This window comes from Polyodon spathula, chromosome 2, assembly GCF_017654505.1.
Source record: "Polyodon spathula isolate WHYD16114869_AA chromosome 2, ASM1765450v1, whole genome shotgun sequence".
NCBI classification, from domain to species: domain Eukaryota; kingdom Metazoa; phylum Chordata; class Actinopteri; order Acipenseriformes; family Polyodontidae; genus Polyodon; species Polyodon spathula.
Window position 1 is genome coordinate 71941337 of NC_054535.1, and position 144179 is coordinate 72085515.

Sequence of the window (144179 nt, forward strand, 5' to 3'; positions counted from 1 at the left end):
TCACTATAGATATTCAGCTTTGTATATATGACATTTATAATTAATAATAGCAGAATTTCCTGCAGCCAGCAGTGGTTCCGATAGAGCTTTGGGAGAGATTGACAGGACGAGTGGATGCAGCCCATTGCACAGGCTAGGCTGGGCCTGAATCCGGTACCTCATACTCTGAAGCTCCGGATCTTAACTTCAATATAAAATAACCAGGCTCCCTTGTCAGCATTGTTATAGACCTGGTATATTGCCCTTTGGGTGCATTACTGCATTTATGCTGCAAGGATCAGCTGTACCGACTCCTCCTACCCTGTGCCACAGATGTAGTCAAAACGTCATAAAACAGTTATCCAAATCAGTTTATGTGATCTCACCTGGTAAAGGCACAACCACGTTCTGTGTGGTCATAAAGTCAGGGCAGAGTAAGTTCATGTCCTGGCTGTGTGAAGTTTCCGCTAGGGATTCCAAAGCGAAGCATTGGCTCCTGTGCTCCTGCAGGTTTAGGGAGCCAAAATTGACACGCAGCATTTCTCCTCACTATGTTACAGTGGACTCTTCTGGCCATGTGTCCCTCAGGTGATGCTTGCTTGCCATCATCCAATGGAGAGCTCTTGAGTGTAGAGAGGCAACTGGCTTGTTCATAAGATTGGAGGATGCCCATTGACCTTCAGTGTCTCCGAGGTGGAGGGGATTTCTGTGGTGAAGGAACTCAATTGAATAACCCACTGAGCCTCCACCACAACTGTATACCAGAAAAAATATGCACCGATTTGCAAAGTTCCATGCATGTACACTAAATAAAGATTATTCAAATTAGAATCTAGGGGCAATGCACCAACTGTATTCACAAATACTATAAAACTGCAGAAAATGTTTTATAAAAACTATTGTTAACATGTTGGAAAAAGTTCATTAAAGATAAAATCAGATAAACAAAAATAACAATAATTAACTCCTAAAGAAATTATGTTTCACTCTTTAAATCACCTTAATAATGTTCCACTACTTTGTATTTGAAAGATGTATTACATTTGAACAATAACTAAGCTGGCACTATTTTTAAAAAATAATAATAATAATAATAATAATAATAATAATAATAATAATAATAATAATAATAATAATAAAAATAATAATAATAATAATAATTCAGAGCAAATGCCCCATTTAAAAAAAAAGAAAAATAATAGTGCCTGGCCCAAGGGAATGTCAAACATCACAAAAACAGAATTTCTCACTGTACAGGGTGATGGAATAGATGAAGGATACTTTACACACATTCTGCTTCACCCTATATGGAATACAATGGAATTACCTGGATTCAGCCTGTAATATGTTACTATAAACTCCAACAGCGTGCCCCAGGAGCACTACAGTATTTTTAGAGGAAACACTGTGAGCCTTTTAGCGCACTGTTTAATAAGTGGCAGTCTTACTGCCCTGCCCCACCCCCCCTCGTTCTGCAGTAAGTACTTCAACCTGACTCCCCTACAGCTGACCTGCCAGACTTGCTCAGGGTCAAACGCTGAGCACAGCAACCATGGCAAGGCTTAATGTTCCAGGTTTGTCCACCCTTAGGGCCTCTGCTCACTTCATCACTTAGGAAGAAGACCCTTGTCTGGCAGTCCTGAAATCTTTTCTCTTTTCGGACTCTGTTGTCTCGACATGACAGGTGCAGTTTAAATGTAAACTCAACATTAAATGCAAAGGCTCAGTGAGCAAGCACATTTTGCAACTTAACTACTTTTGACCTTTCAGTCCTGTCCCCAACAATAGTGCTCATGATGACAGCTCCAGGACATTTTTTTTCTAAAAAATGTGTCTTTTTTTAACCTAATTAAGTCTGAAATAACAGTTTAGAGAAGGCATTATGTATAAGAGACTTTTCGTACTGTTGTATTGTAGGATATCCATTGAAAAAAACAAACTTACTCTACATTTTTTGTTATTGTACATATTATAGTTACAATTGATTAAAAAAATGATTTAGCATGGCACATTTTAAACATTTACTGTTTGTGTGGGTGTCATTGGGAAATACAAATATGTGCACACATTTTAGAATGAACTTCACACTCAGAAAGATACCTGAGCATTCATATACCTATTGAGTTTTCTTACTTCCACATCCTTGTAGAAAACTATTAGAGAAACAAAAAAGCAAAACAGATTAAGCTATTGTGTAATTTGAAAGCACTACATTTAGGGCCGGATCCACTACTTTTTAAAATAATTTGTCCTTTTTATGGTGCTCATTTTATAGAAACCTATAGAACATATACTGTATGCAATTTTTTTGTTTTTTAAGGAAAATTGGATTAGATAACAATTGGTTCTGTATTGGGAGCATGTGGCTATGGTTGCAACACAAAATATGTTTGTTTTTTTACTCTAAACTAATGAAAGGTCAGAACAGAGATTTATCACAAATAAAGAGCATTCAAAAGTTAAACATCGGCAACTGAACATAAGATTAGGTTTGACATAACTCAACATTTTTATCAAAATTATTCAGGATTTCTACAGGAATAAAAAAAATATATATATGAATGTACAACGGCAATAAAAACAAATCAACAGGGCCATTTGATTCTATAGGGCTCCCTACCCAGGAACGTTAAGCAACTCCTCTTTACAAACATTGAGGGATCCCATGCAGTTTCTCATAGACTTTCTCAGGCCCATAGTTACACATTGAAATGGTTAAAATGTTTTAAAAGATTCCTGTAATTCTTAAAGGACCAGCTGGTCCATTAAAATAAATAAAAGAGGCTGGGATTAAATTAATTAGAGATCCTACTTGTTAAAATGATCTTAATATACCATAGCGTGCAACTGGAAACTGATTTGTCTGGAATAGCCTGAGGAAAAAACCTAGCAGGTTCAATAGTTCATTATCATATCACTTGTCTCATAATGTCTTACTTTTTTTTTTTATAAATAACATTTCATCTAAGGACGATCATATGGTTTTAGTTTGAGTTAATAAGCCAAAACAATTCTACAATGTGTGTGGCCTTTTGTGAGAAGAATACAAAACAAGTTACACTAGGCGGCTTCTGCCAAAGAACCTCTTTAATTAACACCATAAATCTGGCCTTGAAAATCCTAATTTCATACAATAGAAAAGAATTTGAGAAAATGAAAACTACTGCAAAGAAGAATTAATTCTGTGATGCAAACACAAGTACATGGCTTTTTTTTTGTTTGTTTGTTTTATAAGCCTGGCAGTGTCTCCCTTTTGGCCGAACCAAACTTCTCTGAAGAAAACTTTACAAACAAGAGTTTGAATGAATGGCACTCTGCGATTATTTTAATAAGGAGTGATGTCCAAGCTCTACAACTCAATGTCCAGGAGAATATTGCAAAGATTGGACAGAATTTACTGGTATCATAAATGTGCCAGTTTAATTCTGAAGCACTCAAACACACATGTATACAAATCTCATTACTGTCAAATACGTTTTGAATGAAATTACTGACCTCAAGAAATTGGAAGAGAACTACATGAAACAATTTAAATACAACCTGCTCAGTGTGTGTGTGGTAAACTGCTAAAGAGTTTGGCTGAGCCAGAGTAAGCACTCTATGCACTTGACGTGTATCTGAAAAGGAAACAGAATTTATTTTGTCTGTTTTCTAAGCAATGCCATGCAAATACATCCCAATACAATACATTGTCGTTGCTAATATGTTGATATACAAGACACCAGTCAACTTGATCCTTCTAAATGAATACATACCACTAGACTGGTATAACACTAAAATTGATTTCACAGTGAAAATTTGCTACGTGGAGCTATGTTTCAGTATGAAAAGCAAGCTTTTTTTGCGAAGTACAAAGTTAACTTCCCTTTCAAATGGCCGCTTCCGATACTGTATGTTATTTTTAAAATATGAAAAATCCAGTTATATTGAAAGCATCATTTTAGCAGCACCCTTGGTGAAAGCCAAGTTATTCCTGCCATTTAGGATTTTATATAATTTAGAATAAGTGTTCTGTGCTGAAATGTAGCAGTGACATAATTCTTACAAAGTAAACCGTTTAAGCTGACAATGTACTATTATGAGAATGCTGCCAGATGCTGCTGGCTATACTGAATGTAAGTGATTTACAAGGAGCAAAGAGTAATGGATGAGGTGCTTGTGACCTGTTCAATTCTGGCACAATAGGAACATCTTTTACCAGAGCTGGAACTGTCTATATGAACAAAACACCAGCGTGGGTAATTAATATCTTTAACTTTCTAAAAACCATACCTAAAGCTATTTTATTACAGACCCTGTTTAAACTGTATTATTTTGGAGATGTTATTTCTTTTTTTATCAAAAAAATGTCTCTGATGGAAAATGCCTGCTGGCTTAATATTGAGCAGTATTTACAACATGTCCATTATTGTTTATGTCCTCAGAAGTTCAGATCATTGAAAAAAAATATCAGTGAATACATTGCAGGACAAGAGAGGAACACCTTCATTCTGTTAGTGACACATCATCTTAAAAAGTATATATTTTTTTATTAATAAAGGCATTTCATATTTTTAATGTAATCACCTAGACCAGACTTTATGTATCTTTAGTGATACAAAACATAAAGGAAAGCCTCTATTGACTAGAACAGTGGACTACATTTTATGAAATGTAAAAATCTTTCTTAAAATTGTCAAACTGGACTGACAATTTGACTGACTGGACTGGATTTTTTTTTTTTGTTTTGTTTTGTTTTTTTTCCTAAGCCAGATAGTTCTAGATACTTCACCCCATCTGACTCAATACACTATGATTGGCTTCACTTATAGCAAAATCTAAGCTGAAAATGTGAGAGAATTAAATTGAAAATAACACTTGCACTTAGTGTGTGCAGTTCTTGGTAGTAAACATGTGAGGTGTCAAGGGGACTGAACTTTGTAGTTTTCCATATACTTAACGAAGAACTGACAAAAATTGAAAAATGGGACATTTCAAAATCAAACATGAAATACTGTACTACTATTATGGCTTCCAGTATAATTTTGTAATTATTTCTCTATCCTAAAATTCTAGGTGATGCAAAACTTTTGGCTATAGCTGTATGCCAAGCTGAGTGAAGATACAGGGTATTGTACATAAATAGCATAACTAAGTAAAAGTTATAGGTCTAACAGAAACATATTTAGACAAACTTGTATTTTCTGCTGTCAGTACACGAGTATGTACAGTAAGTAAAGTCAGTCAGGAAAGCATGTCCACTGACTAAGAGAGTATTAAACCTGAATAACCCTGATCCCTTAACAGTCCCTGTATACATTTAAATTGATGTTTGAATTTTCAGTATGAAACATAAACTGTATGTTTTTAGGTGCTGGAACCTAGAATGCATTTAAATGCCTTTACATAACCTCCTGGTATGGTTTATATTGTATTAAACAATGTTTTTATTCATCTTTGGAAACACAGGTGTGACCAACTTATCCCTTTAAATCAGGGGGAGGCAACCTTAGCTCTTCCAATCCATCCCACTACAGGTCTAAAGGGCTATCTTACCCCAAAAAAGTAAATGTAGAAATCTAGGAACAACTCACTTGTGGCTTATTGGTTAGAAAATATAATTTATTGAAAAAACAAGCTAATGGGGAACCTTTGGGTCTGAGGAGGATAAATCAACAGTGGAAATTGTGCTGGAAACATCAATTGATGCCCCCCCCGCCCCAGAATGAAAACAAAAAAATATATATTTTCTGGATGGGGAAAAAACTAGTTTTAAATCAGATGAGATGCATTCTCATGAGACTACTCCCATTAGGTTGACAGGCCTGGAAATAGCAACCATTAACTCTGTTCAGTTCAGATCATTCTGGTCTTCAAAGCATTAAATAAGTAAATGTAAGGTGACTAGGGCTCTGACTCGAATGAGTTAACAGCTCAGAGGGTGCCATTGATAAAGCTCTTTTAAAGAGCCATTGATGGAGCTACACTTAATGAATTTAAAGATGGTATTATTTGAAAAATACATATTTTGCTGAATGCTAATTGATGAAATGTGACTAAACTGGGCAGCTTACCGGACACGCGCAATTATCCATGTTGTTAAACTATACTCAGTGTATTATAAATGGTTAACACTGGCAAGACTTTCAGCAGCAAGTGATGTTACTCAACTTGAAGCTCTCACTATTCCTTCAGCATCATCCTGCAGTAGCATCATTTTAATTGGGACAGCACTCCAGAGTCATTGACACTAATTGATTTTGCTCATATAACATCTCACGTTAAGACTTACCCAAGTTTTAGTTTCCAATAATGTATTTTGCCACCAAAATCCTTAATAATTCAACAGATTCCTTCTATAATAAGTCAAGGAGCAACATAGTGACTGCATCACCTAGTTGGGGCTTTCATTTGACAATCTATTAATAATAAAGACTTATTTTTAATCTAATTAAACTTCTATTTGACAGATCTTTCTATTTGACAGATCTGTCTAGAGCAGGTCTGAGAAAAAAAAAAAAAAAATCATTATTGTCCAGTATTATGATTTTATTGCTGATGTGTCATACCAACAGATACTTTTTATTTAGGACAGTATTAATATTTATACACAATACATGTATTTTGGGTTTTTTTTTTTTACATTTAATAACTTTTTTACATAAGTGCTCTGGATATTTCTTTAATCCACATAAATACACTACCTCTGTCTTTCATAGCTCAAAATAATGTTTGGGGACATTTACATCAAGCATGGTAGTGTTTTTATTGCATTGTTCTGTTTCTTTACAAATGCCAGAGAAATTGAAAAGTTAATCTGGAGAAAAAACATAGACAGACTTTTGCAGTTACTTAAATTATTTAGAGTTGCTTATATTATTTAGAGTTCAGCTGGCAAGTCAGTTATGTGTAAAAGGACATTACACATGTAGGAGTTTTTTACACTACAGATGCTTTGAAAAGAGTAACCCACGGGCAACTGCTCTGATATCAGAATCTGTTTAGAGAAAGCTAAATGTTTAGACATTTGCACATTTAGGACTGTATTAATAGGGATGCAGACAGAAAGGTGATAGGCTGTGTCATCTTTATTAAAAATGTGTGTTTTATTGTTGAAGACTAATACATTTTGAACACATTTTAGATAGCGTCTGGAAATTCTAAAAGAAAATATAAAGCTATGAACATATATACCTTATCCTTACCTAAATCATTACAAACAGTTATTACGATTTTACAGATAAAATTACAGGTTAATTACCTCGTTATTTTTTTATGTTTTAATACAGTTTTGTAATCTTTAGGTGTGGTTCAGGGAGCAGGTGTTAGAGATCCTCCCACCCCCCACTACCCCCTGTTCTGTCCCGCCAAAATATCTGTCAATCACACTATTTAAACCTCGAGTCATGCCCTTATTCTCTGTCTTGCTTTTTCATTTCCTCCATTCTCCCTTCCTCCACTATGCTGCACCACCTCCTTAACAGTCTCCCTCTGGGGGCAAGTGAAGCTCAGTTCCCAACCTCAGAGGCCCGGCCATGCCGGCCTCTTCCACTTTGAGGTAGGCTCTTCTCGTGCCAGAGCGGAAGTCTGACCAAAACACTCTCTTTCATTTTCTTTTTCTCCTGCTCACTCTATTGTCATCCTTGCCTGTCTCCCTCTCTGGAGAGCAAAACCTGTTTCCAGCCTCAGAGCCCAGTCACTCAGACTCGACTCTCTAAAGGTGGTTCTGTGAGAGCCAGGGGAAACTCCTGGCCCCTTTGCATGTTTATTTCTTTTTTCTTTTTCCAGTGTTCCAGTCTCTGGCCGCACAGACCTGCCTCAGCAAAGACGAGCTTTGAAAGCCGGGGAGACCTCGGGACTTCTCTTCCTCTTTTAGATTCTCCTTGTCTCCTAGTTGTTCAGTTCCCCTTGGAGAAAGCGAAGCTGGCTTTCCAGCCTTGGAGGCTGGTCGGGCTGGCCTCACCTCTGTGAGTCAAGGGGAGACCCTGTTTCCAGTCACAAGCACTTTCCTTCCATTTTGGCTCCTGAGGTTCTTCCTTCACGCAGCCCTTGCTCCTCCCATGAATTCTATTTTAAATATAAATAGTTTACATGTATTAAACCTATTGGTTAGGATTCTAAAATATTAGTCTCAAAACAAGCCACAATTCACACTTTTAAAATACTTATTACAGCATTTGCACCAGTATTTATTACAGTGCGCCACTTAATCGAGATAATATTCTACCTAAATGGGACAGAACTCAGTTCTTCCCAATGTTATTTATGTAGTTTAATTTGGACACCACTTTGTTTAATTGGATACAGTATTTTCAGATGAAGAGGGAACACTTTTTAGAGCAAGACAGGTTGTATGATTCTGCTGTGAGTTTCAATTTCTTGGGCTGCTACTAAACTGAAATCAAAACTTTCATGACTCATGTTTATGACTCCAATTAAAAATAACAATGTACAAATGTTTATTGTGAAAATGTGACAATTATCTGCCCATTACAAATGTCATTTTTGCATGATTTTATTTAAGATTTTTTTTTTTTTTTTTATAGCTGATCCTTTTCTATACTGTACCTCATTCAACAGGCGTGCCCACAGAGTCGGTAATACGCGATTTATTTGGTTTGAATTCATAATGTGATTGGAATTCAATCTTTTTCTTTTCATTTAGAAATTTTATAAAAACTGTAAAAATTACTTCTTTCTTGTCTATGTCGTAAATTATGAATAGATCCTCTCAAATAGCTCTCACTTAATTGGGACAGAAGCTTATTCGAGAGATTTTTACATCTCCTGATGCGCCTCGATAAAGCGTATCATTAAATTCCACTGTACGGTGCAGAGAAATAGAAAAACAAAAAAAAGTAATGTTTGTCAACTGAAAGTGGAGTTCCTCTTCAGCAAGGGAGATCACACTGTCGGCATCGACACCGGGCATGCACTAAACCTGCAGCAATTAGTAACCAGCAGCACTGTGCAGGAGCCACTCAGATATGAGAATGATACGATAATAAAATGCTCAGTGCACATCTATTGGACAGCAAATACTAAACACAGACACAACTGGTCCACATTTATTTTATTATCCACCTTTTTAGGAGAGTAAGAAACAGTTAAACTGTTAACACATACTTAATTATTGGCAGATTTAGTTCAAAATACATGCCCTTAATGTAACGCAAAGCAAATCTTTTTGTACTCCATTTTCTAGGTCAGTTTTGTTTTTGACTACCATTAGCTTGTGCTTGTACAATTACCTGACTTTCTTAAGAACTGTATGCCAAATTAACCATTTAAATATGCTATACAGTTATCTTTATTAAACACATGACCAAGTGGCACAATACATTCAGGTGATTTCTTCACAGCTAATGTCAAAAATTTTAAAGCACAGATTCTGTTGCATATTTGGCAAAAAAAAAAAAAACTTTACATTGATCCTGTCTATTTATTAACTTTAAAGTCACTGTATGTTAAGTTATTTATTTCTTAATTTCTTAATTTTCCACTTGATTTTGAGCTTGTTTGTTGTAAATAGTTTTCGTTTTGTCATGGATTTGTTTATAAACGATTTCCCGCCTCAGTGCTCCAAGAAAAAGCTCTGTTGCTATTACTGTCACTTTGAATTATTTTCATTACTTAACAGTGTAAGACAAACAGGGGGATTGCTTCCTATTCCCAATCTACTGGTTTTGTAAAACTTGCATTGTAATCAAATAAAAACTGAACGAAACACACTATTTTAAAGAAGGAACTTGTTTTTTTTTTAAATTAAAAGTACCACAATTATTTAGTACTAAAATCATTAAAGATTCAGCTTTGAGGAAATACATATGTGTATCACACTCTGTACCCAACACTGTTGATACAGTATCCTTTTTCCATACAGTGTGTGTTTTAATATATTCATGCACAAACTGATTTCCCCCAATTTTCAAATCTAATATGGTATTTCTTATGCTTATCAGATCTGCATTGCTGCATAATCTAATATTTAAATGTGATAGTAAAATCAAGGAAATGTGCCAGCTGAAGCATTCAGTGTTAGATCTGTAACTGTTTAAACTGCTACAATGAACAGCTGTGAAATGTGGACAATGACATAAGAATGCTGGAGCCACAGTTTCTGCTGCATGACCCCTGTATTAGGTTTTGATACATATTCTTGCTGCATAATGTGTATAATGTATACTATATTGCATCTGTTCTGTACTTTTTAGTTCTGAACATATTAATTGTATTGTTCTGAATTCATACAATGATTGAAGTGAAAATAGGTGTCAGTAGGGTGTAAGCCTATAGAGGGCAGCCAGGCCAGCACTGATTCAATTGGACTTCAATGGGTTTAAATTGTTCGGGGGCAAACCATTTCTCATTGAGTACCTGTTCAATTCAGGAAATTTAGAGGAGATCTGGATTGTTAAATAAGCAAATCAATAGTTAATTTCCTAGATTCTGCAATTTGTTCTAAAACCAGCGACCACGCACACAGCAAGTGAGTGTCTAAAAACCACCATGCACAACAACAGGCTTGTATGTAGTTGAGCTTTTAACCTCATCTCACCAGCAGGGGTCAAAAGACATAAGAGCAGTGCATTACATAGCACTGCCTATCCCTTTTAACCTTGCCAAGTCACTGCACCAGTGCAACAGGGTGAAGGGTGACCACAAACCGAAAGACTGCAAACATCTTAACCACTGTGCCAACAAGCCAGAAATACCTGCATGCGTGGTTGTAGAGAGTTTAACCTCTACCACAATGGTCAGAATCCATAACGGAAGTTAAAACACCATATTTTTGTTTTAAAATATTAAATTTAAGAAAAAAAAGGTTTATATGTTAAATAATTGTATATACTGTACATTCTTTTGTTATAAGTTATACATGATATTATTTATAGTTACCTTATATTTTATTGATGTCTGTAATCTTTCTATTTTAAATATGACTTAGTGTGCCAAATTATTTTATAATCAACTTAGAATGTCCAATCACCCCCCCCTCCCCAATGTTAAATTATTAAATTACTAATAATAGTCAATAAATAGTGACCCCAACCCAAAACCTACAGCCAATAGGAAGGGCTTTTTTGGTCTAAGGTTGGCTTGAAAAGTGAACATTCTTGAAAATAATTGATATTTGTCTACAGTTTTTATTTTTTAAAGTAGCATAATAGAAACTTGGCTCGGTAACCTGGCTTTAATGTGTATTTCTTAGCTCAGAGTTATTCTGTATTTCTCCCTGATCTCTTGGCAAAGTTTAAAGTGCATTGCAATTGTCAAATAAAACTGAAATAACACACAAAAAAAAAAAAAAATCAAGTCAGGTGTGGGTCAAAAAATAATGTAATGTGACTCATAAGGTGAGTAAAATGTCCTTAATTTATACTATTTATTAATATTGTTTTTTTTCTAAATGAAGGTGCTGGATTCAGTTTGACTCCCTAATAACAGGCACATATGATTCTTCTTTACTAAAGTGCAAAAAAATAATTAGAAACCCTGCTAACAATTTTACTCTATCCACACTGCATAATGCATGATCACCACATGCTGATTGTGAATGAAGAGAATGGCTCAACAAGTGGCAATAGCACACTATTTACATACTGTACTGTACTGTACTGTACACGACCCAACTTCAAGAAAAAACAAGTACATTCCAACCGTAACAAAAACTCAAAACGGGACAAACCATCCCTGAGAGTATTATCTATGAGGAATGTCATTTCAGATTTTAAATCATAAAGTGGTATGTATACATGAAAAACATCTGTATCATTCAGAGGTTAAAACTATGTGGCGTGAAATTCTTAGCTTCTACTGGCCACCACATGTAATATAACTTTATTGCGAGAATCATAGAATACAGCAGAAGTTAAAAGAACAGGGTACTAAGGTGGTTCAAGTTCACTAGACACTACCTGTAAAGAAACCTTATTGAGAGAATCATAGAATACAGCTATGTAATAAACACTGAGAGAGTAACTGAAAGTGTACTGCCTGTATGCAGCAGACACTTTAAAAAAGCAAGTGACCTAAATGATTTCTGAGGTATGAAACTTTGACACTGTGGCAGTGGCAGCATTGTAAAATAACGGCATACCCCAATCAGACTCGACTGAGAGAATCACAGAACAACCGGTACCTCAATGTGTTAGTTCTTTATCAACTGGAAACCAAACTGACTAACACGTCTTTCCCCAAAGTCAAACATTATGATTAATACTGATGCAGTTATTTACAGCACTGACAATGTACTATTTTCCAAACAAAAAGTTGTTATGAGTGATGTGGTAAGTCTCATGTGTTTTGAAATGCCTGTGTCATTGTGATGTTCACTGCATTGGGTTTCACAGAATGTCTTGTTGTTCCCTAAGTCCCATACCTGTTCTAGCCCCCAGGCAGTATTTTTTTCTCTTTATATGCATATTTTGTCTCACCTAAAGCTATTTAAAACCTTGTTAATAACAATGGTTGACAATTATTTATTTTTAAAATTCTGTTTGGAGTGCCAGCATGTTGTTTTCACTGGGACACACATATGGCCCGAATGAACATCTGTGCTTACTTCCTGTATGTTGTTTGAGACCAAATGTTCGATTGTATACTCCACATTGATTCAGTCAGCCACGCATTCAATGTCTGTTATTAATTTATTCCTGAGCAAGATTTATCCACCCTGCTGTCTTAGAATGCAATTTTGTACGATCTTAATATGGTTATGACTGCCCGGTAGACCAATTACTAAAACTGACAGAGGGGGGGGGGGGGGGGGGGGGGGGGGGGGGGGGGGGGGGCTAGTCTCAGACTCAGAGGACCTATGGAGTTGCATTTGATTAAGTCTCTAAGTTTAAACTATCAGCAGTGATTTTTTTTTTTCTTTGTTTAGTCACATCAGCCCCGTTTGGAAAGGGACATCTTTTTTAGAATTATTCACAAGATACCCCTAAGCAAAATACTTTTTCTTTTTTTTTTTTGTAAACGGGTTATGCCCTTTGTAAAAACATTATTGTATAGAGACAGTCTACAAACCTATCAGTACTCGTATAGTAAAAGCTTCCTGCAGCTGCACAGGACTCATTGCATTAAGAATTTTACTGGAAGCATTCACGAGGACTACAGACAGGGTTATTTGTATTGCCGCTGGCGCATGCTCATTTAAAAACAAACACGTATTTCGCACCAGTTTACATGGAAGGCTGGGTGTAACAGTTCTCCATAATCGGTTTCAATACAGTACATACTTAAACGGTGCCTGTGTGCTCACAGGAAAGAAGTATTTATGTTGTTTCAGCTCTACTGTACCAACAAAGGACATGAAAAAATTGGTGACGTCAGCCTGTGAAGGATTTCCTCTTCTCATGAGACCATCACTTTTGTAACTTTAACACGTTGCCCTGGATATGTGCAGTCTTTCTTAATTTATTCCACGTATTAAATTAACAATTGCACGCATTTTGGATATTCTGTGTTTTTTGTATTTATTTATTTTTATATATATAACTGGTGGCTGATTCTGTGTGGTAGTGCATGGCATTACCATTTTTTTTTTTTTTTGAAAACAAGGAACGGAGATGAAGTACTGTACTGCTGTCGCCCAGCTCGTTTTGCTCCTAACTTTACTAACGGGACCTCCTTCTGGTAAAGCAGAAGAAGCCTCTTGTCATGGAGCATTTGATCTTTATTTTGTGTTGGACAAGTAAGTATCCTGTCAGAAATGCGTTTTTCATACAAATACTCTGCCAGTTGTGAAACAGTTAAGCCAGCCCGCGGGCTCAATTCAGTTAATTAATCAATATAAAATCATTACTGAAAATTGTTTGCCAGCGAAAGTGCCAGGTTTCAAAGAATGCTACCAGTATCAGTGCAGTCTGGGGAGGTAGAGGCACACAAATTGGGGCGCAGAACAGAACATTTTTGTTTATATTGTCTGACTTATGACTACGACATAACTTTTTATTTTATTAAACTTGTTTTTATAAATACAGCAGTCGAATGTCTTTTCTGTGTCCAGATACTAAAGTGTAGCTGCTGATACATAATAACATTGCTAGGTAGACCCCTGGCCTCTGAATCCATGCTCTGTTTTGTTTCATACAGCTTTTGCTGTCAGATAATCACTCATTTATGTTCACTGTACTCGGTGGAGGAAACCTGTTGCTTATGTTTAGCATAGGCAATAATGTATAGGTAAAATTATCTCAAATGTGTGCATAACTGTCAAATAACTATAATTGTTTGTGATAGGTTGTTCAAAACTAGGCCCTGTATCCAATTCTCAAATGTTAAATTAACTAACAAACAATAATCCTTTTTTTTTTTTTTTTTGAAAATTATTCCCCAGTGTGATTGATACAAGACAAGAGTTCAGAATCAGTTTACAACTACAGATAAAGTTGTGTTTTCTCTTTCTTCTTTCTGAACACAGGGCCTGTTTTTGAACATGTTTTATTTTTTCCTGTTTATTGTTATACGTTGCATAGTACTGTGCCGTGGTTGTTTTAGTGGTTTTAAGGGTGGAGCCCTTTCTTACTAGTACTCTATATACATCAATAGGGCTTACTTTAAATAACGAAAGGAAGAAAGAAAGAAAACATATTTTCTTTATACTGAAGTTACCACTTTTTGGCATTGTATGCACATAGCTGATGGATCAACTCTGCCATCATAATATGAAAGAAGCTAGTTGGAAACTAGAGGGGAGTTAAGGAAGAGTAAGGGCTGATGTGTGAAATACATGATGATGATGTAATTTCCTTAACTGAGCACACAGCTTGCTTTAACCATTAATGTATACACAGTTTGTAGACTAGCCTATGTAAAACACGCCTAGCAGATTGTTAAGCTCATAATAATATAATGGTGAGCGCAGACAGAACCTTTGCAGCCCCTCTGTGTTGCGGAGCTGTGAGGGCACACCCTTAACTTTGCAAGACCCTGACCCATGCAGAACTGTGCTGGGACAGTGCATGAGGATTTCACGGGAGCAGCCCCATGTCAGTACACATGAGTGAACGCCTGAACTTGTTGCAGAGACTGGCTCCCCATAGGAGTATATGGGTGGAACTTTGTACTGGAGTTGACCTCTCCCTAGCACAGGAAGGGGCCAGGGGTGAGTAGGACTGGAACAGCCAGTGTTGGTGGAGTGAGTTGTAACAATATAGGGAAATGTCGGTTATTTAATGGACAACTTGCGTGATGTTCGAGGTGGGATATAGTGGGAGTGTATGAGAATCTGCTGTTTGAATTTCTAACCTGCTTCAAGCTCTTCATTCCTTGTTACACTGGTGTTAAAAATGGGATGGAATGAAAATTCTGGAGCGGGAAGAGAGAACCAGCGGAGGGTGCGGCTGGCACGCCACCACTGTTCAGGTGGAGGTCATCTTCGAGAGAGGGCATCTTCAAAGATGGCTGCGGGAGCAGTTTGACAAGCTGGAGGTGGAGAGCGAAGCACTTGAGAGCAGCAAAGAAAGTCTTCAAAGCGGCAGGGCTCAAGCAGCCAGCAGGCGACAATGGAGGAGGCCAATGGGGAAAAGCAGCAGTGCCACCAGCAAGCCCCTGAAATACAATGGGATTTTAGACTGGAGTGCCTTTTAGGCTCAGTTTGAGGTCATCATGCAGTTGGGGTTGTGGTAGATGAAGAAAGAGAAGGCCCTCCAACAAGCAAGCTGCCTTATTGAAGACGCACTGCCCTGCATCTTAACACTCACCCCTGAACAGCAGCTGGACTATGCCAACCTTACCGGGGTGCTGTGGAGTCGCTTCGGTAGCAGCCAGCAACCTGGGCTACTCTGGACCGAGCACCACAGCACGATCAGGAAGCCTGATGAATCCCTGCGAGACTTAGTCGTGGCCATCGACATGCTAACGAAGAAAGTGTACACCCACACGCATACCCACGAAGTCTAGGAGGAGCTCGCTAGGGATCAGTTCCAGAGGCCAGGTCTGTTGAAACTGCAGCCAGCTAGGACACCTGTGGATGCAATGCCCAACAGCTGCCTCCCTACCACAGGTCCAGTCCAAGAACCCCAGCTAAACCACGCACACCCAGTCGCCGCAGCCAGGGGGAGCCCAACAGCACAGCCAGGGGAGTGGGGCCCAGCTCCCCCCGAACCAGCTGACAGCACGCCTGCACCCTGCGCCAGTCTGCCAAGCCCAGCCGAGGTCTTGGGGAGAATGACGGTGGGGGACTTCTGTCACATTCTGGTCCTCATTGAGGGGGTTCTCTGCACAGCTGTGGTTGCAGTGGGGCTGCCTGGCTATTAGAGATGGTCCTGCAGAGGTGGTGGTGAGAGGTGGCAGATCGGGAGATAAGGTGGCAGGTGGTTGTACCGAGCTCCCTGCAAGCGGCAGTAATCCAGGCAAACCTGGCGCTCTTGGTTTGGTTATTTTGGAGTCCCAAAGACACTCAGGCAACTCCAATAAGCGTTTTATTGAGGGCACTGCCGGTGGAATGTGGAGGACTTTTGCAGGCACTGCAATGAGTGTATGGTGCAGAAAGGACTCCCGGGCAGGTCACACACCCCGCTGCAGCAATTTCCAGCTGGTGGCCTATGGAGCGGATGGGGGGTTGATATCCGGGGTCCCTTCCCTCGCTCTTTTCAGGGGGCCATGGACTACTTCACGAAGTGGCCAGGTGCCTATGCGCTACCAGACCTAGAAGCCGAGACTGTAGCAGAGGCGTTGCTGGAGGGCTTTTTCTGCTGGTTTGGGATTCCCCAGGAGGTCCACTCTGACCATGGACTCAGCTTTGAGTCATGGGTCTTTTTGGTGATGTGCCAATGCCTGGGGATTCATAACACCCACGCCACACCATTGCACCCCCAGATTGATGGAGTTGGCTGATGGAGTGGTTCAATCGGACCCTCGCCGCCCACCTCTCTATCGCCGCCACTTCCCACCAGAGGTACTGGGGCATTCAGCTGCCGCTGATCTTACTGGCTTGCCGCACAGCTGTGCAGGAGTTCATCACCTGCACCCCCACGCTACTGATGCTTGGCCACCCATCCAATACTATGGAGGACGCCACCTGACTATAAGCCAGGCACTTCTAGGACAGGCTGGTCACCGCACATTGTTTTGCCCACAAAAGCGGCACTATGACATTAGGTTTGGGAACATTTTCTTGCCGGGGAACTAGTCTGGGTCTACAACCAGCCGGATCGTAAGCCAGCAGCCTACCGATGCCGGACCCCTTAACAGCCCAACTTGCTTGTCACTACAGGCCGCGGTGGGGGATACACCGGCTGCCACTTGTTCTCACAGGCCACAACAACACAGATGGCTGCCCCACCATTTCCGGGACTCTGGACACCTCATCGTGGGGGTGGAGGGGTGGAGGGGTGTAGTGGTTATGGTTTTCGGATGATGGAGACCAAGTGCTTTACAAAGCTGTATTCCAGTGCTACAATCCTTTTGTTCTACATATTAAGTTCATGGCGACCCATAAACGCTATATCCATTATATTAGTAACCTCCTGAAAAAATGTCATAATTAGTATGCACAAGTGCTTTTTTTGAGGTGTAGATCACAGATGCCTTCTGTTTACGATACTGGCACTTGGTTGGTTGGGGTTTTTAGGGATATATCTTGGTAACTATCAATATAAATAATTGTACACATTAAGTTATCATTACATGAATCATAAACATTTTGCAGAGTTACTCAAAATTTACTGAAATTTGATCTGCTTTTGAAATGAACTAATTGTATAATAATGAAAGTTTTTTTTTAATGTTTCCTCAGATCTGGCAGCGTAGCAGACAACTGGGGTGAAATCTATGGATTTGTAGAGCAACTCACTCAAAGATTTGTAAGGTAAAAGTTGTTGTGATCTAACAAGCATGTTATGGAAATTATGTTATCTTAAGCAGTACTTGCATATCTGTGGAGTAGATAGCTCAGACTTTTTCACAATAAACTGATCTGCAGAAGAAAATAGCAAATGGGCCATGTGGGAGTGGGCGGCACTGTGGGTTGAGCTGTTTTTCCAACCGTTACATCCATACAGAGGGGATAAACAAGGGGATTATATTTTTCTGCTTGCAAACTAGCAATAATAATACAATAAAATCAAGGAATAGCTTCAGACTGCAGAACATCTGATGGGATTGTGAGTTAAGTGTGGAGGAGGAAGGGAAAGTGTGCCATGTGTCTTGTGGGAGAAAATTAGCAGTACATATCCTTATGTTGCCTTGCCCGGCATCGTTAAGGCCACAGAGAGAGAGCAGAATACTTGCAGAAAAAAAACAACTTTAGTATCAAAGGGAAAACGAGTTTGTAAGGTCTAAAGAAAAATGTGTTAAGGGTAATATGTTACCATTTGAACAGCTGGTGTTCCAGTAGAGAGGATTACAAATGATGTAACATGAGATATATCAGTATTTCTGTAATTCCTTATCGTGGTATTGCTTTGCTTGTTCTTTTCTGACGCTTCAATTAACAGTGTAACTTATGTACACAACCTTATGAGCGAAATCATTTTTTAAAAATTGTTATTAATTGCAAAGCTGTACCAAATCACAAGAACATTTTTTTTTTTCAATTATCTTTGTTTGGTTTGTGTAACAAACTAACAAGAGTTTTGTGGTGCTGGCACTAGTCTCAGAGTCTCTTAGCAAAAGTTCAGGTTGGGTAGAATCAGGGGTTCATTTATGCCAGATCGCATCGCATCCCAGATCCGTAACTTTTTAACTTACTGCAACAATTATACAGTTTGCAAATGATGAACCATATGTTAAATATAACCAATTGTTGCAAGAAAGAACTGTATATACATAACAGATACAATTAAAAAAATAAAAGCTTTCCTGTTCCAATAGTTGACAAAGGTGTACTGTAATGATATATTTTAGGCTACAACATCTATGATTAAGAAAATTACTCTGCGCTCCTAACAACAACATCTTCGTCACTGCTGTTCATCAGATTAGTCGAGCCACCACTGTTATTATTCAGACCTGAAGATTATGTTAATTCAACATGGCTAGACAAAGGTAGGCATGCAGCTACCAACACCAGTAACAAGGCACGAAACCCTGATCCACAAACAGATGTGAAACTTAAGCATATATGGAAGCTACGTTAAATCAATGCCAGTACATCAGTACAGAAATGTTAATGATGAGATCTGGTACTTTTTAATTTACAAATTATCCCCTGGATGGAGTGAATGTAAAAACCTGTCATGGAATTCCTTTTGGACTGTACACACCTTTCTTATTGGTTATTTTAATAATAATAATAATAATAATAATAATAATAATAATAATAATAATATAATAATAATAATAATAATAATAAACTTTTGTTTCAGCCCAAGGATGAGGTTGTCATTTATAGTGTTTTCATCAAAAGCTGAAACCATGATGCCTCTGACTGGAAACAGGTCTGTTCCTTGTTCTACCTGATTGTCAGCAATTTAATGTATCATTTATTAGTGTGTGTGGGGGGGGGGGGGGGGCTTTTTATGCCATATGATTATCTTTAGGGTCTTTCTAACTCATTAAATGAATATAGTTGTGTATATAGTTTTTATGTAATACTTCATTATGATTTATTAAAATGTGTCAGGTTGTATTACGCAAGGGAAATACTGTAAATAGTAAATAGTTGTATCTTAACCGCTGTATTTCTTCTATAGATTTCATTGGCTACTTTCTTATTTGTTCCCAGGCTAACACCTGTAATTTTCAGCTTTACATTTTTAACTGGCTGACCTGGTTGTTTGATGACTGTTCTGATTGTTGGTTTTCAGAGATGAAATTCACAAAGGGCTTGATCAATTGAGCAAAGTGATCCCAGCAGGTGAAACGTATATGCACGAAGGGATCAAACAGGTAAGCAAACATTAGTATTTTTTTGCAAACACGTACTTTCCAGGAAATGTGAAATGTTGTACACAAAAAATTGCTGTTTACACTTACCAAATTACACGAGATGCTTGTATTATTTTTTCTTATAACAACAATATATTATAATTTAAAGACTGATTTTTTATATATATATAAATATAGCTATATTATATATATATATATATATATATATATATATATATATATATATATATATATATATATATATATATAAAACACTACAATGTAGTGTTACTGGAATTGTATACAGTTTTTTTTTGCATTCTGCTCTTTGCCAATCCAGTGGTTCTACAGTAGTAACGCAGTGGTTCTGTACTAAGGGCAGTGGTGGCACAAGACAGCTACAAAATGGTCTATATGGATTGTTTTTGATAAACATTACTGATAGTATCACAATGGTATGAACGAGTAGACACTGATAAACCATTACAGCACAGTATTGCCATGTCAGTGTCCCACCATGTTCCACTGCACCATTCCATTGTGTTAATTGTGATACAGATGCTGTGTTCAGTACATTTTTAGTTCCAGGGCTTTATCAACAGCAATTTACTCAACATACTGTATGTGCAGCTAAGCTTTCTGTGTTCTTCTTATCATTAGTCATACTGCACTTCTTTAGGTCAAATTGATTATACAGGAAATAAAATCCAATTAAGTCATTTTCATTTGTCATCGTTAGGTTAGGCTGCTTCCTCTTCCTGCCGCACAGGACATCACAAAAATCTGCAGTACTGTAGTTCGATATAATATAAATGTTTGATGTTTATACGTTTTTATTGATATTTTATAGGCACGGATACAAATAGAAAGGGAAGGGGGTTTGAAGACATCCAGTATTATTATTGCCCTTACAGATGGGATACTGGTTGATTTGCTGCTGCCATATGCAAAAGAAGAAGTAAGATCAATCTTTTCTATGTGCATTTAAATATTTTTTTAGAAGTATTTATGAAATAATAATAATAATAATAATAATAATAATAATAATAATAATAATAATAATAATAATAATAATAATGATTATTGTATTCTATATTGTTTAATTGCAGGCAAAAAAAGCAAGAACTTTGGGTGCAAGAGTGTACTGCGTAGGAGTTAAAGATTTTGTTGAAGAACAGGTAAGAGGTTTTGAGAGAACATTTGATGTAGCACAGAAGAAAAATATCTGATTTTAACGTTGTAAAATATGTTTTAGATTTTAAATACAGTTAGAGAAAGTAAAGAGTTGTCCGCTGTGACTTCACACCCTTCCTTATGAAATGTAGTGGTATATCTAAAAACAAAAATAAGCAAAACATGTAATTTTACTGCTGAAAAAAGATCGATCTTGATTTAACACCTTCAGGGTTCGAAATTAACGCCGGCCGTACGGCAATTACCGGGGGTACCCTTCTCAATTGCCGGGGGTACCCTTCTCAATTGTCACAATGCTCCTCAAAATATATGTCTATTCTCGGCCATTCTGGCCACAGTGCCCATTCAGATACAGCAACTAGAGACGCCTGTATTAGGAAGTGTTTGCATCCAAACAATAACATGATTACATAATTTATGTGGCTAAGCAGGAACCAAACATCAAAAAACAAACAACGAATACGACTCTTTCAAGCACGTGGATTTCTACAGTGCCTAATAATGCCATCTTAGAAAAAAAGACCAGAATAAACGTAGAAAGCCTTGCACAATATGCAAAACAAATGGCAAAATGGAAAAACTTTTTTTCAGGTCAGTAGTTTAGAAATATGTACGGTACTTAAAAGTGGTTTTCTTTCAGGCTTAAAAATGATTTACTGTAACTAACTTGAAGATGTTTCAATTGCCGTTATCCCCTTATATATATTGTCATTATTTTTACCACATTTAAACCAAAATGGTATGAAATACTATTCTACATTGTATTACAGTGTTTATTGTTATTATTGGTCCATCGTATTATAAAAACATGTTTTAGTTTTTTCAGTTCATCCATAAATGTAACGCAGCTACTCGGCATTTTGTATGTTACACGCAGTAACAAGATTTCTGAGTTTAGTTTATGTTAAACTTAGGAGAATATATGCTATTAAATAGTCCCTCGCAGTCATGGAATTACATCATACTTTCAGAGTTTTCAATGCATAGCATAAAACAAAAGTTGTGAAGTGGTCTTCAGTGCTACCTGCTTTTGCTGTTAAGTGTCACTACAGCAGTGTGTAAACCCTGTCTGTAGTGCAGTAAGAAGCAGTTCATTATATATGCAAATAAGTGTGATTATAAAATGGCTTGGATATGTTAAACGCCATAATTGGCTAAGCACGATCACATGACCTTGCAGTAAGAATTTTCTTCTGCAAGACTAGGGGCGAATCACCTCTGAAGATTGATCAATTTCGTGGATTTATTTTCTTTAAAATCTCTTTGGCCATGGCGATGGTTCCTATAAAGCCCCGGACTGCAATCTAAAATAGTGGTGGAGATGAATTGCGTTGGATCTTAATAATGAAGGGACAGTGTATGACAAAAAAACCCCCAAAAAACCACTAGATTCTTATTAAGAATATGGTTAAAAAAAGTTATATACATTCCAGTAACTGCAAACACCAGAGTTGTATAATAATGCAGTGAGCAGCTTTGTTCAGGTTGACTGATGTGACATTCTGCATGGCTGCCTCATGGGAGGTTCTGGAGAGGTTCAAATAGTGTTGAGAAGAGATGCAGGCAGCACAGATGAATTACAAATAAAAGTACTTAGTTTGCTAGGTGAAACATTGATTTTAAATGTCAACGTAAACGTGTATAAAACTTGTAAATAAGCAGTTTATTTTTTAGTTTTTCAAACTGCACTTTAAAAAAAAAAGTAATACCTTTTTCCATCAGATTTGTAGCTTCCAAAGACAATGCATAGGACTTATTTTGAGGGACGTAAAATTAGTTGCCTATTGCGATTGTCGATTGCTTTTTCGTTTAGAGACATTTCAATGTACAAGGAGAGACTAATCAATTTCAGGGTTTGCAGATTCCTTTTTCATTTAAGGGTTGTTGTCGATTTGCCAATTGCTTTTTCATTTGTAGCTTCTAAAGATGCTTCACGTATGTTCTCTATTTATAGTATGATTAGTCACTTTCCTAGGGTGGCTAAAACCACACAGAACTGATTTTCTATATTATCTCTATGTATAGTGCGATTAGTCACTTTCCTTAGGTGGCAACCCTTTAAATGTAAAAGGAATCTGCAAATCTGAAATTTATTCGTCTCTCCTAGTACACTGAAATGTCTGTAAATGAAAAAGCAATTGGCAGTAGCAACCAAGTCTACATCCCTCCTATTTTGCACTGGCTGGATAATACATCACATAAAGCTTAATTTAAAGGTGAAATGTTATTGTTTTGATTTATTACTACTCATTAACGCTATTTTTCATAGATTTTTCATTGACAAGTCATTGCTGCAGAATATATTTTTCTCGTTGCAGATTTTAGGAAATTTTACTGCAGATTTCCGTGGGGACTAATTAAAATTGAACAAAAATGGTCCTGTGGATGAGCGATAAAAGCCAGTGTCTGGCTTCAGCACGGGCATACCTCACGAGCTCCGAGCTCAGTTCCACGCCAACACAAAAACAAAACAAAAAAACAAACAAACAAACAAACAAACAGCGTTTTCTGAATAAATACATTATTATTATTATTAAGTAAAAAGTGTGCTGTTTCTTTCTGTGGCAAATAATTAGCATTATATATGAGTCCAAAGCAAAATTGCACAACATACTGCACATTGCCCTTAACTTAAGCTTACTGGCCTTGGTGCCTCTAGAAATTTATTAAACTGAAGGTAATTTTGGCCTTGCCATTTTTGTTTCCAGTGTAGAACCATACAGCTTGATTCATTTGTTTTTGAATTCATAGGAAAAGTGAACTCATAAAAGCCACTGGTTTTGGTTTAACATGGTTTCTATGCTCAGACTTTTGTTGTACCATAAATCCTGCCAAGTTCCTTTTTATTTCATATACTGCGGAACTGAGTTGGATAGCCACTTCCTTCCCTATGAATCTTTTCACTTGGATCTTTCTTCAGTAGCTAAATAATGTGTTTTAAACTTCTAGTTTGAGTCCCTCTGAAGATATTTCTGGCTATCAGTAGCTGTTCAAGCCAAATTGATTTTGATATTCTATGTCTATCATTTCAATATCATAAATGTCAGAAAATAATGTGATCATCTTGCATCCAATAGTTATCTAAGGTATAATTATTTTAATATCAGTTAATATACATACCATATTCCTTCGAATTTAAGACACCATTTTTTTTTAAACAATTTTTTTTCTTCTCAAAAATATCCTTCCTCTTAAATTCGAGTACAGTATAGTGATGCATGTATTAAAATCATCAACAAAAGACGTGACTACCCAAGTACACAAGCAACAACTTGACTGACTGCCAGGAAAAGACAAACAAAGACATCACTGTCCGATCTCGAATCATCCATTACATACAGGCAGCCATTTTCAAAGAATTGTCATTGGCTTCCTGAGGAGTTTGAAGAGAAGCTTTTATAATCTCAGCATTTTGTTATTAGGCTCAGTTCATAACAAACAGTACCAGCTTGGACAGATCGGAAATGCTAATCAAACCCCTGTGTTTTTTGACGTGCCAAGCAATTCCACAGTTCACAAATTGGGAAAAAAACAGGTGTGAGTAATGAGAAGCAGCACATAACAGAAATGCTCTGTGTGATAGCAGACAGAAACAAACTGCCTCCATGAGCGTAATTGAGGTTGTATCTTTGTAAATGCATATTAGCGTGATGTTTTATTTTTTTCCTTAAATTAAGGGTCGGAAATATGGGCATAAATTCGAAGGAATTCGGTTTTAGACTAATACATGTATATCTTAAATACATGTTCTTCATATCAAAATGGTTATAAATATAACTAAACTGTTAGCATCAGACACCTTTACAAAGTGTAAATCAGAATCCTGATTTGTTACCATCTTACCAAGTCACTTTTGTCAATGAAGTGGTTCTTATTCTGACCTTGTAAAACTGTTATTTTATTTTTTTAACAGCTTGCAGAGATTGCTGACACCAAAGACCAAGTCTTCCCAGTCAACGATGGATTTCATGCTCTTAAAGGCATAATTAATTCAGTAAGTTCATAGTTATATTTAATAATATGTTGCTGATTAGTACTTTGATAGCTTGTTTCAACTGAGCATTTATTCCTTTATAATTGTGTATATAATTCACTTTTTGTGTTGCCAGAAGCCTTTGTGTTACAGCTTTGGCATGGTTTTGTGGCCAACATAATTTTGGTTGGAATCCATTTGTGTCTTTAGTATTGGTCCAGTTGGCTAGCACAATGCCATGCATTTCATTTAGGGTCCTGCTGTACCCTGTGTATCATGCAGTACCCACTGTATAGTTGTCCCTTTTTCAGTCTATATATTTAAAATTCATAAAATAAATATTTTGATAAACTTTTTTGGGCATTTTATTTTTGTAATTAGTACAAATATAATTTTTCCAGGCTATGTCACTGCCGACCACACCGGGAGTTCCTAGGGGGTGGCGCACAATTAGCCCAGCACCGTGAATTGAAAAATCTATGTGAAATATCAGAGTATTTAGAAACTCTTGTATCTATCTGACACATTTAAAAAATAGATACAACACACATGTCTGTAGCTCTAATGGAAAAGAGGACTTGTTGAAGTTGAAAGTTTTTTTTTTTAGGCTTAAAGCCCTAAGGTTTGAGATGTCCTTCCAAACCAATGTGTGGAAATGTGTTATTTAATGGTACTATACATGTTTGTATGTACTGTATGTCATTAAGCATCCTTAACATTTTTATTTGATATTAAGCAGTAGTATCGATTAATTGTGATGCTTTATTTATATGATATATCGGATCGTAATGGAGGTATGCATTGTTTGTATTGCATTACTAGACCAAAAGCACAGCATCATTCATTGTAGTCCCCCAAGAGGTTTTTGAATGACAAGCAAATGTTTTATAGTTGGTGTGAGCACATACTCGCCCCAACTCATTTAATTGTATTTTTAACAAACTACTCCTTTATTTAAGGATCTTATTATGCATCATACAAGCAACTATCAGGACCATCACATGTATTGCGATACATATTGTATTGCAACGTGAGTATCATATTGTGACAATAGTGTATCCTTACGCTCATATTAAGAATGTGTCTCCTTTTCATCCGTAATTTGCATTTAGTGTTTCTCTTACCTTATACTTACACTACTGGGGCTGCAGTTCTTCCAAAAAGCCGAAAAAAGCTTTTATCTTAATGAGGGTTCAAGGCCTTTTTCATCTTATGGGATTTAAATTTGTCAAAAATAAGCAGTTGATAATACTGACACATTGTTTTGATGGGAGTTGTTCCTTTTGGGTGAAAACGGTTGACTTCATGGTGTGTTTAGACTAAAAACACTAAAGTTAGCATTCCATTTGGAGGTTTTGTAGTGTTTATATCTCATTTTAAAGGAATCGCTAATTTATAGAACATCTTGAAACTCTTTATTTACTAAATGAAATATAATAAAGAAATAGACATGTCCATTTTCAAATTGTTAACTCCTGTTTCTTAAAAAGAGAAAAAAAACACCCTTGTAATATAATTCAGGGTGGTGGTAGAATAAAAGAAAGTTCTTAAGAGATTCTATTCCACAGAGTAACCTCTTGGACATCTATTCATCTGGACCAGAACATTCAGAAAACATATACCAAGGAAGGTGGTAGTACTACTTCTAATATTGAGTAATTTATCAGCAGTTGTGTTTCAAATGTGTTTTATTGTAGTCCACTTCCAGTATTTTGGATCTGATGACTCCAGGAGATTCCCAAGTAGCCTCTCATATTGTATGTTTTGAGCTAAAAAAAAACCCTGCTGCCGGCAGTCATGGCTAGCTAGTGGCAGGAATAGCAGAGGTTACAGTTTACCCACTATATTGAGCACTTTTATTACACAAAATAAAATAAAGAAAGAATAACTCCCCAGCTCAGGGCTTACGTATCACAAAGATGATTCTCTCTCTCTCTCTCTCTCTCTCTCTCTCTCTCTCTCTCTCTCTCTCTCTCTCTCTCTCTCTCTCTCTCTCTTTGTCTCTTACAATGTTTTTGTTTGGTCAATTATTGTATGTACTGTATAAATCCTATAACATGCAATACAATGAAGATCTCAAGGTTAGTGGTCACTATGAAGAGCAAAATAACCTTCTGCAATTATTTGAATTGCTATCTATCAGCTGAATACTTGGGGCTTTTTTGGGACACAGCCTTCCAAGATAATGTTGATACGAAGTTGCCAGAATAGCAACTTCCTACCTTATGCGCTTGCCAGCTTTCTGTGTGATCGTTTCCATTTGCTGTACTCTTATTTCTCACTGTGATGCCAGTAAAATTTCTGCTGAAAAGAATGCTAGAGGTGCTATTGAGAAAGAAGTTAAATGGGAACAAAAGTGTACTGCTTGGCTGAACCGGTAGTGACAGGGTTTTGTGTTAGTTAATTTGTTCCATTTTTCAAACCAAGTTGCAGTGTTGAATATGGAATTTTCCAGACTTTATTGAAAACATATTGAAATATAATGTCAGGTGTAGAGTACTGCGTGGCTGTTTGCTTGTTACTGAAAATGATTCATTAAAATAACAGTCTATTTTGTCATTTATTGGTGCAAAACAGCTGGCTTGCTGCTTCTTTAAACATGTGTTTGCAAGCTAGGGATTTGAGGCAATCTATGTTGTTGAGTTTCAAATTCAGTTGTAAACATTGGAAAATGAATCTAAATTCTTAGTGTATCCTGCTGAGCAATAGCTATTATTCAAACACATAACAGTTATCATGAACAGTGTGCTTTGAATCATACGGGAATGCTATTTGGGCTTTTTAAAAAATCCTTTCATCTGTAAAATAACCAAAGTGTGTCCTTTGTGGGTAGGATTTGGGGCTTTTGTTATTATTTATACTGTAGCTGTTTATGCTGTAGTTTTACTGTAATGTTTAAATTTGAAAACCACATTTACCATACACCATAATAAGTAAGCATAATAATAATAATAATAATAATAATAATAATAATAATAATAATAATAATAATAATAATAAAGGGAAGCTTGTAAGAGTTTGCAAATCCACAGTGATTTGATTTCACAATGATAAAGACCAAACACTCTGAGAACTGTTTCAGTGCCACATTCAATGTGTTTTACATGAACATAAGAATTTCGATATTTTTCAGAATATATAGCTTTCAGAAAAGTAATTCCGATATCAAAAGTCATGTAAAAACAGTTTTCCGAAAACGTATTGGAACATTCTTAAAGTGAGATTTCGGAAATCGCCACCTAAAATATTCCAATAGTATTCCGAAAACTAACATAACATATTGTAACCATAGACATATAGAACTAGACCCGCCAACGGCAGACTTTGAGTGAGATCTCGGTCCGCCATCTTGGATGCTTATAGGTCTGCCACTGATCCACTGATTTAAACAGGCAGATACGCAGAGCGTTTTTGGGGGTTTAATTTATTTAGCTTCAATAAAATTGTATTTTTAAACTTGGATATTAAACTATTAAATTATTATCATAATCTTGCAGTGTCTAGTTAATGTAGCTATTTAGTTGCAAAAGCAAAAATCAAGATAAACACATTAGCCTATATAATGTATGTAGCCTATATAATGTATGTAGCTAAGGTTGTTAACTTACTCTTCAATGTCTGTCTGTTTCTATCTACAGTGTCCTTCATTCAGTGCTGTAATTAATCTCCTTTTGTTTATAAAAACATGTTTTTACTGCATATTTCTAAACCATAAACAACAGAAATTTTTATACATTTATATGGAATGTATGTAATAAAATTGGACATTTTGAGACAGGACAGGATTTTAAATGAAATAAACATTGTTAATCCATATCGGTTTCTAAATGAAATCGCGGATATTTGACAACGAGTGAAACTTTTAAGAATGCTTTCCAGTATTTATTTATAGTATTCATTACAATGTTACAATAGTACATAATAAATTACTGTAATAAATGTTCTGCAGTTAACAACATATTTTTAATACTGTTTCAGAGCTGCTGTTGTTATTTGTTTAGAAATAATTTTTTATCACTCAGGAAATCTGGTAACTCTAAAATGACCCAAAAGTATTATATGTTGTATTACTTGTATTATATATTGTGGATTTTATAATATATTAGTTGTATATGTACCATAGTATATATATTTATTTATGATGTATTTTTGTAACATTGTAATGTATACGCTGTAAATCAATACTGTAAAGCATTCTTAATAAAAACCGTAATATATTTGATTTTGCTTTTTCAACTAAATAGATAAATTGCCCAGACATGGCGAGAGTTGGTGAATAATTTAAGTTTAAAATCCAAATTTAAAAATACAATTTTATTGAAGCTAAATAAATTAAACCCTGAAAAACGCTGTGCGTATCTGCCCGTTTACATTGGTTACATCCCGCTCAGCGGCAGACCTATAAGCATCCAAAATGGCGGACGGAAATCTTGTTCGGCTGCACTGAGAGCCGTAGGCTGGTCTAGTTCTTGTCTATGATTGTAACGGGTTACTGCCCCCGGGCACGCCCCCCAACCAATCCGGACCTCTCAATCAGTTCAGAGCTGGGGAGACTGCTCAATTTGTTGCACAGCAACAAGAACAAGTGACAGTATACTGCACATGTGCAAACTGACATCATTCGCACGTATGTGATTATTAAAGCAACGAAAGAGAAAGGAAAGTATGATAAACAATTTTTTATTGTTATAAAAGTACATATCTATGCAACAAAAACAGATTAATACTGGCCAATTAAGCTATGTGTAAACACAAGCAAATGGAAACTAACCAATAAATAAATAAATAAATAGAAATTAAACGCAGCAATATCAAAATGTTATTTCTGTCGCGTAGTAAACCCAATTTGTAATGATAGTCTTATTCCTATATTGCTGAGGTGATGGTAATCCTCGTTAACTACGTATAAATATATTCGGTATAATAAGTATTCCAACCATGCACACCACGAACCAAATACATAATAAAGAACTCTGTAGTAATGATCTGTTAGTTTGCATATAATATATATTATAGAAAAATATTTAAGTGATTTTTTTTGCTAAATACATTTATACTCACCATGCCGGTCTGCTACAGCCTGGGGGTAAATGTGTGCATGCGGTAGGGTTACAAATTAATATACTACTGACCTTATTTTAATCCAGTTGACACCACACATGCTATCGAACTTCAGCTGTACTTTTCGTGAGCCTCTGGTCTGCAGACATACAGTATTGAAGCACAACAACATCCCTAAGGCATCAACAACCTTTGGCAGCACTATCGATTGTAGACCCCCCCCCCCCCCCCGTTGTGATTGACAATGTTCAAACTTAGGCTCTAAAAAGTTTAATTAAAAATGCCAAATTAACTTGAAAGTTCAATTGCCAAACAGCTCATTTACGAGTTCAAAAAAATTCAATTAACTTATGAATTGGCAAATTAACTATTTAATTTTGACCCTTATAAAGCTCCATACATCTGAGGTCCCTTTTTTAAAACAACAAAGAACATCAGCTCAGTAAGGAACAGTGACATGCATCAGAACAAATAACATTTTACACTACAAAAAAAAAACCACTCAGTAATACTTCCGATAGCCACAAAGCTGAGTTACAACAACAATAGACATCCACCTATAGCTTATGCCTACTGTCGACTCTGAATCATGATCCCTATTTCGTATTACATATTTAATAAGGTATAAAATAAGTTTCATGTACCTGTTTTATGGCTGCTGAAAGCACAGACTTTCTTGCTTGAGACACAGGCGACGTATCCAGCCACAGTGTCAATTTTCATCGGCAAGTAATCTGAATGTTTTCCAAATTGATGACTTGCCTTTTCATTTTTTCTTTAAGCTGTATTCACCCATGATTAATTTCTTGTAAATTTGGTTCTACATATGAAAATGTTTTTGTTCATTATCAGCAGGCAACTAACGAAAGTGCAAACAGGTGACCATGTCATCTGACAATGTTGTCACATGTTTATACTCACTGTGTGTACTCTGGGCTCGCAGTGGGGAAAGAAACTGACGGCTTTACAAGGCAAGAGAAACACAAGCTGAACTTTTATCAGCTGAATATTAATAATTCTGTCTGCATCCGATCCGCCATGTGCAAAGATGTAAAACAATACCCCCACATCCGTGGATAGAAAGCAGATATCCACGGATTTGCAGGGCTTTATTTATCAATACAATAAATGAGCAAGACTTATCATTTCTAATTGTAATACGTCATTTCACTATGTGTTATCCCTTGGGGAATCAAATACATTCATTTTTTTTTTAAACAAGCCATTCATAAAGAGATACCAAAGATTTCAGGGTACTCATGTGTTCTTGTTCTTCTGCACAGATTTTGAAGCAGTCCTGCACTGAGATTTTAAGCGTTGAACCCTCAAGTGTTTGTGTCAATGGTAAGTCAGTAACATTAATGCTTAAGTAATGTATTAAGTTTAGTTGAACAAAAACATGAGTGAAGTGAAGCACAGAGTATGTGAAGTATTTGCACTGGATCACACTCACAGCAGCCCAGCTTAAACAGATCTGTGCCAATGCTAACACATTTGTTTTGCTGATTTCTGTACTTGTTGGTGGCCACCACCCTAAATCGGAGTTAGGTAAGCAGCATTGAAAAAAAGTTATAGATTATCTTAGTACTGTGTAATACAATATGTATGCATTTACTGTGCTTTAATACAGTTCTAACCGCGCTCTGCCATACTTTCTTATGTTTTACCACATTATACACTATCAGTCAAAAGTTTTAGAACACCCCCATTTTTCCAGTTTTTATTGAAATTTAAGCAGTTCAAGTCCAGTGAATAACCTGCAATGGTACAAAGGTAAGCGGTAAACTGCCAGAGGTTAAAAAAAAAAGTTTAGGTTATCAAAAACTGAAAAATAATGTACGGTTCAGAGTTATACAAAAAGGCCTTTTTTAGGGAACAAGTAATGGGTTAACAACTTACAGCTGTTCTGCAGCAATGGAAGTAAATTAAGCCTTGAAAGTTGATGCTAACAATTCCTACAGGTGTCCCAACTTTTGTTGATTACTTACAAAACCCTCTGTCTGTATAAAAGCAGTGTTGGAACAGACTGTGTTACTACACCCTCTTAAGCATTATTTGGACAGTATTGTACTACAGGAAGTAGTATATTGCTATCATAATGGTGAGAAAAAGGCAATTAGCAAAGGAAGATAGACAGACCATTATAACCCTTACAAATGTAGGTCTTTCCTTTAGAGAAATTGCAAAGAAAGCCAAGGTGTCAGTGAGTACAGTTTCCTACACCATCAAAAGGCACTTGGAAACTGGAGGAAACTCTGACAGGAAGAGGTCTGGCAGACCCAAAGCCACAACAGAATCAGAAGACAAGTTTCTGAGAGTCAACAGCTTGCGTGATAGGCGGCTCACAGGACAACAGCTTCAAGCACAGCTTAACACTGGTCGAAGTAAGCAAGTCTCAGTTTCAACTGTGAAGAGAAGACTTCGAGCTGCAGGTTTGACAGGTCAAGTGGCAGTAAGAAAGCCATTGCTAAGATGGCAAAATAAGAAAAAGAGGCTTGCCTGGGCCATGAAGCACTGCCAGTGGACTACTGAAGACTGGAAGATGGTCTTACGGATCGATGAATCAAAATTTGAAATCTTCTGTTCATCACGCAGGGTTCTTGTACGCTGTCGAGTAGGTGGAAGGATGGTTCCTCGGTGTGTGACACCAACTGTCAAACATGGAGGAGGAAGTGTGATGGTCTGGGGCTCTTTTGCTGGATCCAGAGTCGGCGGCTTGCACAGAGTGAGTGGCACCCTGAACCAAAACGGCTACCACAGTATTTTGCAGCACCATGCAATACCCTCTGGTATACGCCTAGTTGGTCAGGGGTTCACCCTACAGCAAGATAATGACCCAAAACATACCTCCAGGCTATGTCAGAAGTACCTTTTAATAGAAAAAAACAAGGCGGTAGGCTTCAAATCATGGAATGGCCAGCACAGTCTCCAGACTTAAACCCCATCGAGCTAGTTTGGGATGAACTGGACTGAAGGGTGAAAGCAAAGCAACCTACAAGTGCAACACATTTGTGGGAACTTCTGCAACAGTGTTGGGAAGAACTTTCCAAACAATATTTGATTTCCATTGTAGAAAGAATGCCACGAGTGTGTTCGGCTGTTATATCTGCAAAAGGTGGCTACTTTGATGAGTCAAAAATTTAGATTAAATTTTGTTAAACAAAACTTCCATGATTTCTTTTTTATCTCCAATTGTTTATTTGTTCTATGCCTTAATTTCAGAGTACATTGAGACATTAAACTGCTTAAATTTCAATAAAAACTGGAAAAATAGAGGTGTTCTAAAACTTTTGACCAGTCATGTACATTATACTGTTGTCTGTATTTTTTTCCAGTGTCATTTTCAGTTGTTTTAAGAGGAAACGGCTTCAAACTTGGTCGAAACAGAGTTACTTGCACCTTTGTTGTCAATCAAAATACAATTAGTAAGTATTCAATATTGTATTCTTTATAACAAAAATGGTCCTCTTATATTTATGAACAATGACATAAAAGGGTGCAAAACCAGTCAAAACACTGATTTAATTCACAGTTCCCTCTTTAGGGTTCACAGTTTTTCTTTTGCGGTTCTAAAGCTGGATTTAGCATGAGTTTTTTCACTATCTTCTAGGTCACAATAGAAAGCAAAAAACAAAACAAATTAAATATTTTAAATATGTGGATTGTACTTAGTTAACACAATGCTCCTCAGTGCTTGAGGCTAAGATTTTGTATTAGGATGGAGGGGAAGCTGCTTTTCTGTCCTCTTTGAAGCTCCTGTGTTTTTTTTTTTTTTTTTTTTTTTTTTTTTTAACATCAACAGACATTCAGTTAGAATTCAGCTACGGTATAATTTGAGATAATGCCAAATCTCATATGATTTACAGTATTAAATGAATACTTAATACCCTCTGCATTTGCATACTGTTTATTTTGTATCTGTTTATTATCCTATGATATATGTTCTTAATCACAATGTATTATTGCTTTAGGATGATATCTAGCATGTTTCATAAAGCCACCTGAATATTATATCTGTGTGACTTTTTCTGATCAAGCCTGAGCAAGGTGGAATTTCAGCAATGAGGCCTGTATAAAAATAACCACAAGGAGTGTACACAATTTCTTCCTTGTTAGATATTTCCCCATTACAAAACACAATCACTGTGTTAGGGGGCAGAAAATTACCAAAGCACACTGTAGTTTCTATAATGGCCTTATTACAGAAATACCACCTTGGTCCCATCTAGCATAGGAGGAGCTCTAAGGAGACCTAAATAAAATGCATTTTTGCTTGACTAAAACACTTTCATATACAAATATGTTTTCCATAGAAATGGTCAACAATGCAGTTTATTATTTTTAAACTAAATCTTTCCCCATGTCAGTCCATTTTTTACAGGCACTTTTTTTTTTTTGGCAGACATGGTGTATAGTCAGTTGTGTGTATTTTGAGCGCTACATGTGACTTTACTAGATCAATGGTTACCTGTGTTGCTATGCATTTTAGAGGCACCGCTGAAACTGAGCCTCGGTATAGACCCAAATGGGTGTGAGCTGAAATAGTTCTTTGAGGGTTGGCATTATGTAATTTTGGGCAAGCGTAATCGCAGCCTACTAAAACTGTAACTGTTGAAAGTGCTTGCTGTAATCTAAAAATCCCAATCGACTGTGAACAAAAACACATGAACTTGCACACTGTATCAATTGTCATAGAAACTGTAGATTATGCTGCAGAGTTAATTTTCAAGTATATTTTAAATCTTGATAACGCATGCCAGCCGAGTATCAGAATTTAATGTCCCTTTTACTTTTGAAACAACTGTTATATATAATACATATATAAACTGGAAACAAGTTTATTCTCCGATTTCATAATTGATTAACCAGTGAAGTCTAAGGAACTCATGCAATGCCTCATTTTCCAGATGAGAAGCCAAGTGAAGTGCTGGATAATTATCTGGTCTGTCCAGCGCCCACGCTACATGAAGTTGGACAGTAAGTACTCATTGAGAGCCTCATACTGTAATTATAAATAACTGGACACTATGGCAGGGCACTGTTGAATCTCCAGGGCTACAATTCATAGGGTTATGCGCTGTGTTCTATATGTTTCTTTCATTATTTATTTCAAACAGGCATCCTTGTTTTACTGCAATGGCTGCCAATGAACAAAATGTCTGCTTTCATACAGTAGATGGGTCAATGCTAATTTTAAGGATTATATTTGGTTTTGAGTCTATCTGTCTGCTGATCTAGCTAGTAAAACAGTGCAGAGTATAAATCAAGGAGGTTATGATGAGATTTTAGAGTGGCTGGTGAGACCATACTTGGAATTGTATGTTCAGTCTTCATTCCACTGAAAAGGACATTGCAGCTTTGGAAAGACTGCAGAGAAGAGCAACTACAATTATCCTGATTTGCATTCACCATGAACTACCGGTCTCTGGGTATTCATGGGAGCATTTAATAATGCTTTTCTCCTTGCAAAGACAATACTTTTAAATGATCTTGTAAATGTACCACTCAATTTTTATTTTTGGCTCATCTGGCATTCAAGGGAGTTAACAGTAAATAAACAGTACATTAGTCATGCTTTCTTTATGCTAGTTTCAGTCCAAGGGTCACAGTCATTACACTGATTTCCAATGAGAAAATGGGCGCTTTTGTGTCTTTTCGTTCACATAAAGTCAGAAAAAAAACAACATATGAATCAAATTAACATGTATTTATACTAAAGTAATACAAAAATGACTACAAAAGATTTAAAAGTGAGTAGTTTTTCGAGATGTACGATTATACTGTAAATTTCCTCTGAACTTTAATGGCTCTGCCAAATAATTATTATATTTGAAACTATCCCAGCTGAAGATAGTCCTTGTGAGATCAGTGTTTATAACATCTCTTGATGTCTACTGTTCTTACAGAATGAAAGCGTTTTTAGCTATTATTTTATTGATATTTTGCTGTAATGTACTGCAGGGACATGTACAGTTCTTTATCTATCATTTGCTTTTATGATATTCTAATAAAGACCATTACCTTTCTTAAGAAGAAGGGATCGCAACACTACTTGCATACTGCTAAAGCTACACTTTAACTGTACAATCCCAAGATAAACGGATACCATTCTGCAATGGATTATCATCTGGCTGACATGCAGAAGCTGCTACCGTGTTTTTTCCGTGTCTGTATGAGATTTTTGGACTGTACTTTTACTTCCTTGTTATTTTAGTTCTGAAGACAAGCACCTCAAAGGTTGTTCAGTTCAACGATGAACTCAAAATGTAAAATCATCTAGGTGGCTGCTGTTTGAAGTGCTTGCTTAATTAACTTTTGGCTAGCAACCCATTAAGTAGTTGGTTAGCATGTGTGGAGAATAATTACATTTGGTACTGAGCTGTGGAGGATTTTAAAAGGATGTGCGACAGATGTGCTGAATGCTTTTTCTGCACTTGCCTTTTAAATAATTCACTGCCACACTGGTGATAGTCCAGACTACCAACCCACATGCCACCTGCATAACGTCTGAGCAAAACTTCTTTCACGTTCCATCTGTCCTCATATCTATGGCACCCTATAATAGGAAACACAAACCTTAAATTTGTTTTCTTTTTGAGATTTTCCATGTGTCCACCAAATCTGCGTTAGTATTTGCCTTGCATGGCATCATCTGTAGTGACAGATGGAAAATTAGCTTCCCTGTGCCCATTCCCACATTACGCTGGTTAGGAAGATGATGTGCATCAGTTATGTTCTGACTGCATACCTACAATTCAAAAGCACCTACATTCCCACGTATCTATTAGCTAACCTGTTCTGTTTAGGAATTTAGCTGCTAAAACACTTGCCATGGCTTGTAAGTGATTGTTCAAATGGCCAAATATGTATTTAGGATGTATTTAATCCAATTAATGAATTAATGGAATCATTAAATGAATATATATATATATATATATATATATATATATATATATATATATATATATGATATATTAATGATAATATATAATATATCTATAATATATATGATATATATATATATATATATAATATATTACCTATCTAAATAACCCTTGATAATGCTGTTTGTTGCAGTTTGCATCAATTAGTTATTAAACATTTCCTTGCTACATACATCACAAGTCTTTTTAAAGAGCACCAACATGAATTAGTAAGGAATGCAATTGCTAAACTACTGACACAGTAACAAGTAAACTGAAATCAAATATGTACACAGACTTCTATTGCATCAGGCACAGAATGGAGATCCCATTATTGACTTTCTGTCTATAAACACTAGTAGAGGAACGTCTACCTTTTGATATTACAGTGAAGGCACAGAACAGTGAATTTGTTTTTTTGTTTAGATGTTTTATGATGAATTGTCATTCATGTGCCATTCAGGTTTTGGGTCCGTCCATTTAAAAGCACATGTAGTTAGTAAATAAATAACCGTCCATTTAAAAAAAAAAAAATTATCAGGTCAGTAGACGAATGTTTCAGATTTCCAAAGGCACAAACATCTGTGTTGTGCAATAGTCCTTTATCTATCTAGGACACAAGTAAGCCTGTAGTTTACAGAGATTCTTTTGCTTTCCAAGTTGCCATGGCTGTTACAGTTATATAGGGAATGACCTTGGTAGGTTTGTAGTAACTTTATACCGCAGCATTTTATTTGACTCAACTTCAAAAGATGCATAGTGGACAGCGGCTTGACACCAAAAATCTATACTGTAGCGCCGTGTTTGGGACAAGAATGTTTGTTTCCACACAAGCTCAGTCCTCTTGCCACGGTGTGAATCCTGTGATCTTTAGTCTGTCCACCACAGTACTGTTAGCTGAAGATGTCAGTTAAAGTACCCTACTCTCTTATCCATTAATGAGGATCACTTACTTAGCTAGCAGCAAGTCTGTTTTAATTTCATGCTGCTATGTAATCTACTGCAAAATGGTGCCTATGAGTTCAGTATGGTAGGTTACAATATTTATACATACACACATATACAGCATTTGAGACCTGAAGCTGCACTGTACCATAGCCAATGTAATAGCCTTTCATGTTTTTTTTGTTTTTTTTATTTGATTCTAAAGGTTTAGGTCAAAGCTATAAATGATTTCCTTTGTAAGCCAGGAATTATAACCTACAAATTATACAGGGATATTTTAAACCCTGTGATGATGGAATGAATTACATGGTTTAAGTTTATGAGGGTGTGCTGGGAGCCATGCCGAACACCATGCAACCACAGTTTATTCTATAAGCAATTTAAAGAAACAGCAAACCCACAGTGTGTGTTATGTATAGTTATACTTATTTGAGCACTATATTTGTAGATATCAAGGCTGCATTAGGGGCAGTTCCATAATGGAGGATCCTAAAATGACATTAAAAAATGAATAAATTAACATCAGCTTGTGATTTCAGATTGAAGTATATAAGTTATACCACACAGTTTCTTTAGGGTCATTACAATACACTGTGTGAACAATACAGTGTGTAAATATATATACTTTTATGGTACAACAGAACATGGATTCAAGGATACATGCTAATGTGGTGTCTGAATGAGGTCAAATTGGCAAAAATAAACTGTGCAGACCTAGAAAAGGAATAACATTTACTGCACTGGTGAGCCTGTTTGTTCATTGAAAATATGTTTCCATATTTTTGAATAGGTGGTCAATATATTTTGATTGGGTTCAAGCATCTTAATCTTTCTGAATTTGTTTATTTGACCCAAGACTTGTTGGAGAAGATTACCTTGGTCTTTGTGTGTTACTGCAGCCAACCAACACACAACCTTGTTTATATACATATATATATATATATATATATATATATATATATATATATATATATATATATATATATATATGTTATATATATAGTTATGCTACTATAGCTGCTACTGGCGGGGCGTTATGATCACAGGTCTGGTTGCTGGGAGAAGCTGCATTAGAAGCAGAGGGTACTGAGCTTCCATCAGAGAAATTAATGAGTTATTGTTGAGGAGAATCCAGCAGGGAGGTTTCCTGATCTGAATTGGAGTTGGTTCTTGCTGAAAATTAAGTTTAAAATTTTGCGCAGAGAAGAGGTTGCAGCATATGCAAGAAAGCAAAACACTAGACAGAGAAAGAGTGTGAGATTGGGGTTTAAATAGGAGGTTAATGATGATAGGTGTTAATTAATTAAGCTGCCCAGCTACCACCCCTCGAATTTCGCAGTAAGGCTAACATTTAATTGAACAGCTTAAATAAAAACGTGTATTGATATATTGCCAATCATGGTAAATAAAAGCAATTGTAGTGTGTGTAGCTGAGGGAGCTGGCCTTTGTGGGTGAGTTATTCAGACTAAGGAGTTTGCACATTTCCAATTGCAAGTTTCTAAAAGGTTATTTAAAAAGTGTTGGTTTATTATGAAGTAGGAGACTTCACTGCCCTGGAAATTCATTATTCTATAGAACAGGAAACAAATATTCCTTTTTTAGATATGAAATCAACAATGTGTTGTGTTAGCAGGTGCAATTGCAATGTTTACTGTGTGATTACTTTGTTTTTTACCAGGACGATCGATGTGCTGGTTAGTTTAAACGATGGCCAGTCCTTCATATCAAGTGCTGTTACAGTCACTGCCTCATCTTGTGTAAGTGTGACAAATAATTTTTAGAAATTATTATTATTATTATTATTATTTTATTATTATTATTATTATTATTATTATTATTATTAATATTTGTGTTGTATTATTGTCATTATATTATTGTTGTTTTTGTTATTATTCTTATTGTTGTTTAGGCCTAGCGTAAACGTTGTGTATGGATGTCAAATTTGCTGCCATGAGCCATTTGTTTTTTATTTTGAAAGGAAAAAGAACTGATCTCACAACACAAATAATCACTTTCTGTTTAATCTGCCTGACGTTTGTATTTAAAATCAGTCATGTTATGCTGTTTTGGACACACATTCCCAAAGTGCAAACCAGATGTATCATTGTTGATTTTTTTTTCTTCTGATTGTAAGCATTATACACCCATACCTGCAATAGCTACATTATAGTTAAACTGGTAACATTAAAACAGGAATAGCAGCTAATGCATTGGAATTGATATGAATTTGCAGCCATTACCAAATGAAAATGCTTCCTGTTTTAACAGTCGTTTTTATGTCGTTTTGTTTTAGTCTGATGGTACAGCTGTCGCCATTGTCTTTCTGGTGTTACTCATCTTGCTTGCACTTGTACTAATGTGGTGGTTTTGGCCCTTGTGCTGTAAATTGGTAAGTGAAAAAGTAATACAATTTAAATAATTAAACAAGGTAACCCATGACTAAATGTTACAGAAATGGCCACTAGCCTATGCAGTTGGCTCAGTATAACAGCACATTACATTTATTCAGCCTTTTCATACACATGTATTATTCCATATTTAATAATCCCAATAACTAGGTGTGGTTGTACTACGCTAACCCATTTCTCATGTGTTGGACAGTTTAGGTGAAGCTGTAAGACTCAAATAAGGTGCATGCTTGATCTAGTTGGGTAAACGTTATTAAGTAATCTAGCTAAATAAAGTCATGCATAAAATGGCGAAGTTACTGGTTACAATAATGCAAGATCCGAGGGTGTTATTGCTGTGGTGTACAGAAATAAGATGCATATCTTTTTAAAATGACTTCCGGATGAGGTCAGTGAATGTAGATTGTTAAATGTGCAGTGGCAGCTTCCCTTAGGCTGAGCTATACTTTGTGGTTTGCATTTTTCAGCTGCAAGATGCGTATAAAAATCAGAGATCACTTAGAGGTAATTTTAGTCCAAGTAATATAAACAGAAAACTAGAAAAGGATAGGATTTCACTCCTGTTCATTTGCGGGTGTAAACATACTAGGTCTAAGCTAGTCACATCTGTATTTGTGCCACAGAATTCACAGCAAGTTGTTGCAGGTGATTTGGCCTCTCAACAGGGCTGTACTTGGTTAAAGTTGTATTAGTCACTACTTTTCTACACACAAATAGAAAGCTACATCAAGTTTACTTTGGTCGTACAAAAAATAACTATTCCCAATCTGCAGATGTAACTCCTGTCATGAACTGCAGGCAAACTGAAAAGTAAAGCAGCTTTCTGATTTAAGTAAAATGCACAAGCTTGTGGAAGCACATAGTAAGCAAACATTAGTACACAATTCAGCTTGCTTGAGTGTAATATTAGGTGAAGTCATAGCTGTAGAAGTCATGGCTGTCCAACAGTAGTTATTCAAAATATCACATTTGGAGAAGGGCATAACACAGGAAAACGTGGTCATTAATGTGTATTTTTTTCAGGTTTGTTCTATTGTACAAGACCTTGGAATAGTGTGTTATCTAATTTGTCAATAGTCGAACTATATCACATGAAGCCAGCAACCGGAACATGTAATTATGTAAAACAGAGCACATTTTGTACCACAGCTTGAGTAAATAAAGTTACTGAATTGCGACATCAATCGAGAAGCTCCTGCATGTGTTCAACAGGCTGTGTTGTGCTGATAGTTTGCTAACGACTCAGGTGACAGGGGGGCTGGAGTTATTCCAGTCAGTCAATCTCACACATGTCCTATTTAAGTATTCCTTCACATCCATGTGGCTACTCTGTTGACAGTTCTTACATGCATTTCTGCATATCACAATACATGGCTATGTCCCGCTGGCAACAGTCTTAGCGTTGACAAATCTCCATAGGAAAGTATGTGAAGACACCACCAAACATACCCTAGGGCCATGGGGCTGGATCAAAGTGCTTACATAATGTCCTATTGTTAAAATACAAGGCCATCACATGTCTCTTTCAAACTAGCATAATAAGAAGCCGTGTCTTTTAAATAGAGAATAAACATGTTTGGAAAGGTTTCTATGGTGTTCAACTAGAACACCATCACTGCATACAGAGGCACTGTTTCTGCAGTGGCTGGACTGCAAAGCCACTCTGGAAGGTTGGAAGGTTTTAAATAAGATCAATGAGTTCATTGTAAGCTATTTCAGCCCTCTGACAAATTTATTGAAGAAAATGCATTCTGCATTCCAGCTGTCAAAATGTAAAAATATGTTGAACTGCATTCAGTATCAGTTTGGTAGTTTTTAAATCTTTATTTCAAAAGTATTTAAATAACCATTAATAATGGTTGCTTTTAAAGAAATAAAGCACACCGCCTAATAATGTTGAAATTAGGGGTGCACCGATACATCGGTTGGTTATCGGATCGGCAACGATAAAGGGGGAAATAACATTAATGGCTACCGGCTATTTATAGCCAATAATGTTTACCAATATTTATGTGGTGACGTATAAACCGTGAGACAAGAATATATTCGCTTTGTGTGTGCATTCTCTGTCAGTTGTAAGCGTGTCTCAATTAAGGAGTATAGTTCTGAATTTATTTGAAACAGCAGTAAAGATTCATCCATGAACTCAATACGCGCTGTGCCCCTGAATACAAGGACTACTTAAAGGCTACGGAAAAGAAAGGGGGAGGAAAGAGCTGCGCCAAAGCAACTATCATTACATGAAGCATTAAACAATCACAGAAATCTGGAAGTGGGGATGCCAGGGTGTGGCAAAGTGCCCCGCCCCTGGGCTATTTGTTTGTGTTGTATTGTGTTGTTACGTGTAGTTTGTTAATGTTGGTGTATAGTCATTGGTACACGGGATATAAATGGGTCTGTGTAACACAAGTGTTTAAAATGTATATTTGTATTTGTATTTGGCACAAGGATTGCAGAGCACTTCACATGCAGGTGAAATGTAATAATATGCGAGCACAGGGAATTGCACTTTATTAATTCACGTGCAGTTGTACCGAGACTCCAATTGAATTATTGCTTAGCAATCGAGTCTCGGTACAGCTGCATAAAAGCAGAAGGTTTTTACTCACTCAGAGTTGTGTGTTCGGTGAGTGGAGAACAGGTGTAGAGAGGAGAGAATTAAAAGCCCAAGTAAAAGTAAATACGTGATTTCACTGTTGTTTGACACCGTGTTTGTCTGTTCGTCTGGTGTGTTAGTATCTGTTTCGTTTAGTGTTAATTTGTTTTGTTTGTCTGTTTAGTTTGGCCTCAAGTGCCGTGTCCTGTTTTGGTGTGCTGTTTTTGTTTAAATCTTTTGTTTATTATTATTTAATAAAACACTGAGCGTCCCTGTGCCTCAGTTTCACCTGCTACTTCCTGAGTCTGTTTCTGGTCAGACGTCACCACTGCAAGGCATCCTGGTCACACAGGGCTAAAGAAATTACAAACCGTTTAATTGTATTTATAGCTCTGGATGATCAACCGTTTTCCGTTGTATAAGATACTGGATCTCTCCATCTCATTGAATGCCTGGAGCCTCGTTACACGCTGCCCAGTAGAAAGTTTATGTCTGAGACTGCACTTCCTGAGCTCTATAGTGTTGTTTTAAAACAAATACAGACACTGGTTGAAGATTATGTATCATCATGTATCAGCACTGAGCTTTACGACGGATATTTGGAGCTCTGATGTGTCACCAATGTCAATGCTGAGTTTAACTGCACAATGGACTGCAAGCTCAGGAGATCAGCACTTCCCATACAGCTGAGGCTATTTCAGTAGCATTTGATAATATGTTTGCAGCATGGAAAATTCCAAGGAAAAAGTTCATGCCATTACCAGGGATAATGCAAGAAACATAGCACAGGCAATGCAAGAGTCCAGTTTACCAAGTTTATCTTGTGTAGCACATACATTCCAGCTTATTGTAAACGAAGGACTATTATCACAGCACAGCGTGTTCGACTTACTGACCATGTCACGAAAAATTGTTGGGCACTTCAAACATTCTCTGTTAGCGTATTCTGATTTTCAAAGGGTGCAGGCGTTGCTCGGAATGCCTTCAAATAGGTTACAGCAGAACGTACAGACAAGATGGAACAGCACTTACTACATGCTGCAAAGCCTTTGGAGCAGAAGCGTGCGCTTGGAGCATACGCTGCTCACCATAAAATCCCTGCAACTCTCACTGTACATCAGTGGGGAATGATGGAACAATAGTGATAGTTCTAGCACCATTTGAAGAACTAACTCATGAACTGAGTTCATGCTTGGCCTCTGCTTTTGATGTCATCCCTTCCATTGTAGCTTTAAAAAGGCTTTTCAGCAAAGTTTCAGATTCAGACCTGGAAACCTTAGAAACACCTGCTTTGAGAAAATTGAAACTGAACCTCTCTACTGCATTGCAACCCTGCTAGACCCAAGATACAAGGACAAGTACTTCACTGCTAATGACAAAAGGGCTACACAAATGCTGGTGACACACCTGGAAACCATGCAAGCCAAGGGAAATGAAACGGAACAGACCTCAACGGAGCCTGCTTCGAAGAAACCAAAGGAAGCAGATGAAGGCACAGCAAAACCCAGCCACAACCTGTGTTCGATGTACGATGAGATATTGGAAGAAAGTAGCCGTGGGGTAGTAACTGATACTGTCAGTAGTAGTGTTATGCTTCAGAAACAAAGCTACGTGAGCGAGCCCACACTTGAAAGACATGGAGATAAGGTAAAATACTGCAAGACCAACAAGGGTGGCTTTCCCATTCTAGCTGAATCTGCACGTAAGTTTCTGTTAAGAATGTTAAGAATGACCTTCCACTCACTAATTTACGCTAAATATATGAGTAAGCTATTGTATGAGGGAAGCAAAAATGTAAATCGGATATATATAGGCCTTTATGGGAGAGTGGCAAAAAGAAAGCCATTGTTGAAAAAAAACTCACATGTGGAAGACTCTGATATCAAGTGGAAGAAGATTCTATGGTCTGATGAGACCAAAATAGAGCTTTTTGGCCTCAACACTAAGCTCTATGTTTGGCGCAAGCCTAACACCGCACATCATCCTGAGAACATCATCCCTACCGTGGTGGTGGCAGCATCCTGCTATGGGGATGCTTCTCTGAGTCAGGGCCTGGAAAGCTTGTGAAGCTAGAGGGCAAAATGGATGCAGCAAAGTACAGAGAAATCCTGGAGGAAAACCTGCTGAAGTCTGCAAGAGACCTGGGACTTTGGAGAAGATTTATCTTCCAGCAGGACAATGACCCCAAACATACAGCCAAAGACACACTGGAGTGGCTTAAAAACAAAAAGGTCAATGTCTTGGAGTGGCCCAGTCAAAGCCCGGACCTCAATCCAATTGAGAATATGTGAAAAGAGTTGAAAATTGCTGTTCACCAAAGGTCCCCATCCAACTTGATGGAGCTTGAGCAATTTTGCAAAGAAGAATGGGCAAAAATTGCAGTGTCCAGATGTGCAAAGCTGGTAGAGACTTATCCAAATAGACTCATGGCTGTAATTGCTGTCAAAGGTGCCTCTACCAAATATTGACTCAAGGAGTTGAATACTTATGCAATCAATTATTTTCTGTTTTGTATTTGTAATTAATTTAGAACAATTTGTAGATTTTATTTTTCACTTTGACATTATGGACTTTTTTTGTGTTGATCAGTGGCAAAAACTCCTAATTAAATCAATTTTGATTCCATGTTGTAACACAATAAAATGTGGAAAAGTCCAAGGGGAGTGAATACTTTTGAGAGCCACTGTATCTATTATTGTTGTTGTTTTTGTGATGACAAAGTTTCTACTAGTATACACTGTTTTTATTTTATAATTGTAACACCTTAATCTAGATTTAAAGCCTAAAAGTGTGCACGTTTTATAAATGCAAACAAAAAACTTAATTTACTTGAGCATTTTGAAATGACTTGCACTATTACTTAATATTGTATCGGATCGGTATCGACCGATATGGTCGGGTCATCATCGGTTATCGTTATCGGCCCAGAAAATCCTTTTCGGTACACACCTAGTTAAAATATCTAGTTTTGCTTAAGAACTGCCCATCTAACTGTGATACATTTGCCTGAATTGTATCAAACTTTTGAAGCAAATGAGTAACTATCCATGTAGATTATACATACACACATAAAAAAGTTATTTGCATTTAATTTTATATGGAATTTGAGCACTAGCAGCAGTTAACCCGTTTGGTCTGTCTCTTTGGACTGTTAAGCCCAGACCATTTATTAATGGGTGGTTACAAGTTTCTTGAGGATTACTACCTTCATGCTATGCCATCACTGCACTGTACTGACAATTCATCTTTCGTTTATTTATGCTTTACTTCTGGTCTTATCAACATATTTAAATTATAATAATTAGTTACTGTACTAAAGAGATGCCAGTTATAATCTGTATTTGTATTTTTTATTTTTTTACACCTTCTTTCTATACTTCTTTATTGCTGTTTCTGATTATGTCATTATTAACCAGTGCTGCTAACTGATGTCCCTTCAATCAAGGGGACTGCTTATGAAAATACTTATAAAAAGGAATTTGTAAAGTGAGATGGTTCTAGAAATGGCTGCTTGGGGTGTGCAACTGTAACTTCTGCCCCATTGGCACAATGGCACCTGTAAGCGAGTAATTGGAAAATTCGTTTCAGAGGGGACAGAATTAACAGCTGCACATTCTTATTGGACAATTTTCAAACCATGTATTTGGGTAATTAAAGTTAGATTATTGAAATGAACAAGCTGGTTCTAGAGGACATGAACAGATGTTGGTCACCATGGCCTGTCCGTTTCATCATATTGCTTTAAGCCGATGTTACATGACATTCAAAACATAAAGACAACGTATGTAGAAGAATACACAACTAACTGGGAGATGATTTACTGCTTTGTAACAGATATTTTATAACACAATGCAGTTTGGTTTTCCTCTTAAATGAGCATTCTAAACTTGATTACTTGCAATGCTGAATGGTGGAGCACAGTAATCACTTGCTAAACATGTATTAACACAAGGAAGCTCACCAAGCATGAATAGATCAGAAGAGATCAGAAGATTTAGTAAACATAATTTTGAATCATAGGGATATAGCAGGACTATATATACAGAAAAAAAGTACTTAACGATGAGTGCTGATTTTAGAAAGGTTTTTTTTTTGTTGTTTTTTTTTCTGTACCAATTTTATTCCAGGTATTTTTGTGAAGTGGAGCAATGTCCACTTGTGGCCACACAGTTCAATTCATCCTTTGGCCGTATTAAAAACCAGTGCTATAAATATACAGCAGGATGTACGCAAACATGCATTCTCATTTGGCTATACCATGGTTCTATGTAACATAGGACCTTCAAAAAAAGGAATAGATTTAAGGATCACATGGGACTTACAAAGGAGCAATATAAGAATATGGGCTTTTGCCATTTAAATTTGTCATTTCTCTGCTCTTTAAACATGGGAGTTTAGAGGCTCAGGCTCATGTCATGTGGTTAAGTCTGTTATGAAATGAAAAACGCAATATATTTGTACAGCTTTTGGAGAGTCTGTTTTTACATCTGTCCGGCAGGTAGCTTAGAGATCAAGCAGAAAACATGTAATTTGGCTAATGCTTTTTTTATGTCCAGAAAACATGGTAATCCCCTTCTTAACTGGCTTAATAAAAAAAGGTAATCATTTACCATAAAGTATGTTAATGATTACACTCAGAAGAGACACACAATTATTATTGGACTTGCTGCTAAACATTGACTAAGTTAGAAATTGGATAATAATCTTGAATCAGTTGTTTACTGTAACTGAAATGGCCGGTGTTACCCCCATGCTTAAAGTATGCAGTACACTATGAGTTGCAAAAGCTTAGACATTCAACATCAAAGTCCAATAAAGCAAGTAACTGGAATGATTGGGCTAGAATGGGAAGAGAGAAGCAATATTATTGGTGGTACAAGTCCTTGTGGAGTTCTCTGGTTACCCAGCGCTGTTTCATACTTGTCAGTAAGAGGTCTACACTTTCTAAGCTCAGCACTGAGGGTCAGACACTTGTCTGTGAAACCAGGGCACGAAGAAAGCCCCGTGCTGTCTTTCTACTTCTGATTTAAACTAATTAACTCCTTTATGATTGGCAAGGACTGGAAATCACTGAACCTCGCCCAATTAATTAAGAGATAAATGAGCAGGAGCACTTCCACCAAAGAGTTGCTGTCAACAAGTTGATTTTTATGTTGCACTTCGGCCTTGGTGTTAATTTACATAAGGCCTTGTTAATCAATCAACAAGGGATTGCAGACGCCAGTTGTCAATTTGTGAACTAGCACTGCTAAGACCAATAAAGGGGGCACAGAATACATCACCTAGTACTGGGTTACACATATTTGTTACATGTCATCACTGATTTTACTTTTATTTTTCTTTTGTTTTAGGTTATTAAAGACCCTCCACGACCACCACCCCCAGCTCCAAAACCTGTAAGTGGACTGCCAGTCCTGCTAAAAGTTAACACTGAGGCTACAGTGATTATAGACACTACAGCTTTCATTTGGATCCAGATGTTCAGATTGTGTTCTTTTATACTGAGAATCTTTTCATATTTTTTTCCATAAGAATATGACATACTGTTCTTATTTTCTAATAGGTTGAACAAAACAGCTATTCATCTCCCTTTCAGCATTGCTATAGTTTGAGAAAAATCAAAGTTCAAACTGCCTTCTATGATGACATTTACATGGACAAGTCATGACAGTTTTCCTCACAATCTTTTTGCCGTACTTTTCAGGAAATGCGTTGCTATGCAAAAAAAAATTGGCCGTACCAGTACAGATTACTCAATTCATAGTAATTTAAAATGACTGTGTCTGCCTAGGAATTAGGAAAAGAACGACTCTGAATATCGTGAGGAGAGCTTCATGCGTTGCCATGAAGATTTAAAAAAAATTAACAAGAGAAAATAATTAACTTGTTGTTGCACACATTCTGAATTATCACACATTACTTGTTTGTGTCTCACTACCATTCCAGCACACACACTCACACACACACACACACACATACAGAAGGATATAAAATAAAACTTCTACTAAGTACAACTTTTACTACTTAAAAAATAAATATGCCTAACACCTAAAAGTTTTCTTTTTTAAATTAAACAGTCTATAAATGTATGTTAAAAAAGTGAGAACATGGGGGTTACATTACAATACAATAAAAAAAAATGGTATGATCCTTAGGCCTACATGAATGTAAGATTGAGAACATGGGGAATGGAAAAATACAAATAAGGTTCCTGAGCCGCTTCATATGCTGGGAGTTGTACAGGCAGAGTACCAAGCTGAGCATCATAATGTTCCTGCACATATCTGCCAGTCCCTATACCTGCCTCTGCTCCAAGAAGCCAGTGACTGCTGGGCTGCAGCTGTGGTAGAAGTGCCAGGCGCAGAATCCGCTTAACACACACACACACACATTATAATGAAACATGGATGTCCTATAGTATTATAAACATTCAAACTAATTCAAACATTCTTTTGCTGTTTCACAATGTATTCGTGTGCAACGTCACACTGTCACACAGATTTTCACATGCATGCAAACCCAGTCTGTGTCTATATTTTGTTGACTTTTTTTGGATGTGGATCACAATTTTGACTGAAATATAGTGCCCTATAAACCCTTTTTGTAGAATACTTTTATATACTCTTTCCTTGGATCTGTTCTAGACGTGTTAAAGAAGCCAACAGTTTTATGAATGCCAAACTTTCTTTTTACACATAAAGTGGAGAGTAAACATATGTTAAGAAATGCATCAGCTCTGGACATTATATTATGGAACAAGTGATCAAAGTAACTGCCAGGTAAATGTGGCTCAGGAAATGTGGTGTGAAGCTCTTGAATATTACAGAATATCTTTAGCCACAATTGCAGTGTAGACTGCATCCAAAGTAACTTGGCTTGAGTCATTACTTTGATAACATGAAGACATCAATAAAGAGTTTTTGTCAAATATTTTACTAAGTAAATCTATAGGTGACTCTGTATACCTGTAAAGATCCATCTAGTATCTTTAGGTTTATATTAGAATCAGTAGAATATGTTGCAGTTGTATGTTCATTTGTAAAATGGGTTACTATTGGTATCCACAGTACCCGTGGTATGAAAAATACTACCATCATATTTGAAATATAACATGTTCCATTTATGTGTTCTGCACAAAATATTTAGGTTGCGCATTATATAGCAAATGCGTAGTGTACTCGAGTAATAGTGTGATACTAGTTTATTTCTTAATTTATATATATATATATAGCATATTAGAGGAGCATGACACATACATGATGCAACCCAAGGCAGCCCAGTCATTCATGTTATACACAGCATACATTTCTGTATTTCTATTAATATCTTTCAGAAACCAGAAGAGGACCCACTGCCAAACAAGAAATGGCCAACTGTAGATGCCTCTTACTATGGAGGTAGAGGTGCTGGTGGGATAAAACGCATGGAGGTATTTAGCCTTATGTTTGCATTTAACATTTTTTGTGATAAGTTTTAGCTGGTAACCCTAGTAATATAAGCAACTTTATATTTTCAGTGTTTAGGAACTCTGGGAGTAATATAACAATACCTTTAAAATTGACTTGAGATGGTGGCCATATTATGCTCATTTGACTTTTTAGGTGGATGATAACTGGCTTTGAGGCGTTGATATATTTTTCTTTATACTTGGTACACAACTGTACAGCTATGGCCAAAGGTTTTGCATCACCCTATAGAATTAACACATTTTGCTTCATAAAGTCGAATGAAACCTTCTAAATAATGTTCCGTTAACTTATTGCATTACAGCTGCTTTGTAGTTTTCCATATACTTAACGAAAAACTCACAAACTAAATAATTTAACATTTTGAAATCTAATATGAAATACTGTAGTACTATTATGGCTTCCGGTAGATATAATTTTGTAGTTTTTTTTGATTATATATACTTTTTTTTTTTTTTTAATTGTCTCAGTTCTAAAATTTTAGACGATGCAAATCTTTTGACCAGTATGGTAAGTTTGATGATGAAATACAACAGCTGCTGTTGTCACACTGTCAAAGCCTCACATCTCAGTCCATTTGAGACAGTGATGTCATACTTGCAGGGTCATATAAACATACATATGTTTACAGAAAAGCACTACAGATGTAATCATAGTACACCCGTTTGTATTAACCTCACTGAATAGACCCGGTTGTCTTCACATTTGGTAAACAGCTGTACTTTGTCATTCATTCAGTTAGAGACAACATTCCCCCTTACAGTATCTTCCCAACATTATGTTTGTATTTTTCACTCAAAAAGAAAACACAAACATTTCTAGTAGCATGAATGGGTACATCAAGGAGTATACAATTGAAGTAACATGTGCAGGAGTCTGTAGTGCTTCATTCCAGTGTGAAACTAACCTTGCCAGTTTTTTGGTTAGAACAGGATGTAGTACATTACACATGGAAAATGTTATCTGTATTGTTACTATAACAATTTTGCTGGCGAATATGATCTATTAATTCATGACATTTCTAAAATAGCAGAAATCCATTGTAGGAACAGCATTTGTTAGCCCAGATAGCTAGACAATGACAATGTTGCATACGGTAAACAAACCAAAGCATATTAAGTGACTACACAATGTGGATTATGTAGAAAATCAAGATATACTGCTATTTTATTAAATTAAATGTATTGGGGTGGTTTAACCTGGAGCTATGTCGTTGCTTGAGATGCAGTCTGTCAATCTGGTCTTAATTTCTGTTGATGTAATTGCAAATGTAATGCTTATTAAGACACAAGACAGAGCGCATCTAGGACATTAAGTACATTTGTATTTATTTACTGTAAAATTAGACTAATGTAGACCAGGGACACAAGTGTGGATCTAGCAGTCCAGCCCAAACTGTGACCTTGTACCAACCAGGTCCTTAATAATACATTAAACATCTTTATTCAATATTATTATTGTAATAAGGCTATGGACTGTTCAATTCAATAATTGAAACAAAGTCCTAGACTGGGATGGATTGAAACAGCTACACTTGAGTAACACTGGTATAACAACTGTTTTAAAGACTGATGATAAAACACTCCTTGGACATTTTCTAAACAGATGATATTGGCCCATTTTGTGCAATCCAGAAACTCTGCTGTTTATTTTCTGGTACTTACACTTTAAAAGTTTCCGAACTGCCAATGTGGTAATTTAAGATGAAAGGGATGGGGTGATGTCATGGTTGGAGCCATAAAAGAGTTTCAGTGTCCTGGCAAAGTTCAGCTGGGTAAAGTGACACTGTTTTTAACTGTGACATGACAGGCAGAGTTATCTTGTCTTCAATGGAGACTGAATGATTTAAATCACAATGCATATGAAAGATTGAGTTCTGCTGCCACATTAATTAATTCATCTTAGAAGTCTGATCATGTCACTCATTTGTCCAGACTCTAAAGAGAATCAAGTTTAAAGTGTGGTATGGACTGTCTGTTTTTTGACTTGAAACTAGTGGCGTCGCTAGGATTTTGAGGCTAGGGGGGCTAATACCCCACAACATTCCCACGATCTTGGGAATGGAAAAGAGCTTAATTTTAAGCTGCTATGGAGAGGCACTTTGCATTTGTATCTTATTCTCCCAGACAGCGAAACACAAATGAAGAGTTTCTCTCTGTAGGTTGTGACACTTATACGTATAGAATTGAAAGCCCCTGGTGAGATACAGCATATTACAACATACCCAAAGATCCCTTTGCCATCTGTGCCTGATCTAAAGATTCCTGACCTCCAATCTGACAATGCCTTTAATATTCCTGTTTTTTCTATTTAGATAAATAAGGTGATACTCTTACCAAGGGATCTCTTTTTCATAGAACTTTTTTTCTTTCTATATGTGCTTCCCTAAGCATTGTTTGTTTAATGGAGTGGAGTTAGTAAAGTAAAACTGAAATGATAACGACTGTATCCTGTGCATAGAGAATCAGTAAAGCTACCTTTTTAAGACAATGTAGAATAATTGAATAATGTGTTATACATTTTAGTAAACAATAATAAGGTAAGAATGTTAGCAGACATATGACAAAGGAGGAAAGCTGGTAATTAAGCTTTTACTATATGTTTTAAACAATGTCAATCCCTTCAGCTTTCTTTCTTTTTCTGTATTTACCACTGAAATCCTAGTCATCGATGAAAAAAAATATGTTTGCCTTTTCATAGAGTATACTGTTATGCATTAATTGAGAACTAATTCATGAATTCCTATTGAAGTGAAACTGAATTTATATAAAATAAATATTAATGTTGCAGGTTCGCTGGGGAGAAAAAGGATCGACTGAAGAAGGTGCCAGATTGGAGAAAGCTAAAAATGCTATAGTGTGTGAGCCAGAGAACACTGAAGAGCCAATGCTAAGGAAGCCTGCCAGACCTCTCCCAACACCCCAAACTCCTGAATCAAAATGGTACACCCCAATCAAGGTGAGTGTCTGCTCGTATGTTAAATCATCACTTTTTTGTTTTAAGAAAATAGTATAATATTAGTGTCCATGTACCTGAGATTTATTTAGTCAATTTTCATTTTCATTGGAAAGAGATAAAAGGTGGCTGACTTTGGTGGCTTATTGTGATGGAATTCCCAGAGGTGCCTCAGGTAACATCAACCATACTGATATTTGGAATACAGCATGGTACAAAAAATATATGGTTTGATCAATGTTATGAATTGGGTTTCTCTGTGACGGAATACAGGAGATGAGACATGTGCTCTGCTTGGTTTATTTCAAATGTAACGCTTTCAGGACCCAACGTTTTTCAGAGAGATCCTCCCCCAGGACCAGGTGTTTTTTGGCTGTAGTTGACTCTCTTCCTATAAAGATTCACAAAAAAATGTATTTTTTACAGTAGTATCTTTCAAATGGTGTCTGTTTTTTCAGAACACTGGGGAACATTTTAAAGTACTTCAGAAACCATATAAACTTTTCACTTTTTTTTTCAATACAATATTTCATTTTTTGTTTGATTTTGTTTTTGTTTTTTTTCTTAGAGATACATGTATAAAAATGTGTTCTTCTATGACCCGAGGGACCTTACAATACTTCCTGAAAGTTTTTTTGAACAATATTGATGTTTGGGAAGATTACAAGACATTGTTTCACCTGAGTGATTGCAATGACATAATACACGTTTATTCTCATGGTTTTTATAAGCAGTAACGGACACTACTTTCGATTTATTTTCTCAAAAGAAATATGTATAAATAAAATAATAGTTACTCATTTCATTATTATCTGTAATAAGGAAGAAAAAAAACTACCTGATACATTTAGTTCATTAAATAGTATAAGCTTATATCCACTCGTTTCTTGATATTTATAAATGTTGTAAAAACATATATATTATAACACGAGACAGAATAAATGTTCTAATATAATAATAATAAGTCAAATACATCAGATTTACAGTGCTTCCCCTTTTTTATTGGCTGTAAATAACTTTCTATGATTATTTTGTTTCTGCTTCTGTCTCTTCCTGGCTGCTATAAACTGTCTCCGCACTTTAGACACTAAATGCCCCTTTCTGTGACGTCACATGAAAAGAAAAAAAACTACCAGGAAGTGAACGTCAGTCCCTCCCATATCTATTGATCTGTGTTTCAAGCCTGTACTGCAAAGTACGGTGGCCCTGTAAGTCATCAAAACAAAATACTTTTTTTTTTTTTTTTTTTTATCACAGTCCTAGAAGCCCACTTTAGCATGATCGTATTAACACGATCCCGGTCCTTAAAGGGTTAATGATGCATCGTGCGATGAATATCATTCTTTTTTCAACTGTATAAAACAATTTCTACTGATTATTATATTTACTTATATTGTTTACATAAGAAACAATCAATATAATTACATTTGCAGGTTGTGACTTAAATCGTGCTTCATTTAACTACCCTAACTAACAGCAGTTTCTTATCCTTCAGGGTCGTCTGGATGCTCTGTGGGCCTTGTTGCGGAGGCAGTATGACAGAGTGTCCTTAATGCGCCCACAGACGGGTGATAAGGTATGGTCCAAGTGAGGTTTGAGGCATAACACAAAACAAGAGCAGAGCAGAGTTAACAGCTAACCACACATTTATAAGAACACAGCTCTGCTATGACAAGGTTTCTGAGGTAGCTTGCGGTTTTAAAACCATTTCCTGTGTACAGGCTTCTACTCTGCAGTTGCAAAGCAACAATGTAGGTCTCATCATATTAGAGCTATCCAAATAACAGGTATATTAATAAAAACAAAAATAATCGTACTGTACTGTATGTTGTGGCACAAACTGGTGATGTGAAGGGGTCTTTATCATGTAAATGCAAAATAAAATGCGACAGGTGTAATCGTAATAACAAATTCTGCTTATTTTGCTAAAGATTCTTTAATTTAAATGCATTGCATGTACTAGTTAAGTAAGATAGTCAAGAGCTGTTATTGAATAGGCTAGTGACCTTTTTTTTATTTTTTTCGTACCATTTACTGTTCATGCACTACAGTGCCAGTATTTTTACATTACACGTCAATGTAATGTCTATAGTTAGGGCTTGAAGATTTCACGTTTTATTTATGATCACATGACATCCCTTTAAACTTGCTTTGAGCCGATTCTGTTTCCTAATTAAACTCAGAAAAAGCTAGTTCATTACACAACAGTGTCACTTGTTTTTACCTTCATATCTTCACTGAGTCTGATTCTGTTTCTCCTTATTTTTATTTCAAACAGACATGACCAATTACATCATGCTGACTGCATTTCATTTGCCTCGTTTATCTTAGTGTTTTCACTGATTTAACATAGTTGTCCTAATAGATTTTATTTTCAGCATAAAATATCCAGTATGGTGTACATATGCTAACTTACCCATAAATTGACATAATTTGTAACTGAACAATAAACAAACTATTTATTTGTATTTTTTTGTCTGGACTTTTCATGAGCAGCCCAGTTTAACATGTGTTGTGTACAGTTAAAGTACTGTATACGTTTGCCTGCTTGAGGTGATCAGCCAAGCAGCTTTTCTTTTCTTTTTCATGTATCAGGCTTCCAGGAAATGCAGTCCTACATCAAGCTAATTATATTACCCAATAAGGCCATGTGATTTTTGGCTGGCGACTATTGCAGCGGCATGTGACAGCCATGACCAATTATGGTGCTGGAAATCTGGGTGTTCTCAAGGGAGTCTGGCCAAGGTTATTAAAGCTGTAGCTCCCTTCACTTTACTGTAGACTTGTGTGTGGAGGATTTTTATTAATGTCAGTCCAAAAATGCAGTGTTTACAGATTCAAGACAAGGATCTGTATTTTGGTTATTTATAAATCATTGCTGTAAGACAGATCTATATCAATTTGCATTGCAGCCAATATCAATTACAAAATCTGATAGCAGGGATGTTATAGGAGGCAGGACATCCTTTTAAAATTAAAATAAATAAATAAATAAAAAGCACAAATAAACTATGCACGCATGCAGAAAGTCACATGTTAACAGTTAAAAGTTGTGTGCCGTACAATCATGAAGATTCATTAAGAATCCAAAATATGGCAGTGGGAACAGCATTAAGGCTTTCCTATCCAGTTTGCTGCGTAATTAAAATACCAACAGTTTGACGGAAAAACAGTCACGCTTGTAAGTTTTAGAAATGGAAACATGAAGTAGGGTCTTTGAAAGCATGGAGCCGGTGCTTATACAGGGGGAAGTGTTGAATTGTTTTGGTTGGTTTTCATCTTTTTTCCAAAACACTGGCTTATGCTGTCTTGCAGTACTGGAGCACAAGGGCAGGAAATAGCTCTGAGATATAAATGGTTGCAAGAGGTGAACAACAAAAACATAAAAGGAATCAAGAAGGTGGTAGTCAGTTTTAATCACTTAATTATTCTTCAGATCTATTTTAATTGGAGTCGGTATACAAAAGTCTTGTATTGGACTGAATTTCAGGTGAGTCCATAAAATAAACTGGTGTGAATTTCTCAAGGCCCTAGGTGTTACCAGTACCAGTGGTGTTTTAAGTCAACCACTGTGCAGCACTAAGTACAGTATGGCTGTAAGGAAGTACTATATTGCGATACCCAAGCTCATGCTGTTCGTAGCCTCAGCTGTTATGAGGGAGATGAAACATATACTATCTACTGTATGTGAGATTATTTTAAAAACAAACACTGATGAACAGCAAAATCCCCACCAAGGGAATATCAATTGTGTCATTATATTGAGTACCAGTACTAGGATTTTGTTTGGGTAAGTGGCTTGTGAAAGAGAGGATAACGAGACTACCGCTTTAGTTTAACAAAAGTTCACCATGACATAGTACCATTCTGTAGTATTATACTTAATATAGTTGTATTGTGACCTTTCACCTTTTCTGGAGTTGGGAAACGTATGAGTGCATGTTATCAGGAGACAGGAGACCAGGGACCACTGTCAGGCTGGCTGGCTTTTCAGTCAGGGAAATGCTTTCCAGGACCCCAAAATGCCAGGGTACCTCATTTACGAGAGAACTCAATCGCAGACTTTCATGTTCTTTTATCAAGTAAATGAAGTTCAGGCATGAATTATCAAAGCTGGAAGAGTCTCTTGCAATGCCAGCAGCTAATGCAGGGTGGCCCAGTTTGAGAGCCACACACAGTCGAGCACAGAGGCTTTGATGGCGGACAGGAACCCCCGAGAGTCATGAATTTTTCAGTGTGGAATCTGTGAGGTTGCAAGAGCTCGTACAGGTGTAAAGAAGCAGGTTGTCGGAGACATCTGTTCTGAGTAGAGACCCAGGGTCCCCACCAGCCCGCAGCGAGGCTGCTGGATTGTCAACAGATGTAGTTTAGAGTGGCGGAACAGTTTTGGTCTCGCATTTGCAGCCTGAGGGGCTTCAACACCAAAGGTAGAGTGGGGGTGGACACAGCTGCACTCCCGAACTTGCCTGAGGCACAAATAAAGAGATCTAATGTAGTTTGACTGTGTTGTTGGGAGAGAGTCGGGAATGGGAGAGCCACTTCAGAGACAACTTAACACGGCAACATCTGCCGCCAAGTTTCCAGGGAGCGGCTGGGGACAGCAGTAGAGAAGGTGGTCGCTAAGGAAGCAGCCCCTATTAAGTCTCAAACTATTTTGAATAGCTTCTTATCAGAACCTGCTGGTATACTCAGCAGGATTCTGTATTGTTTTACAAAGCAGCAGCATGCACAGTGTACTAACAAGGTAGTTTATGAATGATGCATTACCATACATTAACCCGCAGTGACTCCACACTCAAACAAAAGGCGAGAGCAAGTATTTAAAAAGTGGGTTTGTGTATCAGCAATATAAATCTTAACACTGAGGTTTGCACACACAAAAAAAAAAAAAAAACTCATGCTACTTGTGTCCCTTTGCCTTGAACCAGTAGAATTAACAATATAGCTATTCATGCATCAAGTTTAAGCTATGTGATGCCTAGTTCCTCTGAGAAATGGTCCTGCTTGGTTGTATTTTAATTCTGTATGCTTTGAGGGTGCCTTTGGCTGCTTGACATTGTGTGTTACATTATTTTGAGTAACTTATTTTAAAGTAGAGATTATAACTGTGTGTCATCGCCACACCAGAATGCTACATGTTTGCTTTTCAGAGGACTTTAGGCTTCTAGAGTGTATTAAATCAGAGCTCAGATTAGAAGCACAAAGAACAGCACCTTCTCGAGATGGATTAAAATTTCCATTCAAGTCTGTTCTTTGCAGCTAAATCACTCTTTAGCATCTAGGGATCTAAATGTTTGTTTTCTCGGTTGCATTAATCAGCCTCTGTGCACTCCATCCTCTTAATAAGGCTTACTGGAAAGCGCTGGTGCAATCTGCACAGGACTGTCAAATGCAACAAAATATAGATTTATGAAAAGTGTACACATTTTGTTCTAATATATTTGTTTTTGTTGGAATTACTATTATTATTTGCCAGAAAATGTCAATGTTTAATTAAAGACTTGTTGTTGACTTGTTAATAACAATAACTAGAATAACTACAATTACAAATGTTAGAAGCCAGAAGATGTAATATGAACAAAAGGAAGCATGTCATTTAATAACATTCATTTAGACAATGCATTTACAAAACTAATTATTTTGTGAAAGTAATGAATGCTTGCCTGTCTCAGGTCACACAAAATGTCTTAAATCCTTTGCAAATTTCAATGCCTGTGTCTGTCGTCAGCTCCCTAGCAACAAGCCTCCTATGTTGGGAATGGATTCTTTCAGTGAAGCGGGTTTGTGCATTTGAGAAAGGAGAGGAAGACTCGAGAAATTAATTATTGGAGACGAGTTGATGAGAAGCAATTACCCTTAGCAGTACGAATTAAAAAATGGTGTGCTGCTTTTTGTACGAAAAATGAGCAAAAGCGGGATGTGTATAGAATTTATATTGGACCCTGATGCTCCTGATAAAATGAGGGAATGTTTGTACAGTATTTGTTAGCCTGTTTGTTTTTCTATGGGTGTGTCGATATATCGCGGCCCTCTGTGTAACGGATATATATATTGGACCCCGACACTCGCGATATGTCGAGTGGGTGGTGTATTTTTATTTTTAATGAAATCGTTGTAACTCTTGCTCAGATCTAACATCGTTATGACTCCTGAATATATTAAATCCTATTAAAATCACCCTTATTATAACATGTAGACTGCTTGACAAAACATAGACTACCCACTGGTTATTAATTTGAAGGCAACAATAGATGCAGAAAGAAAAACAGAATTTTTAGGTGGTTTTATCTTATTTTTTAAATGTATTAAAACATCAATGCTTTTTGCACAACTTTGAAAGTACAGTACCATGTAGATTCATCCTATGTCCGTAAACATACAATACATGAATAGGGACAGAACCCGTTATCCTGTAAAAGAACAGGGTACAGCTGAGACCAGCAGTGTTGTTCTGCGCCTCCTGGTTTGGGTTACTTTCGTTAGCCTGAGAACCTCATTAGTACTGTGTATGAATGGGCTTGTTAGCCTTAACAAGCAGTAAGAAGAAAGCTGACAGCTTAATTCAGCTTCTGCTCTCCAGAAGAGACATGACAGTCATTGGCGTGCAGATTTATGAAATGGCCCTCCGCTCTTAACCAGATTAGTTCCTTTTACATTAACTGCTGAAAGTAGGGCAGATGTCCTGGCGGCTGGTTGTAAATTCGATAACGTTTGTTGTGTTAATCTGTAAGGCTCCTGAAATAGCAAAGGCTGCTGATAACAGGATTAAGTTAAGGGACCCTCTGAGCTTTCACTTCCACGGACAGAGGTTGTGGGGGGCAGTAGAACAGGGAGTGGGGGAGGGATTTGACTTCTGTCACCAATCTTAATTGATTGTCAAGAGGTGTTTCTGTGGGTTATTAATTATGCAGACCACTATTTTTTTCTTTCAGTGGTTTTGCAATTGTTCCTCTAGATTTTCATCTTCTATGTAGGTCTGTAATACATACCGTATTGGTTCATTTAATTCTTAAAATGAGGCATTGCTTAATGTAAAGACAAATGAGATACGGGATATAATTAATGTACTGTAATACAGCAATCTAATCCTTTTGTAAATGTAAAACAAACAAACAATTAACAACATAACCATTAATTTTTAGGAGATTAATGCTAATAATAAATATATAAAAAGCAGATCTACAATATTTAATGATATGCAAATATTTTGTATGGATGTTTACTTAGTATGTGTTCCTGTTAGAAAAGAGTGATTTACTACCAAGTACACTAAACTGTCTTTATAAATTGTGGCAGGGCAGAAGCCCTGCTGCTGTAAATAGTTTGTGTTTGTGGGAATGTAAGGCTTGCAGGGGTGGGGTTAAATCTGTCCCTGCCAGCAATCACAAGTGTGGCCATTCCCCAGTTAGGTAATTGGTGCTAATTGGGGAGTGGCCACATGTATAAAAGGAACTAGAAAGCCTTTGTTTGTTGGAGTTTGGGTGGATGTTTGTGCTGTGATTTTTTTGTACTGGTTTTCAACGTAGTAGTGAAAGGTAATGTCCAGCCTACACATAGTTATTATTTTGTTTAAACCTTTTCTTTTGACCCTCGTGCCGTTTTTATTTTGTTCCTGTTTTTGTGTTTGTCATTGTTAAACAAATGTGTGCATACATGCTTATACTGCAGCTTTCTGTCTCTGGGTCTCTTTCCTGCCGGTAACAGCTTGGGCCATGACGCTACCCTGTCACACAGCCCAATGTTATAGCCACTTTGACAGTCCCTCTCAAACTGAATAATAGGCAGATTTCCTTCTGTTACGACATCTTTGCCCATCGGGTTGTACAACAGAAATGAAATTCCAGTTATATAAACTTGTACCTTATCAAATATGTTTTCACACTCAGGATGCATACACTGGTGGAGCCTGTATGTACACAATAGGTATATATGGACAGTAGAGAACCGATCAACACATTATTATAAGTAAGTACCACAAATTCTTCAATTGATCAGAATCTGGGATTTTTTTTTCAGTCTTGCAGATGTGCTGCTTTTTAAATGTTCCCCACAGACTTCTGATTAGTCTGACAAGATATTACCTGCAGCCTTACCAGACACTTTGCATTGCAGTATTTATATTCTGTGACCCGTTTGATGCAATTTATGTTGATGTTCAGATGTGTGCTTTTCACTGGATTTGCTAATGCAATGACTGCGCCACTGCGCTTTTAGATTCTTCATCATGTATTAAAATCAAAATAATGCAGGATGATTGCTGTATTTTTTGTTTAATTCAATTACATGGAATTATTGTAAATGTCAACTTTTGAGGGTATTGTCAAGTTCATTTTTAGCCCAGAACATAAATTTCCTAACTCAATTAAAGATGGAATAATACATTTTGGTGATACTGTCCATCACTGGATCTATTTGATTTCAATGTAAAAGAAGGGAGAAATTGTAATAATAGTGTATTCTAGGTTTATATTGTACTGTAGGCAAAAAGGTATGTAGTGTGTACATTTTTATAATACTTTCTTATTCATTTTAGCACGGTTATTTTCTTTCTATTTTTCATGGCTACTGTTTGCATAAAAAAAATTTGATAACATTATTAAACATGACAAGCAGTAGCAAGTACAGCTAGCAGTAAACTCAATTATAATACAGTACCAATACATACAATTATAATACAGTACCAATTATTACTATTGATTAAACATAATACCAGTGCTTATACTATACTAATCATTGAATAGAAAGTATATGTGCAGTATTAATTCAGTTGTTTGTCAATTATAGTAATATTTTACTTCACATTCCTGGAAACTTGTAGTACGAGCCCTTAATATTAATCAGATCTGTCAGTCGTGTATCTGAATTAAAAATAAATAAATAAATAAAAACATAAATGTGTTTACTACAGTAGCATAATTTAAAAACCGTTGCTGAGTGATTCACTACACCACACAATTGAAATTATATATATATATATAATATATAATAGCATACCGATATTATTGGAAGTTAAATGTAGCCTTGGCCTTAAATGTAAATCACTTGGCCTTGAATAAAGAACTGTTACCATAGTGCAGTGGAACATAGAGGTCGAGATGCCAGACAACAAGCAACAACATTACGAGACATCACCATAGTTTGCAGGCCATAACGCTGTTGTAGCCCATGACTATACCTGTTACTGGAGTACAGTCATTTTTTTATATTGTCATAATTAGTTCTAGAACTATGTTACCCGCTTGTTTTCCTCAATGGAATGCACCAGTGACTCCTTCTTTTCGCACAACAGCAGCAACAGTGGGATGTATAACATTTTTAGCTACTCTGTTGATATAGTTAAGCAAAAATGACTTAAAAATGAAACCTTGAGATGAAATCAGATTGCCTACATTTTCTGAAGAGCTTTGCTGTATGTGATGTTATGAGGCATGTGGTTGTAGCAGATGTCCTTTTACCTGAGGTTGACTTTACAGCCTCTTGTCAGCTGATATATGCAGTTTAAACATTTGGTAACAGTTCTCCATGCTTGCATTCCTCATAAAAGATTCAGATCATCTTCTTCACTGATAGTGAAAAGTACTCAGAAGTGGAAGTGTTTGGCGAATTTTGATTGTAGAGAAGTTTGTTAATCCTTAACTACCAAAAAAAAGCAGCAGGTAATGCATCTTGGGAAGATCTGAATGCTCTGGGAAAGGTCAGACTTTACTGTTGTGTTTAAATCATATAGGCTGGTAGAGTCAGTGGATCTGGTTTGAATTAGCAGTCAAATATCCCTGCATTAATGGAATTATAACATTTTTGACCATGACAGTCAGCAGAAAGCAACAGGCAGGGGGACATGATGAAGGAAGATGGTGGGAAAAAAGCAAGACTCACTAATTCAATTAAAAAGACAAATTCACAATCAAGTTCATGATACACATTAATTCCTTTTTTCATTTATATTGTCACTATTTGTAATTTATTGAACCACTGTTATGTTGTCCTTATAGTATACAACCCCGAACAATTATTTCTGTAAATGCACTGTTTGTGGTTGAATATTTTAACCCTTTTAAGGATTAGGTGTTCAGACTGGTCTTCACACCAATTCTTCATGGTGTTCAAGTAAAATAATAAAGAACAAACTTTTTTTTCAAATTTTATTTTCATAGAACTTAAAAGTAGTGTAGTTTAGAAAGTAACCCCTTCTTAAAAACGTAATGCTCTAAAAACATTTTCTTACTTCTCGTTAGCATAACATCTTACAAGTCCCTTTTTGTTTTACAAATTGGCTACTTCCGTAGCAAAAATTTAAATATCTGAAAAAATAAAAAGATCAACAGAGAAATGATAAATGACTAGTGACAATGTTGCTGTAATAATAAGGCAAGCCTTGGTTATTATACCTTTAAGAAATTAAAAGCAGTAAGGTCGACAGAAAACAAAGCCACAGTTTGTAACTGCAACCAATATAATTTATATACATTTATAGCACTCACAACAATGTTAGATTATAGATCATATTTGGTGAAGAAGATCCCTACAGCACACACACACGCACGCACACAGACGCACACACACATGTTCATGCACACACTCATATCCAGTGCAATAACCCTTATTCAAATACTTTGCAGTAGTAGTGCATTGTTGTATACTGTAGTATTACCACCACATGGATATAGTACTAGAGAGAATGTACTATGGTTACTATATTGTCTCCTTTTCAGAGATTTTGTATTGCAATTTTTCATTCAAACTCTTTCAGGGGGCAACAAATTAGCCATTAAAACCTCAATTGAAAGTGACAGTATATAGACAGCACCTACAAATCTTTTTTAGAAGATGCCTGTTTCAAGGATTTTTTTTTTAATGCAGTAAAGGCAGTATTACTGTAGTAGGGCTCCCCATGCCTAGCTGTGTGAGTATGGAAAACAAACGACAGGGTGTGCACTAAGACGTATCTTACCACACATCAGGGTGCGTTATGAGGCACAAGGCTTTTATCAATAGGATACACCTTTTTTTTGTAACAGCATAAACCCATTTCTAATGTCACACTAGCAAAAAAATAACAAAGGTGCTTGTAGCAGCTCTTAGTGGACCCCTTGAGTGGTTTATTCAAAGCTTTTTAACATCAACATTTTAGTTTTCTTAAAAAAAAAAAAAAAAATGGCATTAACACTAGAACCACCACGGTTATACTCATACCTGAAACCACCGCCTGCAGTCATTGTGACGGTTGCATTTTAAACAACATCAATATTAAAATGAAAGGCAAACTATCGGATACAACCTAAAGTGGACTGCGGATGAGATGTAAAGTCAGTGTCCTATTGTAAGTGACTCTGCATGTAATGCACAGTTCACAGCCAATCTCTGTAATGCGCTTTGTGATGGAGGTCCACTATGAAAGGTGCTATATAAAAATAAATGCATTATTGTATGAACATAAGTAGTTTTTAAATTAAAATGAAAGTAACATGTTTTCTGTTGCATGTGTCACTCGGTGCAGCACAAAATCCAGGTTGAGCTGCTGCAGCCTGCTTCTTTGCAGTTTTCTGATCGAAATATTTCTGTCGAAGCGCTGTGGCTAGCTTCAGGGTGAACTCCCTCTTACTGATATTTTCCCTGTGAATTCCTTCTGCAAAACAAAGGAATTGATGGCTGCCAGGTCTAGTAGAGATAACAACAAACTTGTCTAGTTAAAAAATAGAATATTGTAGGTTATAATCAAAGTAAAAATATGTATTGTGAAAGGCAGTCAAAATGGGCGGGATTATAACTTCCTTAATTTAGTGATCCTGCCTGTCAGGGTATAATACATGTATTTAGGAAAAGTCCTAAATGGACAACTGCATAACGTTTAGACACGCAGAGTAATTTAAATTTAAAAACCTCAAACTGTCAAAATGACTGCCGTGGCAGTTCTAGTGTTAACTTAGCACAGTGGTAAATGCTTTGTGAATATGGCCTTGTTGGAAACATTTAAGGAAACTTGGATTGGGCATTTGTTATGAGATTCAGTTCCACATGCTTAAGATGTAGGTCACGATTACCTTCCTCTTCATGGTATGAAATGTGTGTGAAAGGAAAAGGGGAGGGGGGGGGGGGGGGGTTATGATGCTGCCAAATTTTGTTCTGTTCTTAATCAGAGACTCAACAACCTGAAACTGGCTGTACTGCACTGACTCAGATACTTCAAGCTGTTATTTTAATGAGCTTACCTTTACACACTCATTTGTGGCATATTTTAGAAAAAATACACTCTGTATTCATTTTTATTTTTTAAACTACTTATATTAAATAAATAAAATGTGTGTGTGTGTGTGTGTGTGTGTGTGTGTGTGTGTGTGTGTGTGTGTGTGTGTGTGTATATATATATATATATATATATATATATATATATATATATATATATATATATTTCCTTCTGTGTCTACTGTACCGGGTTATCGTTATTACAGACATCCACACACTTGAACACTTTGTACTACTAAGCTCAGTAATTACAGATTTACTTTGTTTTTAATTTTAATTAACAACTTGCTGAAATTTAGTAACTGTTTCATACATACAGTGTTTCAGGTGTGTCATTCATTTTGGACAGAAGCAGCTAAACAAAGGCAGCTGATGCTAAAATGTTCAAATCTACCAGGTCTTTGCATGTCTTCTCAAATTGAGATGATACGGTATTCCCCATAGTGACAGTAGTGCTAATTAAGACATAAAACTGTGGGCAGCAGGTTTCTGAAGGTTACACTGTCTACACTGGAGGAAGTGATAAAGAATGAAGTCACTGATGACATCTGACGTTTTCACAAGGGATGATGCAAACAGCTTCTAATTAAGGCAGGGACATGCAGGGGCATGGGGGTCCACCAGCTTTATTGGCAACCACCAGAAGCACTGGAAATGCAGGGCCAGTAAATTAGGGGGGTTACAACAGACACAAACAAAGAAAAGATATGGCACTGCTCAAAGTAACCGGCAGATCATTAGCTCTTCAGCCAGCATTGGTAAGATTTGTGGGGTTTTTTATGTTTCTTTTTTTTTGGGGGGGGGTTATACTACCATAGACTTTATATTACCATAGACTTACATTAAAAAAAAAAAAAAAAAAAAGTTTAGCTAGTACAACACTTCATGTTAGCTGCTCATGTATAGTTTACTTTGAGTTGTGATCACAAGTTTTTGAAGATTCTGATCAATGTGAATTAAAGATTACCCTTTTCTTGAGCTGACTAAATGTTTGCCTCACCAGTGGAATCTGGTGCATTGCTATTCGGGCTTCTAATTTTTTATTCCAATAAAAAACGATAAAACACCCATGATACAAAAAATAATGAACCGCTGTATATCCAGAAACACTGGAAATGGTTACTCAATTCATGTTGACCCCTTTCCCTGGGGGGAAAAAAGAATACTGATTTTTAATTTTTTTTTTAAATCATTGGGCAATGTCCCTCCTTCCTGACTTGTATCTTGTATTAATTAATTCTGAATATTTTAAACTTACCCCAGCTACTGAGTGGCAGCAAATTTGTACATTTCTGTTGGAGGATTGTAAGTCACTTGTGAAATGTATGCTCTTGCTCGCAAGATTTAAAGCAGTATTACAGTACTGTCGTTAGCATTTACAACACCCAAAACAATTGCTTCCATTACAAACTTGTTTATGTAGGTTTGGCCATAGCACAGACTGGAATAAATTTTGAAACTAGCAAGAAACCCTTCTTACTAGGTGTTTTTTATTTTTTTTATTTTTATACTATCCTAGGTGGGTTTTCTGTTTCACACCCTAGAGCTTTCATTTTTAGGGTCTCTTTATAACATGGCATGGCAATTACATAAAAACAAAGTAATATAAATCAGAATGAATATTTAGCAAGTATTTTCTGATAAACATAATGAAATGCATATAAAACATTCTATACTTTATTTTAAACAAATCAGATTGACAGTTTTTGGGGGAATATGGAGAGCAGCAAAATAAAATGAGCGAGCCCAGCTGCTTAACTTATATAAGAGGTTTTACTCTATTAACGCAGTACGAGGGATTACCAGCAAGAAATAACTATACATAATACGCTGTAAGGAAATTATGCGTAGTACTGATGAATTTATGGAAGAAACTTCCATAAATATAAACTTAAATCCATAAACTTGATATAATCTTTTTAAATTTAAGGACATTTTAAATTGTGTGTGTCTTGTTTTAGAATTCATTCATTTTAATATTGTTTATTCGGTTATATTCACTGGGGGCAACCCCGCATATTCAGAGTTTGAACATATGCAAATATGTAAGACTATCACAGTGTTCTCAAGTATGATGTGATTTAGCATTTTTAGGCTGACAGTTTAGCCTCTGCAGAGTTCACCTCTTTAGAGAGATCTAATTGATTTTAACATGCTGGAATAATTAAACAATGAATAACTTACGTACAATATATTAAAATGATTTACATTTTGTAAAAAATAAATGTATTACTTTATTTTCATACAGCACATTTTAACCCATTTATTTCTATATACAGAAGCTATCATAATTGTTTATGCATATTTTTTCACATAACCTTGTTTTATGTGGATATGGTAGCTTAGCTTTATAAGCTGCCCTATTGAGTGGATCTTGTACACCAGTAGAGTGGCATTTGAAACATAGTTTTGTCACAATACACATACAGTTTAAACATGTTCTTAGAGTAGGGAAGGTGAATGTAGATGTGGAGGAATATAGTAACATATGATACAGCAGCTAGAGAAGATAGTGGTACAGAATGGAATTTGACCAACTCTGTGATTTACATGTTAAAAATATAAAAGAACATGTAATTTAATTTCTCATTATAGTAGAACCCCACCATATACTCCAAACACTTAACTGAGTTGTTTATATATATATATATATATATATATATATATATATATATATATATATATATATATATATTAGACACACACACATTGTGGTAGCTTTAGGATATTTCTGATACACTACAATGTCCTTGATGACTGTGAACCATTAACTTCTTTCTTGTTTGTCAGAATCCTACAAATATTTATACCTCGCTACAAAAGGAAACACAAGAATCAGACACCATTTCTTCTTTTATTGAATCAGTTAAATAATTGTTTGGCATATAGTTTTGTACTTTTTTTTTATATTGCTGCACACATTTCAACAACAAAGTATTTTGTTGTCTTTAACCTATCCTTGATCACTTGGTTTGTGAAGATGTTCATAAAATCCACTTTAATTTAAATTAACAGTGTTTTGCATTGTAAAAATACTTTTGTAATGAAAAAAAAAAAATGCCTAGATTTCTTAAATGGGAAAATGTTCCACAGAATACAGACCTACTTGAATGGTTACATTATTTTTAATATATAAAAATACATTAGAAAGGGTTAAGGACTCTGCCATCACTACAGTGTAAGACATCACCACCATGGCCTTGCTACCTACTCCACCAGGTCTGATGCCCACCCTGTCAGTACCCTGGAGGCACAGTCACAGCAGCTCGGGTCAGCCCACCTGGGAGGGACAGCTGCCATGACTGGATCCAGCTCTTGTCAACAATAATGACTTGCATCTGACACCTCATCCCAGCCACACTTGTTTAGTCTGGGATGTATTGCATTAGAATAATTACTTCTTGTCAGAATCCATTTAACAGACCTCCCCTCATACACACACGCTGTCACTGACTGGAGCGTCAATGCACTTCTCTTGTCATGTGCCCTCAGCGGAATGGATTGCTTTTCTATATGTACTTTAATGCTGGCTGTAAAAAACTATTGTAGGATTTAGGTTTTATATAAATTACAGTAGCAGAACAAAGCCCTCATCTGTAAGTGCTGCATTGGGCCTTATTTGATGGGCACAACTATGGGGGTGGGGTGGGGGGATCAGTGTTCAGTTTTCCATGCCCCCCCTCAAAACTAATATGATCTATTTAAATCGAGCTTTAAGTGGATGCTGTATGTTGTCTTTACAAAGTATAGTCCTGATGCATTTCCTTGGGTAACTTGCCGTACACAACTGTGTGTTTGTTTTTTGTTTTACGGTCCATTTGTGTTCCTCTCAAAATTCAGGATGTCCATTTTCATGTGAACAAACGATGCACCTAAGAAAGCTGTTGAAGCGATCACGTCGAAATGTGTACTTTGAACTGTTTTGTAAAAATCCATTCCCCCCGTACAACCAACATTTTAGCCATGGTTGCGCCTGCGCCATGCTTGTAAATGGATCCCACCGCTGTGTATACATTATCATGTCTGGCTGACAGTTTAATAAGATTGAAATGTTTACCCAGCAAAGAGTATTGGAGATTTTCATAACAGTTCCTAATTTTAAGAGGTTCTTTATACTGTGATGTGGAAAGCTTACATTGGTCTACTTAATATTTCTTAGAAGGAATGAGCAGCAGAAGTACAGTAATACAGAGGCACGTTTAAAGGGGAAACTTAAGTAAATTATTAGTATTCCAACAAAAATGTTACTGTATGTGTTGATAGAGCTGCTATGGCTCATCACCCTGTGATTTGTGGAAACCAGCAAAGGTGTCTGGTGAAAGTCTGAAGTATGTTAATGAAAACATTTGCTATTCATATCAGTTTAATGTGTTTTTTCACCCAGATATGTGAAAATAAGCCAAATCCCCCCCCCCCCCCAAAAAAAAAAAAAATAGAGAGACCAGATTGTCCTATTTCTACCTATGTACTTTAGAACTCAAGAAGTTTTGCCTGCGCCCAAGCGAAATACTTCACTCTCCTAAAATACAGCATGTTTTTATTTAGTATTGGTTGGAGTCTTGCCATTGAAATTCCAACACATGTTCCATGGGTGAAAAGGAGGTATTTTTATTAATATATGCATGGCATCATCATTCTTTTCTTACCGTCTTAGATGGACAGAAACTCTGGGGAAATGTGGACTTGCCATGTAAATCAAGCCGACACTTGTTCTTACGCAAAGCAGCTTATCAAAGTGATTTTTGTTTTTGCCTAAAGAAGATGATAAATGACACCAGACCATATTGTGTAATAAACATTTGGTCTATGACAAGAAGTCAGATCTTGTGCATCACCAGAACTTCACTTTACTATGAACAGGCTGAGGGGAGTTTCGGTACTTGTGACAGGACCTGGCTGAATGGTAATGACAGAATCATGAGAGACAAACAGAAACATGTTAGATTGAAATAAACATGGCTTGCGTCTTGTAGTGAACTTGCATACCTTTTAGGCAGGCTGTTACAGTGTGTATTAGATTTCCTTGATTTATTTAGTTTTGCTGAAACAAACACGGAAACTCCAACTGGAGAACAGGCAAAGAAGCAGGATTTCTACATGAGTTCAAATTTACTTTTAAAGTTCACAGGACAGGAGCAAGGGCAGCATGGAGGAAGAACCTCTAAAATTGAATTAGGCAGAAGGACAGGTGTTCCCATTGGCTCGCGGAGAACCTTCCTCTCGGAGGTGGGGCCGAACCCATCGACCGCCAAGGCTGGGAAGCTATGATACGTCCCCTGAGGGGAAATGAAAAGTAGGATTGCGGAAAAAACAAAAAGATGAAAAGAGTCTCTCCGGCTTACATGGGTCGCTAATGAGGGAAGTTGGCACAGTCGAACCTCCGAGGCTGAGTGCTGAGCCCCACTTCCTTTGCATGGAGACTGGAGAGCTGCAAAAGAGAAAAAGGAAATAAACATGCAAAGAGGGCCCAGGATCTCCTCGCCAGCTCTCTGAGCCACCTCCAAGGAGTTCAGGCGAAATACCTGAGCTCTGAGGCTGTGAACAAGCTGTGCTGTCCAGAGAGCGAGACTGGCATGGGTGAAAATGATTAGACTGAGCAGAAGAATGAAAAAATGAAAGATAGTTAGGAAAGTTTTGGTTGGGTGTCTCCTCTTGCACTCGAGAACCTTCCTCTTAGAGGACGAGGGCGGCATGGCTGGGCCTCTAAGGTTGACAAGTGAGCTTTACTTGTCCCCACAGGGAGACCGTTGCAGAGATGGTGCAGCATAGAGTATTGCTGTTTTACTACTATGTGTATTACACATACAGTTACAGATTATTTAAACCAAATGCAAAAGTAATAAATATGTATTTTCTAAAATCAAACTTTACCTGCTGACCATAGTCCTACGTACAAACTAATCTAATGTATAGAACTCAGCATATCTGGACTTTTCAGACCAGTGTTTTGTTTTATAGTTGTTGTATGCATTTTGTTCTTTGTACCCCAGATTTTTTTTTTGTTTTGTTCATCAAATACCATCTTCACTATACTAGCGTTATTTTGTATTTAAAACTTGCAGTGTGCTATAGCAGTTTTACATTTTACACTAAGATGTTATCATAGGTGACTGTTTATTACAGTTGTCCATTCCTTAAAGACACAAGTATCTTCCCTTTCGCAAACCCCACTGCAGCTTGCAGGTAAATGTTATAAACTATATACATGTAGCTTCATTAAAGCTCAAGAATTTCTAAACGATTGGTTGTACTCTTTTGACCATATGGCATTGAAATGTTATCAGCCAATCAGGATGCAGGACATGTTTACACTATTTTATAATACATCTTTTACTTTTCAGTATTATTCTCTTTGCCCATCCCTTTCTGTTAGAAGACACATTGGTATTTAACCTTGGCACAGTGACAAGTCTATATTATTGATCTAGATCAGTGGTTCCCAACCCTGGTCCTGGGGACCCACTGTGTCTGCTGGTTTTCATTTCAATTGAGCTCTCAATTACTTAACTAGACCCTTAATTGAAATGATAATTAAAAAGGTTTAATTAAACACATTTTGTTCAGCTCTTAAATAGTTAAGATTTCAAGTTAGCTTTATATAGTCCTGTAGCAGTGCAGGGCCCTGTCTGTAAATATTGTGCTGTGGTGATTTGGTGGTGGTTGGCAGGGATGGGGTTAATTCCCTATCCCTGCCAAAACACATGTGAGAATGTGGCTGGAGCTAATTGAATAATTGATAATTAGGCTCCAGCCACATGCTATAAAAAAAGGGGGAAATGACTTTGTTTGGTGGAGGTGTTTTGGGGTGAGTGTTACTGTGTATGTTTGGTATGAAGTTCAGTGAAGGCTCTGCCAAGCCTGAACAGTTTTTGTTGTTTGACCTTTTATTTTTGGCTCTGTGAGCAGTGTTTGTTTTACTTTTTGATTTATTTTTTTGTTGATTAAACAGCGCAGCAGCGTTTTCGCTGCAGTTTATTGTCTCTGAGTCTCTGTCCTCCTGGCTATCCTGTCACAAGTCCCTATATTAATCCTGCAGGTGTTTTTCAGTATGGCACAATTGGACCACAGAGTTTCTTGGTATTGAGTTCAAAGGTCAAAAGTTTCCCGCAATCCTGTGGCACTTTGTTTACCTGTGTGACAATGACCACTTTGTTTGTGAGATATGGAGCGTGAGGGACAGAAAGCATCATTTCAGTATAGTGCACCTTTATACTACAATTATAGAATAAAAAGACTATTTTATAATCTGTTTTCAAGGGTAATTTGTATCTTAATATTTGTTATCAACAGGTGCACGACCCATTAAATATTCCATGTTATAGCCACGTAAAACAGACAATTCCTTTTAAAACCATTCTTGGTTATTTGTAAGTTATTTGTGTGAGGTTAAACAACAGGCATTATTATTAAATTAATTATTGTATTGCTCTGTATTGTGGATAGAACACCTGTTATTTCGCTGGGTTCAGTCTACCCTTTTCCCATATTTGCACCTGCATCCCTTGTGATTGCTGTAAACTTGCTTTCTTGAACCAGTGGAAGTAAACCTAAAGAATGTTAGAAATTCATCTTCCATTTTTGGCAACTGCTGTTTTATTGTTTTCATTTTATAAACACACCCCATTCAGAAACACTGTAACCAGGTTCGTTTTCTATTATAATAGTCTGTGATAGGAGATAACAGTTTTTAAACAAAATAGATGAATAAGACATTGATTTAAAATACAGAGTGCAATGTATTTAGACTGGACAGTTTTAGTAGACAATTATAAAAACCCAGCTCAGATATGTTTAAGTTCACAAATGTATTATAATGTATCTTAATCTATAAAGAAGAAATTTTGTCTGTCTGTCAAACTTTACATGGCCTCCTCTTTCATCCAGGGGAAGGTCGAGGGCTATGTTTGGATCAAAATTTTGACCCCTGGTGTACTTTATTTAGTAACCCCATTGCTGGATTACTCTAGTAGCTGTATATCTCAAATTAACGAAAACCACAAAACCAAAAAATAAATAAAAAGAAATTACAAAAAAAAAAAAAAAAAAAAAAAAAAATTAAAAATGGCAAAAAAAAAAAAAAAAATAAAGTTAAAAAAAGGGAATGGGGTCCGAGCACATTATGTGACACCCAGGATTAGTAACTTATAGGAAACCATAATGTCATGCAAGAAATATTGAATTTATACTGGCAATGCCGGGTACTTCAGCTAGTTACTTATATAGTACATATATTACTTATAATTACTGATATTTTAGTAACATTTTTTTGGGTAAATGAAAAAACAAATAGTGCAACAAAATCAGAAGTACTGGAAGTAGTTCAGTACCCAGTAACTAGGGGCTTATCACACTAAAAGTTAAATCCTTTAATTCAATGTGTGCGCCCATTGATGAAATAAAAAGGAAACATTAGATTTATTCTGTTTAACAAATAAAAGGATTTGAAAAATAATGCAATTCGTTTTTATTGTCTGTAAATAAACAAGTTAATATTTCCAAAACATGGAATGTTACAACTACAGCAAGTGTTAATCTAAAAAACAAAATAATGAACTAACAAATTACAGACTGGATAACATTCAGCATTTGACTTGAGAAGCCGCAGTGCAATGATGTATTGTGTTTTGTGATGATAATTGCTTCTGATTTTAATGATGTTAACACATCGATGCTATTTATGTGATCCTTGCAAATGTCAGTAAATAGAGGCAGTGTTGCTTTTTCATTTCTTCATATTTCTGATGTTTAAGTGATGCTCCGTTAATGACATTCCTTATCTTTTTTTCCCCCGATATTCTTGAAAAATCTCCATTGTTAGTAATTAATTGCATGGCAGGAAATCCATTATTAAAATGGTCAAGGATGCCAGTCGAAGTATAAAATAAAAGAGAGGCAAAACAGGAAAGAAAATAATAACCATTCATGAAAAGTCCCAACATTCTCAACATGGAAATACTTAAATTAATATTAATAACAGTAGTAGTATAGCACCTATTTCTAAAACTGTTTTCAATTGTTATTGGAATTCAATTTTACAAGGACATTGTGTTATCTACACTGTATGTCTGACAGTTTTTAATTAGACAGATCATAAGAGGAAACAGGAGCTTTGTGGCTCCCTTTGCACTCAATTTAAGATGTTTCTCTTTCTATGTAAGACAAACATGTTTTTATCAAAACTGTATGTACAGTAAATCATTATATTTAGAATTGAAACACAAATGGATAGTATTGTTCCCTCCCTTGTGGTGTGAAAATGTTAGATTTATTCCAACCAGTGGGCTCCTACAGAGCCAACAAATGATGCAGGTTAAGTGTGCTTAAACTAAAATGATCTAAATAGAAGTTTGTCTGTTTTTTGTTTGGTTTATTAAAATCAATGGGCAAATGTACTTATGTTGGTCTTATATTGAAATCAATAACAGGCTAATAATTTGAAACATGCTGTAATCAGTCTAAAAACAAAACTGATGCAAATGTAGAAACAGTTTAAAATTGTCCATGCCAACCAATGTCTAGTACAAGTTAAACATTATTAATAGTCCCTGAAGTTTTAATACATGTGCTGTGAATGGTTAAAGCAATAATGACTTACTAATTGAAAAATAAAAATAGCAGCATTGACTGAATGTATTTATTGTAATAATTATGCCTAACTCTCATAATGCAGTCATGTTGTATTTATTTAGTTATTTGGTGTTTGCAAATTAATGTTAGTTAAGAGAGTTTAAGTAAAGTTGTTTAGCTTATTATGAAGACCACACATTTAATCAGATTCAGTTAGCCCAAATTAACCAAAATAATATGCAGACTGCAGTGGTCAGAGTGAATACGTCAGATACAGTTTGCAGCTGTGTTGAGCAATGGTAAGAAAACATTTATTTTGCCACTGACAGAATTGCCTTTTTGTATACTACAGGGGTCTATTCGGTTGACACAGTATAAACAGCGGTGGATCGAAGTACCATCCATGTATAGCAAACTGATAGAGAATAGAATTCTTTGCGTTCATTTTTGTTCAGCCAAGCCAGCCTTTATAATGATAACAAATTGCAATTATCCATTATCAGCTCGTAGTAATCATGCAGGGATTTTAATGGCTGTTGTTACACAACAGACTTTCATTTTCACACTTTTTTTTTATTACCAAGCTGGATTTTATTTTATTATTATTTTTTTTTTTTTAACAAAAATGACAGCAGACCTACGTATTTGTTATCGCCAATGTTTCCTTACCACCTACCATCTGACTTTCTTAAACATGTTACTTTTAATGTCAGTTTCAGTCAGTGCCAAAAGCATTTCTTACTGCATTAGTCTCATCATTGAGTTTAATTTGTGCCACCCTGTGGGAGAGTAAGAGTCCTGGCACATGTACACGGCAACGTCCTAATGGCAGACTTTCAGACACGCTAGCCCAGTTCCATCCTGACAGCTCACTCCAATTACTGCCTCTCCTGTCGTATGTTCAGATGTTAACTTTTTGTAGATCCCATTTGACCCCATCCTGCACCAGGCTGGTGGAAAGACAACTGCACAGTCAGTAAGGTTTCCGGAACACACAGCTCATGGGGAGCCTGTGCTTTTTTGTGCCATTCCTCTGTTGTTGGTTTGTTTGTATTATGTATTGTTCTGCTAGGAAATAATGTGTGTTACACCATACATGGCATACCAAATGTTTTGTATTTCTGGATTGATAGTCAACTTTATTTTATTTTTTTTAAATACAGCGATGCTGTTTTTTGATCAGTTCTTTTATTCGTGTAAAATACTAAATTAACAGCAACACATTTGATTACTATGAGTAAATTATGCCATATAATCTTTGTTATTCACGTAATTTCAGGAATACACTTGCATTTCAAACCACAACTGCATATAGCTGGTGTAGCTGAATTGGAATATAGAGTAGGCAGGAGCTCATCAGTGTTGACTAGTTTTATAAGTGTTTGTGTTGAGTAGTTGTTTTTAGATACTGTATTTTCATGGCTATTATAGTGTTAGGTAATTATTATACAGCATTTGGCAGTGTGAGGAGTGCAGTGTGGGATATATTTAAATGAGCTGAGGCAGTTTTTATATATTTTGGTAAATCATTTATTTTGTTACACTGTCAAAGCCTCATCACTACCTCATCTCAGAAACCATTTAAGATAGACTTCATATTTGCATGTCTTATTAGTACTCAAACAGTTACTATGATTCTCCCTCTCTACTTACTGTGATTGAAGTATAGTAGAGACATATCAATCAATCAATCAATACTTACTTTATATAGCCCTTTTCGTAGTGGACCAGCATCACAAAGCACTTTACAAGATAGTGAGGAACAATGCATAATACATTAAATATGGTGAAATACAGGGAATACTACATTAAATTCAAACAGTAAAAAACAATGCAAATACATTAAATACAGGCATAATACAGTAAATACAAGGCTAGGATGTAAATTCTAAACATTGTGGATGCTTGTGTCATGCAGAATCTTATGAATAAGATGGAGTCAGCACCCGAAATAGCAATTTAGACAACAGCTAATAACAGATATCAGGCTTCAGAAGCATTGAAAGCAAGAGAGAACAAGTGGGTCTTAAGAGTTGATTTGAAGCGAGCGACTGTGGGAGTTACACGCACTAAAGTTGGGAGAGAGTTCCAGAGTCGGGGCCATGAAGCTGAAAGAGCGCTCTCCGAGTGTGGTGCACTTTTACTTGGGTATAACAAGTGCAGTGTTACCCCACGTATTAACGACTTACACATTTACCAAATCAGAACAATGGCATTTTACACAAAGCTGGGACTGGCACCATCACTAAGAAAAGAAAGAACTAGATTTGGGTTATTGTGGTTTCTGTATGGAATATCTCAAAGTGATATTTGAATGGCTTGTCTACAAAATAACAAAAATGCTTCATATTAAGATACGACTGTTAATCTTTCCCTGTGATATAAATATTAAAAATATCACTGATACTTTGCATGTCTAGGCAGGTATTTTGTATTGAAGCAAGGCTGTCCATCTGAGATATTTCAGAGATTTTAGTATTGGAGAGTCATTCCATTTCTTGAAGTATGAAGGACTCACAGCAGCATATGTGTGATAATGTATTGATGGGTGGTTTCTGCTCGTTTTTAAACATGTCATAGAAACAACCTACCCAACCCCCACTAAAAAAGTTTGTTTTCCTCTTATTATTATTATTATTATTATTGTAAGGATTTTAAATGATTTAAGCAGAAGTGCTGTGGCATTAACCTTGGTATTTACTGAGCTTGACTGGATACACTACAGTTATTTGGAACCTGCTCTGGTGTGGCTCCATCTTGTCCCTCTGCTGGATTCCGTTTGTGTATTAGAGCCATCTGTGCCTGCTGTACCTTCTGTGAGCTTGCTCCAGCCAAAACGACTGGCATTTTTGTGGAAGTTGGTTCAGAAACAGCACAGAGCTTTTAGCTGGCAACAATATGCACTTACTTTGAAAAAGAACAGGGGACGAGAAGCAGGATTCTGAGCAGGAAACAGCTGCAGCTAGTGCTGTTCGCATATTTAGCTTCAGAAATGACTTATCCTCGCACCAGCAAACAGGCTGTGTTTATTTTCAGCTCTATGGTAAAACTAAATGGATATGCTTTTAAAGCATCTTATCTCTGTCTTTTCTAACTGTGCAATGGTTGGAACCGCCATTTTTTCACTGTTCAGATTTTTAAACCCAAACTGAATACGGTTAGGATGTTTAAAAAAGAAATATATAAATAAATTGTTTACACCCGCCTAATAATATAAACTGTAAGATATACTGTACTGAACAACAGAGGCACAATTATACTAAATAGACTGAATATGTCCACTAGCATTAAAATAGGGACACCTGAAGCATGTTTAAATAAGGTAATGGCCGTCTGTCTTAAGAGGCCACCAATGTTTAGCCTCTTTGGTGTGTCAGTCAGTTTAGATTCGATACAGTACACTGCATAATACAAGATTTGATCCCACTGTAAAGTTGTTCACTATTACATTTATGTTACTGCCTTTTCAAAAAGATTTATTCATAACTTAAAAAAAAAAACATTCATTATGTAAAGCTACACAGACAAATATGTTGGCTAATGAATTTATCAATCTGTGAAAATCTTGTAGAATGAATTCCATATTAGCAGATGAAGATTGTACCCATGTATCTTAAAACTAGCACATGTAATAGCATTCCCAACAGCATTATGATAAAACAACACCAATTGGATCATCTTTATTAATACATTATCTTAACAGCTGTGATTGTATGACAGTTTGAATGTGCACGCAGAGGCTTTCCCTGGCAAACAAGTAACAGTCTGGCTTGAACATTTATTTGGTCATACTGGTGTATTTTATGTATATATATATATATATATGATATATATATATATTATATATATTATATACTATATATATATAATATTTTATTTTTAGAACACATAAGAAAATAAAGGACTATAAGAATTGCAGTTTATTTAAAGCAAGTAAACAGAGTATATAAAACAGATTAACATTCTGATTTCATAAAAACTGGTGGTAACAAAAAAAGTTTGTATGAGAATTCTTTATTCTGCAGCTTACTTATCTTTCGGCAGGTCTTGGAACTTTTTTTTTTTTTTTTTTTTTTTAAATATACTGTGATAACAAATCTCAGATCAAATGTTTTTTTTAGTTTTTTTTTTTAGTGTGGGTGGTTTCTGTTGCTGGAACATGTTGGAAATGCGCTGTTTGTGATAATGTCATTTTCTGGAATGCCATCCTTACTTTGAATATGACTTCACTTTCTGTGATTGCCTTTTCTATAATCTGTAAACATATGCATTCTAACTTTTTGATGTCTGTCTATACCAGCGTGTAATTATTGGTCCTTGCACATGATGGCTTCATTCAATTAAACACCTGATATTAATATAGGGTTTGAACATCCTGCCAATCAAATGTAACCCTTAAATCCACAGGAGTTGTTGATTTTCTCACGCTGAGGACGGTCAGCATTTGATCGAAACGTTTGCAGGCAGCGCTTTAGTTTTTTGCACTGTTTGTTTTCTTGGTTGTACTTCCTTTAATAAAGAACTTCGATTCTATTGCCATGAATTTGGCATTATAGTGGTTCATGTTGCCACTTCAAGGTTTTCAGTGTGCAGATTCTACCATACATCAACTATCTGCAAATACTGGAACAGAAAGAATACATTAACAATAAGTAACTGTTGCTTACTAAATGTCATAACATTTGTCTAATTGTATTTCATTTTGCTACAAAAGTGCAGTAACTACAAAAACAGAACAAGCAAATATTTGTTTGATTTTGTTTGTTAACATTGGATGCGATCTACAGGAAAACCACAAGGCACATATTAAAGAGTACTATAATAATAATAAGTAATAATAATAAAGAATAATACATAAGATAAGACAGATCAGTTCCCCTTTCCTTATAAATGGTTAAAAAAAATAGAAGTCAACCTATATTTTGGACAAACTTTTTAAATAAAACCAGTAAAGTCAAAAAAAACCCCTAAAAAGTAATAATAATAATAATAATAATAATAATACAGTTCCCTTTCTTATAAATGTGGTTAAAATAGAATTCAGACTATTTTGACAACTTTTTAATAAACCAGAAAGTACCCTAGAAAGTAAGAGTTTAAAAAAATAAACATTGTGAAAAATATAGAAACTGAACATTTAAATTCAGCAGATACTAGCCACCAGTCTGATTATTCTAGAACAGCCATGGGGACAGTTTAAAGCCAAGGAGCCTGTCAGCCATTTAAGTTTATGGTGCTGCCTGAGCATGTACAGTACACTGGAGAAGCTATAAACAGCCATTTACAGCTGCCACTCACAGACTGTCACTGAAACAACAAGATGCAACTTCTGTATGAAGTCGTTTGAAATAATATACAAATGGGCAATGGGGATCACAGGACTAAGGGTTTTATATATATTATATTATATATATATATATATATAATATATATATATATATATATATATATATATATATATGATGCACTGTGTTGGGTTTATGAACATAATGCTTTGCATTTTGACTGTGCAGTTCTTAAGGACGGTATTATTGTCATTGCTTGCCATATATATGGTATGCCAAAATATAAACGTATTATTTAACTTTGTAAAGTAGTAACTTTAAGATACAGTGGGCAAGATTATAATAATTCTAAGCACATTTTCTTCAGAAAGTTGAAAACACCCAATAAAGTTACTAAACCAGTAAAATAATTTCATTGTCTTTTGGTCTGCAGTTGTTTCTTTTTTTATTTTAAAATTGTATCTGGTGCTTTTCCTTCCAGAAAAAGAAAATACTGTAATGACACATTTTCAGTAATTATCCCAAGGTTGAACATTTCTTTTACTGTGATTCTCTTATATAGGCGCACACCAGTGTAAAACGCACTCCGATGCATTTCATGCACTTTTGGTCAGTCCTGTAATGAGTTTGATGTATTACACGATCCTATGGATAACATGCTCTGTTTGAGCGACTTGGGTATCATGTCTTAACACTATTTCTCTGCATACTTCACTTAGAAACGTGCAGCATACAGTAGGCTACTCCTGTAACTCTGCCTCAGTGCAATAAACCATGGAGCACTTTCTTTGATTTTTAGATCAACAATACATTGAATACTTATGCAAGCAAGATATTTCAGTTTTTTATTTTTCTTAAAAATATTTCCCAACATAAAACCAATATCACCTTACAGTAATTGATTTGAAGTTTAAGTGTTTAAAAAAAAAATATCAAACAGAATGAAATTTCAATGTACCATTTGTTATTCAGTAATATGAGAGAATTGGTCAGGGGTCTGAATACTTTTGCAAGGCACTATATATATATACACACACACACACACTGAGTGTACAAAACATTAGGAACACCTTCCTAATATTGAATTGCACCCTCTTTTGCCCTCAAAACAGCCTCAGTTCGTCGGGGCATGGACTCTACAAGGTGTCGAAAGCGTTCCACAGTGGTGCTGGCCCATGTTGACTCCAGTGCTTCCCACAGTTGTCAAGTTGGCTGGTAGTGGATCTCTACTCCAAATAGCTCGTTCCATGTCATCCCACAGATGCTCAATTGGATTGAGATCTGGTGACTGGGCAGGCCACTGCAGTAAGCTGAATTCACTGTCATGTCCGTGGAACCATTCTTGGACAATCCTAGCTTTGTGGCATGGGGCATTATCCTTTTGAAAAAATCCATCAGCAGATGGATACACTGCTGCCATGAAGGGATGCACCTGATTGGCAATGATGTTCAGATATCCTGTGGCACTCAAACATTGCTCCACTTTTATCAAGGGGCCCAATGTCTGCCATGAAAATACACCATACACCATCACACCACCAGCCTGCAGTGTTGACACGCTGCATGATGGATGCATGCACTCATGTGGTTTTCTCCATACCCTAGGCCTCTCATCAGTGTGAAACAGCGGGAACTGGGATTCATCAGACCAGGCAATGTTTTTCCAATCCTCTAGTGTCCAGTGTTTTCGTTCCTTAGCCCACTGCAACTGCAGTTTTGCTGAAAGAAGTGGAACTCTGTTAGGTCGGCGGCTGCCATATCCCATTCTTGTCAAGGTACGATGAGTTGTGCATTCTTTTATGCGTCTTTCGGCACCAATGTTGTACTGGACTGTCAGTTGACTAACTGTAGCCCGTTTGTTGCTCTGCACAATTCGTGTCAACCTCCTTTGGCCTCTTTCATCAATGAACTGTTTTTGACCACTGGCCTGCCATTGGCTGGATGTCCTTTGGGTGGGGGACCATCCTTGATACACATCGGAAACTGTTGAGCATGAAAAACACAGTAGCATTGCAGTTCTTGACACACTCAAACTGGCTCACCTGGCACCAACTACCATACCCCATTCAAAGGCACTTAAATCTTTTGTCTTGCCCATTTACCATCTAAATGGCACACATACACAATCCATGTCACAATTGTGTCAAGGCTTAAAAATCCTTCTTTAACCTGTCTCCCCTTCATCTACACTGACTGAAGTGGATTTAACAGGTTACATCAATAAGGGATCATATATATATATATACAGTGCCTTGCAAAAGTATTCAGACCCCTGACCAATTCTCTCATATTACTGAATTACAAATGGTACATTGAATTTTCGTTCTGTTCGATATTTTTTTTTAAAACACTTAAACTCAAAATCAACTATTGTAAGGTGACATTGGTTGGGAAATATTTTTTAAGGAAAATAAAAAACTGAAATATCTTGAAATGTCCTATTACAAATAACTGAAATGTCCTATTTGAAATTAGATTTGGGGTCCTGGTTGTGCGAGGCAGCTGGTCTTTGCTGGGGACTCGGGGAGGGGGGGCCACATTGACTTTGGCGCTTCCGTGGTTGGGGAGGTGGAATCCGGCATAGACTGTTTCTCCTCACCACTCTGCAGCGACCACTACAGGCCAGGTTGAGCGTGCAGATTTGCTTAGCTGGTCTTTTTCCTCCGGAGGCCAGATGTCTGCAGATATCCGCATTAGAGTTTCTGGGTATAAAAAGACGCTGATTGGCTCGTGGGATTGGAGGATGCCCACTGAGCCCCGGGTCCCTGAGCTGTGTGTAGAGTCGCCGCAGTGAAGCAGAAAAATAATAAGAAGAATTGGGCGTTCCAAATTGGGAGAAAATCAGGGGTAAAAATAATTGGAGATTCTAAATTTAGCAAATAAGTAAATAAATAAAAAGAGTAGATTTAATTGACTTTGTCATGACTTATCTCTCTCCCTGCACAGCTTCAGTAACATTAAAAGCAACTTCTGGAAAGAAGAGAGAGAGAGAGAGAGAGAGAGAGAGAGAGAGAGAGAGAGAGAGAGAGAGAGAGAGCAGTAAATATATAATTGATCAAGTTCAAAACGAAAAGTTCTGAAACTTTTTTTTTTTTTTTTTTACCACGCGGCTCCATGCCTGTCTGTTTGCTTTGAAGTGCCCCACACTGCACTAAAAAAATGCAATCTGTTTTTAAAGTTAACAATACTATTTTTCAATACAATTAGATAAAACAGTACTCGTAATCCAATGAACACAAACTCAAACCAAATGGAAAAAGTAGAAGCCTGTAGATTTATTGTTTTGTGTTGTTCACCTTGCCTGCAGTGTGTGTAAGTTCATTTAAATAAGCCTAATTGCTTTTTTTAAAACGGTAAAAATGGAAATCAGAAAAATCGGGCTCTAAGTCTTTGTACTGTACATTATTTCAGTAAAATGAATAGCCTGTGTGATTAAAGCACCTCACGGCTCCATTCACGTCACAAAGTAAAACACTGTAACACATTAGAAAACAAAAACACGTAGCTACTATTAATTTATTTATAAAAATAACAGAGAATATTTTATTGTATGTCTTCAACAGGACATCTGTAATTACAGAACAACTTATAATTATTCAAGCAAGCTGAACCGATCGCAGTAGAAATTAATATCCCCTAGAAAGTGTGCTAAGAGCATCGAGGGCATTTGCCATTTATTTCCACATTTCAGACAAGGGCTTTAATTTTTAATGAAAAAAAAAAGTTTTTTGGTTCTGGACATATTTTGTTTCCTGCCAACAATATACGAGTGAATGAAACTAAAAACGGAATCTTGTGCACAGTGTTTAAGTTTAATTTAAATATTGAGTTGCTGTTTTTTTTCGATGTTGGATACACACACTTTTTATGGAGCTTATGGAGAAATGGTCATAAAATCGACTATTAATGTTTTGTTTTTTTTCTGTTATTAAAATGGATTACATTTTAGTACTAACTTGCAGTCCTTGTTAATGCTTTTATGCTTACCATTGTTTGTCTTTAAGTGGATCTATAAGGTACGCGCTTTGAATAACAAACCCAGGTTAAAATATGACTTAAAATATTGGAACTAAAATATAAAAATATGAAATGAGTGAAACATTACATTTATGCCTGTTTAAACGCTTAAACACCCAGATTAAGAACAGGCTTAACCATGCAGTCAATTAATCCTAGATTTACAGCCCTATAAATAACTCACTATGTAGCTTCTAACATTTGTAAACTTTAAGACTGCATCAAGTTTTTTTTTAAAAACAAAAATAAATCCAAACCTTGTTGCTATTCTATTTGTACAGTAATAAAAACAGGAATGCAATATCCTGTCTTTTATGTACAGTACCTTGTCTTCATTATTCTAGTATATAGTGTAAAAGTCTATGACAAAACATACAAAAGACTGAGGTCCAAGGTCAGCGTTATATACGGATTTATTTTGAGAGAAAGTCCTAGCAAGTTTGTAACTAAACACAACCCAAAAAATAAAGAACCAGCATTATTCTTATAGTATCCAACAGTCCATTGCATATTGATAATTGCAATGCAAATATATTTTTCATAACGTATATTTGGCATTGTTTTTTGTTACATGCATTTTATTTACTTACTGCTGTATACCCATTATATACAGTGAAATATGTATTTAGTTGATGCATTTTAATTGCACATATCTTGTTTTATGTAAAATAGACCTATACTTTAACCATATCTTCTAAGTCTTACTACTGTGATGCACAGAACATCAACTGTAAATAATATGTTAATAATAGTAAAATTATAACATCACACAATAACAATTTGTTTATTCTAAGTCATTGGTTATAGTAGTTCTTATAGTATACAGTAGTTCTCATTGATTAAATACTGTGTTCCAGTGGCTCTTACGTCCTTTTCAGGAAGCCTGTATATTTCAATATTATCTCCTCTTGCTTTCATCTCAGCCATGCGCTGGCAACATATACACAGGCACAGAGCTATGCGCACAACAGGTGCGTGCACTCCGGTGTTTGTTGCGCCTTCACGGGAAACGTCACAAATTTGAAAAACAAATCATAGATAACACGCTTGGGTGCATTCTGTGCATCCCTCTTCATCATCCCTTCAGCCTTGTCACATTTTTGGTACTGAAATACATGTTTTTTTCAAGGTGATGTTACAAGGAGTACAAGAATTTTAATGCTGTCAGAATGTTGATGCCCTGAACATGACACTGATGCTGCTTACTCTTGCTTTCAACTGGCAGTCGCAGACAAACAAACAGTGATGTCAGCTTCTAAATGTTGAAGCCGTGGCCGTGGTTTGCCTACTTAACCTGTAACGGATATGTCACCGCATGCTGCTTGTCTGTTATCATGGCATGATATATGTGGCGCGGTGGCCAGGTGGAGCGGGCAAGCTCTGTGCTGTAAAAATACACACTGTCAATCAGGCAATGTGAGTCAGTGATGAACAATCTGCATTGTATTGCAGGCTCTAGATTAAAAGGCAAAGGATTGCTGTTCTTAATTAACACTTTTCTTTCAGCCCTGTTCACTGCTACCGTTTTTAGTTGAGGACAATTTAACAGTGGAAGGAGAATGATGGGTTAAGGGCAACACTCCACAGAAACTGGGAGTTTTAATCTTGTAAATACTGGCAACAATTTTTCAATCTGGCATTTAGAACTTGAGTGCCTCTTATTGTAAATATAATTTGACATCATGGGAAGGAGACCACATTTAAAGAAAAGTACATATAGGAGCCGATGTAAGAATTGGTGCAAAGTACCCATATTGCTGCCAAAAACCATGTTTAGCTGATGTAAAGTGGGACTTTAGCAGTCACTACAAACGCGGCATATGTAAAGAATGGTTTTCAACTGGCGTTCTGCATATGCTATCAAATTAGCACTTTGCCATCATTAATCCATTTAAATTATATTGAAATGTATACAAATGAAGAAAAGAGCATGGAATTGGGCAGGGATCTGGAATACTAAGCAGGCGCAAACATTATAATGAGATATAAGGATTTTGTCTTTCACTTCGGCAATTGCTAACCATCCAAAAACTTTGCATTTCCTCTGACAAGGTGCAAACCATTGTAGAAGCACGTATGCTGTATAAAACCAAACACATTCAGAGCCCTGTCATTGGGCTCAGGGTGGCTGCTGTGGTACACTTCCTGATGTGGCAACACTTGGCTCTTGTTGAGGACAAGCTGGAAAACCTTCAGAGGCGAAAGACAAGACAGAGAAGACCCTGCATATTCAGTCCCAGGGTCACTTTTTTGGGATGGGTTGTCCTCTCTTCTTGCTGTGATGTGGATGGCGGTCCTCCTCCTGTTCCTGCTGCATGCCTGTGCTACGTTGTGTGTTGCGTTTTTGTTCGCCGCCGCAGGTCCTGCCACCTTTTCATCAACTGGGACTGTCCTCCTGGTAACACAGACAGCATTGACCTTCTCCACTGGAGGACCATGTTGTCCTCTTTGGTAGTATAACTGATGTTGGCTAAAGCTTTTCCAAATAACTCAATTTCATCAACCTCAGCCCTAAGGACTCTCAGCTCCTCCTCAGAAAACCTTTCAGTTGCACAGACAGAACCTTGCTGCCCTTCCTCTGACATAGATTTTGTTTGGTTTAATTTCCGTGCTCCATAAATCTGCAGCCGCAATTGTTTGCACTACGCATCACATCAGCCCCATAATATAATGGCCTAAGCTGTGCACTTAAATCTTGTATTATGTCTGTTTTTATGAGCTTTACATCTGGACTAACAAAAAGGAAAGACCAGGAAAGTGTGAAAAAAGCTAATCTAATCATGGTCAGCTTAATTACTGAAGGATTACCACAATTTCTATCATTCTGTCATTTTTATAATAACAATATTTTGAAAGTATGAATATTGCTAACAACCGGGTTTATTTTTTATTTTTTTTATTGAAACACATTGTACAGTAGACTATTGGCATTAAAACATCTGCAGAGGATTATATGCAAATACAGTAGAAAACAGTGAGGAGAAGGTAGCACAGCACTTTCAATAGGGCAGTAATTCTGTCACCCAGAAGTTTCAACGTCTTTTCAGCACTGCTGACATGCAGTGGTAGTGGAAGGTACTGCCTTCTTTGAAAAAGTAAAACTTATGCATAATAACCTTGTAGATACACAAGCTGGTAAATACCAACTACTGTAACTATTCCTTGTGGTTTGGCTAAAGATTGTGAAAACTATTTTGACATTATGACCAAGAACCACCAACTTTCCAAATTACTTCTCAATACAAGCTCAGAGCTGCAGGTGGAACAGGTAGTTGGGGGTCAGCATTAACACTAACTTTTGATTTTGTACTGTAGTGCGTGTGTATATAGTGTAACGTTCAATTGTATGTGTGGTATACAGAATTTCTAGTCAGCACAGATGTGGTTTCTAATCAGTGTTGCTTTGGTTTATTTTACATCTGAAGTAAATTAATTTTCAAACTAAGGGATTAATGATACATCATTTCAAAATAATGTAAACAGGCAGAAGCTGCAGATTTCTTAAATCAATTTTGTTAAGAGTTTAAAAACTGAGAAAATACACAGCTATGCTGTGTACAGTATGTAAACACAAAAGCACAAAACTGATGTCTGTAATTCCAGAATGTGTCATTAAGTGGTGAATATAGTGCTGAATATACTGCCAGAACCATTGATGTGGGCTACAGCCTAACAAGTAAAGAAATGCAATATTTTCAGTTTCGCCATAATATTTAAGAGTTGTACAATGTTACCATAAGTTAAGGAGAGAAGATAATTAGCAAAAATGTAGTTTTAAACATTCAAGTAAACTCAGTTACCCATTACTAGAAAAACAGATGAAGAACGATGAACTTGGTAACGAGGCATCTGCAATGTGTGTGAGACAGGACAGACCCTGAGACTGCATTATCATTTATATTGGTTAGCAAGTTATACGATTTCTTATCCTTCTATGTAAAATACAGATCCGGAGACCCCAGTGCCAGTTTATACTGAAATTTAAATGTAAATCTTGACGTTCCTAATTTATTTACAAAACAAAGGTGGTTTGAATATGACATCTCACCATCCTTAAATAATATATTTTTCATCCCCAACCTATCAAATAACATATTCTTGACATAACTATTAAAAATGGGGTGGTTTATCTAGCAGAATTTATACTCATAGACACTGTATACATTTAGATACATAATTTAATATTTACAAAAAAAAAAATCATATTTATGGCACTTTCCAAATTAAGATTTTATGAGCATCTTTTTTTTTCCATTGATTTCACATATATTCACAGATAAACATGGCTGCACTACATATTTCCCTATACTGTAAATGTCCACATTTTGAGCCACACACTTGTATTCTTGTGAAGGATTACAGTAAGTCAGAAGTGTAGTGCGGCACACACAGGTGGGTTTGGATTCCCAGCTTCTGTTCTGCATTCAACATGGCCTTGTTTCAGCAGACACTGCCAGATTAGCATGAGCTTGCAGAGCACTGGGGACTAGGGATGGATCTGAACGTATTGTGTTGCACCTGCATAGACCTTACACCATGATGATTTTTTATGCCCTTATGCCTGGAACAGATTTGAAACTCAAGACTTATTCCAATGCATTTATCCACTGTACCATTTGCAGCTAACACAGCATCTGATGTTTTATCCATTAACCCTACACGATTATAGTCACAGGGTGTGCACTACCATAACAAGGTGGATTTTTCTTTTTTTATTTTAGTATGTATGTATGTATGTTTGTATGTTCTATATGTATATAATATATATATATAATTTCGAAAATTGATCATTTACATGTGGGACAACATGTGAAGTGTGATATATATATATATATATCTATAATATATATATATATATATCATTAGTAACTATTCATATATTGCATTGGTTACATCTGGAATGTGAAGTGGAGCCCCAAGTGGAGAAAAAAAATTATTGCAAGGCTAGAAACTCAGATCAGAGATTCATTAAATAAAAAATGAGACGGCTATAATAATATTAATAATAATGTATTTTGACAATGTATAATTTGTGCTTTATTTTTTTATTCTGTCAGGTTATCAAAGTCAAATCAAATGTTATTTATATAGCGTCTTTCATACAAAAAATATCTGAAAGCACTGTACAAGACCAAACAAAGAGAAGCAAGTACATTTGTATACAGATCCCACAGCATGTCTCACAATGAACAATAAACCATTAACTTAAAAACAGTGTAATACAAAATGTGGTGAAAACAGCAATTAAAAAAGAGATGTAAAATGTGGATTTAATTGTATAAAAAGCAAGTTTGCAGCAACAGAATAATTAAACTAGTTTAAAACAAAAGAAGGTATAAAGTTATGATTTTAAAAAATGAAAAGAAAAAATGAAAATGCAGTTTAGATTGTAAATAGAAAAAACTAAGCTAGAAAAGCTATTATTATTATTATTATTATTATTATTATTATTATTATTATTATTATTATTATTTATTATTATTATTATTATTATTATTTACAGCCTGCAATACATACTTAGTACAGCATTGGTATATATACTGGTAAAAGTATATCCATCATTTAATTAGGTAATACATTTGTTATTCTAATAATACAAAAAAAAAAAAATCAGTAGTTCAAAGGACTGCATTTTCATTGATTGATGTCTGCAAGTCCCTTTTAACGGTAGCATATGTATTTATATTTTCAGAGTTATTATTATAATATTACATTATTCGTGTTAAGTAATAAACACTGTTCTGAAATTGATCAAGGACTGATCTCTGGATAAATAGCTGAAACAAAATCATAAAAGGAAAGACAGCGCTATTTTCCTTAAAATAACCTATTGCAACTGTTGTGTCTTTATAGCACAATTAATGTGTCTTTTTTTTTTTCTTTTGTTTTCCAGGGTCGATGTATAGACTTCAGTCGTGTTCAGAGCCAGTAGAAGAAGACTATTTGGGCACATTCACTGCATTTGTAACTACCTACTGAAGACAGCAGTAAACCAATTTCCAGTTTACACAGAACCTCACTGCTTTGCCTTAAAACCACTGGCCTTCCTTGAATGTGTGTTACCTCTTTTAGATTCTTCTGCTTTCTTAAGCACCTTTATTAAGCTTTTCTAGCCTAATATCCTACTGGTTTTAATGATGAAAGGGCCATCAATACACCATCAGTACCACTCTGTGCCGTTTGGTTTTGCGAAACACTTTTCATATTCTGCCAATGTTGTGCCTTCTGTGGAAAACCTAATTTCATAGACACAGACAGCAGCGATTTAAACAAAACAAAACAAAATAAAATAAAAAAAATCAGAGATAAAAAGAAGCTGGTTGCTGCTAGCAAGGAAATAAAAATAATCCCAATGGGCCTAACAAGTACAAAAGTCTGTTGCCTTTTGGCAGCGTCTCATCACAAAATCTTTCTAGCTCCACCATCATTTAATGCCTAGCGGGAGTGTTCTGACTGAAAATCTTGTCATTTTAACACTGAAAAGTGCACACGCATGACAAAATGTAGACAGGATGCCCCAAGGTATTGGAAGCAGCAAGATTTTTCCCTTTTTGAAGACACCTTTCTTTCATTATGCACCCGGGACAGAAAAATTAATAGAGCGTTATTGTACTGCAAGACAGTCTGTAACCAAAGATCTTGGGCAGGGTTTGAGGGGCTGTTACTTCAAGACCTTGACATGGTGGCTGGTGTTTTATTTTCATTTTTGTTACCACTGTAAGTTCAGTAACGTATAAAGCATCATCATCTATAAACATAGCTATCAGTTTTAGGATTCTTTTAAAATAAAAATACAGCAGTCTTAATGCTGGTATCTCCACTGTTTCAAATCTCCAAGGGTCCCTCCGCGTCACAACCCAGCAACTCTCTTTGCATGAGAATCTCAAAGTTTAATTAATATAATTAAAGGCAACAGCAAGCAGCAGCCTGTGAAGATTTTGCTCATCTTTTTTATGCCTTTTGACATTGAATGACCTATTGCTGTATACGCATTACTCAGATTTTGAGGAATACCACCATGTCTTGGTAACGTTAAGACAGGTCTCGAATAATAATAAAAAAAAAAAAGCAAAATAGAAACAAAAAAGGGCACTCTATTGTTCATTTTCAGAAATTATATCCATAGAGCAGCACAGGCCCTTGCAAAGACAACGGGCGATGTGTTTAATGTAAAATTTTTGAACCGCCCTGTCACGTCGGCAATCCCAAATGATGTTAGTGTGAGCGGAAACCTCCTTCTGTGCGGGAGGAAGGAGGCAGCAGCTGAAGAAAAAGGCTTGAACGATCTAGTCACTTTCGATACGGTACTTCAGATGCAAAATGGATATTCGAGTCGAAACCTGACAAAGCGCGCCTGCTTTGATGTGAACTGGTATAGACAATGACCAGTGGCTGGGTCAGTGGGATGTCTCTCTGCAAGCAGGGAAGCTTATCAAATGACACTAAAAATAAGTTCAACAACCATCACGTTTGAGGGGAATAGGCGAACATTTCACATTTGGTGGGCATGCAAGTGCGCGAGATGGGAATAGCATGGCGAAGCGTCCTGGTCTAATTATTCCTTTGTACCCTTCATGGAAATAGCAAGGGACAGAAATGATTCTCTTTGTCGACTTCCAAGTGTGTGTGCCTGCCGGAAGAAGTTTTTACGCAAAGCCACTTTCAGAATCTTTTTCTTAACTTTTTTTCATGTCAACAGTGCTATTAAAAAGCTACTATGGCACATATACACAGAAATAAAATGTATTTTATCTTGCACTTTTATTTTCTTTTGTGCTAATAATGTGAAAGCAAAGGGCTGTAAATAACCTACATTAATGAGCTCTTTATTCACACCAGTCACAACATAGATCTTCCTCTCAATGACATTTCACATAAAATATGGGGCTAATTGCTGGTGGTGCCACATCATGGATAGCAGCTTTTTTCTTACATTTCATAGCTCAGAAAATAAAGTGTTAATAGTTTTATCTGCATATGGTATATAACTGTAAAAGTTTAATACAATCTTGCATATTACTGTACCTGTCACTGCACTGGGAGATAAAGTGTGACCTTTTATCTACCCACAATGCAGTAGGGTGTAAACACAAGCAGCCCTTATCAAGGGGAGTCCCCATTATAGATACATTAAGAATATTGTTTGTTTTTTTTTTTCACTGAAAAGCTATTTTTCAGATTTATTTTTTTTTTGCTTGTAGATTTGCAATGAAAAAAAATATGTACAGTGTTTTACTGTTCTGCTGAAATACTATCAAAAACAGTGAAATAAATTGTGAGATAAATCTCACAATTGTTTATATGTGAGAGTGTGTGTGTGTGTGTGTGTGTGTGTGTGTGTGTGTGTGTGTGTCTGTGTATTATTTTTTGCTCAGGAGGAATCTGGAGGTAGAAGGGCTGTTTGTTTAACAAAGTTAATTTAAATCAAGTTCTACTTAGTTTAGTGTACACTGTTGTTAAATGTATGAGTAGAAGATATACAATCTTTCTTACTGCTGATGCAAAGTATGTCTGGGTCACTGTCTGTAAACCTAAGCAGTTAGAATAGACTCACTTTCATCTCCAATTGTCCCCTTGTTGAAAAATGCATGCTAAAGACAATCTTTAATCGGGCACAAAAAAGATTTATAATGCTAGACAGGGGTGTAATTACATGTTGCAAAACGAGAGACTCATACATTGTACCATCTACACCGCAGAAGCATATTTGTGGTGCACTGCACCACAGTGTCCTGTTCCCAGGTTTTGGAGAGCTTTGAAATTGGTTCTTCCATTTAGTGAAATTTGCCCGATATACCTTCAACTCTTTCATTATTTGCACTCTGATGAGATTTTTATCTTTTCATCAGTGTCAAATTATATATATATATATATATATATAATATATTAATATATATATATATATATATATATATATATATGAGAACTCTTTTCTGTACCGTCCAATTAATTAATTAATTGGATTCCTGTGTGTGTTGGTAAAATACTTCTAATGAAAAGGTGGATACAGTGGAGGTGTTGATAATGTATGTGCAACATACAGGGCAGAGAAACAGTGTACTAGGCTTTGTGGGGAATAAAATAGGCGCAGAGATAAGTTTGAATACATTTTTGTTATTTTTTTTTTTGCAGCTGTATTTTTATTGTTATCATTCTTACAGCTTTATCATGTCAAATGTTCATTTTCATTTAAAAAGCTCATCAATTACAAATAAAGTACACCTTGTCAAAGGTAGCATTTTTGTCTTTCTGAATTATAGTTTCATTTTTCAAATAGGTTGTATTTAAATGTGTTAAAATTGAAAATTGTAACATATAATGCACAAAAAAAACAAAAATGTATTGTCTTTAGACTACCTTGACGTCCCTACGGTTAACATTTTTTGTTAATTATTAATGGATAACCCACTGAATGATTTTATATGTTTACATTTTTCTGTCAATCAAAAAGTATGAAACAAAGTTTATTATTATTATTATTATTATTATTATTATTATTATTATTATTATTATTATTATTATTAATGCTACTACTAATAAATCTAATAGCAATAATGATAAGATATAATGTACACTCAACTATATGTAATAAGACTGTAATTTCATTGAGGATTTCTGGTGACATACCAGAATCAACAGATGTATGGGTTTGTTTTGGGTTTTTTTTGTTTGTTTTTTTGTTTGTTTTAAAGCATGTTAACATAATTAAAAATCGACATGGAAACTCATTACAAGCAATTTTTAACAATTAACAAATAGGGTCATATTCACAGAACATTTAACATACTGGTAGTGCTAAGTTTTATTTTGTAAAATGAAAAGCAAACTGCTGCAGAACAAACATGAAACTTGTAGTAAACATGTAGGACCTCCTGAGTTATTTATTCTTTCTAACAGCGATGTTTTGTTTTAACTTAGCATTGGGGTACTTGTTTTGTGAACATGATAAAATATTATTAAATAACTATTTAAATAACTGTAAGGATTTCATGAATATATACTTGTTTTATACATAGTTTAATCTGCTGCCTAAACATAGACATTTTGGCACCAACTGAGTGTCACATGAACATTATTACATTGCTTGTGTTTCTGGAAGCCTGTTATGTGTTGTGCTAGTGGCTTTGATGGCAATATTGCTTTGTGCACAGGTTAAAGAATTTGTCTAGAAATGCGCCGTGTAGAGGCACCCTGCCTCCGCGTGTACACCGGGTTGCCTTTTAATCCTGTTAATCAACTCATTCCAGTGGCATTCTGAGAACAACACCAAAATCACACTTAAGCATTTCTCTTTTCAGAAAAGACTTTGGGAATCTTCCCCCAATGTTTTATATTTCATACAACAAATCCTTTTCAATTGAAAAAAAAATGCAAAGCAAAAAATAAATCAAACAAGGTTGGTTAATTTGACATAGCAGAATTACACTGGAGATGACTCATTTCATGTGTCTTTATAGCTGGTGAAATGGTGGGGGCTTCTCCTCATTTTATACAATGGGCACTAGTTTACATATACAGGCCTCCAGGGTTAAAGCTGTAAGTACCAAAAGGACAGTTCACGTTACTTATTTTAGGTGATTGTTGACATGAAGTGACTAACGGTCTCAGATTTCAGGCCCAAGATTTATTTATTTTAATTCTGAAGCGCATACAGTTTCTTTGCTGGTCCCTCAACGCACCCCAAGCATTTTATATGTAGCAGCCGACCTCTCACCATGCGTGCCTGACTGCCTAGCCTGCACCTGTTACAGTGCTACTCATAACGCCAGCACTGGCGGCTTGTTAACAGCAATAGAAACCTGCATCAGGCGTGTGGGGTTACAATTCACTTCCTGACCTGTCACTGAAAACTATGCATTGCTAACTATGTGTCATGGTCCACAGTCTATGGATGTGTCTCAAGCTTATTTTAATGCTCTATGGTACATGTAAGCTTAAAGATATACATGACGGGACTATTATTTAAAATGGCTTGTATGTGGCTTCATGTCAAAGACCAGACAAATAGCGCCATTTGCTGGTTTCAAGTTGACTATTGTCAGGCTGCACTGTACTGGGTCCAACCAGACTCACAAAAACTCTATTTGTATTTTATAAATAAGATGCAGAAAATCCAATAACCGCAAAAGGTCTGTTGTGTTATACAAATTACTTTACCTTTGTTGTATCTTGGTTTGTACAGTACATATTGCAGTGATATATGCTTTTCTACATAATCACAGATGTTTAGATTTTTTTTTTTTCTTCACATCCTTAGTATAAATCAGCTGAGGAATGAAGCCGGAAATACAGACACGTTATTCTTGTCAGTTCTTGTGAATAGACACCATTGGAATTCATCTGCTCAGTTCTAGCATCTGATTGACTGGCTCCTGAGTGTCAGGGCTGTTAGCAAGGAGCCAATTCATTACAGTGGCACCCAAAGGGAACGACTTCTGACCCTGTGCTTGAAACACAAAACTTAATCTCCTTTTTCTCTGCATTATTATGAACTACAGCATTTACTCTGGCTTACGAGACACTTGGCTGTCCAAAGTCGCTTCGAATCATGGGGGACTGCAGGTGGTTGTGTTGATGAGCCTGGCATTAAAACTCCCTGAGCCTGGATGTGTTTAAGCTTTGCACAAGCTTTGATGAAGAAGTGGGAGAATGTAATGGATCTCCTCTTAGCGGCTGATGAGTTAATAATACTGACATTAGTAGAAGACACACATTTTCAAATAGGCCCCCACCCATGGTGCTTGTTCAACAGTATTGTGGTCGATTAAGCAAAGAGATGGTTCTGGCAGGGAACTCACTTTAACCTTGGATCAAATCACATAAACATCAAGCTGATTTTAGGCGCTTCCAATACCAGATCAAATCGTCAATCGAATAGCTAGTATTTTATTTGTCCTTCGATAACAATATGCTCAATGAGTGGCAATGAGATAAACAATACACTCAATCCAATGAGATAAACAATACGCTCAATCCAGTGAGATAAATATGCTTAATCCAATGAGATAAACAATACGCTCAATCCAATGAGATAAACAATACTCTCAACCCAGTGAGATAAACAGTACTCTCAATCCAATGAGATAAACAATACACTCAATCCAGTGAGACAAACAATACACTCAATCCAATGAGAAACAATACACTCAATCCAGTGAGATAAACAATACAGTCAATCCAATGAAATAAACAACGTGCTCAATCCAGCGAGATAAACAATACGCTCAATCCATTACTTCCCCGCTGTGCACCAGAGTTCGCCTCCTCCTCCCCAGCATCCACATGCTTTTTAGCTTTGTCTAACGGTGGAGGGAAGCCCCTCCCACTCTGCCTATGGCTTCCCTACAGTCAGCCTCTCCACTTATCTATCTACAAGTTAATTTATGGGCAGGGTTTACTTTGATGGCGAGTCCAAAGACCAAAGAATGTAGTGCAAATTATGTATACTATAGTAGTGGTGTCTAGTCTGTTTTAATAAATAATCTATCGCATGAGTTTTCTGACTGAACTCATTTCTTGCAGTATGGAGTCCCCTTTGCAAATTAGTTCTATTTGTTGGACTCATCCGGGAGAGTTGACCAAGTTCAAGCCTCAAGCAATCACTACGGAAGCCCAAATGCATAGAGGAGCATTCTGCTATTAACAGTTAAAATTAAGTTCAAGTTACAAAGCTTCCAAAATAGAGATCCTGAAACAAGGTCATGGTAGGTCAATAGCCAGCAATGCTTTAAAGGCTTTATTTTTAGAAGTTGCATATAAAAACATGGTGCAAGACCTTGATTTCCTTTAAACAATGCATCCTTTTAAGGAAGTGGAAAGTGAATGCAGGTGCAAGGAAGTGTTCAATAGGCTTTTAGAATCCTACAGAAAGATGTTTTAGTATTGAAATTAGTTTTGTGTGATTTCTGGAACACTGTTGTCCCAATCAACAACCATAAGCAGGAATGAAATTATATATAGTTATTTTTATTTATTATCATAATGTGAAATTGCAATCTGATGCACATGTTAAAAGATCAAGTCCTTTGCTTTGTATTTCCTTTTCTTGTTTTTAATCGGAAGTGTACTAAACTGTTTTTTTGTTTTGTTTTGTTTGATTTAACTATTTTGCACAACATTGTATTTGGTTATTGGATCTTCTGTTAAAAAAAAAGAAAGATTGTTCTTTATTTTTCAAAAAATAAAATGTCAATGCACGAATAATAAATCAGATTTCCAATTGCAACACTTTGATTACTCACCTTAAAAAAGTTATAATTTTCATCCCCTCCTGAAACAACATCCTGACTACACCACTTCTGCCAGGGTTTATTATTTAAAAATAAAAATATATATTGGGTAGAGAACATGTAAGTGTGCAGTTTATTTTAAACTTGTGCTAAAAACAGAGTGAATTTGATGTAGCCCTTTTAAAATGTCAAAAAGACAGCTACGTTTGGAGTTTTTCTACAACAAAAAAGCTAAACCACCAATGCCAGAGACATCAACAGAAACCGAACCTGGCTCTTGTGTAGTTCAGAATGTTATTAACAGCACGAGAGTTGACAATACTTCCATTTCAAACGCTCAGGTTAGTGCCGGTGCAGCTGTCAATAAAGAGACCCTTTCCTATAAAGTGTTGTTTGCAGCTCTCTTGATTGTGACAATCTGGCGTATAACTGTTTGTGATAAAAGATCTGATAACGTTATAAAGCTAGCTTAATGTTTACATAAAAATGGTTCAAATCGGGGTTCGGGCATGAGCACGATTTCGCTTCGTTAGTTCATTTGGGGGGGGGGGGTGGGCTGTACCCCACCAGTTTTTCAAGTCACGAGTCGCCACTGTTGGTGACTTAATAGGAAAAATGTTCACCTCTTGGCCTGATAGTCCAATTATCCTGCCTATGGGATCTTGTACGTACTACTATCACTTCAAGTATGATGTTAGTGGGCATTATGTTTATTGATTTAAAAAAAAAAAAAACATACGATAATATCAAGAGTTTTTTTTTTTTCCAGGGGAGGTAAGGTAGTGTTTGTTTTCCAATTTTAAAATGAATATACCTTTCATATGCATGTGCATTATAATAATCACATTAGGAACACTTACTTAGAAATGTCAGTAATCATTTTTACGTTACCATCACTTTATAGGTCTCACATTGTCCTCTATGAAAAACACATTATGATAGACGTGTATTTAATTGCCAAGTCACTAAAAATAAACCTGTGCAATATGCAGGGATATTGTTATTATTGTTCCCTCGATTTAGCGCCACTGTGTTTTTGATCTCAGGAGTGGAAGTGCGCCTGAGTGTCAGCACTGAGAGACAATTGGAATGTGTAAGAACAGCAGCATCCCTGAGTGGCTCACCTGGTGAAAGCACAGCCACGTCGTATGCAAGGTGTCTCAGACAGCGCAGGTTCATGTCCTGGCTGTGCAGTCACCGGTCTTTGCTGGGGGTTCCGAATGTCTCTTTCCATGAAATCACCTCATGTTTTCAGGGAGTACTCTCTAAATGAATACTCAGACACAGGGAGAAGGGAGCAGGGTTAGTGGAGTAGTATCTGGTACACAGATCAATTTGTCTGATAAAACATTATTTTCATAAAAGAAATAAAGGTTCACACCTCCAGTTAAAAGGGCTGCCAATATGTGCTGTGCTTTTTACAACTTTTGCTGCTTCAACTTTGTAAAGCAAACAAAAAAAAAAAAAAACTCAATGCTCAAAACTCAACTTCACAATGCTGGCGTAATTTAACATTATGATATTTCCTGTGTTTGCTGATGGATGATGACCCTCATTGCTAAGCATTTGCCAGATGAATCATAAACCTATACCATATGCCATCTCAATTTGCTGATGGGCCCAAGCTGTTTTGGTAGATATAAAATCCAGGGATTATGGATGCTTGATCCTCACTGAATGGAGCAGCACAAGGTGGGGTAGCTGCTTATTCTCTTATCTCTTAATTTGGGTCAGCAAGCAATGCAGGCAACTGAGCAGTGACAACATTAACAAGATACGAAAACATGTACATTGACCTAGCTTAATCTTTTTTTCTTTTTTTCCTACTCTGCTCTATAGCATCGTATTTGTAGAAGTGATTGAAAAACACATTTAACATGTGAAGGTAGGAAAATGTTTATTTTAGACAGTGTGAGACTTAAAATTAGATTTCTGTTATATCAAAGTGTAAAGTATATTTTGCCACAAGCTTACCTAGGATCACATGACAAAAGTGTTTGTTTCTATATTCATAGTGCACCTAAGGACAGCTTGTGTCATGCTCAGCCTGGACTTATCTATTTCAAAATAAGCTAACTATTTCATTCTTTAAGACTTAAACCAATATGCTACTCATGTATCAATAATCTGGTATGATATTTGGCCTGTGTGAATGAAATAATTCTATTGCTTTTTCGTTTTCCTTTCCCGAAAGTATTTGGTTTAAAAAATGTAAAATGGTCTGAGATACAGCCCCAGAGACACTTAATGTGGTTTGAAATCGGAGAGGCTGTACCATAAGGATTTGAGAAGCAGCGCTTGCTCTCTTGTAAGAAGTACCGTACTGTCTGCGTGGTTACTAGGGCACATTCATAGGAGGTTGTGGCAAAGTGGTAATTAGTCAAGCTGGTGTATAGAAGGGGCGGTAAGTCCATGAAACAAACACACAACAAAGTTAGGTTGAAATGGTTTGTTTTTAATGGTTTTATAATCCTGGTCTCATGACCAGGCAGTAAACAATAATAAGCTTGCAATATAGAACAACGTTTATTGCACAGTAGTGAAAAGGGTTGCAGTCCTGCAAATAATAAGCACAGTACTAAAACATACAATTAGACACACACATGGTCACAGGTCCAAAGTGAGTGCTCTCAGTGCTTGTGGTGAAGTGCAATATAAATACGTGCTACAGTGGTGAACAAGTGGTGAAGTGTTGTCTGGGTTTATTGCTGGCCTATAGCGACAGCTCCTGAAAGTGTTAGTCGTTTATAAACACACAAGTAACAATTATAGACAAGACAAACAAAACAAACACTCACAATTATTTATTTTGTGCACTGCCAGGTTAGGTTTTGTAACCAAAGCGAAGGAAAAGATTTACGATTCTCCAGCCCCTTTATGCTATCACGCATGACCCCTTGGTAAACGATTGCATCTGACTCTATTGCCTGTAGCTGCTAGCTTGTTTACCTTCAGGGTCAATACGTTCCTGTAATGGAGCTTCGCCTTCTTCCAAGCTGACTGACTTCCCGAACCAGGAAATGAACTGTCAGGCTAGCCCGTCCAAAGACTTTCCCTTTCGCTACTTAGTGCCCTCACAGGTCGGGAGGGAGAATCCAACCAGAACTCATTATATTTCCATCATATAGGTGAAGAAGGTTCTAACTTGACACCGAGTCTGAGCAAACAGGGTTGGGAGATGGTAGTATTCTCCTTTAATAACCCTACTTAAACAATAGGACATCTACTCCATACAGGACTGGTTTCTTTCAGGGGGTTCCTAACCCAACACTCATCAGGCAAGCATGATTGTTTTAGTTCTTGTTTAAAAAATAAACAGAAAGAATATATATATGTGTAGCTTTTATTGCTGTGGACTATTTGGCTGTCACTGTAGTTGCTGTTCTGTGTCGATGGCAGCGCTCTGTGTTTATTCATTTTTAAAAAGGGAAAATCAGGAAAGAACAGAAATGCAGCACTGTGACTAGGATGACCACCCGTTCCTAATTGGGCGGGACAGTCCCGAAATGTAAAGATCAAGTCCCGGTCCCGGGCTTAATGCCCTTGGAACAGCATTTGTCCCGAATTTGTAGACACAGTGCAGTCTTACAGTTTAGCACCACTGTCATCAAAGCATATCTGTTTATAGCGCATCACAGCACTGCCCCTGTCGCATTATTTTGCAATGTCTTACACTCGCTCGCTCACCAGTTAAAACAATAAAAAATGTATGTAAACATACTATCCAGGCGCCCCCCCAAAAAACATTTCACATGGTACGCACAACTGAACCACAAGACAGCTCATCTCATGCCGATAACGACTCTGCACCAACATGCTGTAAAGTGTTTCAGTCAGAGTGCTCATTTCTGGTCTTTCCAGAGTTCTTTTCTTTCGCGCTGCCATCGAGACAGAACAGCAACTATTGTGACAGCGTGTAAGGTCTGCAGACTATGTGTGTGCGTCCACAAGAGTGGGGACGTGCCTGTGTGCATGTGTTTGTGTTACTGAGTGGTGAGTCACTGCTCGTAGCAATCTCTGCCAAACAACTGTTATATAAAGAACTGCGTTGCTTCCTTTAGGTGCCCTGCTTGTGTAACAATATTGTATGTTTTTTTATGTACAAGTAAATACTGTATATTAAATGTATACATAATGCATTTCGAATATGAATTTTATATTTTAAAAGCATTAACAATATATTTCACGTATAGACACACACACACACACACACACACACACATATATGTTAAGTATATATGTATATATAAGTTAAATTAAAATAAAAAATTGAAGGCAACTTATTCCATCTGTTTTTATATCAATCCTAGAAAAAAAAAGCAATTGTGCACCAGTAGAGATATGGCATGGACATATTTGTTGATTTGTTACCAGGATAACTTCATGCCATGTAGTACTGATTGCATATGACACTTCAGCAACTTGAAAGGGGGTTTCATACATGTTTGCTTCTCAGTGATGTCAGTGTAACATATTACAATGGGTATTTTGATACTTACAGGATTTAGACAAATTTACAGAAATGTTTCCTCATTTGGTAATACATTGTCTGTGCTTGGAAAAGAAAATAGAGCTGTTAGCATTTATCCCCCAAACCAATATTTTTATCTCTGTATTACTGACTGCTTTTAGTCATTTTAAGGGCTCAAGATGATATTATTATTTGTTTGTTCTTTTTGTCATACACTGAAAGTCCTCATAGATTTAAGCTGTAAAGTTATTTCTAATGTGAAGCAGGCAGCTGGAATACATTATAGGTAGTGATGTTGCCTAGGAGAGAGATATATATATAAAATGCTGTGTATTGTATTGGATAATGTGTGGTTGTAGGGTGTAGTTTCCTCACTGCAGATCTAAGTTGTCTTTTTGAACTTTTTCTATGAGTCATGGCCAGATGTCCTAGTACATCAATACCACAATGACAGCTGGGAGTATACTAACTCCTGACTTCTCCTTCTCTTCCTGTAATGTTGTGTTTCTTAATTAAATATTGATGCAGATATCGATATTGCAGATTCCACGTTTCAATCTGGTTGCCCTGTTTCTTAAAGCTGCTTGACAGTTGATTACTCTCTTTAGCACCATGCAGTGCTGTTTCCTTGCTTAAAGAGCAGCTTGGTGTTGAAATATCAGTATTATCTCAAATATAGCATGCTGCTTCTTCTTTAGATTGCTTCATTGTTGTTGAATGTTGACATGAAAGACCCATAAGCTGGAATGAAATAGGTTACAGGTAATGATTTTATTAATAATGCTGAATAATTTTAACTCAAATATCGCAAACGACGTGTATTTTTAATTTGAAAAATTACCCAAAAATGAACATTTTTATATTTGCCTGTGACAGAATAAAGGACATTTGATTTACAAATCAACAGGCATTACAATTTCCTACACTTGCTTGTTTTACCTCTTTACTTTTGATGAGGCAAGTAGCTAAATACTAATGATGGATTTGAACAACCAGGTTATCACTCGTTGTTACAACTTCTGAGGCAAGTAGATAGAAAAGAAAGCTGTAGACTCTCTCTTCCTGTTGTACTTGAATTGTATTAATACAATTCCCTGTCACTTACAAAGGAAAGTCTCTTCTTCAGCCATGTTAACAAGTCCTCCCTCCTGTTCTCGGGGATTGTCAGGTGAAAGGAAAGATGATGGAGTTCTTCACAGTTAGTCAACAGCCCCCTAGCCCTGGAGGCAGACTTCATTATTTGAAGGTCATTCTTATCACACTAGTGTCTGGAAATTTTGGAAATATAGCTGTCGTCAACAAGGTAAAAGAGCCCCCCCCCCCCCCAATTAAAATGCTATATACTATAATTGTTTGCCAGTATTTGTATTTACCAGCAACGCAAGGTAAGTAGCCTCTGACAAATGTTGATAAATAAAAAGAAAATGTAAATATTTTCCTCCACAGGTGTGTGTACAAAAGTATTTCACTGCAAAAATAGTCTTAATTTATCGAAATAAAACATAAGTATATTAACATTTTAAAGACACTTAAACAGGCAAGGGTAAAAATGTGCCGAGCTGTGATTTGTTGCAGTGTATGTTGACATTTAACGCTCTTACTTCTAAGTATCCCATCGTTAACGAGTGTGTTTGTAATCTACAGTGCGGTGAAAACACAGAACAGTAGAGGAAATCCAAGAGTTTCAAACATACACAAGACACTCATAGTCATAAACACAGTGCATTATCAATAATTATGCACAGTGTGCACTGCATAGGAGTCCAAATCATGTTATCCTGCTATAACAGGAAAGTACAGTTTCGATAAACAAACATTGCAAAGAAAAGCACTGTTGTGAATGACTTTTTCTGCTGAAATCAGACTGGAGCAAAAGCAGCATATCATTACCTTGCTTTTAAGTTTAAATAAACCCTTAACTCCTTACCTTGAATTTCACCGACTCACAAGAATTTTATCTCCTTAGACACTTGATGCACCATGAAATTATTGTTAATTATAGATACATTTTCCAAGTGTCTCTTTTTAACGCCAGTAATTGCAAATAAAAAATAAAAAAACATACTTATATCTTTTTTAAAGACTATAAAACATGTTCACGGAGGTACAAGAAAACTCAATTTAAACCGCAAATAAAAGCACACACTTCTCTTTAATAATGCAACAGAAGCTTGTTTTCCAAACAATGTCCCATCAGGACATATAAAACGGATTATTGAATTCACGAGCTCCTCTGGTAAACTGTTCCTGACCAAAAACATTTATACTGCATATAGAATCCCAGTGTATAAATGCCATCACTCCTTAAGAGTTACTTAACTGTATGTCCCTTGTATAGTTGTCCCTTTAAATGAATTACACTCCATGGTATGCTGAACTACACATACTGTAGATGTCAGATAATGAGCCTGCACCACAGATTCTGTTTAATTTGATAATGCACTTTGTCACTGGTTGTTTTTTAGGTAGTAACACAAGGGACGGATTAACTTAGCAGACCCAGACAAAGGTTACAAAAAGACAGCCTTACAAAAAAGTGATGTTACAAAAGACCAAGACTGTTGGGACATTTTAGGGGTGAAATAGATTATCCCACACCCTGGAATGGTGGCATGTCAAGCCTTGGAGGCAATCCAGTAACACAAAATAAATAAATAATAAAGAACTTTCAAAGAATTCATACACAAAGCACGACAAAGAGCATTATTATTATTATTATTATTATTATTTATTATTATTATTATTATTATTATTCAGTATTTCATTAAATAGACATATGTTTTCTTTTAAAACAAGGCAGAAAGAACACAAGCTATACATATTAAATATGTCCTTTGTTTAAAAGTGTCCAAGAACTTTAGACTGCCAACCATATTTCTCCAAGCTTACCAACATAATGCTGATGTTATGGTAAGTAGGTCTGTACTAGAGACAAATAACAAGTATAGAATTCTAGCTATTGGAATAATCATAGAAATAACCTAGATTTCCTGATCACTAAAATCAACATTTTCATAAGTAAAGAACCATGAAATAGTGTAGTATAACAGTATATGAATATTAATCTTTGGCACAAAGTGGTCAAGGGTAAATAAATAGACAATAAAATAATTACTGTATAAAAATATATCAGTGGTGATAAGCTATTTTAGATGTTTTATAGTCAATAAGACAGCTTTTTGAGACGTATTTAATGCTTCCCCAAGCTGTACTCCACTGTGTCCACGTTCTGTGTCTTGTCGCATTATAGTTATATTAAACTAGTAGGTATAACAATATTTGAATGAAAATAATGCAATGTCTTTCCCTTCATAAAAAGGCTCTATTCCTCAACAATCACCATTTGAGTTCCATGCGTGTAACCCAATTAGCTATTAATTGATGCACTTTAAAATTCATTAACTCCCTGTTTGAAGCTAAGGCAATAATTACCTGTCGGCTTTGCCTCCCATTATCTGGATTTGAGGTCCCGCTGCTAATTGAAAAGGGTGCACTTAGGTGAACTTGGTAATCAGTTACTCATCAGTGCCCCCTTCAGGAAAGCTGTGTAGCAGTAAGGGTCAGTCAGTCACAAGGGAGCTCTCCTGGCTGTTCATTAATGCCATTGCCAACATGTAAGATGTCAGTTCTTACTGTTTTAAATGAGTAAAATGGCTGTGGAGAATAAAATATTAAGCTATTGTGAACATTTCTGGCAGCAGTGAGCATATATGGGTCTGTGTGAGGAAGGGGCGTACATCCTGCCATGGAAGTATTACTCAACAGACTAAAAAAAACAAAGACAAAAAAAAAACACTTCACTGACCAGCTAAATGCCAGTGTGGCTCAAGTAATGTGGTTATTTGTATCCCATACCTTTTTCGTTTGTTATTAAATCGATACAGATTATTAGTTTCTCTCACACAATATTTAATTTTACAAAAAACATTTAAAACCTTGGGTTATATTAGACTTGAAGGTCCCTTTAAACACTTGTGTTGCTTCTTAGTTTTTTAACATTATAAAATGTAAGACTGATGTAAATGCTGTATCCCAGTACTGTACTGTACTGTATTGTAGTCTGGGATCACTTGTCCATTCACAAATAAATTGTTTTATGGAAAAGGTACAAACTAACACTCTATATTCACATTGGCGCATAGCATGTGAACTACGAGAAACTCCCTTAAGCCTTTGTAGTCCAAGACCACCTAAAAGTGCAACAGTAAAGAACAATCAGCATACAGATACGTAACAAAAAAAAAACAAAAAAAACAACACTGCTTTTTACAGATAGACCAAGAGTCTTTTGAGTTGTCAGAGCCAGCCCAGCATCAAAGAACTAAATTGGGGTATAAACTCCTGAATGGCACTTTGGAGCTATTATAAATGGGAAGGCTGCTGCAGCAGAAGTTTTGTCTCCTCAGCTGAGCAGCCTATTCCTGCGAGTGATCATTAGGCATCCTGAACTCCATGTTACCTGCTTGTGTTTCTTCTTTCTCTGCTAATGAGGTACAGGTGGAAACGAAGAGGAAACAGAATAAAAGCAATAAATATGAGTTGTTTAAATATGCAAAGGCTGACCGCATAGTGTGTGGTTCAGCACAAAAGAAGTTTCCTGCTTCCTTCTGAAAGCGGTGACCCAAAAACTCTATCATTAGTAACAATAATTAAAGCTGCTATAAGAGTAAGTGAATGGATGAGTGCCACTAAAAGGAACATTCTCATTAATTTATCACACATTTTAACTCGACTTCATTAGGACTTGTCTGGTGAAGGCCATTTAGGACTTTTGGAATGGCACTTTAGCTTCCAGTTGAAGCTAACTTAGCAGAGAAATCTCCTTCAATATTCTTTATTGCAAGGCCATTTTTATTATAACAATGTATTCTTGATAATAACAATTTGTCCTTTTTGTCAAATTTAGACAAAGTTTCTGAAGCAAGCTGATTGCATGATATGCTGGGTTTAATAATTCTGCAGGCAAAGGATTTGACATTAATCTAGTGATACATATCCTAGCGAGATACTTACTGTACAATCTTAAACGAAACAGGTATACACACGGCATAAATTGCATATACACCCCAGTTCAACAGGTCCGTATAAACAAGTGGGTTAGATATGTCAACTAAATAGTGTTGTGTTTTCTTCATGTCACTATGATGAAGTTGCTCTCGAGTATTTGTCTGTTGAATGGCTGCATTATACTCTATCTGCACACGATGATACAGTGTTCAAAATCAATTCAGCATGCCTCTGCATTTGTTCCAAAGCGTGCTTTTTCAAGATGTTATTTAGTTACGCTGTTTGAAGTTTAAATTGGGATTTCTGTAAGTCTGAGTGTTACAAGATAGCATGCTGATATCTCCTACCTTCAAATAAGTATCAAGTTGTGAACTGCATTTAACAGAGATACTGCACAAGCGTGACATCGTATGTCTGGATATTGAAGTGGTCACCCCATTTACACTGGTAACATCACACAGGCTTTAACCAAATCTGGAACAAAAATGTATTTACATATGATTACAGATGTAATGATCACATCATTCCACTATTATTTTTAGTGGAAACACTAAATTTTCTTCTCCTAGCTTCAGCATCACTAAAGACTAGAATAGAACTATGAAAATGAATGTGCCTATATATATATATATATATATATATATATATATATATATATATATATATATATATATATTGTGAGATAGCAGGGAGGGGGTTAAAATCCTTCCCTGCTAAAAACCTTGTGAGAATGCACATTTGGGTGTTATGGGGTTTAATTGTGTAATTGTTTTATTGTTTAGTTAATCCCCTGCACCTGGTGGTAATTGTAAATTAGAGCCAGGTGCAGGGTATTTAAGAGAGGCAGCCAGTCTGTTCCAGGCTGCTGCTGAGAGAAGAGCCCGACTGTGTGAGTGAGCAGTCGTATCGAGGTATTGTGTGAGGGTGTGTTTTTGAATGTTTGTGGCAGGTAAACGGTTTAGCCGTCCTGCGTGATAGTTAGGTTCCTGTTTATGTTTAGTGAGTGCTCCAAATAGGAGCTAGGTGTTTGTTTTGTGTTTATTTCATTTTGTGTTTATTAAAAGTGCGCGTGAGCGCTGTTTCAGTACAATCCTGTGTGTTGGGTCGTGATTCAGAAGGGAGAAGAACCCGTGAGAGCCTGTGTGGCGAGCAAAAAGGTGACTATATATATATATATATATATATATATATATATATATATATATATATATATATATATATATATACATACAGTGCCTTGCAAAAGTATTCAGACCCCTGACCAATTCTCTCATATTACTGAATTACAAATGGTACATTGAAATTTCGTTCTGTTTGATATTTTATTTTAAAACACTGAAACTCAGAATCAATTATTGTAAGGTGACATTGGTTTTATGTTGGGAAATATTTTTAAGAAAAATAAAAAAACTGAAATATCTTGCTTGCATAAATATTCAACCCCTGTGCTGTGGAAGCTCCCAGTTTGCGCCGATGAAAGAAATTGCCCTAACGAGGACACAATTACCTTACCATTGGCCTCCACCTGTGAACCATTAAAGTTGCTGTCACATTTTCTGGATAAAAACCCCACTGTTGAAGGATCATTGGTAAGGCTGTGAATCTGAAGGAAAATTAAGACCAAAGAGCATTCTACAGAAGTTAGAGATAAAGTAATACAAATGCATAGATTAGGGAAAGGGTACAAAATAATATCCAAGTGTTTGGATATCCCAGTGAGCACAGTTGGATCAATAATCAGGAAGTGGAAGCTGCATCACACCACCCAGGCACTGCCAAGAAAAGGCCGTCCCTCAAAACTCAGCGCTCAAACAAGAAGGAGACTTGTGAGAGAAGCCACAGAGAGGCCAACAATCACTTTGAAGGAGCTACAGAGTTCAGTGGCTGGGAGTGGAGTAATGGTGCACCAGTCAACCATATCAAGAGCTCTGCATAACACTGGCCTGTATGGGAGGGTGGCAAGAAAGAAGCCGTTACTCAAAAAGTACCATCTGAAAGCATGTCTGGAGTTTGCCAGAAAGCATGAGAGTGACCCAGCTGCGATGTGGGAAAAGGTTTTGTGGTCAGATGAGACCAAGATAGAGCTTTTTGGCCAAAACTCAAAGTGCTATGTGTGGCGCAAACCTAACACTGCCCATGCCTCAAGACACACCATCCCTACAGTGAGGTATGGTGGTGGCAGCATCATGCTGTGGGGATGCTTCTCATCAGCAGGGACTGGGCATCTTGTTACAATTGAAGGAAGAATGGATGGAGCAAAATACAGGAAAATACTGCAAGAGAATCTGCTTCAGTCCGCTAAAAAACTGAAGCTTGGGAGGAAATTCACCTTTCAGCAGGACAATGATCCCAAGCACAAGGCCAAAGCAACATTGGAGTGGCTCAAGAACAAAAAGGTGAATGTCCTACAGTGGCCCAGTCAAAGTCCTGATCTCAATCCCATTGAGAATCTGTGGCACTATTTGAAAATTGCGGTCCACAAGCGTCGTCCAACCAACCTGAACAACCTGGAGCAAATCTGCCAAGAAGAATGGGCCAAAATCACTCTGACACTGTGTGCAACGCTGGTACATACTTACCCCAAAAGACTTAAAGCTGTTATTGCAGCGAAAGGTGGCTCTACCAAATATTAATGTGTGTGGGTTGAATACTTATGCAAGAAAGATATTTCAGTTTTTTATTTTTCTTAAAAAATATTTCCCAACATAAAACCAATGTCACCTTACAATAATTGATTTTGAGTTTAAGTGTTTTAAAATAAAATATCTAACAGAACGAAATTTCAATGTACCATTTGTAATTCAGTAATATGAGAGAATTGGTCAGGGGTCTGAATACTTTTGCAAGGCACTGTATATATATATATGTTTTGGCGAGAGTGAGTTGCATGCTAGAATATGTATACTGGCAGTTTATACTTTCAGCCATTGCTTGCATTGCATGAACTCAAGAGTATTTCATTTCAGTAAAACAGCATTAAAGTGGACTGTTCCTTGGATTCAGGTGCATCAATGCATGAATATAACGGTTGCCATTCTCATCTGCTGTCAGAGTCAGAAACTGCAGATTAAAAAAAAAAATCACATTTATCAGCCGTGCAATTGATTTTCACCTCATTTAATGCCATTTTAAACTGCGCAAGTCTATTGACACTTTTATTGTACTGTACTCTACATCATCACCACCTAACTAACATGCAGAAACAGCTGGCTGTGCAGCGTCTGTTCCAACTTCACTGTTTAGTTTTGTAAGCATGCAAATTAAAATGGAAAAGTCTTGACAACATAAATGAGTTAATAATTTAATGAATCAGATGTGGATTTCAGTTGTTGCCTTTTTAGTCAAAAGAGATACAAAGAAATTCGAATGAAATATCTCAAGTGTGTGTTTTTATTTTCCTATTTTCTCTGCAACTCGGACACAGAGAGTTTTCAAAATGCAATTTCCAATAAGGTTACAGGAAAGAAGCATTAATTCAGCATGGAGAATCCGCTATGAATGGCAGTGAATGAAAGATGATAGCGATTGCAGTTGCAGATGATTTATGATTATGAAGGGCGCTCAGGGCCTGATGACTGTGGAGGGCTGTGACAAAGTGCCCGCCCCTATGTATATTATCTGTCATGTGTTGCGTGTGGTGTGTTTAAATGTTGGTGTATAGACATTGGTACACGGGATATAAACGGGTCTGTGTAACCCGAGTGTTTAAAATGCATATGTGTATTTAGGCACGAGGATTGCACAGCACTTCACGTGCAAGTAAAATGTAGTAATATGTGAGCACGGGGAATTGCACTTTATTAATTCACGTGCTGGGATTCAAGTGAATAATTAATAGGTAATTGAATCCCAGGACAACAGTATATATAGATGCACGTTGTCACATATTCGGGGTTGGGTGTTCGATGAGTGGAGAACGGGAGAGAGAGGGTAGGAGAATTAAATATTTCAATTGCTATGACGTGCTGGTGGGACCAGCACGATACTTGTTTATTTAAAACTCACCTTGTCAGTGTCTGTCCGTGCACCGTTTTGTTAAGTTTAGGCCGTTTTTTTTTGTCTATTTATTTTGGCGTAGAGTGCCGTGTGCTGTGTTTTCGTGTTTGTTAAACCTGTTTTATTTTTCAATAAACCGGCGCCAGCAAGCGCCACCATCATTTCAACTCATCTGTCCTGTTTTGTTTATTTTCCTGCTTCTGGTCTGATGCCACCCACACCGGCCGTCTTTGTGACAAGGGCACTCAAGGCCCGAGTGAAAGATAAATTTGGCGGGAGGTCTCGTCCGTGGGTGCCAGACGGCTACCTACGCGAGGCCGGCTGGAAAGACATGAACAGTTACATGCACACCAGTGCCGCAGATGAGAAGTGGCTATGAGCCACCTACCCCAGGACGAGGCACGCTGTGAGGTGGTGGCTGGGGAGGATGGAGCCACATCCCATTGACTATCTGCACCACACATCAAAGTGACTTGAATGTCTTCCTTTTGCATAAAGACATTTCACACCTGAAAGAAATAGAAAGACAACCAATATTTACAATACAGCCTGTGATGCCTGAATTATGGGATGCCTTGTATTATATATATATATTTAAATGGCGAAGTAAATGCTGTAACAGGGGTGTTCTGTTACTGTGTGGGTGTCCGCTGAGAGATGAGAGAGACACAGAGGGTTTGCACGGCGCAAGGAGTGGTGGTCGCCACTAGGGTCCCAACAATAGTAGTCCTAGTGCAGACGTACGTATACACAAGTGGACATGAAAATAAATACAAAACAAAAACACTGTTCAAAAACAACTAATAAACAAAAGGTGGCCAAGCTCGGGCTGTGCGCTACTCCTGTAACACAGTGAACTCCCACCCCAGGAACCTTCTTCCTAATCCAAACTAAATAAATACTGTGGGATTCAAATTTCCCCAAATTAATCCCTACGTTTGAAGTATCAATTATCCCAGTCTACATCATTTGTAGCTCACCCTGGTTCCACACACAGTCGTGAGGTTTCTTCCCATTTGCCTCCAGGCCTTGCGGAAGAAATAACAAAGCAAAAGAACAAAGGACTGGCTTTCCATACCCTTTTTAAAGGCATGTGGCCAGGGTGAATTGATAATCAGTTTGCACATGAAGTTTCAATTAGGCAGGAAGGGAAGTCTAACCTCCCAGCCCTTCCATATCCAGCACCTACTAATTTGTGAAAATGGTACGTTTGTATTTATAAATCATACAAAATACATTTATAAAACCCCACCAAATATACATTATTCACAGGGGCAGGCCTCAGCACTGTCCACTCACTTAGAGTTGTGGAAACTTGGAACAAAAGAAACAATTTGAACAATTATATTTACAATGATCATCTTTTTACTTAAATTTTCGTAGTTTTGTAAAGTTTTTTGCTGCACCACTATGAAGACAATAAGGTGTTTTTATTATTATAAACTCATTTAAAAAGAAACGTCTCTTTGCTGAAGTATAAAACGTTATGATTAATTCAGTAATTACATTTTATGCCATTTTTTTTTCCACCAAGCACATTTTTTTCTACAGTTGGCGTCCGCAGTACCACCTGCCAAAAATATGTTTGGAGCACAAGCAATCCTGAACGTAGGCCAAGGCCTTAGGATTATCTCATATATTAGAAATACCAGACAGAAACAACATTACTACGACATACAAGAGTCTGAATCTAAAGAGCTGTCCAAGCCATGTATTAAGTTGATAATATCTGACAGCAGGAAATTTAAGGTGGATGCTTGTCAAAAGGTAATTATAAGTTGCATAAAAACAAAATTTGAGGTCATTGCATTAAACACGTTTTTCAAAATTCCGTTCTTCAGTTTTAAAACAGAAGAGACTAGAATTACTGTAGCGTGTTTTATATACCCCAGTAGTTTATTATACTTTAAATATATAACATTTTTCATTGACTTCAGCTTTTTTTTTTAAAGGACCTGATTTTATTATAAATTCAGCATTGATTGCTAGCACATCATTAATTTAAAATGAATATGCAGAGTGAAAAAGTCATGTGGTATATAATTGAAAATACATCAATTTTCTAGGTAGTTACAGTTGTCACAGCACCAATTATGACGCCACTTGCAAATGTAAAAGCTATAAAGATTAAAACATAGTAAGTATGAAATTAAACATCAATGAAATAATTTATGGGCATCCAAATACTGAACCCATGGTGTGGCATAGCAAGCATGCCACATATTTTTACAGGACTGTGTACAAGCCTGACTTCTTAACTGAAAACAAGCATGTATATTATTTGAAATATTTTTTAAAAAAGCTCAACAGCTCAAAATGATAGCAGTAACAACATATGGAAAATGTAATTGTGATATAGCTTTATAGTCTATGTTACAATGTAGAATCCCCTACAGCGATCCCAAGGCCAGCTAGCAAGATATTGTTGTTGAAGTTATATCTAAAGTGTCAGTTTCTTCTGAATCTGGGTTCCTTCATACAGTATGTATCTTCAGGCATATAGATTTGGAGCCCAGCTTCTGGGTTCAGCACCCTGATATTAAAGCATGTCTAAAGCAGATACCACAGCGAATTAGATAAGGATTAGATTGGCACAGGTGTCATTGCCCTTCTATGTAAGCTGATCATGCGTTCAGAGCCCTACCCTGTGCTTTTCTGTCAGCAGCAAGACTACTCTGAGAATGAAACCAGCATACCTTACAGGGCAATACCACCTGTTACACCTCAACAGTAGCCAAGAACTGCAGCCAACCAATTGGTATGATCCTAACAAATAAATCAGTAGCTTAAAACAAAAAACATGCTCCAATACAAACTCTCAACTATTTTTAAGAGATAATGATCATCATGAAGGCTCAGGACTTATAATATCATTACATAAACATCTAGAAATGTATCTTCTGCATTTTTGTTGAGTCTTTTTGCAACTTGAATCAACATTTGGAGGCAGCTGTAATCTTCTACAGCAGGGCCCCTTTATAAATATATATGGTACAGACACATTTGCTTATAACGGCCAGGCAAATCCAATTAAAATTTGACTGAAGTATCTAACAAAAGAAATTCATATTTACTATATGATTATTATTAAACAGTACTTCTGTCTTTGAAAATATGACATCTACAATATGATCTGCAGCCTACTGCCCAAGGGATATATTAAATAAATCACTATACACAAGACAAGCCTTATTCATCTCTATAAAGCCAACCCATTCTACGATTGACATTCAATTCCACAGAGTGTCTAAGGGGTTAATTATGCCTGCCATGGCAATAAGGAAATATACTGTTAAATCCTGGATTTAGTTATTCAAAGTGCCGGGCAGTGTTACGGCACTGGGCTGAAATAACCATTTCATCTGCCTACATTACTCTAAAATTAATGAATAATGAAGCGGTGCCCTTCACATCTCTTCCCTTTCCATTCCAAGATATATTGATCAGATGACATTTACTTAAGTTTGGGATAATGTATTAATTTCAAGATAATTATTCAATATACTTTTGTCACTGTTGATATGTTTCAATGTCACCCAGGGTGCAAGGGATGAATACACTGTTATCTGACAGTGCTGGACAGTGCCCTGGAAATGAATGCAATATCTCTCCTTGAAAATGTCCATATGGGGGGTGTAGGAGTGAACGACTGCAACAAGAGATGAATTGTTCACCGAACGAACCAACAGCTTCAGCTTCTCAGGCAGACAACTAAAGAATTAGGAACATTGCGAGGCAAATTTATGTGTTGTGAAATTGCTGAGTCTTTAAATGCAAAACATTTGTAGTCCATGGAAACACTTGTTTTAAGCTAGTGCTGCTTAAAGTGATACATTTAATGTTGCACACGCAATGTGGATATCTATATATATATATATAAAAATCACTTAAAATAAATACAACAACCGCTTGCTTATTGATGCAATACCACTGCATTTAGAAACCTGAAAGCCTGTTTTTATTCATTATCAATTCATCGATGGTGAAAACAAAATGTATTAAAAAGGTGGACATAAAAAAACAAAATATTCTATAGCATTTACTCTTTTTCAGTTAAGTATTTAAATACAGTATTTAGAAACATTTGTTGTATAATAATAACTCCAGTGACAACACTTGTTTTCTTCTTTAATAAATATTCTGTTTAATCATGAAATAGCTTGAAATACCTATTTTTAGACCATGCAATGCAGTGGAATAAGCCCTTTTTACCATGAAAAAAAATACAGCTCTAGTGATGAAACAACCCAAACTTGTTGTTTTTTTTTTATCATTCAAAAAGGGTGGAAGTGATGTCAAGGTATAATAAAGAAAGATTTGTAGCAACTATTTGATTTGTTATTAAACTACATCTATAAAGAGACTTTGTTATTTCATTATTTATACAACAATGAAACTGACTGCTCCACTGTCTTCAGAGATTCAAAATCCTCAGTACAGAATGCAATAAACCCAACTTCATAAAAATTATTAAATATTGGATAGGGTACTCTGATTTGATATTCTGCTTGTTTGGGGATAAAAAAATAACACTATGTCTTTCTTTTAAATCATAAATCTAACTACCAAAAATATTAATATGAAGTTAAAATCTGCTTATTTATACACTAACAGCTCATTTCGCAAACCCTGACTACCTCTCTTCTTGAATTACCTTACCTAAATTAACATGTAATCCAAGATGCTAATCAGGGTCTGTGAAACTAGCCGTATATTACGTTCCTTTTTATTTCACGTGTCTCTTAAAACCCTTTAATAGTTGAAAACAATTCTTCTTAGAATCTATAAGGACAAGTTGTACATTGTAAGATTAATCAGAAGTGGTTGCATGATACTTGCAGGCACTCACACACACTGCTGTTATTAGAGACATGGACTGCTGATTGGTCTAGGAGTTTAAAAGACCTGGTGCTGAATGGGCTTGAACCAGCAACCACACAATCTTCAAGCGAGCGCTTTAACCACTGAGCTACAGGAAGACACTTCAAGGGCTTCAGAAATAGAAAACAGTTGGGTTTTCTTTCACAGTGTGACTGGGACTGGAGTGACATTCAGCAAAGCTGACAGAACCAATTCTGAGTGGAGGCCACTGCAATATTAACTCTCATTTGGAGCAGATGTGGCTGAGAGCATGAAACATTGAACAAACAGCTGCCAGGGGTCCAGTGCCATCGCGTAAGCACTTACAATCTATTAATGCACTGCAGTTCCCCTATGCTGGGAGAATAACCTTTTTTTTTTTTTGCATTTAATTCCCTCTTGTCTTGGGTCAGATCTTTAATGTTCCCACTTCATAATATCTTCAAACGACTTCAAATGTTTCTTTTAATATCCATTTTTATTGGATGAACATTATTTGTTTGTTTTTTGTTTTGTTGTTTTACAGTCAGTTACACCTGATTTCAGTCTGATTTTGTTTATGACATTTATTTATAAAACTACAATTTAATAATGAACATATGGTTATTTTTTTGAAAAATATTGCAAAAGTGCTGGTTATTTTGTGAAAGTTTACAATTTAATTTAGGAGCCTTGATAACAGATGAAGTTAAGTATTATATACATTTCATGAAATGCCTGAAAATAGTCATGGAATGCCTAATCCCTGGTCATTTGATATTATTAACTCAAACATTTTTGCTGCATTTAGTTGTATCCAGTATGGTGTTAAAGTTGTTCCCATATCTTTCTGATCCCAAATTTTATTTAAACATTGTGTTAACTTGGATTCTTATTGGCATGTCTAAAGTGACATCCCCCATCCTTTAAAGAGATTCCTTTGAGTGCTAACCCCATAACATTTTCCTGTGGTGCTATACACCATTATTGCCAGTATAAAGTGTCACTGAATGATGTTAAAGCAAATACCACTAAATAAATTATACCAAAGTAAAAGGGTTCTATGCCGTTGTAGGAGCATGTCTAGTTCCCAAAGTGCAATAATGAGAATTCACAAAATGAAGGAATTGTGCTTTCCTCATGTCAAATCAAATTCCTTAAGAGTTGTATCTTATTCCGTCATATTGAGGTGTTTAAAAAGGTGATTTTTTCATTTAAGCAAATCAAATTTATTTATTCTTAATTTTGCTTAAATAAAAAAATCACCTTTTTAAACACCTCAATATGACGGAATAAGATACAACTCTTAAGGGAGTGATTAAGTTTCAACAATAAGAACATTCATTTAAAAGGAGATGTCATTGTCACTGAAGTTTGTAGTTTGAAGGAAGTGAGTTTTATTTGTTCATTAAGCAATCGCTGGGTCCTAAAGCTTGTTTTCCTGTTTTTGTGAATAAAAAACTACCTGTGAGTGCAGTTGGTTGGCTGAACGACAGTCTAAAACAGTTTCATGAATGACAACCTTCTTTGAATCCCTCAAAACAGATCTTTGCCCTTGTGACGGGGAACTCCCCGTCTATATGAACATGCTTGGAACTGGCAGGGAGGGGGTTAAATTTCTCCCTGCCAGAAAAACGTGAGAATGTGTCTGGAGCCCTAATTTAATAATTATTGATTAACTGGGCTCCAGCCACAGGGGATAAAAGCCAGGGGAGAGGCCCTGGTTGGCAGTACAGTAGTGAGCAGTGAGCACTGAGCAGTGAGCTTTTCTGTTTGGTGTGTGTTTTTTTGTTTGAGTGTTTGTTTTTATGTTGGAGAGTTTTTTTTTTTGTTGCTTAAAATTAAAGGAAGACCCAGAACTGACTGTTTATTTTTGTAAGTTAATTTTAATTATTTATTTTTGAACCTCTTTTTGTTGGCCCTTGTGCCTGTTTATTTGATTATTTTTATTTAATAAAGAACTTTATTTTTGCCTTTATTCGGTCTCTGAGCCTCAACACTCTGTCATCCTGTCACAGCCCTATTTTCCTATTTCCTATCCAAAAGGTAAAGCATAATATATGCTACAATCACACATTCTGTATATCCCAGCCTTATATTTTCCTTTTACTCTTAAAATGACTTCAATTTTCATGTTGTGTATTTCATTTTTCATGTTGGAATTGTGAAATCTAGAGCACATTCTTAAAAGAGAACCCACCATTATTAACAAGCAGGTTATGAAACTACTTTTGAGGTAAAGATTCATAGTTAATGTTTACCAGGTTGACTGCCCCCCATATAACAGGTAATGCGTTGAAATTGGTAGCAAAGAGTATAGTACAAGTAGCAGGTGTCTTTGCAGTATCTTTTTGTGTTTTTTCTGTATTGTTTATAAACTGCTAAAAATACATTATTTTAAGTGACAAAGTCGGGGTGACTAAGGAATTTTTTTTTTGTATTTTTTTTTTGTTGCTATCTTCCAGCTCATTTCATTGTTACACAACTGCCCATATAGGATGAATACCTTGGCTGGAACCTTGCTCAACCAATCACATTGGTTGTTTCACATTCCATTGCCAGGCCTGGATTATAAAGTCTAGTATAGCTGAAGAGGGTTAAATGCAGCTAGACCACATGTAACAAGTGGTAACAATAAAGAGAACAAACATGGTTAATCCCAGAAAAAGAGAGAGAGAGAGAGAGAGAGAGAGAGAGAGAGAGAGAGAGAGAGATTGAGTGAGAGATATTTCAAAGCTGGGGGTTACATATATAAAATCTGGGAAGATATACAATTCCATTGATGGGTCAATGGATCGATTCCCTGAACAGAATGTGAAGCTCAATCATGAATGTTACAGTAGTGTTATAAAACACACCCAAAAATACCTGAAAGGGTATGTGGCAAAGTGGTTAACAGTGCATAGGTGATCAATAAACAGACAGACAATAATAATTCTGGTGCAATGGTGTTGTATTTTATAATCCAATTTCCTGATGGCGAAACAGCAGTAAATAATAACAATATTGTATTGTATTGCTTTACTGTATTCCCTGGATTTGTTCCAAAATAATAAATATTCCCAATCAAGGTAAGATAATTATGAGTAAACTGTATCATAAATATCATGAACCATCAGCATAAATATCCATTCTGACACAGAAGTCAAGATTTCTCAGTTCATATCAGACCCTAAAAAAAGACAAAGCAATTTGCATCTTTCATCTATAATCAGAAATAGGTCCATCACACCACTGGTTTCTCCCTTGCCCGCTCTCCTAGTTCAAAGGCTACAGAAATAAGCTATTAGCACATTTTCTGTGACGGTTAGAGAAATCACTAAATATTTAACCAATTCAAAAATATCACAGCTCCCCTCTGGACAATGAATTGGATTTGTCATTTCCTAAATTGTGCTCATTTATGAGCACTTGGTCTAGTTTACAAACCAACAGCTCTTGCATCATTTGAATGTCTGTGGAAAAATGTTGAGGAGCTATTGTGTTATGTGTGAGATTTTATCAAATGTGTTTTAACAACACAAAGGCACTTTGGTGGGAATTTGCTTCATTGCTGCAGGGAATCCTTACCCCTTAATAGGGTCCTAAGAAAGTGTAACACTTGTACTGAGTGCGTTATCTTTATGGGTCTTGACCAAAAATCGGACTCCTCTTCAGAATAACAACATAAAGGCCCCTTATTGTTTTTCTATTCATGTTTTTGGTGTAAATGTGGTGGCGCCTTCTCAATTTATTTGTGTATGTTTACTGTACTTATACATTTGCCTGAAATAACTCACAATGTACTGTGTGTTTAAACAGCACTTCATGAGGAAGAAGCAATACTAACAGATTCCATTAGTGAGATGCCCTGAGGACCGACGGGCAGGTTCCCTGATGTTGGGGTGCACCTCCTGAGGGAATTTCAAAGGTAAGGCTTATCCTTTTCATTTTGAAAAAAAAAAGTTTAGAAATGATAACAGTTAGTGTACTTGCAATGTAGAAGATGAAATTACAAGAGATATTTTTGCAGTGTATAGTACAGCTCCACTAAACACATTCTTCTTTATAGAAGTAAAAGCACGGATGTGAGACAGGAATAAAAACTGAGGATTATTAAAGATTAATAGTTATGATTTTAATGTCCATGCATATTTCATGGTAATGAACCGAAGAAAATGAAACTGAACCACAAAGCGTTAAAAGTAACTCATTAAAACACAAGCCAGGTGACATCATTATCCAGCATATAGTTGGGGGACAGAAATGGTCATTATATATAACAAACTGAGTAACACCCTGCTAACATTTATCTGCCTAAAATCCTACTGAGAGTGAGCTGACTATCTGAATATCCTGGAACAAATCCCTTATAAGATTTGACAAGAATATGGAAAACAGCATATCTCACATCCAGAAGACAAAGATTAGAAACAATGAACTGCATGCCTTGAAGTTACTCCTTCGAACACCATCCATTAAAGCACAGTGTATTTTATTTATTGTAACAGATATAGAACACTTTGTTTGAAAATTCGCCCTTTCAGTGTATAGAATACATCAGCTCTGTCGTACGTGGCCTTGCTGGCCTTAGATAAAAACTTTCAAAGCAATTCCACAGAAAGCTTTGTGTTGCTCATTTCCCTTTTGTTCACAGTGGCCTAATCAGCTAATAGCATGTTCAAAATGAGGACTGGTCTACCAATCAACACACAGGTGAAGAGGTGTTTTGAGAAAACACTTGGTGGGACAATGCAGGCTCCCTGCAATTCATTTATAATTTGCCCTTAGCAATTAAACCTTCAGGTTCTTACTTAAAGGAAACACGAAGAGGAGAGTTAACAGTAAAGAGAAATAACCAGTCATGCACGGTGTGGGATGCTTGTTAAAATCCAGCAATAGGAACAGCTCCTGACTTGTGGCCTCCTTTTTTTTTGCATCTCATTGGCATTTTAGCACATTAATTGACTCATTATTCCAATTCATATTCAGGAGAGGAAATTGATTAAGGGAGGCAGATGCACAATCTCCAGATGTATTTGTATCTGCATTGTTTGTCCCATACGTTTGTCCAGCTTATTAGCAGCTACTGCCTGGATATCCCCACGTGATGTGTGAATTTGGCACCAAAATTAGCAAAATTCTATTAGCAAACTGGGGATAATACCTGGGATATATATACAAGTGGTTCAGCAAAAAAAAAAAAAAAAAACAACAAAAAAAAAATAAAAAAAAATAATAATAATAATATATATATATATATATATATATATATATATATATACTTCTAGGTAATATATACGTATATATATATATCTATAGAGAAGTAACAGACAATCATACTGAATAGGCGGGGGGGGGGTGTATTATATATATGTTTTGTTAGTTGTAAAGGAAAACAATCATGACTTGAAATGCACTGTATTGCTATGTTGACTTCTTTCTGTTGCTTTTGTTGATTTGAAGTCCATATTTTAATTGTATGTTACCAAACTGCAGCTGTAGTTAGACAGTTCAGAGTATGTCCCAATTTAAGAATTAAAGACCATTAATTCACTTTGGATGGACAATGCCTTTCAGAGGCAATATTAAACTAAATTGTGTCATTCACCTATCTCAGTTTCAGTAAAAAAAAAAAAAAAAGAAAGAAAAAAAAGAAAGCAGGATACCACAGCATGCATGTGTTGTGGAGATATTTAAGAATTATTTATATTTATGTGTGAATTTTAAACCCTCACAGATTACAAGCTGTAAATACTGTAACAGCTGCTATGGTTAGCTATGGATTACTGACCATTTTTATGTGCAATTAAAGGTGCATCCTCAACTAATTAATTAATGTATTTATTCATTAAAAAGTGAGGGACAAGTACTGGCTGTAGTCAGTCACAGTGCCAAACAGCAGCATAAGAGTTTCCCTCACAGCACTGCAAACACACCAACATAATATGACATATCACACAGGCCATGCTTATGTTTATGTGCTAGAAAGAAGCTGTGGGGCCGGTTGCACAAAAAAAAAGTCTTAAGACCAGCGCAACTGGTCTAACGCAAGACCTTGAGATAAGTCTGTTGCACAAAGCAAAACTTAACTGGTCTTACGTAAGACTGGGCTTAAGCTACTGTTGCTAAGCAACGAAGACCGGTCTTATTTTTTTGAGTCTGTTTGAAAAAAAAAGGCTGGCGACGTCAAAGTGAAGAAAAGTAATTTTAGCGAAGAAGAAAAACTGGCAATTGTAGAAGTAATTATTTAAAAAATAAATAATATTGAGGAGGTTAAGGGTGTCATTAAACAATTCGGACAAAAATAAAGCCTGGCAGAAAATTACCGGACGAAAAAATACAGCCGTAAATCACGCTGTAAATGAAACAAAAAAAAATGAAAAAATGGGGAAAAAAAAAGAATATTCAAAAAAGAAACCCAAAACTGGAGGCGGCCCTTTTGAAAAACCTTCCCAGTTAACATCTTTAATAGATGATATTTGTGGGGAAACATGTCCCACTTTCAATGGAATTGAAGGGGATGCAGACATGAAAGGAGGATGCCACGGTGATGGTAACAGCAGGTAAATTAAAAATAAGTTAGTTAGTGTCTATATTTTCAAATACTGTTTTAAACTGTATCAGTCGGTAATATTCCTATATTCAAAATCCCAGTATAAATCTTGTTTAGGTAAATATACAATAAATACATAAATAAACTTCAAGGTTTTTTATAGAACCGTGAAATCGTGTATACATTACCGTGGCATCCTAACGATTCAGTGGAACTGCAGCAGGACTCCTTCGAGATGCACACTGCTAAATAAGTTTTTATACAATACAAAACACACGTATCCCAAGAAATGAATTGCTCATTTTGACTGAACTTTGACCAAATGACTATTACAACTTAAAACAAATAACACAGCATTTTGGGACTCACGTTGCAGTAATGAAACCCATTCAGCTTTATGAATACTATAGTTTGTGGATTTAAAAAAAAAAAATCAACTATATTTTCTTGATTGGTAAAGTTTTTGAAATACACTTTGTCTATGCGTCCCCTTGTTTATCAACAACATAGGCTTTATGTTTCAGGTACTCTGCACCCATTTACAAAATAAACAAATCACATGAACTCTACATACAAAAAAAAAAAAAAAAACCTGGAATATTTAAAAATAAGTTATTTATTGATTTGTTTATTTACAGATTCTGAAGATGACAGCACCATTTCAACCAAAAAAAGAAAAACCAAAGTACAAAAAGAAGACATTTTTATTGAAGTGCTGGAATTGCAAAAGGGAAACCTTTTGTTAAAAAGGGAAAAACTTGATTTGGAAATTAAAATGTTAAAATTAAAAATAGCCCAATTAGAACAGGGTCAATAAACGGGGGTTGTATTATACAGGGGGTTGTATTATTATTATTATTATTATTATTATTATTATTATTATTTATTATTATTATTATTATTATTAGGTTGTATTGTGAATGTGTATAATTAAATAAAATATTTTTTGTTCCTATTGGAAAAAATGATTAGTGAGCACAATTCTTGCTGCACTCCCTGCTTCTGCATTCCATGGACATATATCCTGTGGTACCGAGTCATCAGGGAGAGGGAAATCTGCAGGCTCTCCAAGATTTCCTAGTCTGTAATAAAGAAGGAACAGTTTTGTCATAGCCATACATACATGTTTATAATTATAAAGTAATATCCTACAAAAACATGTTAAAACATATATACACTTATTGTAAATTGAAAAAAAAAAAATCATCCATGAAATTGTGTAGTGCTGCTGTTGCACATATAATTGCACACACCTTATCTGGAGCCATTCGGATCCCACCGTGTAGGATGTGAAAACATCGCTTCCACAGCCCGATGCACCTTTCCACTGTGTTTCTGTGTTTTGGAATGAGCTCGGTTGTAATTGGCCTGCGCAGGACTTTGAGGGTTGAGATTTGAGAGATTTGGGTTGAGAGGCTACGGTTTTAAGGCATAACCACTATCCACAAGAAGAAAACCCTGCAATATTCTGCTGTCAAAAGTGGTGTGAATTGAACTGTTGAACAATATTCTTAAGTTGTGGGAGCTGCCTGGCCACTGCGCTACAATGTTGTTAATAAGGAGGTTAGGATCCAAAATGATTTGTACATTAATTGAATGATAACCCCTTCTGTTGAAAGAATAATGGAGCCCGGCCTTAATATGATCAACAGGTAAGTTTCCGGGTTGTTGTAAACATTTAATCCGCTAAGATCATAGCCTTATAAGTTTTCGCAGTTTAGACAGGTCTGTTGAAAACGTAATTAAGTGGTTCAGTTTTCTTTTCAGTGACTGGGATACGCAGTGGACAGTCCTGCTGGCTGACAATTTGTGAATCCCTGTGAAGTCTCCAACAACATTTTAAAAACTTCCAGTGGCACAGAAATGAATTGCCACACAAACTTGAATGACTGCGAGGATGCTGTGGCTTCTGTTAGTTGCAGGGTCCAAGTCAACTTTTAACATTTCCACTAAAGTTAATACATTCTTGTTGTGGAAATGCAGTCGTTCAAACAATGCTGTGACTGTCCTTAAATATTTTTTCCCTACGTAATGTATTTTCATTTAAAAATTCAGCAAAAGCTATCACTGCTGCTGCCATGTTGGCTTCTATAGCAACAGATCGTTATGTTATATCAACTACATGAAGCTTGTACTGAGAGAGTAATCGCTAATCCCTGAAGAGGGGTTGAAACCAGCTCGAGCCAGAAAACTGACGTGGAAATATAGCAAGAGCAGTGTTACCAACGCTCGAGAGCGTGAATACCATGGATTTTTTAATTTCATTTATTGGAAACCAAATAAATCAGCCAAATTCGGAACGCAAACGCAGAAGCAATTTACGGCCTGTCTCAGAGAGATGAGAGAGAAAATGGCGATGTGCTACTGTGAGGACGTCCCTGTTCAACAGGAAGTGGGCGGGACTTACCTCCTCACAGCAGGGCCCTGATAGGGCAGCTTTTGATATTTCCTCAGAGATTGACTGTCAGAGAGGCTCTTCCCATTCAGTAATGGTTGTCATTCGAATTGAAAGGGAACTTTTTTTCCCAGTTAAGCCTGGTGAGAGGGAGGCTTAAAAATTACTTAAATTTAAGACCAGACTCAAATAAAGACTTTTTGCAACAGGTCTTATTTATTTTGGGTTTAAATTTTAAGTCTAAGTCCAAGACACGGTCTTAAAAGCATTTACGAACTTTTGTGCAACTAGCCCAAGGTCTCTGACTGTAGTAATCATTTTTTTTTTTTTTTTTTAATTAAATGTATTGTATGTCAAAACATCACTGGAAAAAAAATTATATTTTATTGTAATAGTATTTTGTGTGTCGAAGTTTACTAAATCTTATTATCTTTTTGTATTGTATGTCAAAACATCACTGGAAAAAAATTGTATTTTATTGTAATAGTAGTTTGTGTGCCGAAGTTTACTAAATCTTATTATCTTAATGTATATAATTAATAAAAACGCAACCGTTGCATTGGAACACCTGTACAAACCATAGAGCAAAGCACAAATCGTATCAGACTGATGCCCAGATTTCACAATAAAAAAAATTCTGAAAAAAAAGAATATCTAAAATGTGCATGCAGTTTACATTTAAATAGAAAACCTAGTCTATATCTATATATTTATATTGTCAGTATAATATACAGTATAATTGTAAATCTCGAAAAACTACTCACTTCTAAATCTTTTGTAGTCATTTTTGTATTACTTTAGTATAAATACATGTTAATTTGGATTCATATGTTGTTTTTTTCTGACTTTATGTGAACGAAAAGACACACATTTGCCCATTTTCCCATTGGAAATAGTGATATTTTGAAATATCACTGTCCTGGTCACAAAAGCAAAGTTTGTGGGGAATAATAGCCATTTTTTATACTTTTGAGGCATAAGCAATTAGGAAATAACACTTACTACCCAGGAACAAAAATTGTGTTACATAGTGTAGTCACTGTAGTCGCATTAAAAACTGCCGTAAATTTATTTAGTTTCAGTTTCTGCAATAGATTTTCCTTCTCAATTTTGAAATTGATGAGAAAAATAATAAATAGATGGCAAAGTGCAAGCATTGCCACACAAAGGCGTCAGAAGTGTGGGGAACCTCTTCCTTTTTAAGGTAGGCCAATTATTTTACATGTGTATAGCTTGTATGTAAAGCTAGCGAACACAATATTTCAACTCGCTTTGTCGTTATTAGTTAACCCTGATTAAATTAGGAAACAGTTTACAGTTTTAAAGACAGGCTCAGTGGTCAGATTTCAGAAATAAATGCAGAGAAACATCAGCCCAATATGCAAATGTGGCAGGGTGATTGCCCTGCACAACGGACAATGAGTCTTGTTGTGATTTGTATGTGGGAATGGGTTTATTTTGTGTCGTTTTGGAGTTGATCTGTGTAATTGAATTATTGTTTACAGACGGGCATCGATTGAGACTTGCTGCCTGTTATGCTTGGTTGAGGGGAAGGGCTGCAAGTGATTGGCTGTGCTGGTCCTCAATCAGCAGGTGGGCGGGTCTCGACCGAGCGTCCGTCAGGTTAAAAACATCCACGGGAGATAGCTCGGGGCTGCTGCAAGGCCTGCCGTTTTCATGGCACCTTTGAGTTATAGTTTGTTGTACTGTCCGTTTTATTTTGCATTTTTGTACAGTTTGCTGTATTAGTCCTCTGTGCGTTACCATCGCTGGTAACGTCACATGACCACCTTTATTTTACTTTCGTTTGTTGTTTGTTAATAAATCCTGCGCGCCTGTGCCAACGTTTTCAACTTCACCCCAGTTGTCTATCTGTGTGCTTGAACAGCGGCTACCCACACGTGTGACACAAGGAAGACCCTGTCACATATGGTGCAAGAGTGGGATAAGCCCCGGCTGCCTTCTCTGCCAGAAGGGGAGGAGCCCCGGCCACCTTCGCTGTCAGAAGGGAAGGAGCCCCGGCCGACTTCGCCAGGAGCAGAGCAGCAAGAGCTGCCTCTGTCTCCAACCCTGCTAGATGGAGAGAAGCAGGAGCTGCTTCTCCCTTCAGCATTGGAGGGACCAGGGCAGGATGCTGCCGGACCTCAGCAGCCCCTGCATAAGTTCCTGAGGGGAGCACGGGGGAAAAACGCTCGGCCACAGTGGCTGCAAAGAGGGCCAAAGCCCGCACCACAGCTAGGCATGGCTCTCCTCCCGACGTCTCCCTCCGAGGGTCCGCTGCTGCCCTGCCTAGCACCACCCAAGGATGCTTGCCTCGCACCACCCAAGGAAGCTTGCCTCGCACCGCCCAAGGATGACTACCTCGCACCGCCCAAGGATGCCTGCCTCACACCGCCCAAGGATGCCTGTCGCTCCGCATCGCCTGGGGCTGCCTGTTGCTCCGCATCGCCTGGGGCTGCTTCTCTCTCTCTCTTGTATCCCCTAGGGTTTCTGAGGGTCTCGCTTCGCCTGGGGTTGCCAATGGTCCCGCCTCATCTGAGGTTGCCTGTCTCTCCTCCATTTCGCCTGGGGTCGCCGAGGGTCTTGCTTCGCCTGGGGTCGCAGAGGGTCTTGCTTCGTCTGGGGTTGCCTGTCTCTCCACTGCTTCACCTGGGGCCACTGCCTGGCTTGCGCCGCCTGGAGCCGGTACTAGTCCTGCAGGACCGCAGGAAGCACCGGGGCCGGTGCCTCAGAAAAGGGGGCTGCCGGCTACAAAGAAGGGGGAGAGGGGGGGGGGTGGGGGGTGGGGGTACTGGCCGGCTAGACGAAAGGGGAGGGGGGTGGGGGGGTCAGGATACCCCCAGCTCTAACGGATGGTCGGCGTAGCCCCTACCACTGCTGGCCATGAAGAAAGGTGGGGGGGGTCTGGGAACCTTTTAATCCCCTTTGTCCAGGTCTTCGGGAGACCCAAAAAGGGGAGCTGCTGGCCATGAAGAAGGGGGGGGGGAGGTCAGGAGACCTTTTAATCCCCTTTGTCCAGAAGAAATCCCAATCAGAACATTAAATAAAAACTAAATTTAAATATTTGGGGCACTTTAACACCATAACCACCTACAAACAACACAACAATTACACGATTGGTAGGTCTAGGTGTCACGTAAACATACTTTTTAAAATTATTAACTAACCTTTTGTGGCTTCTTTCAATGAAACTTAGATCCTCCCATTTTAAACTGCCAATCCTTAATTACTAAATCAATTCGTGGCCAACCCATTTAGTAAGTTTTAAAAAGATCAGGGTAAAGCTTTTATTTTTTTTAAAAAGTATAACTGATTTAATAAAAATAAATGGGCAATGTTTATTATGAAAGCTTAGGACTGACAGGCACTTAAAAAAACAAGATGGTGGCCTGCCAAACAAGAAGCTAACTCTGGTGTGTTAAAAAGCTTTTTTAAACGTTTAAAAAAAAAATTGGAGTGTTTTGACTTTAGATATGTTTAAGTTAAATGAAAACTGTTTTCAAACTCCAGTTCATTGTTTATTTTATTAAAAAAAAAAAAATGCAAACAGTAAAATATAAAACAAAAAACAGTAACATACAACACATATAGAATTAAATATAGAGATAAAATATAAAGAATTTGACACTGTCATGCATATTCATGAGCAGTCAAGATTTGGGCCGCACGAAACCACGCCCAGATTTATTGTCTAGACATTTATTATATTAATAGCATTTACTTAAAAAAAAAAAAAAAAAAAAAAAAAAAACACCGGCTGCAGCGGATATTCAAATAAATTGTAACACAGAAGAAGAGATGGTATTTGTATCACAAAAGTGATGACGGAGTCGGAAATTGTGAGTGACGAGTAAGTGCACTATATATACTATTGTTTATATATATATATATATATATATATATATATATATATATATATATATATATATATATAGTAGTGATCTCGGTTCCCACAGGCAGGCGCTTCACACAGGGCAAGGCAATCCACACACAGGCGGGCGCTAACCCAGGACCTCTCGCACTAAAACATAGCACCGATACTGCTGTAGGGAGTGTATATCAGGCTTATGTCTTTGTATGTGATTACGTCACCTATCAGCCCTGCTGCTGCCCTCTCCCTTTGCACACTACACTCTCCCCTGCCAGCCTCAAGTCCGCCCTGGACTTGCTCACCAGGCTACAGTCCAAAAAGTGCGTGCCGGGGTACCCGTGTCCACTTCTGACACCAATGTAGCGATCTTCGAAATGAGCAAAGCAAGACAGGGCTAACTCAATTTTTATTTGCCAACACAGAACTGATTAACAGGCAACTGAGTGCTGCTCTGTTATATGACTCTCCGGTCGCTATCAGCTGCAGCCACGCTCTCTAATCCAGTTCTCTGTTTTTTTCAGCACCGTTCTATATGTCTCAAAAGGCTGGACGCAAGAGAGAGGATACCTCCCCGGCTTTTTATTAAGAGCACCCCTCTAATCACTGCTGCTCTTTTACTGCATGACCCCCTATGTGGGAGAGTGCTGCTGCCATCCCAGGACAGGATTGGCTCTCCAGTTCTGCTCTGACACGTACACTATATTATATATATATATATATATATATATATATATATATATATATATATATAGGTTTAATAATTTTTGTGGAGTAATTTATGATGCAAATTTATTAAAACACCTCATTTAATACTGCAAGAAAACCTCAATTCAATTTTAGATCAGTAATCGCGATACAGAAACAACAGGCTTTCATGTGAAAGTGTTAAACCATGTTGTGCTTAAATTTAGCATCTTAATAAACAACTTCTGATTCAGAATAGTGTCATGCATTTAACCAAAATTGTGGCTTTGTGTTTTTTTATTACTATTCTAAATTAATTGCAAGTGTGACATTTTAAAGTCATCAATTAAATTAGACAATGACACATTTTTTGCTAAGTTTTAACAATTTTCCAGTATTTTAGATTACAGTGGTTTGATTTAATAGGCACAACAAATCAAAACTACAGAAGCAATGGGGTGTTCTAATAATTTTCTGTGTGTGTGTGTGTGTGTGTGTGTGTGTGTGTGTGTGTGTGTGTTTTTAAACACTAAAACTCAGAATCAATTATTGTAAGGTGACATTGGTTTTATGTTGGGAAATATTTTTAAGAAAAATAAAAAACTGAAATATCTTGCTTGCATAAGTATTCAACCCCTGTGCTGTGGTAGCTCCCAGTTTGCGCCGATGAAAGAAATTGCCCTAATGAGGACACAATTACCTTACCATTGGCCTCCACATGTGAACCATTAAAGTTACTGTCACATTTTCTGGATAAAAACCCCACTGTTGAAGGAACATTGGTAAGGCTGTGAATCTGAAGGAAACTTAAGACCAAAGAGCATTCTACAGAAGTTAGAGATAAAGTAATACAAATGCATAGATTAGGGAAAGGGTACAAAATAATATCCAAGTGTTTGGATATCCCAGTGTGCACAGTTGGATCAATAATCAAGAAGTGGAAGCTGCATCACACCACGTAGGCACTGCCAAGAAAATGCCGTCCCTCAAAACTCAGCGCTCAAACAAGAAGGAGACTTGTGAGAGAAGCCACAGAGAGGCCAACAATCACTTTGAAGGAGCTACAGAGTTCAGTGGCTGGGAGTGGAGTAATGGTGCACCAGTCAACCATATAAAGAGCTCTTCATAACACTGGCTTGTATAGGAGGGTGGCAAGAAAGAAGCCGTTACTGCAAAAGTACCATCTGAAGGCACGTCTGGAATTTGCCAGAAAGCATGAGAGTGACCCAGCTGCGATGTGGGAAAAGGTTTTGTAGTCAGATGAGACCAAGATAGAGCTTTTTGGGCAAAACTCAAAGCGCTATGTGTGGCGCAAACCTAGCACTGCCCATGCCTCAAGACACACCATCCCTACAGTGAAGTATGGTGGTGGCAGCATCATGCTGTGGGGATGCTTCTCATGAGCAGGGACTGGGCATCTTGTTACAATTGAAGGAAGAATGGATGGAGCAAAATACAGGAAAATACTGCAAGAGAATCTGCTTCAGTCCGCTAAAAAACTGAAGCTTGGGAGAAAATTCACCTTTCAGCAGGACAATGATCCCAAGCACAAGGCCAAAGCAACATTGAAGTGGCTCAAGAACAAAAAGGTGAATGTCCTACAGTGGCCCAGTCAAAGTCCTGATCTCAATCCCATTGAGAATCTGTGGCACTATTTGAAAATTGCGGTCCACAAGCATCGTCCAACCAACCTGAACAACCTGGAGCAAATCTGCCAAGAAGAATGGGCCAAAATCACTCCGACACTGTGTGCAAAGCTGGTACATACTTACCCCAAAAGACTTAAAGCTGTTATTGCAGCGAAAGGTAGCTCTACCAAATATGAATGTGTGGGGGTTAAATACTTATGCAAGCAAGATATTTCAGTTTTTTTATTTTTCTTAAAAATATTTCCCAACATAAAACCAATGTCACCTTACAATAATTGATTTTGAGTTTAAGTGTTTTAAAATAAAATATCAAACAGAACGAAATTTCAATGTACCATTTGTAATTCAGTAATATGAGAGAATTGGTCAGGGGTCTGAATACTTTTGCAAGGCACTGTATATATATATATATATATATATATATATATATATATATATATATATATATATATATATATATATATATATATATATATATATATATTTTTTTTTTCGATTTGTAGTTGAGCAATTCAATTTTACATGAAATCCAAGAACAATATGAAATACATTCTGCTAATCCACTGAAAAATATATCAAGTAAAAACAATTCTTCAGCATTTGCATCATTTTATATCATGTCTGTATTACTAGTATTACTACTAATAATAATAGTAATAATAATATTTTTAAAAGTGAATGCATTGTATAGTTTTATTATTTCTAAAAGTCTGATGTAAAAGAATAAGTCATTTTAAAAGCACAATCCTATATAGGTATGTGAAAACAAGAGAATATAATTATTGAAGCCTATGAGTCATTGAATATTACTTTCTATGTAGTTTTCATATCTACTGGTCTCGGTCTCAACATATCCGCTCTTGACTACATCTCTGACAAAAATGTCAGAGCTGTCTAACATGTCACTCTGATCATGGAGTGACAGCACACTTGCTCAAGGTTGAAGGGCCAGGATTAGGGTTAGAATGTAAATGAAACTTATGAAATAGACTTTGCTTTGATGACTTTCTTTGTGCTTATTCGCATGCACACAAGGTTATGGAATACTTGCAGTTTCCTTACCTAGTAAATGAGTTTTATGAAAAGAGTCAGAAGTGAAAGAAACACATAATTTTCTGTCAAAGAGGTGTCGTCATGTGGACAGTTGCATAGAGTTCTTACCTCATGACCTCAGTATAGTAATTGTTCAGTTTTCATTGAGCTGGTGTTGTGTACAATCGGTTTTCATTGAGCTGGTGTTGTGGTGTTATACAAAATGCCTTGGCATCTACATGTGCTGCAAATTAAAATGTATACTGTATCACATAACTCTTATATATTTACATCTGAGAGAAGTGTCTTGCTGTTCTCTTCAGCCAGCCCTCACTGCTGAGCAGATTGCAGCAGTGCTGGTATTTGTTTCATTTAGGCATTTATGGCATATTTGAGAGGCTGTAATACCAATACTGACTCCCACCAGTAGAGGGCCCCCTACGCTGCAAGAGACAGGTGCTAGTGCTATTGATTTTGAATCCTTTAAAAGCTCTTGAACCATTTAGTCCACCTATTAATGACAATACTTTGGACACATTAATTAAACAGTGTATCTGTGTATGTAAATATATGAGAAACATAACAACAATTAGGCCAAGGCTTTTTCAAAGCTAGAGTTACACTAATCATCAATGCCAGGTATGTGTAGACCCCACACTCAGCTTCATTAGGAACCCAATATTGTTGGTTCCTTTTAAGCTTATATTGAACATTTGTACACTTACATACTGTGTTTGCATAATTAACTAACACATTTTAATGTATTAATAACTTAAAAATGAATGAATTCTATTGACCAATGTGTGTAGTTTCAAATATGCCAACCTCTTCATTCATGCTATGCATGGTCTATGTGGATTATTTGTGATATCCAGCTTTTCTTTTACGTTTTATTTTTAATAAAGTAGCCTAACTACCTAAATCATAAGATTAACACTTATAATCTTAACTAGCCATCAAAGGTACTACTAAACTATTTGATGTTCCAGTGTTCTAATATTGGTGCCTAACCTACCAAGTTTGCCAACAAGAGAAGTGTTGAAAACCAGTGCTTGTATTGACGTCACAAATTCAGAGTTTAACAGTAATAATTTTAATCATGTTTTAAATAGTAAGTAACCTCAAATGTAGTTTTAAGCTGTTAGCTTTTTTTCTTCTAAATCTGCCTTTATGTCTTTGAACTGTTTGAAGCTAGTCTGCAAAACCCTAAGTGCAGGGAATGAACAGCCTTTCTCATGTGTATAATAATAATAATAGGACCCAAAGAAGCAGGCTTTACCATCAAGACCTGTATTGTCCAATTAAATTCTTTCAAAATAGTTATCATTGCATTATTCCTCTCTGCCATTCAATATCAATTTCACCAAGAGAAGACAGACTTACTGTATGTTACAGTATATAGTAGTAGCTCTGGTAAAAATAGGGACAAATAAAGCACTGACCCACACGCTTCCCTATGTTAACATTTCAGGGCACTGTGAAAATATGTGTGCGATTAGTTTAATCTGGTGAAAATAATAAAAAAAAAATGTTACCTATACCGTGTCATGATGGATTAAGGACAGAAACAAGGGAATTTTATTGCCAAAATTCAGTCCAGCATGGAAGCACCTTGGTGTCACACTAGACAAGGCCAAACAGATTAGCAGGGAAAACACAACTTGTATATAAACGTTTAATATCCACATCCCCTCAGAAGAAGGCATAGTTGAGATAGGAATAGAATGGCTGGCCTTCGATAGCCAGTGCACGTGTTACAGTTTGCTTCATTCTTTGCTATTGTATCCAAAACAAAACATTTGGTTCATATCATATCGAGATTGGCAACCTCTTTGTCTCATAGGATAAAACCAAGGTGCTGTGGCCAACGACAATACAGATACTGCCAATATGTGGAGCTTTTTTGTAAGCAACGAGGGAATAAGAACTGTAACCCGTCTGCTGCTGCTGCTCTTTCATGAGATCCCTCTCTCCAAGCCAAATCAGAAAGCTCCCAGTCCTACAGCGATGGCCAAAAGTTTTGCATATAATTAACTCATTTTATTTAATAAAATCAAATGAGGGGAGTCACGTGATATTCAGCGAAGAAGAAGCAGCATTGAACAGGAGCTCCTGCTCTCAGCCCATCTTTTAACAGTTTTTACACACTTCTCAACAAAGGCCTAAGTAGTAAAGCAACAGCTTCCTCTACAACACTTTTAACTGCTCTCCAGAACCAGCAACAACCAATATACGTACATTAAAAAAGGCAGATCCGGCAGGGAAATAATTCAGTTCGGCAGAATTAATGGAATCAACAAACAACAGTTCAATCACACTTTCTAGACAAATTAATGATCTCAAGACTACTATTCTCTCACTGGATACTAAAACAATAACATTGGGGGACAGAGTCACCAATACTGAATCTCATTTGGGATACTTGAAAATTGATTAACTAAAATGTGCATCAGGGGAAAGAAACAGTGGATTTAAGAGCTAAAAATGACGAATTGAAAAATACAAATAGACGTTGTAACAGAATAACCCACTTACAAGAGTATATAGAATGTCAACACCCCACACAATTTTTCGAAAAACTTTTTCCCAAAACTTTCCGGAAATGACAATATAGACAGACACCTTAACAATCTCTACAAGATAAACTATATTCCACTAATGGACACATTTTGTAAAACTATTAAGATGGTCAACCCTACTTCTTCTCATTAATAGGCAGATTCAATGTAATAAAATGAATATACTACCTCCAATTCTTTATTTATTTCAGTCTATTCCTATGCCAATCCCCGAAACATTCTTTAAAAATTATAATAATAAGATTTGAAGCTTTTTGTGTAACAATAAGACTCCCTGACCTACAACCATACTTCTGGGCAGCACAACTTAGATCTCCGTATTACTGGCTTGGTGGGAATAGCCCACCTGCATGGACACATTAAAAACAGCATTCTTAGATTACCTGATCTCTCACACTCTCTGTACTGTTTTAACTCCAAATCAATAAAACAGAAAAAAAAACAAAAAAAAAAAAAAATATATATATATATATATATATATATATATATATATATATATATATATATATATATATATATATATATATATATATACATGCACACACACACAGACAATCCAATTTTACTTCAGTTTCTCAAAATATGAGAGGAGACATATAACTTTTTGAAGGAAAACCAAAACATTTCCCTCTGACACCAATTACACAGAATTCTAATTTACATTTACAGTATAATCGTAAATCTCGAAAAACTACTCACTTCTAAATCTTTTGTAATCATTTTTGTATTACTTTTGTATAAATACATGTTAATTTGGATTCATATGTTGTTTTTTTCAGACTTTATGTGAACGAAATGTTATGTGAACGAAAAGACACACATTTGCCCGTATATTTTGAAATATCACTGTCCTGGTCACAAAAGCAAAGTCTGTGGGGAATAATAGCCATTTTCTATACTTTTGAGGCATAAGCAATTAAGAAGTAATACTTACTACCCAGGAACACAAATTGTGTTACATAGTGTTATCAAATCCCAACCACACACTTTCTTTAGATATTTACAGCTGTGTCATTGTATTCAATCAATACAAGAGAGCTATTTAGACAAACCTAAATATTCTATACTGGAATAGTCACTACTCAAACTCATCTCTGCTAAACTCATTTCAGAACTATACAACCAACTTTTGAAATTCACTAACTCTAATACAAACAACATAAGAGATACGTGGAAGAGGGAGCTGGAGTTATCTCTCCCCACTGAGCAATGGTGAGAAATATGTGAGAGATCCCAAAACCTCTATATCAACACAAGATATAAACTTACACAATACAAACTCATACACAGAACCTACTTTACACCAGAAACGCTGCATTTGTTAAAAAAAAAAAAAAAAAAAAAAAAAACAGAAACAAAAAAAAACTATTCGGCACTTTGCCCCAGGTGTAAGATTCAGACAGGTAGTTTTCTACTCATGTATGGGAATGCTCCAAACTTGAACCCTGGTGGCAAGTTGCAGAGAAAACGATGAGTAAGGTGCTACAAAAAAATCAACATTGAACCCACTGCTCTCCTGGAGGACTATACAGATTTAAATCTTTCTAACCTAAGAACCTTTTCTCAATGGATCCACAAAGTAAATATGTGTTGCCTCTAGAGAAAATAAAACATGGGCTAAGAGGTAGCCCATACTTTTTAATAAAAGGTGGGTCCCATGGTTATCCTATATATACTCTCTAGAACCTGCTGTATTACTTCCACAAATATAAAAGCTGTAATGGTAGTTCAGAATATTTTTACTGTACTTGTATCACTGTATAGTGAATGCATGAGCAATGTTAACCCTTTGCAGTCCTATGATGGACTATGTCCGACATTACAATTTGCCCTTTCCAGTCCAATGTTGGACTCATGGACATTTGCAGAGCTTTTTGGGATGTTAAAATGATGACATGGATTGCATTATTGAGGAGTTTGGTGATAAAACGAGTGATCAGGAGAGGATTTATCAGTGTGCTTGTCTATAAAGAGGTATGTGAAAAATACAGTGAACAAGGGGTGGGGCTTAGCTGGAGATGCAGTACTGAGAGTCCTTTTGCGATTCAGTGCATTCAAAACCTGTTTTATTCTGAAAAATAAATAAATAAATAGCAGGTGTAAAATAAACAGCACATCTGAAAATAAATTGGACCTGACATGCCTGACAAGTGCTGAATAAATGGACCTTATGGAATAATATATATTTTTAATATATTGTAGAAAAGTATGATCCTTATATTTTCATATATATAAATTGGCCCCTTTTTTATATGTTTAAAATATATGGGATTTATTTAAAATATATATTTAGTCTGTAATCCATGTATTCATTTTACATGTTGAAAATATATGGTGCACCATTGTGACAGAAATACAATGATTCTTGGTTGTAAATCTTGCTCCCGACCTGTGAGGGCGCTAAGCAGCGAAAACAGAGTTTTGTGGACAGGCTGGTCTGACAGTTCCCAGGGTTCAAGGGAATTCGGCCAGCCTGGAAAGGGGCAAGACTCAGTTGCAATAACGCATTGACCTGGAAGGCAAACGGCGTGGCAGCCATAGATTGGAGAGGCGATTGCACTCTTTTACCAAGGGGTCATGTGTGACAGCATAAAAGGTGATGGAGAATCGTAATCTGTTCCTTTGCTTTGGTTTTGTGTTTGAACCAGAAGAACTGTGAGTGTTTTGTTTGTTTTTGTGTCTGTTAGTAATTTGTCTTGTTTGTGAATTACCAGATGGCTAACATGTTTCCGGAGCTGTCGCCGTGGGCCGGCACAAAGCGGAAACAACACCTCACCACTGCCACGAAATAAACTTGTATCACCCACCACGAGCACTACTGCACGCATCCAGGACTGGTGACCGTGTTAGTAGTATTGTGGGGTGGATAGTATTTGTTTATTATTTGGGACTGCAATCCCATTGTTATTTACCCCGTGCAGTACACATTGTTGTGTATTGCCGGGGGATTATTGTTTGGTCGCCAGACCTGGATACATTCAATAAAATCCTTTCCAAACCAGATTACAATCATCATGTTTCATTCACACACTGCATCACTCCTGCACCTGCATCCACTTAGCCACTTTGTCACAACCATATATTTTCATTAGTCTGTAATAAATAAAATAAATATATGGATTACAGACTAAAATATATTTTAAATATATCCCATATATATATATATATATATATATATATATATATATATATATATATATATATATATATATATATATATATATATATATATATAAGGGACATTTTTTATGTATATATGAAAAGTATAAGGATCATACTTGTGTTATGTTTTTAAATAAAAACAATTATCAAAAAAATAAATAAATAAAATCGAATGAAACCTGCTGAATAATGTTATGTTAATTATTGAATTACATACTGCTTTGTAGTTTTCCTTATTCTTAATGAAAAACCAACAAAAATTTTAAAAATTGACATTTTGAAATCTAACATGAAATACTATACTACTGTTGTGGCTTCCAGTAGACTTTTGCAATATAATGTTGTAGTTTATTTGATCACATGGTGTTAAATAAGAGATCTAAATTATGTCTATATGTCTCAATCCTAAAATTCTAGGTAATGGAAAACTTTTGGCCGTAGCTGTAGATTCCTAGTGATGTGCATCCGCTTTTGTATATTATACTGTAGAAATGATCATATGCTCTTTTCAATAAGGACTTTGCCATTTTTACGAGAGGTGCTATCTCTGAATCAATAACACTCTACCTTGCCACTCAGCTACATTAAATCCTCTTCACAACATCTTCAGTAAGGTACATATCCTACTGTTGCACTTGAAACACTTGAGGGGACAGCATTATAATGAAGCACTTGAGTGTTACCAACATAAAACCCCACACGACAGACAATCAAATCACTGTAATAATTATAATTATAGATCGGTAAAGAATCTCAAAAAGGCCAAGGGCACATTTCTACATTTCGATGAAGCAACGTGTTTCAAAGTTAAGTGTACGTTAGGGTGAAGGGTGTGTTACAGAGCAAAATGCCTTGCCAGCAGTTCACAAAAGGTTAGACTTAAATTAGAAACCTACACTTTTAAATTCACCTGAGACCTACTGTAACCTGTTGGCTGTATATTGAAAAAAGTCCTCACACAGCCAACCTCTTTAGTATGGTAACTATCACCATAATGACATGAAATTTAGAGGACAAGGCATGAGTCTGATTTCCTCTTCTTATCAGCTGATGTTTAAATATGTAGACATGTATAAACACAGGGCATACACCATGGCCCTGAGCATCTACTGTCTGTAAAAGTTAGCTTGGGGGGACTCTCAAGTGAGTGGGGGAATAGGTGCATCCACTGGTTTTGACCAGGCTGCACCATGCTGATACCTGACCAGAGGTAATGAAGATGCTAATCCCAGGACTGCAGCTACAGATATCAACAATGCCATCAAGCTTTGTGATAGATTGGAGCTGCCCAAAGCAGTTCATAATTCTGAAAAAGTACTGAAAGTTATTTAACATGATCTGGGAAGATAGGAAACAGTACAGCAAGGTTATAACTCACATAGATGCGGTACTGGCTCTTTAAATAAAAACTGTATTCCAAAAAACCACCAGATCACAATTAATAATGAATAGTTGAAAGTGACTAATGAGCCTTTCTGTAGTAGTTGTAGAATTCGTCTTGGGATTATCATTGATTTCCTAATTATTATTTTGCACAAATATTCAACACTGTACTGCTGCATTTGTTTTCTGCATTCAAAAAGCAGTTTTTTTGCTTAATGGAAAAAACAAATTATTATACAACAATGGGGAACTGCTCTCCTGCTGTTTTTTTTCAATGGTCAACTGTTCTGTTTTTACTCAGCAAAATAAAAGATTACACTAATTAACAACTATTTCAGTGGACTACAAATAATATTTGAGATAAACTTTAACAATCTGCAGTATAATAGTGATAATAGCATTGGTGTGGTGTGTTCCTATCTAAACATAAAACTCCATCGTTCAAATAATGACTTTAATCTCTTTTTTGACTTGAGAGTTCCATTATAAACATTGTAACACACCACAGAAGAGCCATTATTCCTTAAATAACCAATGCATCAACAGCACTGTGTTAATATGTGACGTATGCTGCAAGAACCATATATAATAAAAAGCAAGAAGAAAAAATGCAAATGGTGTGGCCTCCTGTTTAATCGAGGCTCACAAAATAAAAACGATGGTGATTAATATGAAAGAGCCTTAGCAACAAGGTCAGCTATCATGGTGATACACAATAATTAGAGCTGCTTTTAAAATGCTATTCTTTTAATTACAGAATATTTTCAATAGTGTTTAGTTCTTCTTCTGTTTGTTATATTTGGCTACTGTGCATGGCCATTGTGTGGAAGTGACCTCTAATGGAGCTTTCTGATTGGGGGATGAAATATCTTAAAAGGAAAATATAAGACAAGATATTCTTAAGACCTGGCATCTTTCCAGTTAACAACTCTGTATAAAATGGGTGGCTAGTCTTTCTAAGTAATAGTTCTACATGTAAAACTACAGAGAACTATGCTGTATGTCTGTTGCATCCTGAGTACCTAAATAGGGTGTTCTAGTAATCATTAAAAATATAGCCCTGATACATGTTAAAGATGCTTAGACAATATTAAACCCTGATATATTTCTAAATTACTTTGACTCATTGTGGACCATTCTTTCCAGTTTACTATTAGACCATCAGGCAGATGGTTGACTAGAAAAAAAAAAAATAGTTATGCAACCTCTCCCACCAACGTGAAACGTCTGTCTTACAAAAATATATGTGAAAATAATGTGATTTCAAGCTTATTATGTAATTAGTGATGTTAACAAAAGCCAAATAATCCTGAATATTGGCATCAGTGAACAGTCTTTATTGATTAATCTATTTGATATATCAGTCATATTGTTTTATATGATATACACAATGATTAATGTGTGTTATACAATGATTTAAATGATTTATTACAGTACTGCCTATGTATCTGTCACAAAGACGGCTGCAGTGGGTGACGTCAGACCAGAAACAGGAAATAAACGACAGAGGTGGAGTTTGGTGGAGCTAATTGAATGGTTTCGCTCAGCATTTAATAAATGAACAGAAAGCCAGAAAAAATAAACTGTTGTAACAAACACAAAAACACAGGACACGGCACATTCGCCAAAACAAAAGAGACAAACAAACGGACTAACACTACACAAAACACAGTGAGCAGATATTTTAACTTTACGTTATTATTTTATTATTACCTCCGTCTCCAATCCCGTTCTCCACTCACCGAACACCCAACCCCGAGTGGGTGAAAGCATGCAGCTTTTATGCAGCTGTACCGTGATTCGACTGCTAATCAATTATTCAATTGGAGTCCTGGTACAACTGCACATGAGTTAATAAAGTGCAATTCCCTGTGCTCGCATATTATTACATTTTACCTGTACGTGAAGTGCTGTGCAATCCTCGTGCCTAAATACAAATATACATTTTTAACACTTGTGTTACACAGACCCGTTTATATCCCGTGTACCAATGGTTATACACCAACATATATCACAAAATACACACAGGGGCGGGCACTTTGCCACAGTATCATATATATATATATATATATATATATATATATATATATATATATATATATATATATATATATATATACACACACACACACACACAATTTTAAAACCCCAAGAGAATTATAGTAGCCTGTACAGGACACACAGTAGGTACTGCTTAGTATAAGACTGCCCCTCAACTCACTGTATTTTAATATCAAAATACTTTGGAAATCAATGATGGTTGAGGGTGTATAAATAAATAACGAGTGTTGGGGAGTAATGCATTATATGTAACGCAATTCTGTAACCTGACTACATTGTAACTTGTAAATGTAATGGTTCCTCTTACACAGAAGTAACTAAATGCGGTGACACATCCATTTGTATTATATAATACTGCTTACTTAGTAATATATAAATACATTTCCTGAAATCTAGCAATAGCCATGTGAACGAAATTCTTTTTTGAGAAATAAAATATAGGCAGACACCAACTTATGTATTTTAATAAAACACAAATATTTAATTTAAGGGTTTTGGTTGTTTTGAAACCCAAAACTATGTTGAAGAAAAGCATTACAGTATTTACAATGGGTGGAGGTAGGGGTCTGTGTTAACAATCAAGCAGTTGGCAGATGTTAATACCACCAAAAAAGCCGGACCAAATTTTATTGTTAATAAGTGGGTCAATAAATCAACCATGGGGTAAAACCCCAGGAGCATCAATGCAGAACTAAATGGTAATGTAGAGACCTCAGAAACTGCAACATAATGATACAAACAAAGTTATTTCTTAAGCCTTATATAACATCACTGATAGCCTTGTTATAGACAAGGTCAAGCCATATCCCTTGCATATTGTTGTGTACAATACATTTCATTTCACGAATGACGGTGTTGTATTTAATATACAAAACTGTCATAATCCACATCTAATGGATTTTTAATCCACGCTTTTTTAGTCATGATTGAGTAAAAAGACAAAGCAATAATAACAATGAAAGTATAAGAGAACTACCATTCTAATCTACATAATGGTCAGCATAAGCCACCCCCTTTTTAATAGGGAGGCCAGGCTACGTGTGATTTTGACTGAACCTAAATGTGAAAATGAGTCCCCTGAAGTGGGCCATCCACATGTCAACAGAGTAAGCAAATGCTGCTTCATTTGCTGCGAGGAATATGGTCACCCATAAGTTTCATAATATCCAGTTCTTTGCTGCCAACAAAATAGCCTCTTGATATGTAAAACGAGAATATGTTTCTGCTCTTCATAATATAATGTAGAACTGTTGTACAGATGTGCATAGAAAATATAACATTCTAGGACATGTTAACCTTGTGCCCCTTACCCAGCATGACCAGTTTAAGACAAACATTACTAGATCTACTACAAGCTTTGGTTAGGATAAACCAGTGCCAGATGCTTGAATTTATAACAGGGTATTGCAACATATAATACAAACATTTTCCTATTGTATGTACAGAACCACACATACAGTAAACAGTGATATAACACACAGAAGAAAAAAAAAACGCACTAAATGAAAAACGTGCGCATGTTAATAACACAGGTATTTTAATGTCCTAGTACTTTCTTTTTAATATGGTAATATGACAAAAAGCAGTGAAGATATTGTTATGGGTCAGCAGCCAACACTGATTAGAGGGCATTGCTGTCTGGTAAAATGGTTGATTGTGATTTTCTATTTGATCAGGAATATACAGTACCAGTTCAATTATTTCTGACATTTAGGTTTCTGGATAATTGGATCTTAATTGCATTTGTTGGACAGTGGCTTCAGTAAGGCAGTGCACTGTGCTTGTTGAGCATGTACAATTAAGAAACACTTTTTTAATTTTAAAGTTGTCAGCTCGCTCATAACGGCAATATTGTTTATGGTTTAAGACGTTCCCCACCTAACTGGTCATTATTGGAAATTGAGGTCTATATACTTCCCCCCTTTAGTTTCAATTTGTTTCCATGTAATATTACCGACAATTGAATAAGTGATTAAATGATTGATTAGGCTGCAGTTACAGGTGCATATAATAGGAGCACAGGTGGTAATGTAGAAAAAAGTATTATGGTTAATGTTGGTGATAGCTGGTGAAGGTATGTGTGCTGTGCTGTTAAACGTATATATGTATAATTAGCGTTGGTCTGTACAGGAGTTTGTGAAGCTGTGTGTGTGAATGAAAGAAGCAGCTCGGTTTACAACCGCGGGCTTTAAAATATATACATAGTTTTTGTTTAACCTGTTTGTTTTGTCCATTGTGTCTATTTGTTTTAGTATTCATGTTTTGTTATTTATGGTTATTTATTTAATAGCGCATCAGCGACCCACCCCGCAGCACTGTTGTGTGTCTATTTCCTGGTCTGACGTCATCCACCAAGCCATCCTGTCACATAATGGATTAGTACGTGAAATAATAGGCCAGGATTGGTACTGCGGCTTCAATTTTCATTTCTTGTCTTTTTTGAGAATTGTTTGGGTTTTTTTTGAGAGAGAAAAATGCAAACAAACATAGGGGTGGGATTACCCCGTCACACAGGCTTAAGATGCTTTGAAGTAAAGCAGCAACAGACTTCCTGGAATGCAAGGCAAGCAAACAAAGATACTTCTTAAACCTAGTGTTATTCCAGATCATGTTTTAAAATGAAAATACAGGCTTTCCATAACATGTTATTCCTTGTAACCTGCACATTTCTTACTTACATAGTGAATGAAACTGCACTACAGTTAAGGTTTATGAAATAATCATGTTATCCACAAGCACTTAATAAATTGTACTGTGGCTTCAAAAAATACAAACACATTTTTCATAACATTTACTGTAACAACCACACTAGGAAACAGTTTAAGTGTGCCACATGTGTGCCCTTGAATGCCTTGGACATATGTGTTTTGTAAAGACAC

At 36.4% G+C, this 144179-nt stretch overlaps 1 protein-coding gene across 2 annotated transcripts; it reads left to right on the plus strand.

Moving 5' to 3' along the window:
• The first annotated feature begins 13086 nt into the window (after positions 1 to 13086).
• Positions 13087 to 93129, plus strand: antxr2a (ANTXR cell adhesion molecule 2a). 2 transcript variants are annotated; one of them, XM_041228377.1, is made up of 17 exons: positions 13089 to 13654; positions 17702 to 17773; positions 19272 to 19343; positions 19713 to 19794; positions 20624 to 20731; positions 20883 to 20951; positions 24881 to 24961; positions 31285 to 31345; positions 33337 to 33426; positions 34909 to 34978; positions 39549 to 39627; positions 40164 to 40259; positions 48226 to 48270; positions 50208 to 50303; positions 53131 to 53298; positions 54791 to 54871; positions 90301 to 93129. In XM_041228377.1, exons 1-17 carry the CDS (start codon positions 13530 to 13532, stop codon positions 90337 to 90339), a joined length of 1434 nt encoding a protein of 477 aa, XP_041084311.1. In that variant the 5' UTR covers positions 13089 to 13529; the 3' UTR covers positions 90340 to 93129. The 2 variants fall into 2 exon arrangements, with proteins under 2 accessions (XP_041084321.1, XP_041084311.1); XM_041228387.1 differs by lacking the exon at positions 40164 to 40259 and having other exon boundaries at positions 13087 to 13654.
• The last annotated feature ends 51050 nt before the right edge of the window (positions 93130 to 144179 follow it).

Excerpts from the sequence above, each read along its gene's own strand:
- antxr2a (XM_041228377.1), top strand. The coding sequence starts at position 13,530 with ATGAAGTACTGTACTGCTGTCGCCCAGCTCGTTTTGCTCCTAACTTTA. Across the intron at positions 17,774-19,271 it reads CTCACTCAAAGATTTGTAAG|CCCAAGGATGAGGTTGTCAT; the intron begins GTAAAAGTTGTT and ends CTTTTGTTTCAG. Across the intron at positions 54,872-90,300 it reads GCCCACAGACGGGTGATAAG|GGTCGATGTATAGACTTCAG; the intron begins GTATGGTCCAAG and ends TTTGTTTTCCAG.